The sequence below is a fragment of the Dreissena polymorpha genome, chromosome 1, assembly GCF_020536995.1.
Source record: "Dreissena polymorpha isolate Duluth1 chromosome 1, UMN_Dpol_1.0, whole genome shotgun sequence".
NCBI lineage: Eukaryota > Metazoa > Mollusca > Bivalvia > Myida > Dreissenidae > Dreissena > Dreissena polymorpha.
Window position 1 is genome coordinate 194,400,469 of NC_068355.1, and position 118,521 is coordinate 194,518,989.

General features: G+C 35.4%; 1 protein-coding gene across 1 annotated transcript; it reads right to left on the minus strand.

Moving 5' to 3' along the window:
• Window positions 1-42,898: 42,898 nt before the first annotated feature.
• On the minus strand, window positions 42,899-88,788 carry LOC127865461 (sodium- and chloride-dependent neutral and basic amino acid transporter B(0+)-like). The gene is made up of 13 exons (XM_052405335.1): window positions 88,345-88,788; window positions 62,783-62,972; window positions 62,107-62,238; window positions 61,194-61,321; window positions 60,083-60,264; window positions 59,362-59,563; window positions 57,867-58,001; window positions 57,592-57,695; window positions 56,808-57,045; window positions 55,977-56,105; window positions 48,592-48,691; window positions 44,743-44,849; window positions 42,899-44,525 (listed from the first exon to the last, which is right to left on the minus strand). The coding sequence occupies exons 1-13, from the start codon at window positions 88,384-88,386 to the stop codon at window positions 44,202-44,204; spliced, it is 2,013 nt and encodes a 670-aa protein (XP_052261295.1). The 5' UTR covers window positions 88,387-88,788; the 3' UTR covers window positions 42,899-44,201.
• Between the last annotated feature and the right edge of the window lie 29,733 nt (window positions 88,789-118,521).

Consider the following 118,521-nt stretch of genomic DNA (forward strand, 5'->3'; position numbering starts at 1 on the left):
TTTTAATACTTTACAGGGACCTTTTCACGTTTTGGTCATTTGAGAAAATTAAAATAAAAAAGTTTCAGATTCGCAAATGTTCGTTGTTGTTTTGATATTAGTGAGAACACAGTTATACTTAACATTAACCATGCTCTAAAATATCCATTCTATGCATCTTTTTTGACGATTTAAAAACCTGACAATTATAAAGTGTTGCAATTTAATAATTTGGAGAGTTATTTCGTTGTCTAAATAGTTTGTGCCACTACGAGGAATGCTTACATAAAGTATAACATACATCACTAATTGAATGAGCACGGATGGCCGAGTGGTCTAAGCGTTAGAGATTTACTCCAGGGATCAGTTGTTTGATCCCATTTGAAGGTTACTTTTTTTTCTTTTTTCTAAATTTTATTAGTGTTTTTTACTGGAGCTTTTTAGATCCAACGTTTAAATTTATCAATATAAAGCATTTAATGAAAAAGTTCAATACACACAAAATCTGTGAAAAGGTCCCTGTAAAGATGTTAATTCATTAGCTGGCGTCATGGTATAGTCCATGGAAATGTGTTGTTCAATTCCATGCAATGTCATATATTTTGCTTTGCGCATGCGCTTCATGTGTTGTTTTTTTCTATGACAGTCATAACAAGTTTGACATAGTGCTATTCCTTTGAAAGTGGATTTCCGCAGCATTTTCATCGATGATCCCGTCAGGACGGAGCTGTTGTCTTTCTAGCTTGTTTACTCTTGACTGTCGACCCTGACTACGACCCCTTCCGTCGATTGAACTTTCATTGATACAGTGGCTCAAAAACTGAATAATTATGAGTTTGCTTAAGTAGCGACATCTGTTGTATGCGGTGTTTGTTTTGTGAGTAAGATTGTTTTGTCACGCGGAAGGTTGACCATGTCGCTCTTACGTTTCCGGCGTAATTAATAATTATTTACTTCATACACTGTTCATTATTTTATTAAATTATCATATGTATTGCCTTAATACTAGCATTATACTAGTATTAGTTTGGAAAACTTAAGTCATTAATGAACTGATATTATTAATTGTTGTGAACTAGTTAAGTTAAGTGAACTAGTTAAGTTTAAAAGTATTCACTTCAAGACTTTAAAACAATAGGGAAGGCATCAAGATTTTCAGAAGAGGAATTGTTACATACGTATGACAATCCGTAATAATCCAACAGTTACTTTACATGTGAAGCTAAACACGTTCAGACAATGTTCAAATAGTTATTTTATTCGGTTTAATGTTTTTGCACTAAAATTGTAAATGTAAACCGGAAACTATCGTATGGCAATAATTTCCACATTATACTTTACTTTTGATCAGATTATTTAAATAATTGCATTCGTTCTTTCGCAAAAAGGAAGGTCATTATATTTTATTATTTGTATAATTGCGTTATTGTTATAAACAAAACTGTTCGAGTTGCAGAAGCATTATCTTCCACGTTTAAATAAGTTCAAGTTCAATTGTACTGATCAAAATGATAATTTTAATAAATTTCTGATGGAATTGTGATTGGTTATTATACAGACTTCGTTGTATATAGTGCGATTGCATTACGTGAATACCAGACACAAATGATTCAAATTGCTTAAATGCCTTTTTAATGAATATTAAGTACGTTTAAGCGCTTTTTTAGGAATCACGTTCATGAATCATAACGTAATAATTAGATTTTTCAAATATTGCTTAAAACAAACGTTACTTAGTATATTTAAAGTGGTTTTCAAACAGCAACAATTATTTTGTTTTGAAAACATTATTTTCAAAAGATACAACCTGGTTTATTGGAATAAATAAACATGAAATGTGCATAATTTCGTAAAGTTGCATACGCATTTTAAATATTTATTACGATAATGCAGGATGAAAACGCCATTGTTCAAAGCTGTATAAACATTAATTAAAACGCTAAAATTTCGCCTGATTTCATGAGAAAAATGTTCTGCGTCGATCATGTGTACTTGTCACTACAATACAGAAGGACAGTAAAGATAACCTACAGGAACAAATGCCGGTCAGCACTCACTGATGGACCGTAAAGATACACCAACAAAGGCAATGGCCGGGCAGAAATTGAGGTCATGAAAAAATAAACCCAACAATTTTGCATTATGATATAGATAGCCATCCTATCCTTTTGTACGGGCAAAGTGCGTATGTGTGTCACTTAGTAACATTACATAGCAAATAACTTCCTTTGAATTATCATCTTGGCGTCTATATTGGTGAATGATTTGCGATTTGCTCTTAACAATGGACAAGCTGTTGTTCCAAGTGATAAAGGTTTATTTTATGCTCATTCAGCGTGTTAAATGGTATGGTGCCAGTACCGCTGAGACAAAATTAAAGCTTGCATATGTGAATAAAATACTTGATTAATTGACCCTTAGTCCTCATAAAGTCTTTAATGAGTTCCATGGCTGCCACAATTAACAAAGATTTCATGTATAGCACGTTCATACTATTAGTCAACTTTACTTCTCTGACAATTACAAATGGAGAACAGTAATATAAAGGCGATTAAGGCGATACCATGAAATATTGAATGCTTAAATCGAATCTAGATACTATATTCTGATTGTTGAAAGAGTAATTATTATTGAAAAAAAAACAATTACTTTTTAAATAAATGTCATCTTTGTTTTGAAAATGTATGCTATACGACAACGTGGAATATTGTTAAAACAATATTTAGTCGCAATAAGCTTTACCGCTCATCTCTGTCCCAGAGATACAACAAATGTAAAAAAGTCAAATACTAATAGTTTTTACCTAGTTTTTAACTAGTACGTTAATATAAAAGCAAATTAGTAACGACACGCCGAACATATGTTTGTACTTAGACATACAAATAAATTATAGATGCATTCATGCTAGAACATTGTATGTAACAAGTGGCCTAATTACAATATTAGCACACACCTGTTATCTGCCATCCGAAAACCAAAGAAATTATACCAACTTGTAATCATAAGTCATTGTTTTTAACTCCATAAGGAAAATGCAAACTTTGAGCAATTCAATGTTCAACAATGAATCCGTGATACAAAAAAAATAATATTTTAGTTTCAACGGACAAATAAAGTTCAAACTTCATACGGTGCCGACTTTTGCATAAATGAACATATCATTGCCATGATTAAGTTTAGAATTAAGTCCCGCATGTATGAGTCAAACATATTATGTTGATAAAAAATCATCATTAACTTCTTACAATCTTTTATAAATTAGTGTAAAGTAAAGCACGTTTACACTAAATAGATCAAATTGGTAAAATCATATTGCTCAACTTGGCACTGATAATGAGGATCACAACGTTTTCATATAGAATAGTTCTACTTAAAACATTTTTTAATATGTGAACTGATGGACTGTTTATCAACTCATATCGTAACAAAAACTATGTGAATATGGTAAATGTACCTTCACAGAGCAGAAAATACTCACCCGAATCGTCGAATTTAACATATGTTTGGTATGACGTATATGTCAGGGGAAATGTTTTATTGAGAAAAACAGATTGTGTTGACAATATTTGTTTGTTTTTAAATACCAAATAATGCCGTATAGTTTATGTGTTGACACCAGTATAATAGTGAACGGTCTAAAATCAGTAATATAGCAGAAACCCGTTAATAATATACGTCTCTGCCTCAAAAAATTGACCCTGGTACCACTCGATGATTGACCTTAACCTAAAAGAGGTTTTAACATATTTGCTTCGAATCACAACAAGTATCGTTCCTTGATTTGTAAAAAGTAGTTTGACGCACATTCCTATTTGCTTGACGAAATAATACGAAATAAGGCGATATTTAACGAAGTTCATTACAGTTTTTAAACAAATTAAATGTTCTAAATGTAAAAGGACAATGCATACAAATGCTTTGTTTAAATCCTAAATGAGAATACCGTAATAATTTGTAATCCGAAACACACTTCTTATTGTTTTATGTTAACGAGACGTTTACAAATTCTAGCATCAAAAAAGTCCCCATGTATTTCCTTTGTCCCGACTAAAGCGCGCGAAAATTATGCACCCATTGTACAATGTCACGTGAAAAGCGTGCGTGTATTGAATTTTGGATAAAAACTTTGTTGCGCAGAGAACATGTAGATCAGTTGATTTCGGCTAAATGTTTCATTGTTCTTTTTTAATTTTTAATTGGCCGATAATTGTCATAATGTGTGCTTGAAATAGTATGATTCAACAACTACTAATAATAAATTATAAATTAAGAATCTTTTTTCCAGTAATAATAGGTGATATTCGCACATGCGGAAACAAAAAAATCAAACGGTCGCATATTGCTTTTAACCCGATAACCCGATAATCCGCCGCTAATTAATTGCAGTTTGCAAACTGGCTGTCAAAATGTTTATCACACATCTCGCTTCAGTACTACAGTGCCTAAACCGCAGACTGAAAGTAAGTATCGATTGTATCGACGTTGCGTCGGTGTAATTTTGGCAATGTACATGACTGACTTACTCGCGCGAGACCACTCATATGGGGGGGGGGGGGGGAATTCAACATGTGTGATGCAAAATTGCTGGCCGCTGGCCGGAGAAACGGGGTAAACGCTTAATAGGGGTGTATTATATAGTGTTTATCGACGGTCGCGGCACAGACCGGCCGCCTACACGGGGCGACCGACGATGAGGGGTGACCGGAAGTAGGGGTTGGACTGTGATTAAAGCTATAGCGACTTTTATTTCCTCGCCAGCAATTAAGATTATTTTTAACAAGAATTGTTCTAATCATAGGGATGTTTCATATCAAAAGCATTTTGGAACGACATACAACGGCATGATAAGCTTTGCAGGGCAGGATTTATTAATAAATTGTCGATCATTTTGTTATTGTCTATCATATTCGATACATTAACTTAACATTAAAGACATGCTGAATGGAGCTTTGCAATTTTCTGTCATTGAATGTCGTAATTGAAGTGGAAAGTAGCTTTTGTATCTTATAACTACGGAAACTTATTCTGTACACCCCAATAATGTGGTTATGCCGGAATAATTTATATCGACCTACTGTGAAATAACATAGTATGTCGACATAGTTTTGTAGCTTTTCCCACCTTAATTTTACTTGTCATAACGACTTGAGTTGAAGTTTCGACGTAAATGTTTCCGGTTTTCCCAAAAATATATTTGGTCAACATGATCCAAGTCGACAAATCTACATAATTTTTGGCGTTATGCTCTTGTGAAAATGACTTGCCATCATAGTTTTAGTCGACACGTTGAGTTATTTTTTTACGCCATGACACCTTTTTCATATCATGTCGTCATAGAATTTTGACATCATAACATTATTGCAATATTGGTTCATGACTTCCGGCGTCGAACAGATTTTTAGTTTCTGGTATATTCTTTTGAAACACGCAAGGCCTCAGACAGTCCATTTTTACAGCAGGAATGCTTGGTATAAAGGTAAAAATAACATACTCTGTTTGCAAACAATAAATATTATTGTATTCGTTGGGTTTTATGAACATTTAAAGAGCTTTAATCTCGATTGATTCAATTAGATACTTCTCTTTAACTAATACATCCACACCTTGTGTTTAACGACTCACAACTTATTTATATTGCAGATTTGTGTCTTAGTGGTACTGATATTTGTTGATTCATTGTTAGCTGTACTTTCAAATCAAAAAAGGTTTGGATTTCGCGTTATCACAAACAGGGCTATACGCGTCTGGATATATGTGGATTCTTGCTTTTTCTACACAACACTGCTCTCAGTTTGAGTCAACTAAAACGGATACTGCGAAGGTTAGGGCTCCAAAGACGCAACGCGTCGTCTCCTCTTCCAGTCGTTATACGAGCATTTCGTTCAGTATATAAAAGATGGATGGCAGAATGTGGATATAAAACTATATGGAAACTGGTCAACACAACCACACATGTCAAAGTAACCCAAGAAACAACACGGTGTGCATGGTAGGTAATTGATCCTGGGGGTGTTGCTCTCAGGTCTGCACATCGCCTAAGACGCATAGTCTATACCTATAAAAGTCTAAAATTTACTATACACATTGATGGGTATTATAGGCTTAAGCCCTTTGGAATTGCTATACACGAGGCAGTTGATGGATTTTCTAGATTCATATAATGGCTGGATGCATGTTATTTGAATAATGACCGTCGAATTATCGCGGGCTTCTTTGTTAACTTTGTGCAACGGATTGGTTGCGTTCCACGTCTGGTTCATGGCGATGCAGGTACAGCAAACGTTTAGGTACGGTCTATGCAGATAGCGTTTAGGTTTAATGACAGAGATAACATGTCTGATATGAACAGTAACATGACTGGGAGATCCACTGGCAATCAAAGAATAGAACGTTTTTGGGTACATTTAAGAGTCAGTTTTACTGTGTTTTGGAGAAACTATTTTAAGGATATGGTAGACTGCGGCTTGCTTCGGACTTATGATCCTGTGCATTTAGAATGCTTGATATTCTGTTTTATACCATTAATACAACGTGATCTGAACTCTTTCATCCATCTATGGCATTCTCATCGCATTCGGCAGCAACGACATGTGGAAGCACCAAATGGTTAACCGATGGTAAAGTACTACCAGCCGAAGGCGTATGGAACCCGAGATTTTTCATTCCGGCTTCCTTGCGAATTGGAAACCATTGATCGCATTCAAGAGAGATTCTATGTAAAAAAAACGCAGTTTGGATGCAAAGATGACTTCATATCCGTCCTAGAACATGTGTGTCAACTGCAGCGGGAGCAACTGCCAATCCCTGAATCGATTGAAAAAGCGACTTCTTTGTCCTTGGCCTTGACTGAAATATTGGATGGTTACTAATAACATATGCAAAGACTATGCTGAAAGGGGAGTTATATTTTGCAAAGTTAATCGTTAAATTAGTTTAGTTCAAGTAAGTTTCGTTTCGAGTTTTATTCGATAAGCAACACAAATTGGATATTCTTGTTATTGGAATTGATCTTGAAGTAGTTAAACGTTGTTTTTTTTATCTTTGCTAAAATAAATTCACTCATATTGTTGTAGACATTAACATACATTGCAAACTTGGCAAAAAAGAATTAATAATGTTCATTTCATTGTTAGATTGCAAAAGAATGAATGAAACGTTACTAATTGTTTGAAAGCATGGCGGTCATTTTGTTATGAAATCCTCGTAAATTGTGGAATGTTTCTTTCAAATATGGTTCTTTCAAAAGATTTATTAACATTTCATTTCAAACTTCACTATATTAAACGAAACGACTGTTGTTAATCTTATATTTAATATTAACACGGGCGTAAATATATGATATGTTTATTTTGTATTTTCTTACTTGATTTTCTGTTCCTAAAACTCCAGTGTATATAGTACATGTTTGAAATAAATGTTCATACTGCAAATCGATCTTTATTTTTTTCATTTATCAAATAATTTGTTTTTTAGGAAATGGACAATTATTTAAATGTGACACAAAATGGGGTTATTTGTAGATCAATTTTAGGGCTAGTTAATGTGATCGGTCTTCCTTCATCAATAATACCAAAACATGAACAGTCTTTTAAGCTAGTAAGGTTGTAGTTTGCTTTTATTTCTATATTATGTCCACATCGCACATTATTTATCAAAATATTTGAAATATTTGTTTACGAGCCGGTATAGTTTTTTATGAGTTATGATACACGTACCCTTTTACTAGATCGGTTTATGGTCTGACTCTCTCTCTCTCTCTCTCTCTCTCTCTCTCTCTCTCTCTCTCTCTCTCTCTCTCTCTCTCTCTCTCTCTCTCTCTCTCTCTCTCTCTCTCTCTCTCTCTCTCTCTCTCTCTCTCTCTCTCTCTCTCTCTCTCTCTCTCTCTCTCTCTCTTAAAATATTGCATGTAAACGTTGTCATGTTGAATACTTTTCTTAGTTAATTTGATCTCTGCAAAAAAGTATAATTCTCCAAGATAATTAACTTTTTTAACTTTGTTGTTTAGGAACTAATTAGATGAATAAATTATATTAAACACCATAGGCATATCTTACCAGCTTATTGTGAGCACATGTTGTTGGGTCCACAATTTTACCCAATCTGTATTTTATGATAAATCCATGATATCTTTATGATATGGTATTGTATGATATCTTCTGGTAGGGTTCACCATAGAAACAACATGGTGCTGCCCCAAGAAAAAAAATTCAGCAAATTATACATGTATGATTTCATGATAATAGACATGCAAGTATCACAATATAAATGATACAATGAACTCTTACAAACAGTAACATTTACCACCATTGTATATATTCAGAAGTAGAAGTTGAGTGTTAAGCGTACACTTGTTACTTGTACCGCTATCACACAAAGTAGTTAGTCTCGTCGCACATGTAATCATCCCACCCGAAACCAAGCCAGATCCACATGCATGTTTCATCTGAATTATTGCTTAGTTCCGAAGGAGCCAAATTGAACCAAACGAAATATATCAGATCCCCTTCCTTGGTATCCAAGTACCTAGAGTTGTTCTTCTTTGAACCCCCGATCCAGTATGAGGAAAAACGGCTGAAGTAGCTTCTTCTAGTAAGCCGTTTTCTTGCTCATCAAGTACACTGGCGAGACCATCAAAGTTCTGGTTGCAATGATCACGTGCTTTTTGCCAGGTGGCCTTTAACTCGCTGGCGATGAATTCTTTGTCACTGTATTCCTGCACAATGTTCGGTTAACGTTGCAACAGGCGAGACAGTATAATCGGCTTGATGCGACGATGCAGTACTTATTTACACTAATTTACACAAAAAATCACCACTATGCAAGCTATTCTTAAAACAAAAATATAAGCATTCATCCGTTAAATAACTTCTCCTCCCATAAGCGAAACAAATGCATTAAATACTAATCGCCGCCCTCCAGGGCGACGCCAACAACTAGCGGGTTATGATACAGGTGTGACCGGATTTCTTTATCTTCAGTAAAAAGGAAATTGCTAGCGTTATAAGGTGTAACGTGTATTCATGCACGCAATTGAACATTATGGCATACCATAGAATAAAAAACACGTCTAATAGCAGGATGTTTCCAACAGTACAAACGCATCTTTCAAACGAAATCTACACAATGAATGCATCACTAATTAGACAAGTAAATGCTTTTTTCCCATTCGTTTAATTATTTGCTTTTTGTCTCGACTTGACTTGCTGCAATTTTTTTTTGCGGGAAAATTAATTTTGTTAACAACTAAACAATTTCGCAGCGAGTAAAGTCGATATTATGCGAATATCACTACGACGTAAACGCTAATCACTTTCTTACCTAATGAGAGCGGCATTTTAACAATTAAAGCAAGTAATAAAGGGCATAAAACGGCGCAAAAATACCTACCTCGGCATGGACGTCGCCATCGCGTTTGTCACGTGGTAAACCCGTGTAGCTACGCTTGATTAAATCAGCCTATATTTTGAATGTATATTTCTTTTTACCAATTTTAATTTTAGCTATAAACGAATTGACCCTTTAGGTTTTCTTAATAAAGATATTATAAAACGTATTACAACACGTTTACATGAATTACAATTTTAAACGATTGCTTCACCCATTTAGAACACGAAAACGTGAAACGTTAATTGCAACGTCAGAGTAGCTATTCTTTAAAACACAAATACAATTGTTGATTGTTCTCATCGGGTTGATTCGAGTCATATATCAATCCACATATCCATTTTTCTACAAGTTATCCGTAAATTGTAAGAAAACGCATGCCACACAGATCCTTTTTAAAACGTATACCAAACTAATCATATTCCTATTAGCAATAATGTTTTCTTGAATTATTGTTTTCATAAATATTAACAGAAACATGTAAATGCATACACAGTGACATTTTATAAACCCCACGCTGAACTTTAACTGCTTAATTACATAAGGGATTGTTTGTGTCAAAATGATATAAAGTCAAACATTGATCCTTCATTTTTTAACACGTGTAGACGCACAGTTGCATTGACTTAAAATATACATATTTGTTAATAAAATCGTGATACTTATATAAAATTCTTATTTATAAGTGGGGCTCTCCAATGTGTCCAATTGATAATTGTGAACACTGTTTATAGTTATCCTTGAAAAATTTACATAGGTATTGCTTTTGTATTCATTTTACTCACCAAACAGATCTAAAAAGTCACGAGGTATGCGAACCGGAGAGAGGGTATTTAAAATGTCTCAGAAAGGAAAAATGTTCTCATGCTTATACATCTTGAAAACGAAGTTTTTCCTCGATTGTCTTTTTTATGATTTGAAGTTTACTTGTATCCTAATGCTAAAGACATTAAACTGTCAACTTATTTACTAAATCAGCGTTTGGTTTGCTAAACAAAATGTTTTAGTTGATTATCTAATTAAACGGTACAGAAAAATCATTGCTAAAGCAAAACAAATGCTTACTCGTTTTAAATTGTAGACAAAAACCTTATTGCAGAATGGTTTCCGGCCGGTAAACATTTCAAAAGTGCGCATTCCATGTACAACCTCTCGCAGCAAAACTATATGCCTGAGTATGATATGAATACCTATGTTTTATTCACCATCTAACTTTGGACTGACAATTTGTGTGAGCTGACACAAATCAAGCAATTAACAGCTTTGTCGTTTTGTCGTCGAGGTCTGTAAACTCGTCATTATGAAAGGACACAACTGTCATAATCGTCGTTCGGGATGGTGTAATTGTCGTCTTGGTGAGTCAAGTTGATGCAGTTTAACTCGCGAATGTCAAGATCAGACAAATTCGTCGTTAAACATACACTCTCAAATATAGTGTGCAGACAGAAACAAAAAAGTAAAGCAAACTTTATTCGTACATTTACTTTATAATATGTTAAAGAAAGGGCTGTTCTTACACGGGACAGCTAGAGAGACAAAATGTACGGAAAACAAAAACAAAATACATTTCTAGTATAAGCTGTACCTAGTTTAAAACCGTACTTTATATTGAACATATAAAGCAAACAAAAATATAATTATAATGTATTCCGTAAGATGTTACATATTGTATAGGGTCAATGCTGTAATCGGAACTCACTCAAAATCATATGTTATGGAAATCACGATGTTTTACTTCTTACTCCTATAAACGCCAACTGAAGTATAGTATGCGGGGTCGCTTTAAAAGACAACACACAACCTATTAGTTGGGTACTGAGTTTACGTTACTTTTCGATGGATACAATACACAAATACAAAAAGATTGCCAAGAACTGGGGAGTTTATCTATAAGAAACCCCTTTTTAGGGGCGAGGTTTTTATATCCAATCATATATAGCAGATATCGAAATGTGTATGTAGCAAAACAGGATTATCTCCATAGTATTTACAAAACATTTCATGTTCTCCAAAAACATTTGTAAGGTCGATATAGTATGACTTGTCGGAAAGAAACTATGGGGCGTATGAACTTTAGAGGTAATATAGTTTAGTGGTGAGTAGCTTTCGCGGTTAAAGTATGATTACCTTTTTAAATTGCCATTTGAACGACCGCTGGTTGCGCTTTAAGCTACACGATGAGAAAGCGTGTACATTCACATCGGCAAATGTACAGTCATATTGGCAAGAATCCGAACTCGAAACAAAAGATTAGCACCATGGATAGTAAGTTAGTTCCCTTTTCATAGTTACTTATTCCTTATTAGAATATGAAATAAGGAACAGTGCTTTATTCCAGATAAAAGGTTCACACATTTGATATAAGTATTTTTACAAAAACTATACATACAATTTTTAAGTAAATCAAAATAGATGTCTACAAACTGTTAAATGTATGTATGCCTACACATGTTATTGCTTCTTCTTCGTGCTTGAATGAATTTTGTTGTTAAAACCGGACTGGAATTTTCTACTTGGAATACTAACACAAATCAACCAAACGAAAAGTCCATACATTTATTGTACATTTATGTGATACTAATTTGCAATCAAGAAATTTTCAGCATGTTTATTAAAATTGACTTGAAATAGCTTTTTTCAAATGAAACCCAGCCTTAGACGACGTGTTATGTGTAACACTCGTTATCTCAACAGTCAAGGTTACACTTACAAGATATTGAGGCACAATTTATCCATGAAAGGTTTTTAAATTCCTTTCGCAGGATTTTTAAAATAATTAATAGTTATTCAAAAAACGGCCCGTGTATTTGAATCCGGAACTATGATTCAAATACTTTGTTTTTATACAACATAACCATGTTCTGACAAAATACAATGTTTGTTAAACTGCGGAGTTATATTTTAACTATTTGTTGCGGAGGACTGTCTTATTTAGTCCATGTTTAGATAATAGCAGCCATTATGAACGAGATGATGTTTAAAAAAATCATTAATTCAAGCATATCGAATAAAAATGGTATCAAATTGTGGGTCAACTTACATCCCGCCGAGATGGATGTTTATTAAATGCAATAATTAATTACGCAGGTATAATCCTTTCATTTACAACACTCGCTCCGCGCATGGGTAACTATGATAGTAGAGAAGTTTATTAAAAAACGCATGCCTTTAATGGATTAGAGTTTCACATTGTCAGTTATATTGCGCGTGATTTAAAATAAAGCACCACTATCCGTCGTGTCTTAATCCATTAACGATAACAGGAGGTGCCCCACAAAGTCACGTGATCCTGCATCCTGTTATAGACCGCCTTCTTTTAAATCTTGGCTTCCTAAATGTCTGTTACTAGCGTCCTGATACTTGGAAATAGTAAGCATAGTCTTCCGTTGAGTTAGCATCGTATTTCGTTTGAGGCATTTTTAACTATCAATATGTTCATATGTGTTAAATTAATGAGTTAAAATTCAATTGTGTTAATACATCCGTCGAAAGCCTTATATTACGCACACCAATTGTTACCGTTAGGTATGTGAGACAACGTGTAACAATAAAACAAAGATAACTCTTGAACCTTAAATATACAATGTTCGCCAAATATTCGAACAGATGCGCAATTGATTCACGACATATATTTTTTGTTAAAAATTGTAACATACGAATTAGCTGTTTGTCATTTGGAAGTCAGGTGCCATAATATGCCTAAAATACAGTAAGTTCCAAAAGGGGGTTTTAACAAAATATTTGGCAATTAATTAGTTATCATGTATGAAACGGCATCGGGAAAATAAAATACTCGTGATTTTAGATCTAAAATACTGTACACGTGCGCCAATACTGTGTTTTATAACAAAACATTATAGTTCTGCATCCAATGCCTTAAATGACGTATACAGACAACACATTTCCTTCAATAACTGTTTTATCCCGATTTTACGATCTTGAAACAAAAACACGATGGAAGCGCAAACAGCCAAGAGTGGAAAAGGCGTACTAAGTTAAACAGAACAATAAATTTAACGAGGTTACAAAACGAAAATATCCGCTATAACTTTCCCGAAAAATACGAAAACGACCCCATCTTGGAAGTAAGTTCAAACTAGTTCAAAGTTCAAACTAAGGATTTGTTAAAATATAACTGGCGTTTTAGGAGGTTATTGTTGGTAGCAAATTGTTGACGTCACACGTAATGCAATATACACACATGTGGGACAGACACTGGAGAGCTTCCGACCACAAAAGCTCGTCACGACCGCATTATTCTTATACATATGCCGCAATGACTTTAAGCGATCTGTGTCCATTAACATTAACATTCTACTACATATACGAAGTGGAACCTTGATTTTAGCTGTACAGTTATATCTGTTAAAGCAACTTTTCTTTTTCGATCTTATTTTGAATAAAAATATCATTATTAAAATCTGCAGATGTGTTATACGTCAGGTATTATTTTAGCTAGCGAGCATACACATTTAAGATATATACATTGTATTGTCGCATTCTTAAACCCACACAAGCATATAAATAAAGACTCTTACATAAAATAAATAAGCGATCTGTATATTGAACACTCAATCAAATATGGTTAAATTCAATAAATTTAACAAAGAACAATATACATTTACTAACTGTTGTAGCAGAAGCAATTTTGTGTATACGTGTCGAGTGAACTATTAACCACTTACTTATTTGCAATGTCAAACATAGCATTTACATGTACCTTGTGAACATAAAAGAGTGTTATGCTGTACAAAAAGCATTATGTGCAAGTCAATATAAACTATAAATTATTGTTTGTTCTTGTACGACATTTTGTAACCCAGCTAGAAAAATCCCCGACCACCATCGGGATCGAACCAGGGACCTCGCGGTTTCAAATCAGGCAGACACTCTTCCACGTCGCTATAAAACCTAGCTCATATAGCAAGGCAGTATAAGTTCTCCTTATACCGAACCCTGCTACATAATTATGAAATTATGTTCTGTTTTTTATTCGCAAACGAAAATGTTATGAACAAGAATTAAACCGATTGTATACACTCGCCTTTCAGTTTGTATACAGTTATTTAGAAGGGCCCTGTAACAGTTGCTTCCAATTGCAAGTTATATGATGAAGGATGATTCAATTCATTATGTTAGGACATCAATGAAGCGTATTTAAAAAAAATCTATTAATCCGACCGACTTTATGTTTAACTAATTAACAATTGGTCTTTGTATTGCATCATAGAGACCTACTTTTTAAGTGGATATTATTTTACGTTATCGATAACTATACAATCAATGAAACACCGGATATCATATCAGAAATATTGTTTATTTCTACTGGGTTATGTTGCAATATATTGCGATCAATAAGGGCATCAATATTGTGCGTGAAATAAAGCTAAGCTTAATAACAAGAACTGTTTCCATAGGATGACATATGTCCACGAAAAACGCTTTGAGAGAAGTTATGAGCAATTTTCGAGACCTAAATGCAGATTTTAAAACCTAAACGCGGACCCTAAGTTCAAGGTCAAGGTCAAAGGGGGCAAAATTTGGTTTAAACAATATTTATTTGGCTATTCATATACAGCATGTAAGCAATATAATACAATACAAACATACTAACAACTTTCTACGAAATATGCTTAACAAAATTAATGCGAAGTGTAAATTGACAGAATTGAGAAAAAAGCTCGAAGTCTCTCTTCTGTCCTTTGATGGTGCTGCTGATAAAGTGTAAACTATTGGGCATATAGTTACAATGTACAGAATGTCGAAACTATGAATAGCGAATAATGTAAGTATACATAAATATACAGTACCGAACTGAAAAAGTGATAGGTGAATTAATACAAAAACGTAAGATGATGTAGATAGCGGGAGAATGATATTACGTTTGTATACATCAGCATTATTAATGGGTAATAAAGGATGATTTAAAAGTGACAGAGTTATCGCGACTTGAGCAAGTTACGATAATAAAAGAGACAGTTGCGGGGCGGGGCATCGTTAGCAGGAACAGGTCTGTTCTTGAAATGGGGCTATGTAAAAATCTATGACTATCTCGAATGAGAGACTGTATATGTTTGAAGATACGTGAATTGTCTTCGTATGATCCGTTTTTGACACCAAAGAGAAGTAGTTGTAAGGTTATGGGTTGAAAACTGGAAATATTGTCAAATAGGATTGCTATTTTTTCATTATAAATTGAGCAAGTGTAGAAAAAGTGATAAGTGTCTTCGATCTCCCCACATTGACAATATGGATTTTCCGAGATGTTTTACGAGTACAAATGTTCATTTAAGTGGCTGCAATGCATTCGCAGACGTGCGTGAAGGACATTCAGCATCCGCTCGCCATCGTAGTAATACATGGGAATTTTTTGTTTGTCTTTGTTAAGATTTGCTTTGAAGATAGAAAGAGAAGGAGAAGATCTGACAGATTAAGGAAGGGCGTTCCATAGGTTTATTGTTGATGGTAATAACGATCGTGAAAAAAACTGTGATTTACATTGAATGCTTTGTCGGAATTACGAAGTCGATATGCCGTTGTTTCACCCACACTAGAGGGGATAAGTGTAGACAAATATGGAGGTTATAGAGAATTATACGTCTTGTAGAAAAAATCAGCTTATGTTTAGTTCTCCTATGTTTTAAAGGTTCAAGAGCCGTTTCATTGTACACATTCTGCAGTGATGTTAGACGTGTTCCCCCACTAATTATTCTTGCTGATTCCCGTTGAATCTTTTCAAGCTCAATTTCATCCTGTGCAGTAATATTATCCCAGACTACATCAGCGTATTCAAGAATTGGGCTTATGAATGTCGTATATAAAGTAAGAAGGGACTTTCTTTCGACGGTAAACTTAAAAGATCTCATTAGATTTATTCTCTGCCGAGCTTTATTCTTAATGTCTTCAATGTGGTCATGCCAGGAGCATGAGTTAGAAAAGTTCAAGCCTAGATGTTTATGAGACGAAACATCATTAATTGCTCAGTCGTTAAGGAAAAGAGGGGTCGGATCGGGCGGTCTTTCAAGACATTTATTTACAACGCTTAGGAGTGATATTGGTCTGTAGTTACCTACATCCTGAGGATCTGACCTTTTATAAATTGCACATACATTTGCTTTTTTTTTCATCTCCGTGGAATCATACCAGTATTTAGTGAAAAAATGAAGGATTTTGAAGTGGACCTGAAATTTCAGCTGCGATTTCTTTTAAAACTATGCTATTTAATTGGTCCGGTCCTGAGGCATTCCCAGTTTTCATAGCTTTGATAGAATCGATGACATCTTGGCAAGAAAGTATGAAATCTTCTAAGACGGGGCAGTCTGGATTTTGGATGTTTGCGATGTAGGTTTATGTATTTTGTATCGTTAGGTTAGATTGTGATTGGAAGAATGAATTAAGTATATTTGCTTTATCAAGAGGTGACTCATAAATGGTATCTTATGAATTAAGGGAGGCAACTCGTTATGTGAGGTGTCTTTATTTGTACACTTTTTGATGATTTTCCAGAAGTCCGATGATAAATGCTGTTGTTCGCGTATCATTTTAGCAAGGTTTCCGAAGTATAGTATTTTCGCTTATCTGACGAGATTATTAACAAGGTTGCGTTGTTGGCGATAAATCTGACAATGTCTTTCTAAATTTGAGGTCTTGGCTTTTTTCTATGCACGTTTGCGGCGTCGGATTTCCTTTCGTATGTTATTATGTAACCATGGAGGATCAGCTGTCCGTATTGTAACAATTTTAGATGGGATTGTGGTATCACAGAATGAGATTAGTTGACGTGTAAAATTTGACGTATATATGTCTATATCATTGTCGCAGCAGTCATTCCAATCGAAGTTTTGCACAAGTTGACGTAATTTAGTATAGTCTCCATCTTTGTATCTGCATATTTTACGTTTAAGATTAGACCCAGCATTTCTTTTGAGGTTGATGACGCAGTAGACTGGACAATGATAACGAACTTGTTGGTGAAGAAAAGGTTCGCCAACGCCACGGTGTAACACTGTTAATGAAGATGAGATCATACAGAGGTTAAGAATAGATTCGGAGGTTTCAGTGAAATGGGTAGGTTCGTAGATAATCTGGGAGAGATTATACTGTAAGAGAAGAGAGTCCAATTTGATTTTACCCTGGGGTTTAATTATGTCGAGATTAAAATCACCTGTAATTATAATGTTTTCGATACCTGTGTCCACGGCTAGTAATATTGAATTGTGTATGCATTCTGGTAAATAACGACTAGAGTTAGGTGGTCTATAAAAACAGCCGAATAAAAGTCGCCTTCCCTTGATGCGTAATTCAACCCAAAAGAATTCAATATCGTCAATGTGTAAGTCCGGTCGCTCAGTGGCAAAAAGATCAGATTTTACATATAAGAGAATTCCTCCATGGGGATCGTTTGGTCTATCCCTTCTACACGGCGTATGGTATGACGGGAAGAGTAAATCGGCTGTGTCGACTGTTGGACTAAGCCAAGCTTCAGAAAAGGCCAGAATATCGAAACCATTAAGGTCTGCAAATAGAATATCGTTCTTGGTGATGAAGCTCTGTACATTGTAGTGGACAATTTTTAGATTATTCGTGAATGCATCGGATATAGATGATGAGAAAGAAGTACCAAAAGATGAGGAAGATATACCAAAGGAGCTGTCAGGTCCAGGATTTGGATGGACATCGCCTCCTCTAAGAAGTAAGACTGCAAGCCAGCACACTAGTTCGAAAATGTTCATTTGTTTAAGACCTTTAGTTTTCATAGTGAAGGAATGTAACAAACCTATCCTCATCTTATATAAACCTACATTTGTGTACATTATGTAATACCCTGATAGGAAACATACTTGGATGAGGGAAAGCTAACGTGCGCACGACCCGCAAGAACAGAATATGAGAAAGAAGGAGTATTCGAAGGAGAAGAATAATTAAAATAAGCAAGAAAATTGCTAATGATCAATGTGTTTAATTGATTTTACAAACCTCATTACATATAGGTGTGTGTTTAGTTGTCTAACGGATGAGACAAAAAAAAATGTGCAAGTATTTAATGATCGAAAAAGAAACATATTTTTATATTATTTAAAATAATGTAAGTAATCTGAAAGTGGCAGTCAGACAATAAACTATAACGATCTCTTTATAGAGCGTGTTGTATGTATGTTTGCCAAAGCGGCGTGTTAACAGGGTCGTCATTTAAAGTGACAATGCATGCCATTAATAGTCAAGTAAGCATACTGCAATAGAAGAGATAATCGATTGGAAGAAGGTCTATTATCAATTTAGGTTAGGGAATTGAAACCTATGTGTCTTTGGAATTTAATGCAACAGTTTTGCGAATAGTGCAAGTATTTAAGACAGGTTCGAAACGGTTTAATTTTAGGAATGCATTTTTTTTTCATGTGGCAATTGCATACAATAACATAATTTAACAACAAAATAATAAACCAGTAAAATAACTTTTTATTTGGTTATTATATATTATCTCACTTGTCAGAATCTTATTTGTAATCTAGAATTGGAACCAGATAATAATGTTAACACTTGTTTTCCAATCCAATTGCATGTATCATTCCAATTAAAATGTAAAAACTATGTTTCACAGTATGTCCTTAGTCATACTTTTTACGTTGAATAACGTTACTTCATTTAAAAAAACTATTATACTTGAATACTACGCGTCTCATAATACGGACAAATTTCTTCAGCACTACAAGCAGGTTGTATAATTTAACGCAGGCTAACAGATAAAAGGCGCTTTTTATAACTAACATTATACATCATCGAAAGAAAAACACATTTATAAACTTTGCATGCAAGTATATTTATTACGTTATTGAAGAACATACGCAAACAAGTACGTTTCAAGGCCATATTTCGACCAAACCGAATAAGTACCATATATTTTCTTTTTATAATGTATTGCTAAACTCAACAAGAGAGATGGGTTTATATAAACAGGTTTAATAGTTCTTGATGTATATGTTTGTTGTGTGTTTACTTTAATATAATATTGCAATATTTGTCCACACCTAAAGCTGAGTCTGTTTAAACAACATATAGTATAATCATAATATAAACTTGTTTATATTTATTTAGTTTTGGTATCGAATATTTTAGCGCAACTATTCACAATATGTGTTTTGATTTCATTTTAGATAAAGTCACGCCGAAACTGGCAGAAGGCATAGGTAACAAATGTGGTAAATGTATTTCAAAATTAAAACTATAATATACATGTTAAGGATTTCAAATTATATGTAATCAAAGTACACTTTCAGCTCCTCGAACGACATATGGTAAATATGTATTTATATATATAATAAGATACAATGTACATTTGAATCGAAAATTAAATTTTAACCTTATACGTATTGATTTGAAAACCGTTATTGTGTTTGTGTGCATATTAAGCTATAAAAACAGACAGCATTTGTCTTTTGTGCAGGTATGAGCAGGATTGTCATGATCTTTACTGCAGTTGTTCTTTCATCGTTCATATATAGAGGATGAGGATGGTGGGTTTGTATCAGAAGTTCAAGGGTACACGGAAGGCTATTTTGTAACAATTCAAACTGGAATTGGGTGCATACTTTCTAAGACAAATTATACATTGTCAAACATAACGCTAATCGATGAAGTTTACGTCTGTGTAAGTACGTATTGTATTTGTCAGCTATATGTAGATGATCTTTGTTATTTTCCATGCCTAACGTTTAATATTCTATAAATGATCATCTCTTTAGCGCATGTAAAAACCCACAGTTTTACGCTCTTATAGTTCTACATTTTTACAACATGTCATTTACATAATTATCTGCAGGTTTCAGTTGAAAATCTCTTTAAGTACTACATGCGCAGTTTTCGATTCTAAGGTACACAGCATGCTTGATAACGAATGTTTTATTTCTCTTCTGCTTATCATTACCATTTGATATATTGATCGTGTCACGTAACCACTTGCGAAATTTACAACCTATTTAGTACCAGATAAACACAATGAGGATGTTTGAGTTGAAGGTACATTGTATTTCACATTTTAGCCCTCGACTTCATTGAATTTTACATTTACAATACAGCTTTACCTACATTATAAATTATGTTACAATACACAAGTGAACAAGTTATTCGAGTTTTCTTTAGGATAGCATACACCACATACATCGTATATGTCAGAATACATGTGTAATATAATACATTTACCAACACAAAATGATATAATCGCTTACTGTGGCGCACATCCAGTACATGCGAACAATTAGTCGGAAAATAAAACAAAACTGTTTTCATTGCTATTGCTTGATTTGTGTCTGATTATTTTCGAATGTACTGAGTTTCCATCCAACTTCTTTACTGCTCATAAATGTTAAGAATATCAGTGAAGTGATAACCCAATGTATGCGTGGCATATGTCTCGGTTATGCATGTATTAACTACGGTGATATTTTTAAAGGTTCGGGACTGTTTTAACGAACTCCGTTAGTGTTTGTTATGCTCATAGGTAGCCAGTGTTGAGCTAAAGCAGCGTTTAGACGTTTATTAATAATATTACGTCTTTTCTTAGTTAAACGAAATCATGTGTGCCAAATTTCAATACTTGGATCATTTTAAACTGTCTTGATTATTTGATGTACGCATTTGGAATATAATCCCATCGAACCTTACATTAAACGACTAGCTTTTTTAAATCTTAAAACAATGCAGTATTACTGAGGACATTTCAGAAACAATACACGCTTTTATTTCGTATGAAAATAACACTTCAGTGGAGCAGCGACCGTCGAAAATTTACGCCTACGTCGAGTCGCTTGACAGATGATATATGTTTTTATATTTTAGATAATAATAAGTTATTCCTTCTATCAGTCATTATTCACTTAATATAACTTGCTTAACCATATCAAAATGTAGTAGTACGTTGTATAATACGCATTGAACTCTTTTTTTCAGACATCTAACAGAACGAAGTATTTTAGAACAAAGTTAAACGGAACAGATGGTTGCTCAATCAATGTTTAATCAAGTTTAACATCCTATTGTGTGCAAGTTCATCAGTTCATAACAATAAATTTGCTTCTATTAATATATGTAGTCAGTAATGCATTTATTCCATTTACTAGCAAAACCAGCTAATATATGTTTCAGTCATCGAAAATTAAGACAAGTAAATTGTGGTCAAACAAGTGTGCGCGTAATCAGCGTTGTTATACATTATATTCAGTTATGCACGCAAAGCTTTGTGATGAATTATTTTAATTCTGTACATAATAACATTTTCTTTGATATGATGTTCTACAATAGCGCATTGCTTTCGATATTTAGCGGCTCACTTCACGCATGTTTTACTTTCTATTAACTCGTATATATGATCGTGTTGAGTTAAGTTATTTTTCTTTGCAATTTCATGTCAAATTGTGGGCAATGTTTTGACCATAGACTATGTATATGCATTTGGTGTCTATAGTATTCAAACATTGCAAAATATTCATTTGTTAATTTAAACAGATTTTTTATACAACATATTAAACAGCAAAGCGTGTTGTCATTAAAAAAAAGTTATGTCGCCAAGTCCAGTACATACAACAAGATTACTCTTTTATCTATAGTATTGATATTTGGATGGAACTAATCCAAGGTTCATCTGGCACCTTTCTAAGAAGACAGTCAGGCCATTATGTTTTATTGTTTTGTTGTTTGTTTATGTTTTCGTTGAAAGTATTCATGGATCTTGCTTCGAGTCTAATCCTATGATAATACTTGTTGATGAGAGCTAAAATGTTTCTGTGAACGATTTTCAAGAAAAATGTGTTATTTGTATCGGTAACGGACACATTTGCTGTTTTTCGCTTTTCATATGGGAATGACATATTCAGAGTTGTTATTTGTTGTAAATTTGCCATGCTACAGGGTTGTTTTTTTCAATAAAAGAACATGTCAATTTGAAGCTCCACTAAGTTTATCTTTCAATGATTAAAGACCTTGTTATTGATCTTAAGTAAATATTAAGTACGTTGATGTATTTGCAATATGCATACATCCCTTATATTTCAATCGTGGTCCTCACATATGCGAAAGAAAAATAACTTGATAATGAATAAAATCAATACCCAGAAACAGTTACACCTCTTGCAACATCTAAGTTTACTCTTACTGCCGTAACATGGTTTAATTGTATGAAAAAGTATAACAGTCATTTAGTTTTTTGATGTTCAGTAGCTCTTCCTGGGTAGATTTATTATATTATACATGTATAATGTACCAACAATATTAAGCATTCTAAAAATGTGCCCAATTTCTATAACAAAATACAATACAAAATATCTTTACTAAAAAACGCTCTGCGTCGTTCATTTTAAAACGATTGTATGCGTTGTTTAATATTCAATATAACGTTTAGGGAACTTCACGTCTCAGAAATGAATAAGCAATCGAGTGATAATGTCTCTGTTCTTATAACTATCATAAGTTGCCTTGTGATAGGTATGCCCGTACACATTTTTAGACAATAACACACGGCAGAGCTTGGCCGGACGTCTATAATCGGCCCGCTGTCCCATTGGATAGTTCGCTCAAAAATGTTGACTTCTCGTGTAGTATATGTATTAAAAAATAAAAGGAACGTGTCTTGCAATATATCGCGCATTATAAACGATACAGCGAAAAAAAGGAAGATCTAAGTTTAGTTTAAATCTATTTATTCTAGCTCGATAACATCGAAAGCATAACGCTTATTGAAATGATGTCGAATCTGTTTCCTGGGACTAAGAACCAGTACTTGGTGTCTTTGGGGGAGATCGAAAGAACGCTCCCACAGTGGGTCTCGAACCCGTGACCCCCCGCTCGCTAGGCGGACTGCGTTTTTGGTAACCTACACATTGGGTTCTGTATGTAAATTTGGCGCTTAAGTGAGAGACTGTTTGCATATGCCGATTCAAAATCGTCGATTCCATTGTACATTTAAGAGCATTTAGAAAAAATGTCGGATTGTTCAATTTCGTTAAGATGCGTATTGCAGAAAAGCCGAATATCAAGCTTTACATTGCTAGTTATCATGGAGATACTGTTTATTATCACAGTGCTTATTTAGTTATAATAAGATCATATGATCAGTAAGTGTTAATTAGATGCAATATCTTCACATGAACGTAGTTATATTATAATCATAATAATATTAATACTAATACCTATATATATGAATTAAAGTAATAATAGTAAAAATAAGAATAATAATAATAATTAATATAATAATAATATGAAGATGAATATGAATAATATAAATATGAATAATATGAATATGAATAAAATGAATAAAATGAATATAATAAATAAAATGAATAATATGAATATGAATGATATGAATATGAATAATATGAATATGAATAATATGAATATGAATAATAAGAATAAAAATAATATGAATAATATGTAAAATATAAATACTTTGAATAATGGTGCTCAATAAGATACTTTATTACGTTTGTGAAACTGATATATTTATAAATCTGAGACACTTGGAATTTCACGAAATTTCCTAACAATTGAGGATTTTCGTGAAATTACTGTTTTACTTAGGGACCTCACGTAATGCCTATTTTCCCATGAATTTCAAAAAATGACTGAAAAAAGCCTTCAGTCATTTCATGACATTCCTAACACGACTTCAGCTTTATTCTTAATTGTTAACTGCTAAATAAAATAAAAGTGACTCAAATTCAAAAATTAAATTATTCAGAAAATTGTACACCTTTGAAAACCTGCATTAATTACAAAATAGTTCATACTGTTTTGATACATAACATATTTTGACAAAAGATGAATTTTCTCATCTATATCAATCTCATATCTCTTCTCAGTGAATACAATTGTACATCAATTTGTTTTGTTATCAAGTCACGTATACAGACTGATAAATATGAACCGTGTCATGCGAAAATGGGTCTTATGCCTTATGGGGCAAGACAAGCTCCAGACAAGCTTGCGCAGCCGCGCAGTGTGGTTAGGAGTTTCCGTGTCCGTCAACGGGACCACGCAATCATTATTACCTTAGTTTTCATAATTATTATCATCCATGTCGTTACACTTTTGTATTGCGCATTTGACTAAAAGCAATTTTATGCTTAAGATATAATACATGTTGATGCTGTTTTCTCGCATACGATATGTTAATAGAAGAAAAACTCAGACGCAAAGAAGTCACACAGCGTCGTGAAATAAGCACGGAAATATTAACTCATATTAACTTCAGCAACTTTTTTGTGTTAGTTTAAAATGAATTATTTGTTAAACAACAAACATTATTATTTATTTTACATATTTAACAATTGACAAACGTGTCATTGTATATAAACACTAAAAAAAAACATGTCATTTCCACACAAAAACGAATCATTACACCCTTAAACTATTACAACCGGACTTGTAAACATTTACTCTTTTTGAAACTGATCAATGCTTAATTAATGGTTTAAATGCATCTAATGAAACGTAAAGAAATCACACCGCGCTGTGAAATTAGCAAGGAAATAATAATTCACATTAATTACAGCAATTTTTTTATCGTGTATTACTGATAGCTTAAAATACGATATAATTATGTGTTTGCAGATGAATCGACTTATGTTACATTTTTGCATTTTCACTTATTCAATAAAGCAATGATGCCGTAAACGCAAAATAATGAATATTTTGTAAAAGAAGATTTAATTTAAGATTGAAAAAGTTAAGTAATAATTGACGTTTATGTTTAACTCATATTTCGTTTGTGTTGTTGATACACATATGGTGCTTGTTTTCTGCTAGGTTATCTGCGCATATGTAGATTTTGTATATTGCATTATGCCTCGGTCACACTGTCACGAATCAGAGCTACGAACGAGCTACGAATACTTTTCGGCACAGTTCGTAGCTATCCTTACTGGGCCGTGGCTCTCCGTACTTGATCCGTGATCAGTCGTAGTAGTTTTTGGATGTCCGTAGCGACTCTTGACAAATTTTGAACATGTTCAAAAAATTGCTACGAATTTATCGACCGTAGCGTATCCGTAGCAGTCCGTACTAAACCGTACTGATCCGTACTAGTTCGTTACGACACCGTAGTCGTCCGTACCTTGTTGTAGGCCCAAAGATTTTCAAGGACTTCTACGAAGAACTACGGAGCGATACGGTTACACTACGTATTAGCTACGATTATTCCACGGATATACTACGGAAAGCCACGGTTCTAGTACGTTGTACTACGGAAAGGCAGGAATTTGCACGATCTTGTACGATGTAATACATTTCAGCACGAAACAGTACGGACATGTACGGTCCACTACAATAGATTGCTACTGAAATACATCATTGAAATTATAAAGCAACCGTACTTGCATTTGTTGAGTTCACAATAATAAACCGCCAGCAAATTGCGTTTGCGATAAATTTGTAACACTTGGATATTGATATGGCAGAGGCCGTAGTCGAGCTGCTTGACGATATGCACAGAGGTAATAATGATTCAATATCGTGTAACTAGTATAGCTTTGTGCTAAAGAATACGTTTTTTTGAAAATATTAGAATTTGAACTTTCTATAGTAATACATTTTTTTTTTATCTGCCTCATATGCCGTTTGAATCTTTCTCTTACTTTTACGTGATTTAATAATTGTTAAATTAATAGCCGACATAATGAAATACAATATTAATCATACTTTCCTAAGCAAAATCTATATTTGTACATCAATAATTTCATACGTCATCAGGTCAGAGAAAGAAAAAGGAGGTGGTGGATAAGAGACTGGCTTTTAAGACGACCCGGCTCTTGGTTTTGGATGGAGGAGGTAGACTCTTCCCCAGACACGGCTGATTCCATTATTTCTGTTACGTGCTGTTGCTTTCGCTTGTATGTTATCTTTTTGGGAGGCATTCTGTGTATGAAAATACAAGAGGCCTTGGGCGCAATGTTCAATCGTAGTTCGTTCCTACCAGTCTGTCGCAATTCCCACTGCTTCGTAGCAAACCGTTCTAGTTCGTATTCACCCGTACTAGACCATAGCGGATCCGTAGTTAGATCGTACTGATTCGCGTAGCATCGTACTTAATCGTACCAGACCGTAGCGGATTCGTAGTTAGATCGTACCGATTCGTGGCGCTCCGTACTAAATCGCGTCGATCAGTAGCAGTCCGTACCTTTCCTTGTTCGTTTTCCAACATTTTGATGTTAGATTCGTTGTGCTCCGTACTGAAATCGTAGCGGCTTACGAATTTTGACAATCTCGTAGTCATTCGTAGCCGATTGAATCGTAGCTCATTCGTAGCTCTGATTCGTGACAGTGTGACCGAGGCAAATATTTGCGCCTTGCCGCGAGATAGAAAAAATCTTTGTGAATTAATTTAATGCAAATCTTCTGTATAAAACTAGTAATTTCATAAAGTGAATCAATAAACTAACAATTATCATCATCATATTCATCATTAGAATTATGATTAAAAAGTAGCGTCAGCTGCCCCGCTTTGATGTTTGAGTTTCATTTTCACTTCTTCTTGGATTTAAAAAAAATGCATTTGTCACATTTTAAAATGTTCATGAAAATTGGCATGTGTGCGTGAAATATGTTTGTTATGATGTTGGCATTGAATATCACACGTTTGTATTGAATCAACCATCAATAACCAGCAATAAAATGAAAGGCAACGTATTATTATTCTGAGTAATCACTAAGAGGCTTAATTGTTAATAAACATAAACCTTTTATTAGATCTTACACATTTTATAGAAAAGTCTGGCCTTTTGATATTACTATTCGCATCTATCTTTTTAAAGGACAGAAACTTATTAAAAATGTGGTACGAATGAAAATTATATTTATATATCTAGTTAATTACTTGGTTTTTTCTCATCGTTACTTTTTTTAAAGTTCACTTGGGATGAACCATATATGGGTTCATTGCGTCTGATCCCCGGCAAGTAGAAAACCGGCTTCCGACAAAACAGTTTTATAATTATATGCATTAACATGGGAGTCCATATGCACCTCTTCATAAACATGGGTGCAGTTCAGCGCAGAGAATCCGCTTCACTAAACAGACGTCGTTGGAGACAAATTGAGGAAAATAATGAATAAACTTCATAAACATGTTAAATTTACCTGAATGGCAACGTACGGACTTCATCCAGTGCATGCACCCTAAAAAACACGCACTCTAAAACACGACGATGTTTCAACACACTATTCTCGTTGACATTTTTATGTTATGAAATTTGAAACAGTTCATTTTGTGCCAAATAATTAACAACGTCGTCGACTTAGGCTACATCGCATAACCCGATGTTCAAAATGATGATGTACTGCGACCTAAACGACAACAACACTTTTTTAAGTCATCAACAAAATAACAGTTTCCAATATGGTGGATAGAACGTATGAAAGAAGAACGAAGTCAATAAAAAGCAACTATTTCTTGCTTTAATGGTACATTTGGATGAGTTTGTGATTAAAACAGGTAAACTTTGATAAGTTCTTGCAGTTTCAGTGTTTCTTAACCCTTGCATTGTTGATTAAATTTTCACCCATGTTTATGAAAGGGTGCATATGGACTCCCAGAGCCGTCAAAGCAAAAATTATCATAGGCTCTCGGGGAGTCCGTTTTTATGAACTAAAACTACCCCAACCCAGTGGAATAACACAGTCCCCCCCTTTTGATTTGGCATAAAAGAAAAACCTCAATCTTTAAATAAAATAACTTTTGCCTGACATTTACTTTAGCATTTGTATTTAGCATTTGTAATTTGTATAACTTACATTGAATTTATATGAACCAAACCAAATATTTATATTTACATGTATCATATATTGCATATGAACAATTTTTCAGCAATGATTGACAGTTTGGATGATCCAGTCCGTGTCAATAATTTCCTGGCGTCTCTTAACCTGAAGCCCATCTGTAATTGAAATTTGAAGGATATGGAAAGACGTGCTGGTAATGTCATTGAAAAGCTGTCGATCCAATCTTCAAATCAGGCTGCTGAAGAGGCCTATCAGAACAAATGGCTTAAGTTTATAAAAAAATATTACCATAACTAAATTCTATTAAAACAAAAGAAAAGAGTCCATGAAATTTAATTTGTTATTTTAGTCAGCAATAAAAATGATATGATAACTTGATACGTATATACGTGTCGTGTTCTGAGAAAACTGGCACAATGCATGTGCGTAAAGTGTCGTCCCAGATTAGCATGTGCAGTCCGCACAGGCTAATCAGGAACGACACTTTTCGCTTAAACTAGATTTTCGGTAAAGCCGGACTTCCATTAAACGAAAATACCATTTAAGCGGAAAGTGTCGTCCCTGATTAGCCTGTTCGGACTTCACAGGCTTATCTGGGACGACACTTTGCTCACATGCATTTTGACTGATTTCACATAACCAGACACATATTTGGAGAATAAGTTATCGTGTATAACTCGGACAGGAATTTCTTGTGCAATAGACACAGCATGGCAGAAAAAAGGCTTCGACAGTCTCACATGTAATTATTATGACAGTCTTGATAAGCAAATTGAAAATGTCTATATCTTATATTTTTTACTTTGTTTCAATAAGTAAACTAACACATAAAAATGAGTATTAAGTGCCCGCTCTCTTTTTCAAGTTGTTTTCATCTGATCTTCATTACACTTGGTCAGATGTTGTATCTAGATGATGTCTAGGTCAAGTTCAAACATTGGCCATGCCGGGACAAAAACTAGGTTAAGGGGTCCCTTAGTGTGTTTTAAACATTGAGCATGGTGTCCTCTGTTTTTTTTTGTTAAGACAACATGCAAAATATTATGTGTCAATGAAGCATGCGGGGGTATTCGTCACGTCTGTGTCAAAGCTCTTGTTTGAAATGTTGAGATATCAGTTTTGTTATGTTTTCTTTTCAGTTCGTGGTTCTGTGATGCCCCACATTATGCAAGTAGCTGCCCATGTTGTCAGGTCTGAGTCAGGTTTTTCAACTTCCGTCCAGCCAAAATTTCCGATATCTGCAGAGGCTCAGAAGGTCACAGGAATAGCAGTTGACATTCAGAACAATGTGTGTATCAACGGTAAACCAGTCACTGCAGTACCAATTAAACAATTTATAAGTGATCTTGGTAAATGGCTTGAACAGTTTAGTAATGTCTTTCTTGTGGCACATAACGGACGAAGATTTGACTTTCCAGTTCTAATGACAGCTGTTGAAAAAAACTAAGAAAAAATAAGTATTCTTATTCAGTGTGTAACTGGCTTGATCGACAGTCTTCCCATTTTCAAGAAATTGTATCCCAATCGTTCACACAAGCAAGAAGATATTGTGAAGCTTTTGCTTGGAAAAACATATGATGCACACAATGCAGAAGCTGACTCCAAGCTCTTGGAGACTGGGTAGACCTAGTAGAACATTCAACACTGTTGAGTCCCAGTTTATCCCCAATTGCAATCATTCAGAACATGCACTTTAACGCAACCAACTGTTCAAATATGAGGTCTTTGGACCCACTTTTGAGTAAGGGAATCATCAAGAGACCTACGGCAGACAATATTGCGGGGTCGGGGTTAAACATCCGTTATCTAGAAGTGATATACAAGCGTTCAGGGAAAGGTGGTCTAAGAGATACATTTTTTCAAAAAGTAGCGAAAATCAACCACGTGTGACCTCCTCTAGTAAAGTTTTTGAATAAGTTATATCAAAATTAGTCAAGTTTTTTGCAGACTCATAAAAATACCATTATGACCAGTCACATTTTCATGACATACAAAATAATGTTGTGAGATTATGAAGTACTTTTTGTTTCTTCTCTAGTTATTTTATTGAAAATATATTAATAATATACAAAGTTGTTTACTGAAGAAGATATGCATAAACTTAAAAAGTTGCAAATCTTAAGCAATTTTTCCTCAATCGCGCGTCAGCAGCAGCACTATTTCTCTGTGAAAATTGGCGCTTTGAGAGTCACAAATCAATAATTTAGAATTATTTTGAGTTTATAAAAACTGAAATCCATCAAAACCATAAAGGTCATATGCAAAATGTTGTATTTTTTCACTTTATTGTTGGTCAGATGTGTATTTGTTTAACATATTAATTTTTTTCACATTATTTTATGAAAAAAGGGGGGGGGTCACCATTGTATATCTCAGTTATTTTTAGTTAGCTGTGGTCAACATTGCCATACACAATATATTTTTGACAACTTATGTTTACTGAACCTTTTTAAGTGAAGTATATTAGTGTGCAATGATAATTTGTTGTCTTTTTTTCAGATTTAAAAGTTGGTCTTTTCCATGTATTAGGTAAAAAAATTTGAACTGATTCTTCACATTATAGAATTCTTTGATGTATATAAAAAATAACAACACTTATGTTGATTGATTTTTAATTTTTTGTCATTATGGTATAAAGAGAAGGTTTTCCTGGTAAAATAAATTGACTTTTAATGATTTTGCTTTTATTTTTGTATTTATACCCCATAACTTCATTTTGTAGATATCCGAAAATGGGGGTAGGTTTACTAAAAAATAAAGTATTTCTTAATCTGTGGTTAGAATTTTTTATATTGCACAAAAGATACTCTTATTGGCAACACAATCAGAAAATACCAAGATGAAATAGATTCTAATACATGTGCATTACAATCCCTCTACCTTAATAATAATACTTCTCGTACATATTTTGTAGTGTTAAATTCATATTATCTATATGATAAAAGCATTAACACAAAATATTGTCTAATAGAACATATTATCGGATAGTAATATCTGCCACATTGACTGCTTGAGTGCTTACTAAAGTATAACCTCTGACTGGAATGACTTTAAATATTTATTAATGATATCGCAAAACGCCTCACAGAAATATCGCTTTTTTGCTTTACGATAGTTCTTCCACAAATCTTTGGTCCAACACGGACGCAAAGACTTTTCTTCATTAAATGCTCCCACTGTCGTACGATCGGCAACGTAACATGTGAACTTGATCGAATTCCTAAATTATATTTTTGAAAAATGACGTTCACTATAAAATAAAACGTCAAGTCTGCGAAACAGCGCGAGCGCTCGCGTCATAAAATACTGCACATTTGTTATTAACATTATCTCTTTTTTTATTTCGAAAATTCAACTCTTATAAACTGATTGATATGTTTCTAAGATGTTAAAATACTTTATCCCGTTTCGGCAGATTTTTTGTCTTCAACAATACTTTTTTTCTTCAACAATACTTTCGGAGAGCAATAGGAAATGAACGTTTAATGTGGGAGCGTCAAGTACCAAGTATGAAAATCAATTGTACGTACTCGCGTCTAATATGGACCGTTTCTAAACAGTCACGCGGTAATACAAATGATGACAGCCAAGGTAAAGATATAAACATGTATAAAGATATATAAAAAAACATTGTTTTATCATCAAGTCAGATAAAACCGCGTGACATTTTCCACTATTATCATATTCAACGTGCTTGCATTTAGTTTGTTCCGTCATAAACGGTTTTGCCATTCTATTTTGATTTGTGTTAACCCTTAATCGCATTTGGTAATGCCTAGCTTATATTCACACAAGCAGAAACACGTGTTTCGAAAATTCCAAACATTTTTCTGACTGCACAATAGTGTAACAGTAATATTAATACAATATTAATATACAAACTCATAAAATCCGCGTAATGCGAAAATGAGTCTTATGCTATAATGAGACCACAAAACATGGCGTAACTTTATAGCAGACAGCGTAGCTCCTGACTTGACTGCGCGGATGCGCAATCTAGGCGGAAGCTACGCTACCTTATATGACATAAGACCCGTTTTCGCATATTGTCTTATTTATGTGTATTTGACTTCGAATGATATATGATGCTGGGGACGAGATTTTGACCCATCTGGTCACAAATAAGCACATATAATGAAAGTGCTGCATCTTACAAATCATAATCTGAAATTTGACAATCAAATTCCTTAAATTGCCGAAGTTATGTCATTTTTGTGTTGCATGTCATAAACACCGATGTGTACGGTTTTGATACGTAATGACGTTTCAATTCAACGAACTGACGTTTTAAATCAAGAGTATGAGTTTATATTACGCTTATCAGTTTGTGTTGATAATAACTCAATTGTTCGTGTATGTCGATGACCATAATTAACTACCACTTACAGAATTAATTGTATTATTATATATCATAAAACTCTCACGGTTGCCATGGAAACAACAAATTTTATTTTTTCTTATGTATGATCATTTTAAATAATTGAAGACACAAAATAACAACACAATCAACAAACTATGTTCTGGACAGAAATTAACGTCACAAAAATGTTTATAGTAAAATAAATGTATGAAAATTTTCTGAAAATAGGTGTGTATTCAGAAATTAAACATATTGAATAGCAACAAACTTGAAACTAAAATGAACAACTGCTCATGATACAATTTATGTTGAGCATCTATACTGCCAGACTTTTTTAGTAAGCAATTCTATTTTATTCAAAGATTGATAAAATATATTTGAAAAAAAAGTTTACAGTTGCTATAGAAACAGTAAATTGTCAATTTCATATATATATGTTATCAACCATATTTGTAAAGTTAATATACTATTTATCAGACCACAAGTATAGATAGAAAATACTATTAACTCATTTTATACGTAGAGGTTCAAAAACAGGATTTTCAAATAAAACAAAATTTAAGCGCTACATATTCAATGACTAGCGTCACCATATATTAAACTTTACACAAAAAATATGTTTGTTTACTGGTAAACAATAATATAAACATAATATGAACACATATGTTTACATCACATGTCTTGATGTCAATAAGAACTACAATAGTTTAAGTTATATTTTTGTTAGAGCACATACCAGACAAACAATATCATGTTATTATCATACTGTACAGAATATTTTATAGTGAGATCACGATGAGTGAGTTGTTAATCATTAATCATAAATCTAAGTTTAGCTAATATTGCCCCAAATATATTTTTGATTATTGATTGCAATGTCACTTTCAACAGTCATGAGTGAGCACATGTTCAGAAAAACAGCTTATCATAAGTATCACGGAAGAACAACAGTTTGAGCCAATTGATAATTGTTAATAGGATATAAAGCTCTCACATTTCTTAGTTTGGAATAGATGGTTTCGGGCATACAATGTCCCTGGCAACTTCATGCATAAAGAGCGGTGCAATTTTCTCCTACAGATACCACTGCCTTACAGCATAAAGAGAGGGGATAACCTTAACTGTTGGAAGGCAGTCTGTCTCAGGTCTTGCCTTTAAAAGGTTAAATCTGACTTCCTCTGAGACGCAGAACTCTCGATGAATGGAAAACCCTTGCTCATCAGCAGTGCAGAGAAAGTGGTATTTTTTTGTAATGTTTTTTTAAGTACCCTGGTACTTTTCAAAGAATGTCTTCCAGTAAAAAACACCAGCAATTCGGATTGATCATTAACACATTGCGGAATGTTATGCCCGGACTGAGAAGATGCTGTAATTGTGTCAGCAATTTCCGCCATACATTCAACGTCTGATGTGGGCCAATCTGGAGTGAATTTGGAATGTCCCGGTAACATCATCGTTAATGAAACAGACTGATGCAGACCTGAAATGATATTCCAAAAAAATAAAATCCAATTTTATAATCACTTTCTACATGTAACAACATCAAAAGATACAATCCCATATGATTTATACATTTTGTAATTGATACAAACAAGCAACTGAAGTACACACTACACATTATTATACTTTGAATATGGTTATAATTTAAAGAAAGATAATGACTGTTTTATTACCTGTCAACATTCTCCACATGCAACAGCCCAGAATGGTGTTACATTTTGTTCTGCCAAACAGCATTGTCGAAGTTAATCTGCATAAAAACATTCCTTTTTTAAATAAATAATATAAATTTAAATAGGGAGTGTTGCTATAAAAACATTTATGAATGAATGGAAACATAATTATGTTATGTTCAGCAACAAAATGAACTAATAGTTTTTTGTTTTGTTTTTAATAATAATTATAATTAAGTAACAATTATTACAAAAGCAACGATGTATACATTTATCTTATCCTTCCAATCAAAAGAAGGACATTTTTTTTAATCTCAGACTATGCATATAGCAATTAATTACCTCTGCATGTTTCTCTCCAGCGACAAAGTGAGAAAAATAGTGGTGCACCAAACTTGTGAAACAATCGCCACCTTTCCCAGGCATTTCCGACTCGTTAATCACAAAGAATGTCTGTCTTCCTCTTATATTATTGTATGTACATAAAATACCTTGTATTGTATAATTACAATATAAAGAAACAAGAGGGCCTAATGCGCTCACCTGAGAGCCAAAGGAACTTGACTATTTTGATAACATGCAAGCTGGTTCATGAAGATTGGACCAAAAAAGTGACTTTCAACATGTTTTTTTTTATATTTGACCTAGTGACATAGTTTTTGAGCTCATATGCCCCAGTTTAAATCCCCCAGGCGGACATGTTTTTCAACCAACCATGACCATTTTCAAATGTTCAAAATAGCCGAACTATTGTTAGAACACATGTTCTGATCAAGTTTCATAAAGATTGGAAAATAAATGTGACTTCCAGAGTGTTAACAAGTTTGTACTAAAGCCTTATAAGGAAAAATGCCTTGCACCCTGGCGGCCATGTTTTTTTATCCAATCGGACATATTTCGAACTCGTCCAAAATAATATTGAGACACATGTTCTGACCAAGTTTCATGAATATTGGACAAAATATGTGGCCTCTAGAGTGTTACTAAGATTTAACAAAAGCCATATAAGGAAAACTGCCACATTTTTTTAACTCATCCAAGATATTACTGGAACACATGTTCTGACCAAGTTTCATGAAGATTGGACAACATATGTGGCCTCTAGAGTGTTCACAAGGTAAATGTTTACATTTAAGATATAACATGTACATGGCAAAATTCATAAAGTGCTGTGGTTCATCTTTCAGGACAAAGCACAAATTAACCTCATATGAGGTACCTTATTTGTATTACATATTTAAGAATACTAATTAATTAGGGTTTATTATGGAGATGAAACTTTTCTATTAAAAAAAACTTTTTTTCCAAGACCTTCAAAGACATCTGTAGTACTGCACACAGCTTTACTAAAAAGAACCTGGTCCTTGAAAAGTTGGCTTTTCCGGTTGGCCTTTTCAACAAGACATGTATAGTCACTTAGTATAATTAGTATATTGTGCATATTTTCATCTGACAGATTAGCACTGGTTTTAATTTTGCCAATGAATTTTTGACATTGTATACACAAATCCGTCCCTTGTGAAGCTACTGCAATGTGGGGCTTATGAAATTCCATTTTTTTCTAAATATTTTCAGAGACACAACTCTATAGTTTGTTTCCTTTGCACTCTTCATATTTAAGTCATAAATGTCAGTTACATTTTTGTCACATGGAAGAACCAAACCTGTATGATTAAGAAAATAAGACAGTCTTCCAGGCAAAGGTAATGCATTTTTATTGGCATATTTTTCAATTACTTTTTTATTCTTGTAGTATCGTCCATGGAAAGTGCATGGGCAGGTGTTGTTTTGCAATTACAATGTTCATTGACACTCAGGATTTATTTGTCATACGACTTACTGGTAAGCGGGTATTTGTCGGACAACAATCTTTTGCGGACCTTCTATTTATTTTGTGTATCGTAACGCTGTAACACAATTTGCTTCTTTAGATACGTACAGATGCTTGTTTTCTTCGTTAAATGCTAGTATAATAGTTAAACCAGTGCGGTGTTTACACATTTCGACGCAATGTAGTGCCACCTCCTCGCGGGGGCTATTAAAAGCATGCGCAGACTCAAAAGAAATCCCTTACTGAAACCCGAACTGTGTGCTTGAGATTTTTGTTTGTCTACTGCAATAGAACAGGTCTCAATAATTTGTATAACAATCTCTTATTTAAGCAGAATCTAATGTGTCTAACATGCACATATGATTTAAATGATAGATTTTTACATTAAAAATGAAAGTAAATCGATACAATTTGCTGTATACATATATCAATAAAATATAACAGAAACAAATCTCATTTAAAATTATAAATTCACTGTTTTGGATTTTCTCCCTTGAAAAACAATATTCTTCTTTCCACAAAGGTATTTAAATAAACATGCTTATTTGTAGATATTTGTTATGATCTGATATTGGAAACATATTATAATATAAATATACATATAAGATTGCTGTGGCGTAGTGGATATGGTGTCCGCCTAACGATCGGGAGGTCATGGGTTCAAACCCCACTGGGAGCGTTCCTTTGATCTCCCCGAAAGACACCAATACTGGTTCTAGTCCAGGAAACGGACTCGAGATTATTCATATAAGCAGATTGTTTATATAAGCCTACGGCTTTCGATGCAATCAGGCTAAAATAAATAGGTTTAAAACTAAATATATTTACACACGCTGAAAGCGACATATTTCACCATCATATTAATGTATTTAAGTCATTTTAACGTTAATGTGAAGAATTTTTTTGTTTTAACTCTAATTTAATTCCAAATAATCAATTTATATAAATGTCTGGTAAATACTTCTGTACAGTGGAAAATTTCCTCCCTAAAATGACCCCATATATGACCCTCGCACTTACGCATGCGCATTAAAAAAATTATTTTGTTTACATTGGCTTGTAAATGACGAACCCAGGATGTACCAAGATTTTTTTTTCATGTGTAAAAGTACTCTTTTTTCTTTTGGGAACAATTTAAGATTTAACAACCAGTTCTTTTTTTCTTGTAGACAATTCCTGGCAGTGGTTCCTATTTTCGAGCAGATTACCAACTTTTGTTGCACATGGTGTACTACCATAAACGACACTACACTGGCATGTTTCACGTGTGAAATTTGAAATCATTTCTGCTTCTTTTTTATCTTCTTTTATAATGTCACTCTGTTTGTGATCAATACGTATTTGTCTTTTTGGTCAGATTTACACAATGAATGTGGTCATCATACAGTAAGCGTTCAATCGTATCATCATAAAAATGATAACCATCATCTTCAAATGAAATACTCGCATGATTTTCCAAATCTACAACACTACTGTCAACATGTACAGAATTGGAATGGAGTACTGTCAAGTTATCATTTGATTATGCCAACGATTCATCATTAAAGTTATGTTGTATAACTGATAGGCATTGTTGGCAGTGGCTAGCCGTACGGCCCCGTACGACTAGCCTATATTGGCTAGTCAAACGCCCCGTACGGCTAGCCTCTATTGGCTAGTCGTACGGCTCTGTACGTATAGCCTTTCCTATGCGGATTGTCTAGCTTTACGGCTAAATAAAGTATAGAATGGTCATCCAGTGCTGATCATCGGTAATTAGTTTGTTTAAGCTCACAAAAGCAAACAAACCCACGGATACGCCTTTTTATTCACACTGTCTAATCAGCGTCTTTGTTTCCGCTGCAGGAAATTACAAATTAACAAGAGATGCAATAAAGCATAGATAATTTTATGTTAATGCTTATATCACAAAAGTCGTTTACATTATCAAGGATATGTATTATTATCTTTCAGCTGCAAATTGGTGGTCTACAATAATGAGAGTAAAGCTGATCATCGTTTAATACAACTAAACAATATTAACATCTTAAACTATAATGCAGACTGCAGTGCACTGAACACTTTAAATCAGCAGTAAAAGAGGCGCAATACTTATGTTGTAACTTTCACTTTATGTAATAGTCTCCATTTTCGTCTGTGGCGATACAGTGAACTTCGGTTATTGAAAGTGTTTCCACAAACATGACATTGATAGACTTTGTCATCTTCTGTGTGTTTTAGGCTTTGATACGTCTGATCTTTCCGACTTCCTCTGCTTTATGCGTCGTCTTTCTGGCAAATCAAACGTATAGTCCCTACACATGCATAATGTATCATATTTATATTTAAAATGTTAAGCCAAATATATATTGACACGTATTAGCTTGAACGGTGTGTTACTGATAAGACACTGCAAATTTTGATTTTGATTTGTTTCACCTAAAACTTTTAATAGCATGTTACAATGACTTGCTAAATTATGTAAATGCTCGAGTTATTGTTAGTATTAAAAGCAAAGTTGAATAATCCCATGCGATTATTTTCTCCCATTTCAAAAATGGGATTTTTGTTCTTTCAAATAAAATTGAACGAAAATCAGCACAAATACTTTTACAATGCTTAAAATCGATAACTTAGCATAAACAAACGTATTATTATTTTTCTAAAATCCCATGGGATTTTTTCCCCATAACAAAGTGGGAGAAAAATCCAATGGGATTTTCGAAAAACCTCATTGGAAAAAGACAAATCCAATGGGATTTTCGAAAATTAATATGGGAGGACCAACTTTGCTCATATATTTCATAGTGAAAAAAACGAATTTTTAAGCCAAAAATAACCAATTATTAATAAAAAATAAGCCTTCTATCGCATACTTTATCTCGAGGAAGCAAATCTTCAAGAACAAGGGTACTTGAGTTTGCGAAATTTCGGTTTCGCAAAGTTTTTCCGGTGGCCGTTTATAACAAAGTATTTAAACGTATCGATACTAGATTAAATCCGGTCAGCATTCATATACTAGTTTAGCAGTTATAAAGAAGTAAAACAAACGTCTTACTGTAGGTCGATGTCTTCGTGTATTGAAAGACAAAAACATTTTTAAAAAGTCTTACTCAGCTAAAATCTACTATTTATGGCACAAAACACGTAACGCATACAAATAAAAGGCAATGCAACCGTGGTATTGGCGGTTATATTGATCTATAAACAGCAAGAGCAAACTGTAGCTATTCACAAAACTACTGTGTTTAAAATTATTGCCAATATTGTTGTGAAGAATGTTTAGACAAAACCAGTTTTTTTCTGAGCAAAGTATATACTAAAACAGATAAATATCATTTAACATTTTAAGTTCACTTGAAAGTATTGTGCTGTTTGCTTTGTTTCAATTTATAGCGCTGTTGGTGCTGTACGTAATTGACGAGTTGGTGTTGTTTTAAAGCAACACACTGTCGTATATGAACGTGCATTATTTGACTGGCACATTGTTGGATGAATAATTGTAAATCCGTATGAAACAGTATTTGTGTTCAATGAGTGTCTTAGTGTTTAATTCATAAAAAGTTTAAATTTAAAATAAATAGTCCGGTACAATAATATGTAAATAGTTTCTGTAGGTCGTTTTTTTTAGCCCGAGGGCCGTTTGCGACCTGGGGCCGATTATCACTGCCCGGCCGGCTCAGCCGTGTATTAACGTCTATAATATATATCTTACTTAAATACTAAATTATAGATGGGCACAGGTGTTGAGATTCTACTGTATTGACTCCTGTGTAACCCTAAAATTGTGGTTCGCACAGACATAATAATCTTACGACGACACAGAAAGTTACGTGTTTTGCGAAAGGAGCTAAAAAAGATGATATTTGTGCAATCATTTGATGGCTTCCGAGCTTAAAAGTTAACATAGGTAACCCTTTGTCCTGTAGAAATCAGGCAAAGTTTTACTTTAGTTAGTGCACCTTATTTGCTCAATATCTACATGTAATATGGATACTGTGCGATCAGTGACAGTGTTATACTTTTTGTCAATTATGAATGAAATTCATGAATATTATCAAAACAATAGCCAAATACATGCTGCTTGGGTAAGTAAATTCATTCTTTATTATTGCATAAACTCTATCTATAATGCCCTCTGGCTGGGTGCAGAAACTTGGCAAAAGGAGGGCTTGAACAGGAGAAATCGTGTATTAACATGGCGATTCACGTGCCGTTCACGCCCTGTTATGTGTTTTTCATATCCATAAACTGGTCCACGCGCTGTTATTCCCTTAGTAATGAGATTTACCAGATCCAAGATGATTTTTTTCTGGTAGAGCATCTGTATCTCATCCCTAGTGAAAGGATCAGCCCTCTTCGCCCGATTACCGAGGCCCTTCTCTTTCAGGTCGACACCTTTAGCTCTAAGCATCTCCCTTGAATGCTTGAACAGTTTATCTGTCATGATATCATGGGGGTAGTTCTTATCACCGAGATATCTTTTAAAACTGCCCTGCATTCCTTTCAGAGTCCCTGGTTCAAGATCCTTATTGGTCTTGTTATGCTTAACACTCATGAAGAATCGAGCTATATTCATATCAAGGCTCTTTGGTGGCATGTCTTCAAAGTCTTGCGTTTGGTCTTCACGGCCTAGCCAATCCTTAAAACGTTTCACGTCACTGTCCGTCTTCTTTTTGGTATTTGTATTCTTTTTACAATTATGGAGTATGTGTCTTCAGCGGCTACTGATACATGCTTTTCACGATTCTTCTCTATGATACAATCTAAATCCATTATTCTATTGGCGAGCGCTTCTAAAGTCTTCTCCACCGCGGCCATAGTAGTCAAGCGATGACGTGGCTGTTGACGTTGACGTCGCGCGATCCGATTCTCGCGAGGGCCGATAATTTATAATGCCCCCGCAATAGTGATAATGGCATGAAAAACTGTACAAATGTGTTACTATATATAGTAGGGTATGTATTATTCTGACCTTTTTGCCCGCTTCTAAGCATATCGAAAGACATGCATTTTACTGGAGATAACTTGCTGTAATATTTTTTTATTAGAGGGGGGACTTAAGATTAAAAACTGAATAATTTCAAATGGCCCAAAGATGATTAATTTGGCATATGAAAGTACAAACGACAGCTCATGATAAGAGCTGCTTTGTACCAAAAATACAAGGGATACATATCGTAGCAATATATTCTTTATTCCAGGCATTTAAGGGAATTTTAAATAGTCAGGTTTTTAGTATACGATTGATAAAGTTGCCTTCTTGTGAGCATTTAACTATTGTTCAGTCCGATACAGCAATAGGAGAGCTACTCGCTAAGGTCAGAGTATACCAATAAGCTAAATAGGTCCAGCTCTAACCACTGAATTGAACGACAGAAGCATAAGACTGTATTATAGTCTTCTAAGTCTTGTCTTATATAGCCGCTGTTGAAAAAGCAGTGTTTATAAATATCATCTTAGTTCTCTACGCATGGTCATCAATTGCGAGAGTACTTGACTGTTTAAACAAAACATTTATTTTCAATGGGTGACAATCTTATTACAATTCAATCAATACGTTTGCCCTCAATGCATAGTAACGATGCGTTAAACTGCCCTCAATGCATAGTAACGATGGTTTTAATAAGATTTCAATTGCTAGCCGTAAATCACGATAATTTGTCCACGCCGGGGCGCCAGATCAACAGTGGCGGACGTGGCACATATTTTATATTTGCGTTTTTATGTACTTTAAAATGACACATTCCCATGACTAGGTATCTACTTCCCACCACTAAGTGATTCGTGGAATCGAAAAAGTAAATCGTGAGAACGAGGAGGAAGGGGGAACGACACAGTTACCGGTACTGAACGACTTAGAAGCTCGGTGGAACGAGAGAACTTACTCAATGTAACGACATAAAGAACCAATACAAATTCATGTTGTGTGACGTATGTTAGAAAATGATTGACACGATGGACGCAAGATTTATTTCGGTCTAAACATATCGCATATGTTCGTGTTTGGAAACGGCCAGAAAATGAGACATTCCATTCAAAAGAGTGAACGATCATGGTTCTTTTGAGTGCCCGTTTTAAAGAACTTAGAATATTACCTATCGGATTCAATTTATTATTTTATTATTAAACTTGGGATCATCAGTCAAAAATAACTAACGTACACAATCACAAATAAAAAATTCAAATAAATTACTACGCCATATTTAAATATATACAACTATATAAATTTAAAAAAAAACTTGCTTATCGACTAAAATATTTCATTAAGTGCTAATATTCCAACGTTAATTTCGGAAGCCATTTCAATTAAGCACATTGAATTTTAGAGGAATGATTAAACAGTTTTAGAGATTGGCATTAAGCAAACATCGATGAGCTGATACAATAGACGATAAATGGTCAACATGATTCTTATACAAAAACACTTAAAAAAGGAAACAATTCTTAACAAGAATCAATAATATTAAAAGGATAACATATACACATTAACAATAACTTAATTGAAAGAACAATATTTCATCATATAAATTATAAGACCCATTTGAAACATGTTATACCTCTGAAAAACAACGATGCATGTTTCCAATTGTACTAATTGTTGTGAATAAAATCGATTGTAATATGAAGATATATGTTTACATCTAAAATGTGTATATATATTGCATTCAATCCCAAAATGATATTCGTCTTCTAGACGATTACAAACAGTACATGTCCTTTGCTCATTAGGTGTAGGGCTGGGCTTAGACCATCTGCCACTGTCAATTCTCAATCCATGAGAGGATACTCGTTACCAATGTCCCGTAGTCACTGTTATAACACTACTCTATTAAAGAAGACAAGTCTCTTAATAATTTCTAAGTGCTATTTATTCTTTTTCTTAAGTAGAATACAATACCAAGTGATTCGTAACTAAATTACTAACAAAGTGTTCTATAGATCTGAGGTGCAGAATAAATCTTACAACAAACACACAGCATTTTATTCTCATCAAAATAATCATAAAATTAAGATATCTCTTATTCCATTTTTGGTTGGTTGACTCTTCTCTTCGGACGATTTTCTAAACCCACCCCTTCAAATAACCCTTGTTGATAAGATGGACGGCTCATGCCTGTACCACATGTTACAGTAGAAAAGTGCAATATACAATTATCACGTTTGACCAATACATTCGTGATGAACATGTGTGGATAATAACCATTGTGAATAGGAGACCTTATTTCATTAACATACTTGATCATATAACCAGGTGTTCTCTTATGGACAAACCACATTAGTAGTGTGAAACCTAACGCTCCTATAATCAATTACGTAAACCCCGATACCCTTAAGATATACATTCAATCCGAACTTGCATTTGTTATGTACATTGGGAAATTGGATATTTCCATTATTTAAATTTCATTATATACCATATCTGAATTGGGGTTTGTTATGTACTAGCCGAATTGTTAATAAAGGGCTATAGACAAATCAACCTATGTTCCCGATAATTGAATTACATTGGAGAAATGAAACCATATCTCCATAATCAATTTTTCAAATTTCATTACATCCTACCCGAAGATTCTATTTCCTAAATTAGTTTGTTTATACAACAATAACACGACAATAACAACACATTAATGTACAATGAGATAAATTCTGTTATTATATATATTATTACGTTCATTTATATGTTCCTTTATATATTATAATGTACAATTATAATGTACATTACGTTACACATTCAAATTTCATTACATCCTACCCGAAGATTCTATTTCCTAAATTAGTTTGTTTATACAACAATAACACGACAATAACAACACATTAATGTACAATGAGATAAATTCTGTTATTATATATATTATTACGTTCATTTATATGTTCCTTTATATATTATAATGTACAATTATAATGTACATTACGTTACACAAAGTATGGCTTAATATGTACTTTTTAATATAAAATAGTACTAAATATGGTTGAAGTTGAAAGGATGTTATCTTCATCTAAAAAAGAGCTCTACTCGAGTTAACCAATCGGCCGTTTCAAATTAGGATACAATAATCTGTAAGTCGTTTTTAGCCAGCTCCAAGGAAAGACTAGCATGTGATATCAGACGAGTCGGATATTGTATATGAAAGGAATACAGTATCGTGACCGACATCCTGGAAATACTAGCATGTGATATCAGACGAGTCGGATATTGTATATGAAAGGCAAGGCTTTTCAACCAATCCAATTACAAATGCGTATAAACGTCTCCTTTAGCAACGACTTCAGGGTTGTCAATGCCATGTTTCGCGACCATCTCAACAGTGTTGACCAGACGGTGTTTCATACTACCGTCGTTTGGTCCCCAGGTGTCATCAGGGGTGGTAATCGTCCGTAGGCGTTCGAACACGGTACCTTTGGCGGTAAAGAATGTGTAGAGGAACGTGAGGGGTATCGGAATGAGTACCAAAGCGGTGAGGGCGAATCCAATTCCCCGGGCAAACAGTGGGTAAGGAACACCTTTGGTTATTTCCGGGGACTTAAATTTAATCATTCGGTAGAGGAACAGTGCCTGAAAAATACGCAAATATTTATAACACTCTGATGATTTAAAAGTTGTGTTTTGTTTGTGGCCATAAAATAAACACACATCGTTGAAACATTAAAGGCATTGGCTTGTGAAAGATGAGCATGTTACGTTTTCGTGTTTCTATACCAAGGTTCTGACGCTGAAAGGTCAATAAGCACTGATTTACCAACAAATATCTCGTACAATAAAGTGCCGTTACCCCAGTAAGAAAAGGAGCACAAACGGACCAACAAAAAGCCCAGAAGTACATCGGACGTGGCGCATGTCCAAGCATGTATTCGCAATCCTTCATAAACCGCTTGACTCCTGAAATAAAACAACGACTATATAGGATAATAATTGAAACATACTTTACAAACATATATTACGTTACAGCAAAATTTATCACTTAAACATACTTTGTTTTATTGAGCTAATATACAATGCGTTTGTGTCGTTTACCGGTTAGGAATTCTTACTTCTTATCGTTTCATTGTCTTTCTGAGTATTAAATAACTTTTACGGGCGCTTAAGATCATACCTAACGAGCGAAGAAAGGGAGACCACAAACTTAGTCGATATCATAAACACAGCAATATACAAGAATATATAAGCATATCTCGACCGTTCACCCACTTTATAACAATGATCTCACACACAGCTACGAAGTGTATTCATACAACTCACTGGGTAGAGTGTAGTAAACGCACGGCTCGATATACGTACCGTACACCCACATGATAGCAATACTCTAACACACAGCTATGAAGAGTATTCAAAATACTGATTGGGTAAAGAACGCACGGCTCCATATACGTACCGTAAACCCACATGATAGCAATGCTCTAGCTCACAGCTATAAAGTATATTCAAACAACTGACTGGGTAGAGTGTAGTGAATGCACGGCTCGATAAACGTTCCGTACAACCACATGATAGCAATACTCTCACACACAGCTATGAAGTGTATTCAAACAACTGACTGGGTAGAGTGAAGTGTATGCACAGCTCGATATACGAACCGTTCACCCACAGGATAGAAATGCTCTTACAATCAGCTATGAAGAGTATTCAAACAACTGACTGGGTAGTATACGCAGGCTCGATATATGTACCGTACACCCACATGATAGCAATTCACTTACACACAACTATGAAGTGTATTCACACAATTGACTGGGTAGAGTGTTGTGAACGCACGGCTAAATATACGTACCGTACACCCACATGATAGCAATGCTCTCACACACAGCTATGAGGAGTATTCAAACAACTGACTGAGTAGTGTATGCACAGATCGATATTCGTACCGTACATCCACATGATAGCAAAGTTCTTACACACAGCTATGCAGAGTTTTCAAACAACTCTCTGGATGGTGTACGCACAGATTGATGTACGTTCCGTACATCCAAATGATAGCAATGCTTTTACACACAGCTATGAAGAGTATTCAAACAACTGACAGGGTAGTGTATGCACATCTCGATATACGTACCGTGTACGACCACATGATAGCAATGCTCTCTCACACAAAGCTATGAAGTATATTCAAACTGGGTAGTGTACGCACAGCTAGCTATACGTACCGTACACCCACATGATAGCAATGCTCTCACACACAGCTATGAAGAGTATTCAAACAACCTAATGGGTAGTGTACGCAAAACTCAATATACGTACCGTACACCCACATAATAGCAATGCTCTCACACACAGCTTTGAAGTATATTCAAACTGACTGGATAGTCTATGCACATCACGATATACGTACTGTACACCCACATAATAGCAATGCTCTCACACACACCTATGAAGTATATTCAGACTGGGTAGTGTACGCACAGCTCGATATACGTACCGTACGACCAAATGATAGCAATGCGCGCACATACAGCTATGAAGTATATTCAAACTGGGTAGTGTACGCATAGCTAGCTATACGTACCGTACACCCACATGATAGCAATGCTCTCACACACAGCTATGAAGAGTATTCAAACTGACTGGGTAGTGTATGCACAACCCGATATACGTACCGTACACTCACATGATAACAATGCTGTTACACACAGCTATGAAGAGTATTCAAACAACTGACTGGTTACTTTACACAGAGCTCGATATATGTACCGTACACCCATATAATAGCAATTCTCTCCCACACAGCTATGAAGTATGTTCAAACTGACTGGGTAGTGTACGCACAACTCGATATACGTACCGTACACCCACACTATAGCAATGCTCTCACACACAGCTATGCAGAGTATTAATACAACTGAATGGGAAGTGTACGCACAACTCGATATACGTACCGTACACCCACATGCTAGCAATGCTCTCACACACAACTATGCATAGTATTCAAACAACTGACTAGGGTAGTGTATGCATAAATCGATATACGTACCGTTCACCCACATGATAGCAATGCCCTCACACACAGCTATGCACAGTATTCATACAACTGACTGGGTAGTGTACGCACAACTAGATATACGTACCGTACACCCATATAATAGCCATACTCTCACACTCAGCCATGGAGAGTAGTCAAACAACTGACTGGGTAGTATATGCATAGCTCTATATATGTACCGTACACCCACAAAATAGCAATGCTCTTACACACAGCTATGAAGAGTATTCACACGACTGACTGGGTAGAATATGCACAGCTAGCTATACGTTCCGTAAACCCACATGAAAGCAATGCTCTTACACAAAGCTATGCAGAATATTAAAACAAATGACTGGGTAGTATACACACAGCTCGATATTTGTACCGTACATCCATATGATAGCAATACTCTCACGCACTTCTGTTTTTAAGAGTATTCAAACAACTGACTGGGTAGTGTATGCAGAGCTCGATATACGTACCATACACCCACATGATAGCGATATTATCTAAGCTCGTTGTATTTACCGTACATCCTCATAATAGCAAAGCTCTCACACACAACTATAAAGAATATGCAAACAACAGACTGTGTAGTGTATGCACAGTTCGATATACGTACCGTACACCCACATGATAGCAATTCTCTCACACACAGCTATGAAGAGTATTCAAACAACTGACTGGGTAGTGTATACACAGCTCGGTATACGTACCATACACCCAACTGATAGAAATGCTCTGACACACAACTATAAAGCGTTTTCTAACAACTGACTGGGAAGTGTATTCACAGCTCGATATACGAACTGTTCACGCACATGATAGCAATTCTCTCACAAACAGCTATGAATAGTATTCAAACAACTGACTGGGTAGTGTATTCACAGCTCAATATATGTACCGTACACCCACATGATAGCACTGCTCTCACACACAGCTATGAAGAGTATTCAAACAACTGACTGGGTAGTGTATGCACAGCTCGATATACGTGCCGTACACCTACGTGATAGCAATGCTCTGACACACAGCTATGAACAGTATTCAAACAACTGACTGGTTAGTGTATGCACAGCTCGATATATGTACCGTACACCCACATGATAGCGATATTCTCACAGCTCGTTGTATTTACCTACATGCACATGATAGCAATGCGCGCACACACAACTATAAAGAATATTCAAACAACAGACTGGGCAATGTATTTACAGCTCGATATACGTACCGTACACGCACATGATATTAATACTCTGACACACAGCTATGAAGAGTATTTAAACAACTGACTGGGCAGTGCATTTACAGCTCGATATACGTTCCGTTCACGCACATGATAGCAATGCTCTCACACATAGCTATGAAGAGTATTCAAACAACAGACTGGGTAGTGTATTCACAGCTCAATATACGTATAGTACAACCACATGATAAAAATGCTCTCACAGACAGCTATGATGAGTACTTACCGTACAGCCACATGATACCAATGGTCTCACACTCAGCTATGAAGAGTACTAAACGTACAACCACATGATAGGAATGCTCTCACTCATAGCTATGAAGAGTATCCAAACAACTGACTTAGTAGTGTATGCACAGCTCGATATACGTATCGTACACGCACACGATAACACTGCTCTCACAGCTCGATAGACTTACCGTACACCCACATGATAGCAATGCTCTCACACACAGCTATGAAGAGTACGGAGAAATCTGCACCAAAGAAATCTAGCAACGTCACCACATAGTCCCCGCCCTGTTAAAACAAAATAATGATAGTAAAATTGACTGGGTGTTGTTCGCTTAAACAGTCTTTCAGACATATAACGGCGGTCAGTTGATCGACTAAAACACATTTTAAAAGTAAAATTCATTTTAATTATTAAATACTTACCTGTTATCTCTAGCTAATCCCTTTCCAGGGAGTTAATTATCCGGAAAACTTTAAGCGCTGGGAATCATCCACCTCTAATAAAGAAAACCAAGTCAGGTTAAACATAGTACAATGTAACCTAACCGGAAAACAAGAACAACAACTCATCTTTCCTTTACAAAAACATAAAATGTCGATGAGCGGGGTGGGAGGTGGGACTTACCGATAACAGGTAAGTATTTAATAATTAAAATGAATGTTACTTTAAAAAATCATAAATAATTACTTGTTATATCTAGCTGATTTTGCAGCTGCGGCGGGAAGGTTCGCATATTTTTTCCCATCACAGCAGAACCCATATTTAGGTCTTTCAGCCAGAGATCGTAAATCATGTCCTCAGATTATCTTCGTTAGTACCATATTGCACGTACTTAATTCTCGGGTGGCCTATAGTACTTACGCCATAGAAGAAATTACAGTTTGAGCCACAAGAGGACCCAACATATACTAATTGTCTTGTTGGCACTCAAGAGAACGAAGATAAAAAGAGGAGAAGGTGGTGGTAGGATTCCTCCAGAAAGCAGCTTGAAGCACTTCAGACAGTGGGGTATAATTAATATAAGCCCACGAAGCCGCAAGAGCTTTTAATTCATGCGGTCTTATCTTAAACAGGGATAAATCACTGAATGAAAGAGAAGAATAAGCTTTCTTAAGTGTCGAGGCTATCCACCGGGAAATAGAAGCCGCAGACACATCGCCCCCACCGCTTTTAATGGAATGAAAAGTCTTTTACGAGAACCTCGAATAAACTTTACTCTCTTAAGGTAGAACTTCAAAGCCCTTACCGGGCAAAGGAGTCTATCATCATCTTCATGTCCACAAGTTCTAGAAAGACTTGGAACTTTGAAGTGTTTGGAAGCCATAGAGGGAAGTTGATTTTAAGCAAGAAATCCTTGCTGACATAATAATGTAACAGATCCATCGACAGCATCAAAATAAAGATGGTTATCTTCTATAGAAAGAGCATGAATTTCACTTCTCCGTTTGGATGAAGCCATAGTAAGAAGAAAAACGGTCCTCCAGGTAAGGAACTGTTAAGAAGCCTGATCAAGAGATTTATAGGGAGCCTTAGTAAGCGAACCAAGTACACAAGCTAAATCCCATTTAGGAGCCAGGGTTCGAGATACAGGACGTTTAAGTTCCATAGCTCTAATCAGTTCCGAAATCCCTGGATCAGCACAGATTTGTGATGACTTAGTAAAAGCCAATGAATGCGAAATCATAGATCTGTATGCTTTGATAGAGCTTAGAGAAAGTTTCTTATCATCAAACAGATAGATGAGAAATCCGCTATGCGTCTAGCAGAGGGATTGAGGGGATCAATTGTCCCTCGAATACACCAATTAGAGAAGAGTTTCCAGCGAGCATCATAGACTGCTCTGATGGATTTTCTCCTTGCAGAAGCAACGAGGGTTGAAGCCCTGACAGAAAAACGTTTCTTCTGCAGAGATTGCCTGATAACGGCCAGACGTGTAAGTGGAACATTACTGGATCCGCATGTAGTCTGCCGCTTTGAGATAGAAGATCTGACCTGTGAGGATGTTTCCTGGGATAATCGTTCAGGAGACTGAGAAGATCGTTGAACCAAGTTCTCCTGGGCCACCAAGGGGCAATCAGGAATATCCGGCATGAGCTCACCCTGATTTTCGCCAATATTTGGGGAATTAGAATGGGTTGGGGATAGGCGTAAGCTTTCAGTTGGTCCCAAGCGAACGAAAGCGCGTCTATTGCCCACGCTGCTGGATCGTAAACTGGACTCACATACAGAGGTAGTCTGTAGTTGTGTCTGGTCGCAAATAGGTCGACCAGGGGATAACCGAACTTGAAAAAGATCTGGTTGGTCACTTCTTGATGAAGTGTCCATTCCGATGGAAGTATCTGGTGTTTGCGAGACAACCAATCCGCCAGGGCGTAGAGGCGACCTGGTATGTATTTGGCCAGAATAAAATTTTGAGTGTTTTGCAAAAAACAAGTAATATCTTTGTTTCCAGATACAGGGATTGAGAATGTGTTCCCCCCTGTGCCTGGATGTAAGCCACCACCGATGTGTTGTCTGTTTACACCATCACACGAGTCTCGAAGATGTGACTGGATATGAGATACAGCTAGAAATACTGCTCGCATTTCTAGATTGTTGATATGAAGGTGAGATTCCTGATGAGACCACAACCCTGAAACTATTAGACTGAGAGGTTCCAGGTGAGCACCCCATCCTTCCTTGCTCGCATCCGTGATTAGATGTAATGACGGTTGCTGAGGAAGAAGTGGTACTCCTGCTAAGAGAGTCTCCTCGTTTAGCCACCACTGAAAATGAGACACAAGGGAGAATGAATTGAAATTTGTTGTAACAGATTGCCCGGAGACCATTTCCAACAAGCTGAGAGATAATGCTGAAGAGGACGTAGGAATAGACGTCCCAACTGCACAAAGTTTACTACTGAGCTCAGGATACCGTTGAGAGAGACGAATTCTTGAGGTGTTATATGAGATTGGGACAAAACCCAGTTGACCTTTACCAGAAGGTCTGATATACGTTGACATGATACTCTGACCACTCTGAGTTCCTTCCAAGAGAATTCTAGGTTGGTCAGAAGTAAATTACGATCGAGCTGGTGTAAGAGCCAGTCGTCGAAATACTGAAGAAGAACAATCCAATGAACTCGGAGGTGAGCTCCGATTGCAGCTATTAGTTTGGTAAAAACTCGTGGGGCGGTCGCCAACCCAAATGACATGGCCCAGAACTGGTAGACTTGGCTATGAAAGGCGAATCGAAGGTACTTCCGGAAGTAGGGATGAATAGGAACATGGAAGTACGAATCTTCCAGACCCAAAGACACCCCCAGTGCCGTTGTTTGATGGAGTTCCGTATGAAGGAAGGAGTCTCAATTTTGAAAGTTGGTTTGAGAAGGTACATGTTTAACACTTTTAAATCTATTACTGGTCTCCAGGAACCATTTTTCTTTTCAACAAGAAAAAGACGACTGTAGAATCCTGGAAAATAAGGATCTTGAACCCTTTCTACCGCCTGTTTTTCCAAGAGCACGAGAATGGACTGTGGAATATGTGGATGCTGAGATACCAGTTCTATCGGAACGCAAGAAAGTGAAGGCATTTTTTCGAATTGAAAAGTCAGGCCTTTTGTCACCAGAGAATGAACCCATGCGTCCGAAGTAATTTGAAGCCATCGGTTTGAAAAATGGAAAAGTCTGGCCCCGACTGGTATTTCCGGCATCGGAGGTTGTGGAGATAGAAAGGGTATGGGCCTAGGGCTGATAAGAAGGCGGTACGCCCTTGTCAGAGGAAGGTTTGAAATTCCTCTGATGCGGCTTGGATTTGTTCTTTTTTCCAGAATCTCTACCAGACAACTTCTTAGAAAAAGAAGGTCTGTTATAGGAAGAAGGCCTGTTAGGGCCCGACCGTGGATTAACAGCAGGTCTTGTAGAGAAAAGATTGTTTATCTTAGCCTTCTTGGGTGCTAAAACTGCTGGTGGCCTAAAAGAAGGCTGCTTAACGGCTCCTTGGCGTTGTCCAGAATTGTTTCTAGCTAAAGAAGCATGAAGTTGGCCATCCTTGTCAGCTGTGATTGCTTCTTTTATCCTTCCACCAAAAAGGAAACCTGATGTGAGAGGAGCCGTTTTGAGCGAGTTCATACCTGGTTCTAAGAGAAAATCTTTAAGTAAAGATGAAGGGATAAGAACTCTACGAATCCTTAACATCTCAGACATTGAAGCAGCAGCATTATGTGAAAGGGATAATGCTGTTCGTGATAAGTGGATCAATAAATCCAGAAGTTCTTCCGGAACTGAATCAGAGCAATCACAAACCAAATGTAACAAGGTTGCTAGCATTAAGTCTACCTGGTTGGATAGACATTACGATCTTCGCTCTCTACTTTTCCAATGTTCTATCATGTAAAAAGGGACAGACACTGAAGTAGATGAACTAGGCATCGAAAGCAACAGGTTATTGATGTCTGGATCATGCGATGGTAATTTATAACAATCTAAACCGGAAGTCGGATCGGGTACTGGTGGTTTGTAGTTAAGTTCCTGAAGTTTAGACTCAAAATTCCTCGGTACTTTCCACATATCTCCTCGTTTAGGAATCGTTTTATTCACTGATTCAAACGATTGAAAAACAGATAAGAGAGTAGTACCAATCGGAAGGCGTGTATCCAAGCGGGAACGCGCCGTAGTAACCATGGTGGGATCAAACGTACGAACGAGATGTTCAGTGAACGAGATCGTCGAATTAGAAGAAGTCTCCACAGGTCGTGGACACAACTCTTTATCCAGAGTCTGGAATATCAGCTCGTAAATTTGATTACTGGAAGCCAAAAAATTATCCGTATCAGTGTCCGCATCCGATTCAGCTTCAATCTCTACAGGAACAGAGGTGTGTAGAGAAACAGCAGGAACAGGAATGAAACTATCATGTGCCAGATTGTCTGGTAAAGATGAATGATCATCCACGACGTCAGTAATTTGATAATGCTTATCAGCATTGACCGGTACAAAATGACCAGACGCATTCTGTACCCATAGAACATCAGGATTCGAATGGGTAGCATTAGGGGGTATACGACTAGATACGGTCGAAGACACCCGTGGTGCTGATAATGTATGAGTGGTTGTTAGCTGCGCTCCTGAAGCTCCAACATGTGTGGCTGTTAACATGGGAGCCGACACATGTGGTGAGGAAACATGTGATTCCATAAAGGAATAAGACGGTGATCGACTATCCGAATGGTAGGTACGATGTCTACGTGAGGTTTGTCGACGTGCTCGGCTATGTGGCGATCTGGATCGGCTGCGATGTCGAGATATAGATCGGCTGCGATGAGACCGGGATCTTCTGGAATAGCGTCTCCGTGAACGACGACGTGATCGCTTACGCGCGTAGCGGCGATGAGAATCACTCGACGAAGTTGAGCGTGTCCGATGTCTACTCCTTGATGACGAAGATTCATTCGTCGATGACGAGTTGGAAGAAGAGTAATCCGATGATGAAGATCGATGCCTTCTTCTGACTGTTGACCGGTGACCGGTGACCGGACCGGACCGGACTGGACCGGACCGGACCGGTGAAGGTGACCGGACCGGACCGGACCGGTCACAGATGACCGGACCGGACCAGTGACCGGACCGGACCGGTGACCGAACCAAATGGCAGCCGCCATTCTACGGTCTTTGGCCGGTGACGTAACCGGTCATATCATGACCGGACCGGACCGGTGACCGGCCGGTCATATCATGACCGGACCGGATCGGACCGGTGATCGGCCGGTCATATCATGACCGGACCGGACCGATGACCGGCCGGTCATATCATGACCGGTTACGTCACCGGCCAAAGACCGTAGAACGGCGGCTGCCATTTGGTCAGACATTGATCGATCCGTAGGTCCACGATCAATGTCGCCGGTATGTATGGTGTGAGTCATATGGTCAGATGATGACCGACAGACAACACCACCATCGTGCCCGGTATCCGGTGATTGAAATGTCAGCTGGTCATCCGTGACCAATGAAGTCACCGGATCATCAACGTCCGTTAGAGGTTTGTAGCGTGTGCGGCTGATCGACGTCCGACGGCGACCAGCTTGTGTCCATATGTCGTAATATCATAATTCGCACACCGCACATTTTTAAGTAGAGTACAACCGGTACATGCCAGGCAAGTGTCGTGAGAATCCCACCTTGTCTTGATGTGACCACACGAACCTCGCTTTTGTAAGTTCATTTCTGAATACAAAAGAAACAGAAAGAGCCTACAACAATCAAAAACCAATTGTTAAATTTAAACCACAATGTAAATAAACAAACGCTGTGCAATTGCCCTCAATTATTTATTGAGGATAAAGGCACGAAGTCCTCGTGGATTACCTATAGAAGGGAATGGAACGAAAACCTCGTGGTGCACGTGCTCATGTACATGAGCACTATAAACAAAGATATCCAGCAAAAGCAGAATTATAACAAAAACTGCAATAAAAAGTATAAAAAAGTAAACCGAATAATATACAGAAAAGATAAATACAATTTATCCTTCAAACTCCGACAATAAACACGAGTCAAAGAACGGAAACGTCCTAAGCCAAAATAGGCGTGCACTCGTGGTTAGCCGGAAAGGAAAGATGAGTTGTTGTTCTTGTTTTCCGGTTAGGTTTCATTGTACTAGGTTTAACCTGACTTGGTTTTCTTTATTAGAGGTGGATGGTTCCCAGCGCTTAAAGTTTTCCTGATAATTGACTCCCTGGAAAGGGATTATCTAGAGATAACAGGTAATTATTTATGATATTAACATGTTTCCTAGTGAAGATCAGTTTATCTTGGCGATCGAGTGTGCAGTTAATACATTTGAGCCTCGCACTGTGTTAAGAGGGTACAATGCATGTGCGTTAAGTATCGTCAAAGATAGCATGTGCATTCCGCAAATGCTAATCAAGGATGACACTTTCCGCTTTAATTTGATTTTGAGTTTAAAGGAAGACCCGTCTTGACGAAAAACAGTTTAGGTGAAAAGTGTCGTCCTTGATTAGTCTTTACGGACTGCACAGGATACTCTGGGACGCCACTTTACGCACATGCATTAAACCCCCTTTTTCACAGAGCGCGACTCAAATGGCAAATTGGTGAATGACATAATTCGATATTGACAATATAAATACACATTTGTTTAAATGATGCGAGTAAACTAAGTGCATTTTGCGATTTTTTTTAATTGCACGTAACAGAAGATGCATTCATCTTACAAAGACAGGAGCTTCCAATTGTTATATCATGACAGTTGTCTTAAGCTAAAGAAGAGGTAACAAGAACCCGCATGAACCTCCAGCTTAAGTATGTTTAAGTGAGTTTAACAATATAATGCTTTTGTCTATAGCTCGTTTAAAAAAAAACAAGTATACTGGTGAAATATAATGAAATATAATTGTTTGAATAAAAAAAGCAGTGTGAATACGAATTGCATCGTTGCTCAATCATATCTTTGGAACATTTTAAATTCCAGTAATGACTTATTTATCTTCATATAAGTATTGGTATGATAGCCTTTTGGAAGATGTTTAATGATAAGACCATGCTATGTTTGTAGCATATATTCTTACGTTCGTGATGCATGGTAGGGCAATTAAATACAACGCGACACCGAAACCAATGCACATGTGGGTCTTGTACTTCCGGAGTTGCGGAAATTCGTCTTGGATACAGACAAGAGTGGTTTCCAAGAAGCCAAACTGAAATAGGAAATATTGTACAGATAGGTTTGTAACATTAGAGTGCAATGTGTATCGTTTGACTGAACGATATAGTGCAATATTGTGAACTGTTGTCCGATGCCATAATAATATGTTCGATGCTGGGGGGAAACTATTTGGTCGACTGCTCTCAAATGTTCATGCAGTATCTATTTTATTGCCTACGTCTTGCAGCAACAATCACTATTTATACGACTACAACTACTACTTATACTAATACTACTGCCATAACCACTACTACACCCACAAACTAATATTACAACAACAACAACAACAACTACTACTACTACTACTACTACTACTACTACTACTACTACTACTACTACTACTACTACTACTACTACTACTACTACTATATCTACTACTACTACAACTACAACTACACTACGTGTTGTACAAGCCACTGACTTTTTAGTTATACACTTTGAGTGTTTGTCAATACAAATAAACATATGGGGACGTATTAGGAAATACACAGGTTTCTTACGTTAAAGAACATATGTTTATGGAGTTATTTAAACATAGTTACTTTTCAGCCAGACCTTTTTTGGGGGAAGTTATTTTTTGATAAAGATTTTTAACGGTTCAAACATTTACAAAAAGGCTGTTTATATGTTATGTAAATTTAAACATTATTAATAGATGATACAATGTAGATAGTGTGAACTCAGTTTCACAAACCTGACTATCAAGACCGAGTGTAAACAACATGAAAAAAAATAGGATGGACCATAGCTGATTGGGTGGCAACTTGGAGAGAGCCTCGGGGTAGGCAACGAAGGCGAGACCATAACCTCCCTTTGCCACGTCCTGCACACTCACTCCGATCGCTTTGGCCATGCCACCGAGATTGGTGAAGACGACAAAACCAGCAATGATACTAGTGATGAGGTCCATTGAGCTTATTATCAACGCATCACTGAAAGAAAAGGCTCAACACGTAAGTTATTTTTATCCTACTACCAGATGACAATTGATATTTTGTAATTATTAATGGAAAAGGGAGGAAAAAAGGGATGAATAAAATTGTATGTGAGTTTGTTTTATAAAGATCAAGTTTATCTTGCTCGGCACGAGCCATGGTAGCGCTCGGCAAGCATCGCACTTCCATGTTTTTAAGTCTCGCATAAACTTGATATTCATCAAAAATTCACATACTATTCTCTATTGGTCCTGAAAGAATGAAGAATAAATGTGCTTATCATCGTTAGTCTTTTTAACAGAACATATCGAGGTAATTTATGTTATTAATTGGTGTAATTTGTTACGCGCTTGTTTTTGTATTTTATCTAGTGCTTTTGTGTTGCCCTATTAAGCAATGAATTACTTTGCAATAAATAAAGGAGTACGAGCTATGATATAGGTTTTCTCATGTTGATTCAGCTTTAGGTGGAGTTAACATTTGGTTAAATATATTAGTCAGTGACAGCAGGTTATCAGAATAATAATACGTATAGAAATTAACCCATAGACGTTGTTCTTGAATTTGTTGTAGCTTCCGAACATGAGGATACCTCCGAATGCCACAGATAGCGAGAAGAACATCTGACCGGCTGCAGCCGCCCACACCTGTACATATAACATAATACGTTTAAACATTTGGAAAAGAACTGCAAATAGTCACATCGTTGAGATAATCTACACTTGACGCGATTTGGGAAGCTTTAAGTAACGTTCTTTTTGAAACTTTAATTCCCGATGACATACGCAAGAGACAAATTGGTATGCATACAAACTAACGTCTAATGTGGCCAGTTTGCTCCACTCGGGTACGATGAAGTATTTAACGCCGTCGATGGCACCGTCCAGCAGACAACCTCGGACCAGAAGGATGATCAGGATCACGTACGGGAACGTTGCAGTGAAGTACACAACCTAGAGAATGCAGCAAAGATAGATAAGGCCATACTAGCAGGATAGCGTACGGAAACTTGGAAGTGATGTAGCAATCATGGATATTTGTCTTACTGTGTTTGTTAGAACATTTAAATGCCATGCACTGCGCAATAAAAGTAACACAAGTGAATTAAGCCGTTCTTGTTTAATTAAAGCTTTTAAAAGGTTTTCTTGACTGACTGTAGCATAAAATATATACCTCAAACGGACCGAGCTTCAGTATGTTTGTTCAATCATGTAATAACCACGCGTACCAGAACGGGGCCATAACGTATACAATCAAAGAGAAATGTTGCTATCCAGTGGGAAATAATGTCGAACGGGTTTTATTCGCGTTTGTTTAATTTCCGGTGATATGTATTTGTGGTATTGCCTCCTCGCTAACAATGACCAATACATGGGTTTACCCGAATCCTAATATTCGTTACTCTAATATATATATATATATATGGGGTTCCCATTTCTCAGACTTATCTAAAACAAATAGGTGTCACGCAGTACAGTTTATTGTATAAAACTTTTTTTTTTAATCAAGACACATTTATCCACGTATGCCCTGGTCAATGAAATTTTGTTTCTAGTTTCAATGACGACGTCAATTTCGCGTATAATTATAAAAGGCATTTTCAGGGGAAAACGCGCAAATTCAATTGCAATTTTTTACAGAACTAACTAACTTGTTTCAACTAACAACACAGAAGTGTATGCAAAACTTGCAAATTACATTAAACTTTGTACATGTAGGTAACCACCGTTTGTGAAATAAATGACATTTGTGAAGAAAGACAGTTGTGTTGCGGTGTAGACGGTTGTACTAATTGTAGTGGCCTTAACGTCGTATATAAGAATATACTCATTTAATATACACCTAGCCTTATTATGTTTCTGGTAAAACATTGAGGGCATTCGTATAAGTATTGTGAAGATACACATCCAAAATGGCAAAAATAATTGATGCGATAATTGGTAAAAATTCTTTTAAATACAAATATTGAAATATAAACATATTCTACAATTCAGCATTTGTTCATTGAACAGTTTTAGTACTGGATATCCTCAACGTAATTCACTGGAAAACTCCAAATTCGTCCAAGATTGTTTATACAACACCGTATTAAACCATGCACTTATTATTGCACATTGTAGAAATAACTGGCAGCTTAAAACATTTGGACCGTTAAATGACGCGGTGTATCTTCAAAAATCTAGATAAAAGATTTTTGAGTCTAATATATGTTGTGGCATGCAATTTCGTTGTCAATTATACTTGTTTTTCAGACGACCTTCGTCGAGAGAACCTGAACACTTTACCAATAAACATAAAGGTTTTAATTATTACCTTTCCAGAGGACTTGATCCCTTTAATAAGGCACACAACTACAATAATCCATCCCAGGAGGAGACAAAGGGCCAGTTGCCAGATGGGGGCTGCCATATCCGAGGGATACATATTAGGGGCCTTCTGTATTACCGTTTTGCTGGAAGAAGTCAATACATGGTATAGCCGTTTGTAAATGGTAAAATGTAAAGCAAACATTTTATTATAAGGTAAACATTAAAACATATAAATTTAATAATTACAAATGAAGACTACTATCAGAAAAATACGCTCTTTTAAAGTGTTCGCAGCTGCGATATGGTCGCACACTCGGGGTGGTTTATTTCCAAACAGTATTGTAATTTTATCTAACAAAAATTTAATTTTACTCTCGATTCACATTCTTATCTTTCATGTAGTAGCAAATTGATTTTAGACAATAGCATTATTCCTATACACATATAGCACATTTGCTGAAATAATGTTTTATTCATAACAATAAATAGTCTTCTATAAATATATCGCTACTTCGTTTTGATTGTGCGTTTCAACATTGGGATGTGTTCGACCATGATATATAGTACATGCAATATTTATGATATTTTAAGTTTGTTTTACAAACGCGTACGAAAACGTGTATACGAATCTATATCACTTTTTGACAATATTTTAAAATTGCAGATATGTATTTCATAATCAATACAGCCATCCATACAGTAACATAATACCCAGGAATACTTGCTAGAAATATAATTCAGCAACTGCCGTGTTGGTGGTGTTGGTGCAATTGACCGTAAGACCCTCATTGAAAGTGTAGTTTGTTGTATGGCACAGGCATTTATCAACCATATCAAGGGTTGCATTGCCGGTACAGGTTTCAAGTTTGCGGGTGGTCTTTTCAACGCAACCATAGTCAAGCCATTCCTGCAAGAGATAGATTGGCGTTGTACACGAATGATCAATATAGTAACATTTATGACCAGTTTATCCCCTCGGAAAATGATAATTGATCCCTATCGGGATATTATGTTAAAACAACTGTACACATTAATACCTTAATATGTTAATTGGAGTGTATTCCAATGCGTTTTCACTCTATTTGTTGTTCATTGTTGAATAGCAACAACAACACAGAATAATAAAAACAAAAAAAAACATGGTTTAAGTCATCTTATGTTCCCAAAATAAAAAGTTTAGTTCTTTAACATTTTTCATAAAATGCAAGCTGCAATAAATATAGATCCTTAAACGCACATTCGTAACTGTTTGATTCATTGCAAAATCGAACATGACGATATGGTATTGAAATTTCTCTGGTCTTGTGAATCTTTAGTAAAATTTCGAAGATTTCTAAAATCGTGAAAAAGCAAATGAAGTTATAGGTACTTTCTTTGACAAACACGAGTATTAAACTATTAAAAGTAAGATAATAAAAAATTCAACTTAAATATTAGTATGAATACTACTTTCATATACTACATACTTCATAAGCTCTGTTTTATCAGTCTGAACAAAATGCAGCATGTAACTGAAGTTTATTGCTTATGCAAATGCAATAAATAATAAATCATATAATTAATCAACAAATCGCTAGGTGTATCACATGTCATCAGTTGAAGCCTCTTTATTGAATTGATAAGGTGTCGGCAGCCGACATGCCATATTTGATTTCAGCAAATCCTGGTTACGACACATATAACAGACAAAAGCATGTAACTTAAATGGAACAAGCACACCATAAAAACTTTAACACGTGCTATATTTATACAACATCTGTGTGACGCAAGAGACATGTTTAAAAACATACATACATAATAATATTTATACTTTGTACATACGTCTTAAACACTTACATCTCTGCACGTTGTCCATGGCAAAACCTTCTGCATTGAGGCAAAGAGGTAATACAGTGTATATGATACGATCACGTTGTAGTAGGTTGAGGCGACCAGAGATATAACTCCCATGGAGATACCAATACCTGCGAGAACATAATTACGGTTTATATTATAAATGAAAAAATGCGCAACGAGTCTGAACTATGAAATGCGCCATTATTAAGAAAAAAATAACATGTTATTACACAAACCTGGATTTCCAGATGCAATCGTCATCTCAATACATGATTAGTTTTAATTTACTCTTTGTAATTTATGTTCCGCCGCATGTAGTATTGGAAAAAATCTACTCTTGATTAAAAATGTTGATATAATATATATATGTCTATAAGTTAAACTTTTTTGAATAACGTCAAGATAATAGTATATCGTTTACATGAATTGAATGTTAATAATGATCATTATTTAAATATATCAACGAAAATATACCCATATAAAGGAAGTGTATGTCAATTGTAGTCCAAACAATCCGCCTACGTGTTTTGCTTGGAGTAATACAATGTGAAGATCATGACGAATGAGAATATATAATGATATATCGGTAAACGAAAATACTACATAGTACATAGAGGATATTTGTTGGAGCTGGTGGACAATCGATTTTAACTAACGAGTGATAAAAAAATATATATTTGCTTCTATGATCACGTGTGAATTAAAATAGACTTTCCCCCGAATAAAACACATTTTTCTTTGTAGTGTATGCCAAATATTTATTTTTGTATTTTTTGCCAGTAAAACATTTTTAACTGTTTGAAACGGTAAAATGTCAGTTTTATTTCACTGTTATTTCTCTATAAATCTCCGAAAAGCATAACATAAACTTCATTATAAGCGAAAAAAGGTATATGGTTAGTGCAACAATTACCTTTCGCACAGGGGTTCATGGCCCATATACCGGTTGGGCCTCGTCCACAATATTGGCTCACTATGAGCTCCATCATATACATAGGCTTGCCGATCAGGATCTGCAGAATTATGTAGGCGATGACAAAGGCAGCTAAAATAACAGATAATAAAATGCATAGATATATGTATACAAGGTACAAGAAAAGCTATATTCGTGATGTTCTAGATCGTTGGTCAAACATAAAATAATATAACTTTACAAAAATATAAAGCTATTTATAATTTCGCATGTCCAAATAAATTTTTTGTCCTTATGTTATTCATAACAGAGTGGTGCTCAGTTGCATTTAAGGGATATGAGAGAGTCTGTTGGTCCCTCCAATTATCCATTGATAGATGTTTAAATATTAAGTGAAGAATTATTTGTACACCAAGTAAGCTTTTACAAATGTTTTCCCATTCGTATTAACTGAACAGTCGTAGGATGTGGGATGTCTATAAATGATGTGTGCCAAAACTTATACTGAATGCAGTAACAGTCAGCATACACTGTCGAAGATGAAGTTCTTTTCAAAGCAGACCAACACGTACTGATATTTGATGACTTTTGCAAAAAAGGCCGAATATAGTCTGATTCTGCTCAATTATTAAAGTGATCGATATGCAATACACAAACAATGCGACATCGTGTATACCTCCGCCATTTTCATACGCCAGGTATGAGAATCGCCAAACGTTTCCCAGGCCAACGGAGAGGCCTATGCAAGAAAGAAGAAACTCTGCCTTGTTGGTCCATTCCCCTCGCTCGATTTCCTCCTCGACCTTGAACTCTTTTTCTACGTCAGTGTGCAATGATGGATTGCTTTGGCTGGCGGCGTAAGGGGGCTAAAAATTGTATCTTTTTGTACATGTTCTTCATTTGATACGTAGGAACTACCTAATAAAAGATTTAGTGGACTCATTATTGGTGTTCTGTGTAGTGGGGAAAAATAGCACATTTTTGCACTATTGAATTTATTTCTTTAGTTTGAACATATTTATTCAAACAAAGAAACATCATTCATACATACAATATCATACAACATTTAACATATATTCAAGTTTGAAAGGATTGGAACGGAAGACACAGTCCTATTTTGTTCTTCTCCCTTGCTATATAAAGAGTTGCATGTTATCGGACATAATTGGTTATATAAGGCAAAAATAATAGTACGGTTAGACATAGAAGCTCCAATTATGGAGTTTCATTTGCACAATACACATAATGTATATAATAATAAGTTGTCATTTTTTTAATTGAAGATGATAAAGATGAAAGTTAGGAAAGAAAAGAAAGAAAACTTTTGTGGAGGTTAGTTTGGTCTCAAGTGAAAAAAGAAAGTGAGTCGTTCTGTAGCATATTTATGTATCAAATTGGTTGCTTTTTATAATAAAATTTTGAACTGCATCAGCTATTTTAGCATTTGGGATGAAGTCACTAGTTTCGTCTCCATAAAGAAAAGTTTCAACGCATGGGACAGAAAAAATGGATATTGTGTTAAGAAGTTCACCACGAATATGTATATGCTGAATGCAATCAAGAAAGTAGTATGACGTAGTTTCATGGAGTCCACAGAGACAATGAGGAGATGTAATAATGTTGCGGCTAAAGAGATGATCATTTAAGGCGCTACATTTGGTTCTTAAGCGCGAAAATAACAATTGAGAACGTCTATCGAAATATGAAAATAAAGGATTAGAAGTCGGTCGATCAATGTTAATAAGTCTTTTAAAGGAATTGAGCGTTTGGGCATGTTTGATGTCGTTGGGAAGATGATTCCATTCAGAAACAGTAGATGGTAGGAGCGAACTTGAATACAGTGATATTCGGGCTTGAATTGTTTGTAGATGTGATGCATTTCTTAGAGAGTAATTGTTACGTGAACCAACTGTTGGAGGCAAGAGGGATTGAATGTAGTTTGGGACATTGGGGGAATTCATTTTATACATTAATATGTATTTGTGTTTGCGTCTACGTTGGCTGATGGTTTCCCACCCTAGCTCATTTAAAAAAGCCTTTTTAAGACACTAAACGTGTGCATCCAGATGTTATTTGCGCGGCTTCATTATGGATTTTTTCGAGTTCATCTTTTTCATATTGTGTACAATTATCAAAAACAGTGTCTGAATATTCAAGAATTGGTCTTATAAAAGCAAAGTATATTTTTTTCTCGAGCTTTTTTCTATCAAGAATTGTTTTAAGTCGACACATTATATGGACTCATTTCCATGCTTATTCCTTTACATACGATGTATGTGCATGCCACGTACAGTCATTAGACATAAATACTCCTAAGTGTTTATGGACATCAACAATCGGTATATTAACAGTCTGCATAGTCAATGACGGGTGGGGCTGTTGGTTTATTTTTCTAGATATTAACATCGATTCGGATTTTAAGGGGTTAAAACTAACTTACAATTTATCCGCCCACCTAGAGAATTTATCAATATCTGATTGTAAAACGGCTGCAGTTTTAATTTGATGAGTTTACAACCATAAAAAGACTGGTTTCATCTGCAAACAAATGGATGTGTGCTTGTATATCGGTAATAATATCATTTATATACACTAGGAACATGAGCGGCCCTACAAAAGAACCTTGAGGGACATCGGCAAGAACATTAATAAGATCGGAATGCGATCAGAAAGATAGTTAGACAAAAAAAAATCCTCCGATTCCAGCTTGTTGCAGTTTGAATAATACACTTTTATGACTCTGTCGAAAGCTTTGCTTATAAAAAAAATACAACTCTGACCTATAAGCCATTGTCAAGAGCTCAGCAAAATCTATTATAAATGTATGTTAGTTGATTAACAGTCTAATCACCAGGCAAGAAACCAGATTGAATGGGCGCACAGAATGAGTTGGCGTTGCATTTAGAAAATTAATAATGTGTTTGTGTAATATTCTCTCAAAGACCTCCTCAGTAGTATTAAGAAGAGATAAAGGTCGGTAATTAGACATTAGGGCTGGATCACCCTTTTGGAAAACCGGGCACACATTTACAATCTTCCAACAAGAAGGCATTGTGCAGGAATGTAGACAAAAGTTAAACACATCGCACAATGGGTAATTTAACTGATACATAGCTTCTTTTAGAATACGATTGTCTATTCCATCAGGGCTGGAAGCTTTTCCAACCTTAAGACATTTTATTGAGTCGTTGACTTCTCATGTGTGATATGAATAGAATGAAGTCTGTTATCGTTTGCGTTGTGCATATATGGGAGATCGTGATTTCTGTCATAAATAGAGCACTGGCTTGCAAAATACTTGTTTAACATATCAGCTTCACATGTGTCTTCCGCTAAAAAGGTACTTGTTTGATCATCGTTAAGAGGAGGGATTGAGTTGTATGGCTAGCTGGGATAAATTTTCGGAGCGTCTTCCACCAGTCTTTTGCGCAAAGTTCAGAAGACTTAATTTTATTAGAACTATTGCTGAAATATTCGTTTTTTGAATAACGTAAAAGTAAAACAGTCTCATTTCTGGCACGAAATTTGACCAGTTAATTACAGTATAAGATTGTTTGGCCTTTTGGTATAGACGTTTTCGTTACCGAATTTGTTTCTTTATTATATTGTTTATCCATGAAGAACAAGAGCATATACATACATTATTGTTAGGAATACAATTGCTGGCAATTTTTAATATTGTTTTGGTAATATGTTCAGCATATACATCAATATTTTCGGATTTAAGTAGATCCCAACAAGTGTCTGTCATAAATTGTCGTAATTTTAAATAATCCCCAATGTCGTAACGCCAGATATGTCGAAAAAAGGTTTTGCATTTCGGTTTTGTAAATTTCAATGTCACGAAAACTGGGCAGTGATACCGAATAGAATGATCTAAAAAGGGTTCACATATTCCAGAGAGTAATACAGTATTCTCATTTCTTACAAAGATTAAGTCAATAATGGAAAAAGATTTCTCAGTGTAATGTGTTAGTTCATAGATAAGTTGCGTTAGATCATATTTGAGACATCATTCGTTGGTGTTTCGTGCCGATGGTTTAACGAGAGCATTTATATTCAAATCACCTGAAATACTAATATCGTTTATTCGTGTTTCTCTTGCAATATAAAGAAGTGAAACTCCAGCTGCTGGAGCAGTATTGAATTTTCATTAAAAACAATTAGTTGGTCCTTTATTTAAGGCAAGTGACCGATTGCCCAAACAGTACAAAACAGCACAATACAGCACAATACAAACCAACATAAACACAAAATATGAATAAAGCTGGGGTCACCGCCTAGGAACGGTCAACGCAAAGCATTGGGGGTTTAAACCTGGTTATAGAGCGCCCAACCTCACACTTGGGCCAGCAATATTTATAATACATTTAAGTGTAAATAAAATTTAACGTCATAGCATTGTAACTCAAATTAAACAATAATAAAAGGGAATTAAAACGCATTCAATTTAATTACTATTTAATTACTCAATTGCATTGAAGATACAAGAGTAACAGAATTACAACTTTTTCACGAACGATCAAATAAAACTATTAACAATTGTCAACTACATTCCTTCTTTATAGAAAAGATTTGAGAATGTAGAATCATAGAGTTAATATCTCAGATAATCATCGCGCAAATACAGGAAGAAGCAGCAATAATGGGTGTAAAAATTCCATATTACATAGCTTGGTTGTTTATGTGACTGCTAAACATATTAAAAATAGTTAAATCAAACAAGAAACGCCTATCAGAGAGAAAATATAAATAAAATGGAACATTATAAACCCAATGACCTATGCATGTAGATTACAACTGGGAAAGTCGGTCGTATGACGTCACAAAAATCCATAATGACATAATGACGTGAACAAATTCCAAGGGCAGTACTAAATAAAAATATTAATGGGGCTGTGCTACTAATAAAACAAGTTTACGTGATTTAATATTAAGAAGCAAATGAATACAAATGGTAATTCCATTAAAGCGACATTATTGGAATCAAACAGTATATAGGTGTTTTGACAACTGAAGACAGAAATGATTTGATGTACGATTTGAGTCCAAATGTAGTTTACATGCAAATTTGTTCATACGACACAATGACACAATTTTATTCAACAGTGAAAAATGCCTATAATGTAGTATTCATGCAGATTTGTTCATACGACACAATGACAAAATTTTATTCAACAGTGAAAAATGCCTATAATATCACTAATGATTCCAAATTTTAAGGGAAGAAAGATATAGTGAATCGAAAACCATCAAACACGTGTTTTTAAGTACATAAGCATCGTATCCTTTTGATAAAAACAAGTTAATTAAATTGAAAAGTTTAATATGAACATTTGGTTTAACATATTTTAATTTGCGGACACGCTTCAAAACATCTCCATAAAATGATGGATGGGAGATTCCATTATTTAAATGCCATTTTAATGAAACATTATATTTTGAAATTAAATCACCATACTTAGAGTAAAATCTAGCAAATTTATTTCTTAGGTAATGATACAAAAAGCCTTGTTTTAGCAATTTTTTAGTTAATATTAGATTACGATCATTAAAATCTTTAATACACGAACATGCTCTAGCATAACGTACCAACTGCGAAATGTAAATACCATAGGAAGGTCCTTTAGGGATGTTGCCATCTAGAAATGGAAAATTCACAATTTCAAAGTTAAAATCGTCCCGTTTGTCGTATAAACTAGTTTTGATCAAATTATTATTAATAGTTAAATGTAAGTCTAAATACGCAGCGTCTGTATTGGATATACACGATCTATTTAAGACTAGTTCTTTTGGGTAGATTTTGTGAATATATTGTTCAAATAATGGATTATCTAAATTAAGTATGTCATCAATGTACCTACTAGTAAGGTTAAAACAATTAATCAAATCTACTTGCTTAGTTTTAGATAATTCTAACATAAATTCGCTTTCATAAGACCTATTGAATCTTCGATGGATTTCATGTACAAACTATCCGCACTAGGTGGTCTATACAAAACGCCAAACAAAATATACTATTTTTTGGGAGAAAGACTTCAATCCATAGGCATTCCACGTTATTTAATTCAAGTTCATGTCTAAGTTTAAAAGAAATATTTTCATTGACGTATATTGCAACGCCACCATGTGCGTCTGTGAGATCCTTTCGAATAGGCTGGTGGAAGCCGTCGAAGAGGAGATCAGACGATGGAATAGATTCATTTAACCATGTTTCAGTAAAGCCAATTATGTCAAAGTCACGTAGACCTGTGTACATAATATCTATTTTGTGCAGCAGACTTTGAATATTGTAGTGCACAAAACTTAAATGGTTTGTTGATTGAGTTTTGTGAAAGGATGATGAAGAGTTTGAATCTGTGTTAAAAGATTGATAAGACAAAGTAGGCCCGGGATTTGGATGTACATCACCTGGTTGTAATAAAACTATAGAGGACCAAAATCATGTAACAGCAAAGAGGAAGCACTTGATTTTTTTTTTGAGAAATCAAATACCAGTGTGTTTCTTTTTTCCTAACAAAATGCGTTTACATGTGTGTTCGACACTAAGTGATATATTTATTGATTTGTAAATGTAAAATTGCAGAGAAAGGAGGCTGATAACATTTAGCCATAAGTGACATTCAAATAATAAGTGTAGCAGTATTGGACAAATAGCTGATGATCTATATACATTTATGACAGCGTTTTCTGGTCTATGTTTAGTGTACAACACGATAATGATATGCTCCAAGGAAAACGAGATAGGACATACACGCTGACATGACACGTGTGTTACATTTGACCATACGTATACATTTCGTCACGGCTGATGTTAAGATTTTATTACACCGGTTGCTACAGAACTGCATCAGATGAGAACTTAAGCGATGAGAGAGACGCGAAAATAGAAGGACACAAGGGCAAAGAAAGGATGATACCATGGTTGGTAACATTGTCGTGATAAGTAATGTTGTGCTGGATGTATTAATGTGAACATAATACAAAAGAACTAGAAATAGCATTGCATAACAATCATGTTTTACAAAACCGTACACGCTTACATATTAAGGTGTATAGGATATTAAGCATAGAGTAGCAATAATGTTTTACAAAGAAACAGTTCTACTTGATAGAATAAACAGTACAGTAGCAAGTTAACTGATATCAACTCCAACGCTAATACAACAACACGTAAATAAAAGCGCAGGCACATACATGCAAAACAATGTTAAATAAATAAAGATGCATCATTGCCCAAGTCTATTCATAGACTTATGCGGTGCAGTACAATTTAATAATTATGAGACATTTAGCCTTCATTGTATGAATAATTGATTTATTTGATACCTTTCAAAAAATCAATGTAAACGTGGAGTGATAGATTCCGTCTCGTGTTTGTGTTATTGAGAATTTGTGATTCACTTTCAAATAATACACGTATACGCTATATACATCTGGAAGTGAAAAAGGATAGTGTTTGCGCATGCAAGGCTTAGTGACATAATTCACTGTCTGCTCAAACTAAAAAAGAAATATGCACTGGAAAAGGATAGTGTTTGCTTATGCAAGGCTTAGTGACATATGTCACTTTCTGCTCAAACTAAAAAAACAAATTATTCATTAGAAAGTAAACGTGTTAATATGGCGTTTGTGTTATACTTGTCACATTTTGTTTATACACTGATGGGCTACAACCGTGTCCTTTTGTAGACTGAACAAAACGTAGTGTGCATTATGTTTTATACTTCAATTACGAGCAAATGAAGTAAACATAATGTTGGCTTAGATGTTAGGTGTTGCATGCCTGTAAACTGATGTATACCCCCGTGTGCATTGCCCTGAATGTTGCTGTACAATGATGCAAGCTTAAATAAGGATACGTGCTGTGTTGTATGTACTATATCACCTTGTGAATGGAAATCTATCACTTACTTTAAATGAAATACTTCATGATATTTACAAGAATTTCTCCTGCTAACACTATTGTTGGAATTCCATTATTAATATCTACAAAAGCATGAGACGTATTGACTAGGCTTTAATTCTTGAAGTTTAGTTTTCATTGACGGACTGCATACCTCTGTCTGTGTATGCATACTGTAGTTTTTATTGACGCACTGCATACCTCTGTCTGTGTATGCATACTGTAGTTTTCATTGACGGACTGCATACCTCTGTCTGTGTAAGCATACTGTAGTTTTCATTGACGGACTGCATACCTCTGTCTGTTAATGCATACTGTAGTTTTCATTGACGGACTGCATACCTCTGTCTGTGTATGCATACTGTAGTTTTCATTGACGGACTGCATACCTCTGTCTGTGTATGCATACTGTAGTTTTCATTGACGCACTGCATACCTCTGTCTGTGTATGCATACTGTAGTTTTCATTGACGCACTGCATACCTTTGTCTGTGTATGCATACTGTAGTTTTCATTGACGCACTGCATACCTATGTCTGTGTATGCATACTGTAGTTTTCATTGACGGACTGCATACCTCTGTCAGTGTATGCATACTGTAGTTTTCATTGACGCACTGCATACCTCTGTCTGTGTATGCATACTGTAGTTTTCATTGACGCACTGCATACCTCTGTCTGTGTATGCATACTGTAGTTTTCATTGACGGACTCCATACCTCTGTCTGTGTATGCATACTTTAGTTTTCATTGACGGACTGCTTACCTCTGTCTGTGTATGCATACTGTAGTTTTCATTGACGCACTGCATACCTCTGTCTGTGTATGCATACTGTAGTTTTCATTGACGCACTGCATACCTCTGTCTGTGTATGCATACTGTAGTTTTCATTGACGGACTGCATACTCCTGTCTGTGTATGCATACTGTTGTTTTCATTGACGCACTGCATACCTCTGTCTGTGTATGCATACTGTAGTTTTCATTGACGGACTGCATACCTCTGTCAGTGTATGCATACTGTAGTTTTCATTGCCGCACTGAATACCTCTGTCTGTGTATGCATACTGTAGTTTTCATTGACGCACTGCATACCTCTGTCTGTGTATGCATACTGTAGTTTTCATTGACGGACTCCATACCTCTGTCTGTGTATGCATACTTAAGTTTTCATTGACGGACTGCATACCTCTGTCTGTGTATGCATACTGTAGTTTTCATTGACGCACTGCATACCTCTGTCTGTGTATGCATACTGTAGTTTTCATTGACGCACTGCATACCTCTGTCTGTGTATGCATACTGTAGTTTTCATTGACGGACTGCATACTCCTGTCTGTGTATGCATACTGTTGTTTTCATTGACGCACTGCATACCTCTGTCTGTGTATGCATACTGTAGTTTTCATTGACGCACTGCATACCTCTGTCTGTGTATGCATACTGTAGTTTTCATTGACGGCTGCATACCTCTGTCTGTGTATGCATACTGTAGTTTTCATTGACGCACTGCATACCTCTGTCTGTGTATGCATACTGTAGTTTTCATTGACGCACTGCATACCTCTGTCTGTGTATGCATACTGTAGTTTTCATTGACGGACTGCATACCTCTGTCTGTGTATGCATACTGTAGTTTTCATTGACGCACTGCATACCTCTGTCTGTGTATGCATACTGTAGTTTTCATTGACGCACTGCATACCTCTGTCTGTGTATGCATACTGTAGTTTTCATTGACGCACTGCATACCTCTGTCTGTGTATGCATACTGTAGTTTTCATTGACGGACTGCATACCTCTGTCTGTGTATGCATACTGTTGTTTTCATTGACGCACTGCATACCTCTGTCTGTGTATGCATACTGTAGTTTTCATTGACGCACTGCATACCTCTGTCTGTGTATGCATACTGTAGTTTTCATTGACGGACTGCATACCTCTGTCTGTGTATGCATACTGTAGGTTTCATTGACGGACTGCATACCTCTGTCTGTGTATGCATACTGTAGTTTTCATTGACGCACTGCATACCTCTGTCTGTGTATGCATACTGTAGTTTTCATTGACGGACTGCATACCTATGTCTGTGTATGCATACTGTAGTTTTCCTTGACGCACTGCATACCTCTGTCTGTGTATGCATACTGTAGTTTTCATTGACGCACTGCATACCTCTGTCTGTGTATGCATACTGTAGTTTTCATTGACGGACTGCATACCTCTGTCTGTGTATGCATACTGTAGTTTTCATTGACGGACTGCATACCTCTGTCTGTGTATGCATACTGTAGTTTTCATTGACGGACTGCATACCTCTGTCTGTGTATGCATACTGTAGTTTTCATTGACGCACTGCATACCTCTGTCTGTGTATGCATACTGTAGTTTTCATTGACGGACTGCATACCTCTGTCTGTGTATGCATACTGTAGTTTTCATTGACGCACTGCATACCTCTGTCTGTGTATGCATGCTGTAGTTTTCATTGACGCACTGCATACCTCTGTCTGTGTATGCATACTGTAGTTTTCATTGACGGACTGCATACCTCTGTCTGTGTATGCATACTGTTGTTTTCATTGACGCACTGCATACCTCTGTCTGTGTATGCATACTGTAGTTTTCATTGACGGACTGCATACCTCTGTCTGTGTATGCATACTGTAGTTTTCATTGACGGACTGCATACCTCTGTCTGTGTTTTCATTCTGTAGTTTTCATTGACGGACTGCATACCTTTGTCTGTGTATGCATACTGTAGTTTTCATTGACGCACTGCATACCTCTGTCTGTGTATGCATACTGTAGTTTTCATTGACGGACTGCATACCTCTGTCTGTGTATGCATACTGTGAAGTGCATTCATTGAACTGGTTTCCCTTTAAGAAATTTTACATTTGTTTCACTCGCATATTATACCGTTTGGGTCATATATTAATGAGTTGGACATTTAACCTGGAAACAAAGCAACATACTTTGATCCTTATTTTGCTGGTTAGCATGCTGTTGTTTGTTTGTAAATAAAAATGTCTGTTGGAACTGATTGACTGCTAACTGTTTGTTCATATAATAAGCCATACAATTTAAATGAACGAAGACTAAATCAAAATGGTGTTGTCGATTTAGTCAGTGATATAAAGTAGATGTCATCTGAAAACATGCACACACGATTATTGTATTGTAAATTCCAAAAATCTGGTGATATTCAACAAATAATACTGTCAGATTTATGTACAGTATGTTGACCTTGTTTTGTTTATGTCAACAAACAGTCGGAGGCAAAATCATATATGGTGCACGATACGAACATTTTAGTGAAACGCGACTTAAATTACGCGATATGGGTAGATGTCAAAAGGCGCTTTAAACATCAATGTATCACAATCTTGCCAAATGAGACACTCACATACAAGAATGGCACTTGCTTTTATATGACTATGTTTTGGTCAATTTCATACGGTAGTTATCATATGCTGACTGAAACTAACACTGATAAATTGTCGTTGAACTAATTAAAACCAATCATTCCACATTCTTAATCGAAAATAAATCGGTATTGTTACAGGCTTTAACTGTATGAACAAGCTGTGTTAGTGTCGGTGTTTGTTTTTACGGTTACAGTATAATATATCAACAGGGTTACTTTCTTATGATTAACGTTTAAACGAATGCGCGCCGATTGTGCACAGGCGTGCAGTCGAATACTGTATTATGTTAATTTATATTTGACGTATATCTTATTATCCTTCTTCAACTTTTAGAGTTTATTAAGACTTATGCAAATGTACATCGTCTTAATACATAAAATATCATACAAAATATTGCCACGTGTCTATATATTACAACGTATGGGTTATAACAAAATACAAAATGTAATATAACAATTGGAGCCAAGGTATATTTAACAAAAAAGAACGACTTAATATTACCGTAGTAAAATATATATCTATTCACTAGCAGTAAGTTCATACTTAAGTATTAGTAAACAATATTATTTGTGATAGAATATAGCTTACGGATAGATTTTCCTTCATATATATTTACACACATTTATAATTTCAATTTAACAAGTTGAGTTAGTTTAACAAAATATTTAGGCAAACTTTTTGGCAGTAAATCCATGCACGTGTCGTATTTAAGTGCTGTTTTGAATAACCTATATATATCTAAAACAGAACTTTCATTAATAATCGTAAACCATTCTTGTTTTAAAAGCATTACAATTCTACATTTAAATTCACATAAAAACGACTTTGTATTAATCATATTTTCATATTCGAATATATATGAAAATACATAATCATTTAACAACTTTTTCAAATTCGATACCCAATGTTTAAACCCTTTACCACAATCATTTATCTCCTGGTTAAACACATTTTTTATGATAATGTTTTCACTCAAAACAACTTTAAGCCAATATTTTACAATATGAACATTTCTATTTACATACTGTGGGTCTGTCTACCTAATTCACCATACACCGCTGCATTATATGTATTGCTTTTAACATTTAACAAAATTTTACAAAATTTCAAGTGAATGCGTTCAATATATTTGAATTTACTAAATCCTCATATCTCTGTTATATGGAACATGTATGACTTATTCACTTTTTTCAATACGTCAATGTATCATAGTAGATGCGATACTGGTACACGCTATTACCTTGTGATAAAGCCTAGCCAAATAAAAGGTTGTGAATTTGAGTCCGCAATAGATGCAAACGTTTGTCTTCTAGACACATTTTAATACTCAGGGTGCTGAATTAGTTCCCTTTGTTATATAATCTCCATTAAACTAAATACGTTCATTATTGCCATGAAGACCAGTAGGCCTACACAATGAATTGACTGCCGTGAATGTTTTTGATATTTGTAAGATGCAATTGGCACTCAAGAAATTATACAAGTATTTTATTCAGGACATAACGGGGCTGATGTGTTGGAATTGTGGCCCTTCCCTAGTCCAAATAATTACAGTAGACGTAATCTACCGATGTGCATTGCATATCGACCTCATATTTATAAAGTAGCCCAAGACCCCCATTGCCACAGACCTGTGCGTGAAACTTTCAGATTTCTCTAGTCTGTTTACAATGCTATAATTACAATTTCTATAAACACATATTTATCATTTTATGAATATATAATGTTTGTGGTATAAAGAGAAACCTGAAAGTTACAAGTACTCGTGTCTAGTACTGTACAACTATTGTACTCCTCGTTGAGAAAACAACTACTTCTACTACATGTATTAAAATATCATAAAACATAATTTTCAATCAAGTTGGAAACAATCAATAAATAAATGTCATATTAACAGGTTCGTCATGAACGTTGACGTCACTCTTGGTTACCAGAAAAATTCCCACGCACGGATTTCAACCGTCATTGTTTACAATCAATTAAGTGCATTAGTACTTGAATTTGTATAGTGTTTTTTAAAGGTGTATGTCCAGCCACAGGTGGTTAGCGTGTGGCTATAATAATTATTAGTGAAAACATCTTTTTGAATGATAAGTAATCATAGTATAACCAAAAATCAACTTTTCTTAAAAAAAATAAGTTAAATATATATATAACAAGGTATCCAACTCGAAATCATCCGAAAACGGGATGCATCGTTTGAAACAGCCATTACTTCATCAATTTTGCAGCGATTTTCACGATCTTGGTCCTATTCAACGCAGAAATAAATTTCCTTTCTGGAAATGTATATGTCTTGCAATTGTTTTACAAATACTGGGTCAGCTTTTAAGAAATAACACGATACACAACTCGCGTGACCCAGCTGTGATTGATCAGACAGTATTCATGACTGAAATCTTCACGGAGTAAAGAGCATTTTCCCTGCAAAGTTCACGAACCTCGATACCATAATTCAATAAAACGTATGAAAAAACATTCTTACCGTGCGTGCCGTTGCATTATGCATCAAAACTAACTGTCCAGCGCATTTTGCAACCTTTGTTTACATACATTTCAACTAACTGACAATTTAAACACACGAGTGATTTTAATGCGGAGGTGTGTCTTTACAACTGGAGATTTCATTCATAAATACGGTCTGATCGATCACAACTGGGTCAAGCGAATTATGTATAGCGTTATTTCTTAAAATTTGACCCAGTATGTGTAGAAATATTATAAGATATATACATTTCCTAAAAGGAAATTCATTTCTGCGTTGAATAAGACTGGGTCATGAAAATCGCTGCAAAATTAATTTAGTAATGGCTGCTCAAAACGATGCACCCCGTTTTCAGATTATTTCGAGTTGGATACCTTGTTATATATAAAACGATAGTGAATTTTTTTGAACGAAAATTAGCACAAATGCTTTAACAAATCTTAAAATCGATAACTTAGCCTAAACGAACGTGTTTTATTTTTTTGGAAATCCCATGGGATTTTTTTCCCATAAAAAAGCTGGAGAAAAATCCCATGGGATAAACCATAATTCCCATGGGAATATTCAAAAATCCCATGGGTATCCCAACTTTGCAAATAAAGTACATAGTGAAGAAAACGCGTTATTTAAGCAAAAATAACCAATTATTAATCACAAGTAAGACTTTTCTCTTATACTTTATCACAAATAAGCAAATCTTCAAGAAAAAGGTTACTTAAGTTTGCGAAATTTCGGTTTCGCAAAGTTTTTCCGGTGGCCGTTTATTGTACATAAGGTACATTGACAGGATTTTTGGAAATACACGCGACCGCACTTCCATGTTTTAAGTGTGTAATTTAACACTAACAACATGGTTAAAAACAGATGTTAAAGTAGCGAAACAAGGAAAATAACATCGTATGTGTAGCATGTATAATTAAATTGTAAACGAAGACAACGAAAATTAACATACATCGGTTTCCCTGTGGAATGTACACAGACACATGATGGCTCGCCATGTTTTCAAACATAATCGACCATGGTTAAATTCAAAGATGGTGTACCTTAGGATAATCATGTTTTATTTATAGGCAATCATTGTTCATGCCATTGTTTATAGCCGCTATGGTGACCATGTTCGACCTTGACAATTTTACAGACAATGTTTACTCTGGCTTCATGGTCATACAAATAACAAGGATGTATAATGACAGTTATTATAATGTTTTATGGTCTTGAAAATGGCAATGTTCAAAATTGTTTCATAGGCTGTCATTATAGCATGGTCAACACTTGTTTGATCATAATCTTTAGACTGGAATCAATCAAGAAAACGTTCATTATTTGTCTTGTCTAATACAATGACAATAAATGAAAAAGGATACATTGAAAGATTAAGATACTGCTGAACCATATAGTAGTTATGCTGATGACGATTATAACAATCATGTTGCTGGCAACTATGTTGAGGTTGATGATGATGATGATGGTGATTCCGACAATGATGAGGACGACAACGATGAGGATGATGATGATAATGGTGATTCAAACCGATTTAGCAGATCTTATTATATACCGTAACAGTTGTTTTGATATTTTGGTTATCGATGTTTTTTATATTGTTAACCAAAACATAGCTATACATAAAGTGATAACGTAGACCTCTGTGGTTGTTGTTCATGATGATGGTGATTCAATCCCATTCAACAGAGATAATTATCTGCTGAACGAGTTTTTTTAATGTTTTGGTCAACCATGTAATTTATAATGTCAACCATGACATAGCTATGCGTAAAGTAATAACGGAGACCTACATACAGGGAGGAGTCACTGGTGCGAGTCGCGAGCGACGTCGACGTAAATCATAAGTGTCAGAGCTCGTCTAACGTTATTAGAACGCTGGTTCTGCTGACACGCCTGGTTGAATTTACTATCAAAAGTCTGGTTGAATTTACAACATCACGTTCATTAGGACAATCATTTATAATATATATGGAAGATTTAGATGCGTTCAGAAATATAAGACAATTATTTGATGATATTAAATGATAAATCTACTTTACACATTATTGTATTGGTATAAATAATCTAACCGGTATTGAGTCTCTATTTCCCTTTAACATGTTTTTGTCATGTTATGTGTCCAGTCGTTATAAGATGTACTTCATACGAAATGGAAAAAGGCTTTGCATCAAGACAACTGCAAACAGTCCAAAGATATTCAAAATGAATTTAATCAAAGCATTCATGATAAACACTCAAACGCGAAACTTAACAGATTTCAATGAAAATTAAGTATATTGAAGTTTAAAGCAAAGTTTAATATATCCAGGCTTTCTGATTGAACCGCCTTTCGTGGGCGCCATTAAATGACCGCATGCGATAACTACGGTGAATGGCGAAGATTTAATATTTACCTGAACATTTTCTATTCGGTGAGTCATAGCATTAACATTAAACATAAAACAGTTCTCAACAAATTTTTGCTCAACAAGAGCTCGTCAAACATAAGGGTCGCTTATCAATAACGAATATAAGCAGAGTTTAAAAGTTAAAAACCTATTATAAGATGATATGCGCTTCGGTGTTTTTATTTTAGAAGGGTCGGGGTTGATATTGAACGTATAAAACATGTACCCTTTTTAAATTGCAATTTCCGCACGTTAATTTTCCTGCATATTTACATAATATTTATTAAATTATTGTTTTCATAGGAGTATACACCACTGAACACCAATGACTAGAATCACGTAGTTCTTCAGACGAAACCTAAGTATATTACTTTAAACTAGAGATGGGACCGAATATTCGAATATTCGAAAATCGGCCGAATATTCTAATTCAACATTCATATTCGAATATTATATTTTAAAGCAAAGATACTTCCAAAAAAGTTATAAGTACATGTATTAAGTTGCAGTTTTTGTTTCCATTATAAGTCATTGCTTTCATAACAGCTTCTATCGATGAACGAGATGATAATTGGCAGAAGGGAAGGTATAAGGAAAGGAACCAATCGTCATTTTGCTATCAATACATATTTATGCAATATGTACAAACTATTTTCTGAAAATCAGTCGAAAATGAAAGTAAATTCATGTAAAACATTTACGTATATTTATAAACATTTAACAATCTGTGTTTTGACAGGCTTTTTAACCTCAGCGGTCAATTGTATAAACAGTGGTTAATATTCATTTTAGTAACTTGATTACCGCAGCTATTTGCATAGTTATGTTACCGCAATATAAGTGTATTTGTATAAACGATGGTAACTTAGTTGTAACATAACCTTTGAAATTCGTTGAATTACCACAGTGAAATTACCAACAATGCAACCCTGAAAATGACGTCGTTTTCGCGCAATTTGTCATACGAACATTGTCCAATATTGCCGCATTCTGGCACAATAGAAATAAGCGAAAAACGGGCTAAAACTTTTAGTGACCGAGAGGTGGACGTTTTTAAGAACTTAATGAAAGAATATCTTCATAAACTCAATGCAAACCCTCAGCGGCCACTGGTTAAGTAATAAGCCAGAAACTTAGTTAAAGACTTTATTCAAAACCCCATTAAATCTCAAAATAAACGATTATTTTGTAAAATTTTCGTAAAACAAAGTTAACCCATACAAAATCAGTATTCATTAAAGCAATAGCCAACATGTTAACGCTATATGTGGCATGGTTACATAGGTTTAACAAGATACATAGTTACCAGATCACATCTAGCGTTGAAATTGTGGCCATTATATACGGAACACTGATTAAGTATGGGTAAACTTTATTTTACGAAATAATTAACGAAATATTCGTTGATTTTGAGTGTTAATGGGGCTTTAAAAGGATCTGTCTGGTTATGATGTTTACGCATTGAAGCACAAAACTCATTAATTCATCGTGATGATAAATAAATATTGTGGTTAGTCTACATTAGCGACACGGTAATTCACATGGAACGAAGTAGGGTGCAATGAAGCAATAACACGAAACGAACACATACTTTTAAAATATGTTGTCACAAGATTTGTAATCGAATCCCGGGTAAATACAGTTTGTGCTTTTGTACATAACTTCACAAAATTTATGATCGAATCCCGGCTGTATAAAGTTTGAAGCAATTAAAGTGTGCGTTTTGCAACACTGCGTTTTGCAAGAGAGAATCGATATTTGAAATATGAAATGAGTAAAATAGACATAAAATAATTCTTTGGAACGAAAGCACATGCATAAAATATCACATCTACCGAAGTTTGTATTTAAATAGCTTATATATATTTAATGGTTATGCCATTAAGCATTAAATATTGGGGACTTAAAATGATAACTTCATTCGTTTCAAATTACCGAATTAATATACGTAACATCACTAACATTATGCTTCAATTAAGATTAATTCTTACATAGTTGATAAGTTTAGTTATTGTTTTGTTCACTTAGCTTACTGTACCTTTAATATATTGAAGAGAACAGAAAACAGAACAAGTTTGAACATGCTGATTTTTCCTCACGAATGGTTCACCGTTAAATCTTAAATGAAGTCTAACGAGCTGTCTACGCGCCTGTAAAGTTAAACTCGAGCAGTAGAACTGGGTTGTCAATAGGGGGCAATAAAGGGATTTGCGATAAGCCACACAGAGCTTGAATAGCGAATTTGATTGTGAAATTATAGAACGTTTTTACGAATATCTTAACAAATTGTCTCATATCGGGACGACGGAACAATCACTCAACTCGCGGGACTGTATGTTTTCATTCCGTTATCCATATATCAGATCAATGATTATCTTATCATAATTTAATTTATCAAATCTAAATCGATTGAATCGTTCTTGAATCGTTTTTTATTCCGGAAAAAAAAGCGAAACAAAAAGATCAATTATAAGTATTGAAATAAATTAGAATTACGGTAATGTGTTTTCCTGAAATATCTTACATCTTATGAAACTAAACATTTATTTTAAATAAGAGCATAGTTATCAATGGTCTTAACAAAAATATACTATATCCTGTTTTTTAAGCTGCACATAAGATACAATTTATAATGGTATTTGTGGCAGTCAGGAATCGTTGCTTGCTCCGGACGGTCCTAAGTTCGGACATTTTAAAAGAAGGTTTAAAAATCGAATATTCGAATATATTCGAATAATGACAAACGAATATTCGAATATCATTTCCAGTATTCGTTCACATCCCTACTTTAAACAATTACTCAACATTAATGTCGCTTATGTGTTGTTAGCACAGGCCCAGAATTATGTTTCACATCCGAATGAAGCTGTCGTTGGATGACAACACGGGCTGCATCGACAGCAAATAATAGCTTTGTTTTATGCTTATAAAACTGTTGATAGTTATGTGAGGGACAAAATACCTGGACCTATATGGAATTGTCACCATGTAGTTGAACGTGTTGTTTTTGTTTGCCAATGGACACTTGTTTTATACACTTATCAAGCACATTTTTAAATTGTATCTGACTACCTGTTCATATTCTAATTTTATTAATCAGATTCCATATGGATAAGGTTGAGTGATAGAGTGTGCCGGTCAAACTGCGTTTTGATGAAAAATTGATAAATTCTAAAAGAACGCAAAAAAAACCAATAATATAATTTGTGTATACAATATAGTGGGATTAAAGTAATGACACAAAAAGATGCAGTCCTTAAATTATAATTTGGAATGTTCTGAAGCATGATGTATTTTTTTAAAGGTATGTCTTCCACGGTTCCTGCTGCTTATAATAATCTCGCGAAATCAAGGTCAACGCCAATCGAAGACAGCTACGCTGAAAAACAGAATCGAAAACGATCAAACCCTCTGGGTGAAAAGTTGATTATAAACTGGTATATATGGTCAATAAAAGTGAACCACTTAAGAAATATTTAACAAAAATCTTGGCCAGTGATCGAGCAGTTACCAATAAAGCGGACTTCGTCGTGTTCACTTTTTCATATCTTGGAGGGTTTGCTTAGGATGTCACTTAAAGGAAAAAAAGGTCCGTGGTGTTGTTTGCTATTTCTTATATATTATACCGCTTAAATTAAAAAACTAAAATGAATTGGAACAGGTTGATCGCTTAATAGGTTGAACGCTAAATAAAACAACCAACACTACAGTTTGCATTTAACGTGTGAACACAACTAATATAGGACACAAATAACAGCTCATAAATTGTGGACCGTACATTTATCTGAAAACTTAGCGAATCGAAACCTACCGCTGTTTGTCAAACTGCTTAATAATTTCATGAAATGTCACTAAAAAGAAAAAAAGAAAGCAATCGTAATATTTTACAATGTTTTCTCATGAATATCTCAAGAACTATTTCAATTATTAACACAACAATAATTTTATACTATAAATTTGAGTATAACCTTTAAATAATTATACTTAAAAAAAAACATGACAAAATACATGATGAAGTTTATGGCAACGGAAGCTATGTATGTTCAATAAAAACATGTACCTTAACCCATGCAAAGATTCGCTTATGAATATCTCTGGAACGCTTTTAGTTAAAATCACAAAGATTACTTCTGATTATAGATATGGATTTCACCATAACTGTTATGCTTTAATCTTTATATTTGAAAATGAAATAGTCAATTTGTTCGCAAAGGCATTACAGAAAGGTAAACTTTAAAAAGAGACAACGCGGACTTTAATAGTACGTATTATCGCTTAATATTGCGACAGAAACACGTACAGTGTACTATATGTGTCTTTTATGTAGTTGTTATATCACTTTAATTTATTAAAGCTGTCATGTTTCTCTTGTTTAAAATTAGTGTGTGCGAAGTCATAAAATCATGTTAAATGGTATCAAGCGGACGTAGACGTCAAAGTCTCGTTGTTCACAAGAGATAACACAGGGCCGCGAGATAAGACTGGATCTCCATTGATTTTTATAATCTTGTTGTTTTTATCCAATTATTCATCATTGCTCATCTCCGCACTTTATTCGTATTTTATAAACCTGACCTTGCAAATTTTCCTCAAATGCATAGACTAAAGAATGCATGGCACCTATATGTATCCCTTCTTTTTTTTTCCAAAGCAGCACAAATCCTAGGCTGCCATTTTTTTCATATGCCAAAAAATATCATCTATAGGCCACATGAAATTAATCAGTTTTTCAACTGAGGTCAACCCACTCACCCTAATAACAAAATATTAAAGCTTGTAATCGCAAGTAAAAACGAACCATTTTCACATTTTTGTAAAACGCATTTAAATTTAAACATAATAGCAACATTTTGATGTTAGTATTATTTTTAATTTTGCCACGTGTGTGCACTCCATTTAGCTTAATGTCCTCCATTTCCTCTTCTTGCCTTTAAATACATTTAACAAATGTTTGCCGACATTGCGTTATGATTTTATTTTAAAATATAATTGGTAACATTGGCTATTTCAGAAAAAACTCAGGGGAACATTCATGTTCAGGAAAGGACAAGAGACCTTAATTTTGCCAATAATAATATATTTCCAAGCATTTAAGGGATTAACCCAAATTAATAAAAAATAAAACTATTCATTAAAACAATCCGGCGCGGGGGGAAATGGGCCCGGCTGGCGATGAAAAGTTAGTTATTACGTGACGAACATCTGATAAATTAGTAGTGGTCCTATTTAGAATTTTTTTTTCTAAGCGGACTAAAAGTTTAACGGAGTGTTCCTTCTGAATATTTGTATTCGTCAGATAGGAAAAGGGTTTCTCTACTACCCCGCACGTGTGATATCACGTTGATATCACATTAAGACAAAAGAAGCTTTAACTAGACATTTCATGTACGTGCACTGTTTAAATATAAGCAGTGTATTCCTCTATGCTGATATGGGCCCAGTGCACTGTGACCTCGGCAGGTTATCAGTACAACATCACAGTGTGCATTCAGTTTCAAATTCACATCCAATGCGTAATCAGTCAAACGAATTCCGGATATAAAATTAATGCAAAGATAACGCAAATTAAAACATCGAGAAATTACTTAGACACGATTTTGGTGAAATTAGATACCATCCCAAACTGAGATACGGCTATTATGAAGAAGTTTGTTTCATTTAGCCGATTGCATGTCAGTGTTTAATTAGGATGTCAAATATTTATCTGCAAATGTCATCCTCGAGTATACGTAGCCAGTTCTGTGAAAAGAGGGTTTAAGGCATGTGTGTGAAGTGTCGTCCCAGATTAGCATGTGCAGTCCGCACAGGCTAATCAGGGAATACAATTTCCACCTAAACTATATTTTCGTCAAGAAAGGTCTTCATTTTAACTAGCAATACAATGATAACAGAAAGTGTCGTCCCTGACAGGCAAATCTGGGACGACACTTCACGCACATCCAACCAGACGCACATGCATTTAACCCCCTTTCCATATAGATAGACTCGTATCTTGCAAACAAGCAATACGTGTTTTATTGTCATTATGTTTGTTCTCCTATCAAATAATCGTTCTTGCAATAAAAAAAACATCGTTAAACGAGTAAATTGAAAACAAATGAATTTGATTGCGTACATAAGCATATAGTGTTGGCGCCGTTAGATATAGGCGGTTGTTCATTGCGTAAATGCGTTTCGTATTTAATGTGTATTCCCTTTTTTCCATACAATTCGACACGATAGCGATACCAGATCATTGCCGTATATTTAATCATATGAGTGAGGACTACAATCTTTTTAAGCCTCATTCTGAGAAAAGGGGGTTTAATGCATGTGCGTAAAGTGTCATCCCAGATAAGCCTCGGCAGTTCGCACAGGCTAATTAGGGACGACACTTTCCGCTTTTATGATCTTTTTTATTTAAAGAAAGTATATATTGTGCATAAATTCAGTTAAGGCGGAAAGTGTCGTCCCTGGTTATTTATATTATATTTACGAACATCATATAGAAACATGAACAGTGGGGACTGAAATCTATGAATATCACAAGCATTCAAGTTACCTTTAATTGTTCAGATTTATGGGAGCTTTAACATTAATTATCTGATCAGCGAACCGTTACATGTCGGTAAAAGCAATTTATGTCTGAATAGCAAAATGTTCAAAAACGTCATTTTAGTATCCATTAAGTCAACACTGGTAGCTGCACACTGAAGTAGTAAAAACCGTACGTATAGAGTGTGATATTTATAGTATAGAGTTGCAACCAATTTAACGTTAAGTTAGCGTTCGGTTGTTAATTATATTTAGAATCATGATTGGCGACAAACTATCATTTAAAATGAACTTTTTACACTTATTGTACAAAAATGGTTTATCAAAATCGGTTAAGTCGATTGAACATATTTAGCTTATAGCTAATGACGAATGCCCCTATAATAAGGCAGACCCTGAACTGGAGTCCAAAATGTAGATACATTATAGCTAATAACGAATGCCCAATAAGACAGACCCTGAACTGGAGTCCAAAATGTAGGTAAGACAGACCCTGAACTGGAGTCCAAAATATAGGTAAGACAGACCCTGAACTGGAGTCCTAAATGTAGGTAAGACAGACCCTGAACTGGAGTCCAAAATGTAGGCACATTATAGCTAATAACGAATGCCCCTATAATAAGACAGAGCCTGAACTGGAGTCCAAAATGTAGGCACATTATAGCTAATAACGAATGCCCCTATAATAAGACAGAGCCTGAACTGGAGTCCAAAATGTAGGCACATTATAGCTAATAACGAATGCCCCTATAATAAGACAGAGCCTGAACTGGAGTCCAAAATGTCGGCACATTATAGCTCATAACGAATGCCCAATAAGACAGACCCTGAACTGGAGTCCAAAATGTAGGCACATTCATATACTTTTAAAATACTTCATTATGCAGCAAACCTGAGGTATCCTATGACTTATTTCTATTGAAGTTTTTTTGTAACATTAAATCAACCAAGCGCCGATCATAAAATCTATAATGCACTAAAAAATAACAAATTAAGGTGTAGTGTAACACCCTAGTCGTGAAAAAGCCATGGCATAGACGCATTTTGACACAGGCGGTCGTTTAATCTGTGGGTGAATTTCTTATTGTGAATGTAATTTTAATGCAGTACTGGTTAACGGGTTTGGGCAATTATTCTATTGAAGCTAACGTCATTTAATATTCACGCCTTGTTGTCTGCATTTAAGATATTTAAAAGAAAATGTGAGAAATAAACGTGCCCTATTTAGACGTCCTTTTCCTTAAGTGTGAACTTAAAAATAACAAACCATTGTTCAAGACAAAAGTAGATTTTAAAAATATTTTTAAAAGTGTATAATATTACATGTATAATCTCATTTGATACAATGAGGCCGATGTGATTTACCATTCATTGTTTGTTGCCTCTATCGATCACACTAAATCCCACTCTCCACGCAACGTTGTCGTTTAATGCCCTCACATACAATCTCTGCCATCACAAGAAAATTCTACCAGATGTAGTAGGATTTCTTGTTTTTTCAAGTATTACATTATGAAAATTAGCATCAAATGATTTATATTTTGAAAAAAGTGTATAAGTTTAGGTTCATACTATTTTTTTTACCTTAATAAAAAAGTACAAAATAACAACGGGAACTTAATTGTACCAAGTGGCTAGGCTATCATCACGTGGTTGGTTATGAAGGCAGGAATTTGATCCAGCTATGCCGGTTCCAGTCGAATCACTGCGCGGTGGTTGAATTTATCCATGAAAGAGCTAGAGCACGAGAATCCGACCGTCTAGTCCCAAAACTATGCCAAGAGGATATAACGAGTATATAGTTTGGTGATTTGTATAAGTGCAAGGAAAGCAACGAAATTTGCTGCTGCAAAAAAAAAGATTGAATATTGATGTCCGCCCACATTAAACCGTCTACCCAAACACTAATCCAACAGGATATCACGACTATAAAGTTCTGTGGTCGTGGGATATTTGAATACTTGCAAAGAAAGCGTCGCAATTTGCTGTAAACAAACTATGTGGGGTATTTGAATGATTGTAAAGTAACCGACGCAATTGACTGCACAAAACTATAATATTTGATTTAATATAAATGTCTGCCCACGGTATAGAATCAAGCGATGTGTGAGAATAATGTATTGACATTCTTCGATACGCCATTAAAGCTGCAGGAATGCTTCTGTTGATCATTATCGAATAATTGACATTGGTTTTTGTATATATGTATATATATATATATATATATATATATACATCGCAATCCGCACAGGCATATCAGCGACAACACTTTCACCTTTTAATTGTATTGTCCGTTTAAAGAAATACTCTTCTTGACGAAAATCAAGTTTAAGCGGAAAGTAACGTCCATGATTAGCCTGTGCGGACTCCCCAGGCTAATATGGGACGGCGCTTTATGCACATGCATAACACCTGCTTTTCTCACAGCGCGGCAATATTTGACAATCGGATGAGCACAAAGGCATGTTAACGCAGTTTTTATACTTATTATGAGCACGCAGAGTTTACGCGTTTTGATATGTTCCTTTGTGATTTACATGTTTGACATATACTCCAAATGCAATTCTTGAAAGATAACTTGTTGTCAATTAGATGTCGGTTTTAAAAGAATGTGCACATGCTTTGTTTTAAATTAAATCCAAAAATACGAATCATGACTGATCCTTACGCTTTAAAGATGATTTGAACTTGAAATTGATAACACCAATAAAAATACATTCTACCTTCGTAACCACAATCCATAAACGTTCATAATCATTTTTATAACCAACGAGCCATGAAGAAACGTTGTTTAGCTATGCTTATTGCATTTATGTCACTTACAATTGGTTTATTGCACTTACACAAACGTATAACAAATACAATCGAAAAGTATAATATTTTCATAAATTATTAGATAAAAGCTGCGCAGATGTAAACCCCAAATCATTCGTATGATTGTCCAAATAGATATTTTTAAACTCGTCACATATAGCTATGGTCAACAAATGAGTTATCCGATAAACAAAGAGGACACACATACACAGAAACTTGCCGTTTTAAGCGTTTGGAATTCGTCGAAAGAATATCTTTCTTACAACTACGCCTACTTTTACTTAGTTATCTTAACCATATTGTTTTATGATTCTTGTAATATTTAACTCTTTGTTTTCAAGAAAACGGAAGGACACGATGGGGGAACAGTTTCATATAAAGTGCAACATTTTGTAAGGAACGCAGCATACTTCTGGGCGTAAAGCCAAAAATTTGTTTTACATTTTCTTGCTATAGCTTAAACAAATTTATATTTTGACGATATTATTAGGTTTTTGAATTGTTATTGATATTTAATGTGGAGAAACACTTTGACGTAAATCTGAGTTAAGCAGTTGAACTATTTAAACATTATTCACCAAACTTGCCCTTTTTCCGATTAAATTGTATGAGAATTTTTTAAACGGTCGATCACTTTATATTATGTATCAACACCATTAAATTTTTCTAAATTTCTTACCGGTTTTGTGTCTCCGTTTTCCTTTTTATTCTTATTTCCCATTTTCCGAGTCCTGTCGTTTGTATATGGAATACGTACGCAATGGCCAAAGCCTTTACAGGTAAACAATTACACTTCGTCCTAAGATTCGCAGAATAATTAAAATCAAAACACTCACATGCACAAACAATATTTGTATTGAAGTTTAAGACTACGGTTTATATATACAGGCCTCAATTCAAGATTACGCCGATTTTCTCGATTCGGTATGTGCTTCGAACATTTACGTCGAATGACGGAATTTAATATTCAGTGAGGCATAACGTTAACACAAACAAGTCCACGTAAAGCAATCCTACCATAACGTTTTACCGTGAGTCTTTTACTGTTGTAAGAATTGACCTGCAGAGTGAATAAAGCGTTAAATAAAATTGAAAAGATAAACTACATCATGTTTGCGGTGTACTGGATTTACTACGGAGGGTCGATTCATGCGTTGAATAAAATTGAACAGATGAATTAGATCATGTTTGCAGTGTGCTAGATTTACTACGGAGGGTCGATTCAATTCGTTGATTACAAAGGACGGTCGCATTATGGATAATATAAATGAGTCGCGCTCTGTGAAAAGGTGGTTTAAAGCATGTGCGTAAAGTGCCGTGCGCACAACTAATCAGGAACGAGACGTTCTGCTTTTATTTTATTCTTCGTTTATCCAAATCGAAAATCCATTTTAGGCGAAAAATTGTCGTCACAGATTAGCCTGTGCTGATTGCACAGGCTTATCTGGGACGACACTTTACCCACATAAAGTAAACCCCCTTTTCATAGAGCCCCTCTAAGATAATTATGGATGGTGCAAGCTAAAATTTTTTGTGTGAATTGATATAAAAAATGGAACTTTTTCTATGTATGTGAGAATGATATCTTAGTTGGTGGTTGAACACGAACAACGCAGATACAACCAAATAGTAACAAAGATCGGTTATCGGTTTGTATAGTCTATCAGCACCTACATAAATACAAGAAATCTTAAAAAACTGTATACTTAACGGTTTAATAGAGCCTGTATACCTGTGTCAGACCCTGTATACCAGGGCAAGTATACTAGAGCCTGAATACTAGAGCCTGTTTACTCGAGCCTGTATACTAGAGCCTGTATACTAGAGCCTGTATACAAGAGCCTGTATACAAGAGCCTTTATACTAGAGCCTGTATACTAGAGCCTGTATACTTATATCCTGTATACTAGAGCCTGTATACTAGAGCCTGTATACTAGAGCCTGTATACTAGAGCCTGTATTATACTAGAGCCTGTATACTAGTGCCTGTATACTAGAGCCTGTATACTAGAGCCTGTATACTAGAGCCTGTATACCAGAGACTGTCTACTAGAGGCTGTATACTAGAGCCTGTATACTAGAGGCTGTATACTAGAGCCTGTATTATACTAGAGCCTGTATTATACTAGAACCTGTATACTAGAGCCTGTATTATACTAGAGCCTGTATACTAGAGCCTGTATACTAGAGCCTGTATTATACTAAAGCCTGTATAATAGAGCCTGTATACTAAAGCTTGTATACCAGAGCCTGTATACTAGAGCCTGTATACTAGAGCCTGTATACTAGAGCCTGTATACTAGAGCATGTATACTAGAGGCTGTATACTAGAGCCTGTATACTAGAGCCTGTATTATACTAGAGCTTGTATACTAGAGCCTGTATACTAGAGCCTGTATTATAATAGAGCCTGTATACCAGAGCCTGTATACTAGAGCCTGTATACTAGAGCCTGTATACTAGAGCCTGTATACTAGAGCCTGTATACTGGAGCCTGTATATTAGAGCCTGTATACTAAATCCTGTTTACTAGAGCTTGTAAACTAGGGCTTGTATACTAGAGCCTGTATACAAGAGCCTGTATTATACTAGAGCCTGTATACTAGAGCCTGTATACTAGAGCCTGTATACTAGAGCCTGTATACTAGAGCCTGTATACTAGAGCTTGTATACTAGAGCCTGTATACTAGAGCCTGTATAATACTAGAGCCTGTATACTAGAGGCTGTATTATACTAGAGCTTGTATACTAGAGCCTGTATACTAGAGCCTGTATACCAGAGCCTGTATACTAGAGCCTGTATACTGGAGCCTGTATTATACTAGAGCCTGTTTACTAGAGCCTGTATACTAGAGCTGTATACTAGAGACTGTATACTAGAGCCTGTATACTAGAGCCTGTATACTAGAGCCTGTATACTAGAGCCTGTATTATACTAGAGCCTGCATTATACAAGAGCCTGTATACTAGAGCCTGTATACTAGAGCTGTATACTAGAGACTGTATACTAGAGCCTGTATACTAGAGCCTGTATACTAGAGCCTGTATTATACTAGAGCCTGCATTATACTAGAGCATGTATACTAGAGCCTGTATACTAGAGCCTGTATACCAGAGCCTGTATACTAGAGCCTGTATACTAGAGCCTGCATTATACTAGAGCCAGTTTACCAGAGCCTGTATAATAGAGCCTGTATAATAGAGCCTGTATTATACTAGAACCTGTATACTAGAGCTCTTATACTAGAGCCTGTATACTAGAGCCTGTATACTAGAGTCTGTATACTAGAGCCTGTATACTAGAGCTTGTATACTAGAGCCTGTATACTAGAGCCTGTATTATACTAGAGTCTGCATTATACAAGAGCACGTATACTAGAGCCTGTATACTAGAGCCTGTATTATAATAGAGCCTGTATACTAGAGCCTGTATACTAGAACCTGTATACTAGAGCCTGCATACTAGAGCCCTGAACTAGAGCCTGTATACTAGAGCCGGTATACTCGAGCCTGTATACTAGATTCTGTATACTAGAGCCTGTATACTAGAGCTTGTTTACCAAAGCATGTATGCTTGAGCCTGTATACTAGAGCCGGTATTCACCAAACAATTCTAAGTCTAAGAATATTTTTTTTCTTTCAAGTCAAATATTCTTTAATTACTTTTAGTTTAACTCAAACATGGTACTTACCACCTCTATATACAGCATTCGTCATTAATAACATGCTTTACCTTGTTTTCAATGTAATACAGACATTAGTAAAAAAACTTATATAACACATTTGTAATACAACATTTTAAGCGTTTTCATTGGCCACAGAATCAATGACTAACCAATCGCATGGCTTTATTTTGGTAAAATGACGTCGTCAACATGAAATGACGTCACGATAGTAAACAAATTTTAGATCTATCAGCATTTGTTTGGTCAATTTATAATATGTATTTTATTTAGTTAAAAAGCATGTGATTAAAAAGATCTGACACTCGTTGTCATATCATATCATATTTTATTAAACTCGTCCTGGAAATTCGTTAGTAAGCTCGCCAAAGGCTGGCTTACTCACAAAATCCTAAGCTCGTTTAATAAAATATGGTATGATATGACAACTCATGTCCGATCATATATGTAGAACATTTTGTTAAATAAAATTATAAAATTATCGCCAGTGGAAGCATGTATATATTCAAACACTTGACGTATTTGTCTTGGTTCTACGTCTATTCTTTATTCTTAAGTCTAAGCATGGGTTGGTGAATACGGGCCCTGATCGGAACGAGTGGTATTTATGCTAAGCGTCTCGAAAAAGGCCTTGGCAAATAGCATAGACCCAGATGAGATCAGGGTCTGCTCTGTTTGCTTATAGGAATTTCTGTAAGAAATATTCTTAATATAGAAATAAATATATCAGACATCCCTAATTTTGGAAATAAATTGACCCAATTTAGAAGGATGGGAGAGTACACTAGGCATAAATGTGTTAATTGCTGTTCACATGACACCTAAGCAGTTATGGAACATGAGACTTGAAGTTTTCGTTTATAATAAATTTAATTGCTTGTGTGCAATTTTGCACGAAATAACGTTTGTTTTGGAGGACACAAATTGCTAACAAATAGTTGATCAGGTTAAAAAGTGTGTTTCCTACATATCCGTATTCCTCTTTATGTATGTTAAGGGAAACAATTACATAGCTTAACGTCAATTTTAATGAGTTGATTGATTACTAAGTAAGCGGATATAATTGTTTGTCCACTAGGCATAAATGGGTTAACCAGTTACATACAATTTTAGTTTCCCGTGTTATAACCGTAAACACACTTTTCGATCGCGAATTAACCAAATGTTGTCATTTTTGTCGTTAACGAAATATGTATGTTTTGATTGATGATTATTTGTGTCGTGTTCTGAGAAAACTGGGCGTCATGCTTGTGCGTAAATTGTCATCACAGATTAGCCTGTGCAGTCTGCACAGGCTAGTCAAGGACGACAATGTCCAGTTTTATGGAATTTTACGTTTAAATGATGTCTCTTCTTAGCAAAAATCAAATTTTAGCAGAAAGTGTTGTCCCTGATTAGCCTGTGCGGACTGCACATGCTAATCTGGGACGACACTTCACGCACATGCATTATGCCCAGTTTTCTCAGAACAAGACTCAAATATTGACCAATAAACAACGATCTGAAGGTTGGATGCATGAAGTGCATCCTAGATACGTATTACAAAATGATTGTTGAGCTCATGTCGGTAGTATTTGCGATTTGTGATGCAGAAAAAGAAACGAGAGCGCAATCGTATTATAAAGTCGCAAAACAACGAAAAACCCATAAGTCGTCAGATGACCTTTGAACTTAGTCCATAAAGAACATGATATTTTCCAATATATAAATAGGCTTTGTTAAAATGGGGTTAAATGTGCGTAAAGTGTCGTCTCAGATAAGCCTGTGCAGTCTGCACAGGCAAATCAGGGACGACACTTTCCGTTTGTATTGCATTTATAGTTTAAAGGAAGTCTCTTCAGACGACAATCCAGTTTAGACGGATAGACTGCACAGGTTTATATGGGACGACACATAACGCACATGCATTAAACCCTTTATTGACCGAGAGAGGCTCGTATACTTTGCCTTTGATCTCAATTTAAAAAAGCGTCTCAATCGATATGTATAAGAAGGTCTTAAAATTGTTTTGGTTTACATGTTAATGGTTTTCGAACCTGAGCGTTTATGTGAATAGCTTAGGACGAAATACATGTAGATATTAAACCCACGCAAAAATGGCCTGATTTCGGAGACGTGAAGCAAGGTTGTGAGTTTACCAAGCGTTACGTCTTAAAAGCACTTGTTCACAGATTGTCGTATTTTTGAAAATATATATTTGCATTAAATTTTTAACAAACCTGTAATATTTTTAAAAGTTTTAAATGACTGCGATTAAAGTTAAAAGATAACATTACTACATCTGCTTGCCCTGAGGACCATTATAAGCAAAGACTAAGTCCCTTCTTCTGCTCGATTGGTCATTGTCGTCTCGGGTTCTACTTAAATGTACCCCCGATGCGCTTAATATACTAAAACGTACCCGGTCAGTTTAGACTGTACCCAAGTTTTGTTCCCGCCCAAAATCCGATGTCGTAAAACACGCTACGGAATACGGAACAAAATTCTCTTTGAACAAAACCTTCCTCAACATGCTTGTTTAAGTATGTGTTTCGATAATATAGAGGTGACTTATAGGTCCAATGGGCCGGGTGCTTATTTTATATGTATATGTTATTGATTGTATTATATGGAATGCACATGTCACTATAATAAACTATTTACTTACTTACTTACTTATTGAGGCCATTTAACAACATATTGAACATAAATATAAACATAATTAATTTTTTTTAAGCCGATAACGACCAATTTAGCGTTAGAATTCCCGGGTACGTTTGAGTATATTTTCCGTACCCGGGGTACATTTAAGTATACTTAATAATACTCGGGGTACATTGAAGACGTACCGGAGCCGACAATGAGCAATCGAGCCCTACTACAAGATCACACAGGATTTAAAATCAGACATGTGATTAAAACGTTGTGTCGGTAATACACGGTTTGTTTTCTTCGTTTGATCGATGAAAAGCGTTACGAATGCTTAATAATGTTTTATAACTGTTAATTTTCAATAAACAAAAACTGTTTTAACATTTAAGTTGTCTGGAATGTTATTTTGATTTTTTGGATATACCGGTAATATATACATTCAATCATTTTTTATCATAAGATAATTTGTATTTTTTTGTCTGTGAACAAGTCAATTTTAAATACTAAAACAAAATATTTAATTGGGGATTTTTGAAAAACTCTGGGTTTGAATGGGAAAGTATCATATTTAAAAGTTGAGTCACACTGTCTGTTTGCGGGAACTCCACGCGGTTATCGTGTACCAAATACTGCTACTTGCGTGATTGTAATGGCCCGTAAAGTTTCACCTTTGTGAAACTTTTCCAATCGTCGACACAGGTCAATAACTTAAGCAACGCACCTGATATACCGTAATGACAAATGTCCGTGCAATGTTTAAATTACTATATTATGACAGTTTGCTATAAATGACCCGTGGTCAGTGGAGCTAAAAGTTGAATAAATTTATTTTTTCTGACAAAATCAAACGTAAGGTAGTTTGAGCAGAGCACTTGTCTTGTACTTTAAAATGAAGAGTGCAGTTCAGTGTTTGAGTAATTAGAAATACTAATCTAAGGATTCAGCTGGTAGGCAAATAAAACTTTATTCGTTTTGCAACTGTATGCAAAATTAAGAAATAAAGATTAACTCAATAAGGTTCCATCCACTGTTGTTTCAAAATTTTAAAATGTTGACATGAACATTTGCGTATCAGACACTACAATGTTAATTAATTCAATAAGTACCAAGTATATTACGTCATGTTACCATTAATGAGTTTAATTGATTACACTGGCAAGATTTATATAGTTCAATTAAATTACTGACGTGCGAAAAGTTGTCAATGAAATATTTTTTAAAGTTTACTGTGCCAGTAATATATTTCACATTCCTTAGCCAAGCCTGTATTCCGCACATAACACTATTTAAAATACTATTCAAATAAATGAGCCTCGCTCTGTGAAAATGGAGTATAATGCATGTGCGTAAAGTGTCGTCACAGATTAGCCTATGCAGTCCGCACAGGTTAATCAGGGACGACACTTACCGCCTAAACTAGATTTTTTGTTAAGAAGAAACTTTCTTACTATAAAAGCTGAAAATATCGTCCCAGAAAAGCGTGTGCAGACTGCACAGGCTAATCTGAGACGACACTTTACGCATATGCATTAAACCCCCCTTTCACAGAGCGAAGTGCAAATAAATAAGAACAATCATATTGAGCGGCTATTATAAGTTCGTTTTCAATATTAACCAATTATAAGATTTTAAATCATACCTATGGTATGCCTGCTGATATATCAATTGGAAAATATTTGGATGTAAGAACATATAACTATGCCTTCCAATCACAGATAGTGAAAAAGAGACATCACTCGTGATAACGCAAGTGAAGTTACTTAGTTTTTGAAAAAGCCGTTGTTGGTAAAAACAGTTTCGTTTGATTTTTGTAAACATATGATTGAGCACAAACAGAGGCATTTATTTATTTATTTGACACGTTTTCTTAATGTGCCTGTTACATGTATGATCTCTTTGATTCGCTACATGTTATTTTGCCGTTTGCAAGTAGGCGTCTACATGTATTCTTAAACACGAAATTAAGAAAACAAGCTTTTCATTTGATTCAGCCTCGTTCTGAGATAAATGGTCTTAATGCATGATCGATCGGTGCCGTTCACTGATTAGGGACGACACTGTCCGCCTCGTTTCAAAGAGACCTTCTTTAAACGAAAACATCCATTAAAAGTGGAAAGTATCGTTCTTGATTTCCTAGTGCAGTCTGCACAGGCTAATCTGGGACGACACTTTAGGCACATGGCTTAAGCCCAATTTTCTTATAGAACGAGGCTTTATTAAAACGGTCAAAGGCTCGCCTAGCGACCGGGAGGTCATGGGTTCGATCCCCACTGTTGAGCGTTCTCAGATTTCCCCCGTAGACACCAAGTACTGGTTCTAGTCCCAGAAAACGGACTCGGGAGCGTTTCAAATAAGCATTTGGCTTCCTATGCAATCGAGCTAAAATAAAAAGTTAAAAAAAAATGACTCGCTAATATCCGCCATTTGTATTTGCTACTTGTCCACTATCTGGGTGTAAAGATATTCCCCAGTCAATTTCGTACAACACGTGCTTGCTGGATCGCGACCAGGAACACATGAATATAAACAAAGCCGGACGTTAGTAAAAAGAAGAGACTTTCTTACTATAAAAGTTGAAAGTATCGTTCCAGATTAGCGTGTGCAGACTGCACAGGCTAATCTGAGACGACACTTTACGCATATGCATTAAACCCCCCTTTCACAGAGCGAGGTGCAAATAAATAAGAACAATCATATTGAGCGGCTATTATAAGTTCGTTTTCAATATTAACCAATTATAAGATTTTACATCATACCTATGGTATGCCTGCTGATATATCAATTGGAAAATATTTGGATGAAAGAACATAAAACTATGCCTTCCAATCACATTTAGTGAAAAAGGGACATCACTCGTGATATCGCAAGAGAAGTGACTTAGTTTTTGGAAAAGCCGTTGTTGGTAGAAACAGTTTCGTTCGATTTCTGTAAACGTATGATTGAGCACAAACGGAGGCATTTATTTATTTATTTGACACGTTTTCTTATTGTGCCTGTTAAATGCATGATCTCTTTGATTCGCTGCATGTTATTTTTCCGTTTGCAAGAAGGCGTCTACATGTATTCTTAAACACGAAGTTTATTAAACAAGCTTTTCAAATGATTCACCCTCGTTCTGAGATAAACGGTATTTATGCATGATCGTAAAGTGCCATCCCTGATAACCGGTAGCCTGTGCAGTTCGCAAACAGGAACGACACTGTCTGCCTCGTCTCAAAGAGACCTTCTTTAAACGAAAACATCCATAAAAAGTGGAAAGTATCGTTCTTGATTTCCTTGTGCAGTCTGCACAGGCTAATCTGGGACGACACTTTAGGCACATGGCTTAAGCCCAATTTTCTTATAGAACGAGGCTTTATTAAAACGGTCAAAGGCTCGCCTAGCGACCGGGAGGTCATGGGTTCGATCCCCACTGTTGAGCGTTCTCAGATTTCCCCCGTAGACACCAAGTACTGGTTCTAGTCCCAGAAAACGGACTCGGGGGCGTTTCAAATAAGCATTTGGCTTCCTATGCAATCGAGCTAAAATAAAAAGTTTAAAAAAAATGACTCGCTAATATCCGCCATTTTTATTTGCTACTTGTCCACTATCTGGGTGTAAAGATATTCCCCAGTCAATTTCGTACAACACGTGCTTGCTGGATCGCGACCAGGCACACATGAATATAAACAAAGCCGGACGTTAGTAAAAAGAAGAGACTTTCTTACTATAAAAGTTGAAAGTATCGTTCCAGATTAGCGTGTGCAGACTGCACTTCCTTTAAACAATACAAAAAATGAATCGCCTTCACGTGTATAAAGATTTGTTTGGGATATTCTCAATTTTTTTTCTTACGGGCAAATATATGAATCAACATCCGCATTCACCGTTATACGTTGCAAACTACCAGATCAACATGTATTAAGGAATCTTTAAACGGGGTAATCTGTTAGATGAAAAGCGTTTGTACATTTGAGCCTCGCTCTGTGAATAGGGAGTTTAATGCATGTGCGTTAAGTGTGGTCCCATATTAGCCTGTGCAGTGCACACGGGCTTATCAGGGACGACACTTTCAGGCTGTATTGTATTTTTTGTTGAAAGGAAGTCTCTTCTCATCGAAAATCTAGTTTAGGCGGAAAGTGTCGTACCTGATTAGCCTGTGCGGACTGCACAGGCTAATTTTGGACGACACTTTACGCACATGCATTTTACCCCCTTTTCACAGACAGACAGACAGACAAACAGACAGACAGACAGACATACTGACAGACAGAGAGATAGACAGACAAAGAGACAGACAGACAGACAGAATGCTCATTTGTTTAATATGTCGTCGTTTTGAACAGTCAGGCAGGCAGGCAGGCAGGCAGGCAGGCAGGCAGGCAGGCAGGCAGGCAGGCAGGCAGGTAGACAGACAGACAGACAGACAGACAGACAGACAGACAGACAAAATGTTTAATATGTCGTCGTTTTGAACAGTATTTAAGTTAGATTAAGGTTTCAAAGTTCACCAACCCATACACATTTCCATTGCTTACTAACCTGATATAAGCGGTTTTATTGAATAAAAAAATTGGTTCTGTCGATATTTTAAGCATAACGGGACATACGCCCTCCCGGACGAATGCCCATCCGGACACTGACCCTCCCAATATTGTCATCAACAATAGACAGTGTTTAAGTTAGTAGCAAATAGTTACAGGGCAACTATGTGATTGTATATCGTTTGGGTATTATTGGGTCGGTGGCCTTCATTTACTTAAATGAAATTGTTTGAGTTTGAAGTCATGACAGGTTAGGCTCCCACCATTCTAGGCTCTATCGCAATTGAAAGTGTACAGATTAATGGTATTGTAACTGTCAACATTCCTTATGAATACAATGATGGGTGAATGAAGATTTACCGGTATTAAGATAAATAATAGGGCCTCGCTCTGTGAAAAGGGGGTTTAATGCAAGTACGTAAAGTGACGTCCCAGATAAGACTGTGCAGTCCGCACAGACTAATCAGGGACGACACTTTTCGCTTTTATTGTATATTTCGTTTAAAGGAAGACTCTTCCTGACGCAATTCCCATAACGGCGGAAAGTGTCGTCCCTGATTAGCCTGTGCGGACTACACAGGCTAATCTGGGACGACACTTTACGCACATGCGTTAAACACCCTTTTTACAGAGCGCGACTCAACTTCTTGACTTATCCTGTCATACGTATTCTTGCCGCGATGAATTTTAAATTATGGAAAATCGTTTGGTCTTTCTCTTTATTTCCGTTAATTCTGTTATTTTTAGAATAACTATATATTATCTTGTCAATTAATATTCAAAAACATTTGTTAATTGTTACTTTTTTAATTGAGTATGTAACTGAAGAACCTATTTTTGTACACATACACATCCACCGGAAAATACCATTTGCGAGAAGCTTAACCCATTTATGCCTAGCGTCTAGAAAAAAGCATGATGCGGCGTCTCATCAGGGTCTGCGCTGTTTGTGTACGCCTTTTTTTCTAGACGCTAGGCACAAATGGGTTAATACGCTCGACGTACTAGTATACTATTCTGCTGCGCATCCAGTAATTCTGTGTATTGGATGGTATCTGTTCTCACATAGACTAGCAACGTTTTATGTGCAACGTTAATACTGTCCATGTTGCAAAGTTAACATTTTACAACGATTTAGTACTGCACTGCTTACTAAATTAACTATATTTGCACCTTCAGTTCAACAGTTTGTTTATAATCGCGCAAATAAGTAACTAACTTCGTTGTTTTTTTCACGTGTTTTTTTATTGCCAGACATTATCTCCTCCAGTGGCGTCCCCTATTTGCATAACATGAGTTTATTGCTTAGTTGACACGGCGATTTTACGCGGAGCGCCACCGTTTCACGCGTGACAGAGTCCTATATTACTTAACGCAATAAATGAAATGCAAAATACGCGTATGAAAGTGCCGACGAAATTTAAAAAAAAGCAAAATAACCAAATTTCATGCAGGGGAATATTTATGTTTTATGTGTAAGAATGTCAGAGTTAATTTAAGGCATCGCCAAGTCTTTACGACTACCCTATATGCTGAACTGCCCCTGTGACCTTTCAGGGGAAAATATTTAATTTTGAGCCAAAATAGGTTTAATTTACCCCGGCAACCCTGGTATAAACCAAAAAAAAATTTGATCCAAATAAATCCCAGTGCACGATGGCCAATGAGACCTTAATGTTCACTGGAGAATATTCATGGTTTTACAAAATATTTTATATAAGCGACCGGTTATCAACATAAAGGTGCATGTTTCCATACTCCCCGTTGCGTTATCATTTTGTGACACTTTATTCAAGTTTGACAGCCATACACAGCATCCATCTCCTTGTATGAACAGAGCCCCTTCATCGCCGCCAGAACCTATAATGGCCCACTTCATCGCATTGGTTCTAATGTGTTCTAATGTTGTTAACCAGATGACGTAAAAGGCCGCTCGATGGTTTTGATCAAGTGGTGTCACAATAAATCCAGGCAAGCACCATTTGGTTTGAACCAGAACACCAAATACCACGATTCGTGTAACAATCTGGCAACGTATCTACAGTTGCAGTAAAATGTTTTTATATGTGCGCTATACGTGAAGTCAATTGTACTTTGCGCTTGACCTAACCGACACATGGACATATAATAACGCAAACCCGATTAACGCGGTGATTGAAACATTTAACCCATTTATGCTAGTGGACTCTCACACCCTTCTAAATTGGATCAATTTATTTCCAAAATTAGGAATGTCTAGTATATTTATTTCTATTTTTAGAATATTTCGTACAGAAATTCCTTTAGGCAAACAGCACAGACCCTGATGAGACGCCGCATTATGCGGCGTCTCATCTGGGTCTACGCTGTTTGCCAAGGCCTTTTTTTCTAGAGGCTAGGCATAAATAGGTTAAACATATGTATTTAAAGATCTTTGTTTCTCAGGTGCTTCTCACATAGGTTAGCTCTGGTCAATCCCCGCTCCCTGCGAACGTGAGCTTAGTCGATGGCCACTATACCGGACATGTGGGATCTCCTCTGGGTTAAAAGGTTTCCACACCACATCAGAAGACCACTCACAAATGTATCAGCTTTCAGTAAAAAATAAATCGCTGTAAATTGCAGATATAGTTCAAAATTCGTCCAATCTTTCATTAGTTAGGTAAATTGGTGTACGGACATACTCCCCGTGCCCACCAGCCCCGAGGTATTCACCCCGCCGCCCTCCCCCCCCCCCGATGATGTAATTTAAACTTATAATATATTTAAAAAGTTTTTTTTTATATTTCTATTCATCATCGACATATGACAGCATACTAGTAGTACTGTGTCATCGTTTAATTTATATCATCAGTACATTCTATTTCAAGTCGTCTTCATTGTACAGGTAGCAAACTGCAAATTATTGAATGTGTATTTTATGTTGAACTTTATATGACACTGCTTTAATTGGCATGATTATATAACAACTTATCACATAAAAATCACATCATCGACTGTAAAGGGGTCTGTAAATGGAGTTTGGTATGTATTGGAGTTCGTCATTAAATGCTTGCAATTGATAAATGTAAATATTGGAATTAAATAGCTCAAATAAACACCAAGAACACAATTTAAGAAAGACAACAAGTAATACTCAACTGGGCTCGAACAATTGACCTTTGGAGTAAAAGTACATCCCTTAAACCAATCGGTCATCCGTTATCATACAGGGCATGCAGAGAGCGGAGTATTTTATACTTTATATTAGCAATCCTTGTAATGTCACAAAATATAACTATAACAACAGAACACTCCAAATTATTCAATCGTTTAGCGTGTGTAACGCTTTATAATTTTCAAGTTCTTAAATCATTAAAAAGATGCGTATAATGGATACTTTAGAGCATGGAAAATGTTCAGTATTACTGTTTCATCGCGGCAAATATCATAAAAACAACGAACATTTGCAAATCTGAAACACTTTTTTTAAATATTGTCAAAACATGACAAGGTCCCTTTAAAGAATGTGTTTATAGTGTACGGTACAATAGATAAATTATTGCTGATTTTACAAAATTAGCCGAGGTTAAAAGCGTGCCTACCAATAAATTTTAATCCGGGTATGGCGACAGTTTTAAAATCGGGCGTATCTAATCAAATAGGGCATTCCCTGTGCATCTTCCTTTAATGACAACTTCAACTGACATCATCGGGTTTAATCAGTTCAATCGTGTCAATTCGATGATTCTTTATACGACTTTTAAGTATGTGTTTATGGTGTATGTTATAATATAAAACATTGCTCGTTAAACAAATTGAGATTACTCAATCTATATTCGTTGTGCTTAATGTCAATATTCGCTTAAACAACAAGGCTAGCGAGACATATGCAAATCGTTGTTATAGACCAGTTCATTGTTATTGTTTTGTTTCCTGATTTTCTCTGTTTTTCAAGCTTTAAGTGAACTTGAGCAGTGTTGAAGAATTATTTTCAAGCGTTAATTGATATCGAGCATTGTCGACGAATAATCTTCAAGCCTTTAGTGTTATAGAGCATTGGTGAATAATTATTTTATGGCCATTACAGTCTTAAAGTTTGATAAGATGTTGACACAATTTTATAATCATATTTGTCATTAGAAAAACGTATTAATAACAAGAAATATCTTTAAAAAAGATATACGGCGTTGATTGTGGTCGATGTTTATGAACGATCAAAAGTTATCTCTATGAGATAAAAAGTAGCGGATGCCTTTTTTCTGCGCAGTTCTTAGCTACATCATAAGCAAATCAATTACGGGGTGTTGCGCCAGATTTCGTGGCTTATTTTGCTTTATGTGATATTATTACTCAGATATCTATATTTACAGAATAGAAAAACACAAGAAACATGAAAATAAACGAGTGCATATAGGTCAGCCGGCAATACTCGAATCTTATTTAATTGCATACTTATAGTATAGTGAATTATTGTGCTCATGCTTAATAAACTGGTCTAAATGGATAAATATTTCTAATAAATTTTATCAAAATTGGTTCTTATCATGCAAATGTTGAAACCATATTAAAAATCGATGATTGACATACCACAATAATATCGCCGAATATCTTTATTTAGTATCTTTCTGATCAAAACAGACTTCAAGTGCACAAAGTTTACGAGACGGCGTTTACATAAAGATTTCTGCAACTGACCGCAAACTGACCTTGATACCTTGCGGATTGGAATGCAATGCATTACAGTCGCTACGTTATTGTCAGTAAGACCGGTGTAACACAATGATCGCAACCCCTTCTGCGAACTCCGGTGATGAACTGTATATAACTCTGACTTTCACAAATGGCCGCCGAAACCTCGCGGGTTGAAATGCAATGCAAGTAAGTACTAAATATGACAACATAGCCTTTATATAAACGCTTTTGCGCTGGTAATTCTCTGAAAATAAAAGGTGAACGCACAAACTGTATTTATGTCGAAAATTGATTGTAAAACTGTTCTATCTATTGAGCCTTTTCATTAGAGATAAAATTGTTTCATGCAGTAAAACAGTGTTACAAAGACGCGGATATGTTTCCAATGTTCTGGTGTTATACTCAAATCAGCCAATGGAATAAATGAAGTGTACTCATTCGTACCTAGCCGCGGGAAATTTTATTTGAGTATTATTGGACACTTACAAAGGTCAAGTCAGGGTGAAAAGCTGGCTTAATACAGCTTACGGCGAAAAAACAAACAATATTTAAGCGTCTGTCTGTGACACTTGTGCTAAATGCATGTGCGTAAAGTGTCGTCCCAAATTAGCCTGTGCAGTCCATAGAGGCTAATCAGGGATGCCACTTTCCGCTTTTATGGAATACTTCGTTTATAGGAAATCTCATCTTGACACAAATCTGGTTAAGGCGGAATGTGTCGTGCATTATTAGTTAGGGCGGACTGCAAAGGCCAATTTGACACGACTCTCTTCGCACATGCATTAAACCCAGTTTTCCCAGAACGAGGCTCATTTTGTTCCGCTTTTGAGAATTCCGATATTGGCGACGCGGCAGTATTATGTCAGCAATAAATACCGACCGCGACCTTGACACAGAGCTAAAAAGATCGCGGGATGCGTGTTTATAGAATTGGTTTGAATCAAATTACCAACAAGTTCAAATGTGTTATGTGCAACTTGTCCACTATGTGGGTTAAATTATCTATCACATTTCTATACTACGAGGGCTCGACCTGCTTGTTGAACCATCAAATGGCAAGCATGCAGTTAAACCCATTTATGCCTAGTGGACTCTCCCATCCTTCCCAATTGGATCAATTTATTTCCAAAATTAGGGATGTATAGTATATTTATTTCTATATTTATAATATTTCTTACAAACATTCCTTTAAGCAAACAGCGAAGACCCTGATGAGACGCCGCATAATGCGGCGTCTCATCTTGGTCTACGCTGTTTGCCAAGGCCTTTTTCTAGACGCTAGGCATAATTCACAAAAAGTATTCTAGCCAATTATGGTGTACTTTAAACAAAATCCGTTTACATACAGTTTCAATTAAACGTTTGTCAAAACGAAAGCAAAGCTAGCCAGCCGTGATAGGTCAACAGTTCAATACAGGTTATTCGTGGCGTACATACACACATAGAAAGTTCACCAACACAATGTACGGTGGCACTAAGGTGATATCACCGCTCCAAACAAAAGTCGGGAAAACGCAAATTATGTTTCCCGTCGCAAAAAAAAATTAAATTAACTCGGGGAAACACAAAATAAGTCTGTTTTCAGGAGTTATTTTTTTTTGCGACGGGAAAACAAAAGTTTTGTGTTTTCCGCTCCAAAAAAAAAGACGTGAAAACAGAACTTTTGTTTTCCCGTCGCCCCCCCCCCCCCCAAAAAAAAAAAACAACTCCTGAAAACAGACTTATTTTGTGTTTTCCCGAGTTAATTTTTTTTTGGCGAAGTTATGTTTTCCCGACTTTTTTGTTTTTGAGAGCGGTGATGTCACCTTAGTGCTACCGTATTACCGCGCTAAAGAAGTCCGATTAAATAATGTAAAACAAACTGTGAATGTTTATAATAGACGTGCGTTAAAACCAAAAAGTGATTGACTCGATCGTTTTATTAAGCTTATGATAAACAATTTAATTACAAAATTAATGCATGCCGTTGCGACGATCACTTTCTTTTGATCTTCTCGGGTAGTTTAAAAGATCTTATAGCCATGTTTTCAATGCTTAAATGGTTGTTTGTTTGTTTGTCAGATAAAGCTGTGAGAAATATGACCGTTAAATATCCAACCATCTTTCTTCAAATTCATTCATTGCCTTTTCTTTATTTCAAACGAATTTTCAGCATTAATAGTCTCAAATCTACAAGTCTTCTCAAATCGTTATGCGTCAAAAATTGTCTTTCAGGTTTATTTAATTCAGAGTTATTTATAGCGAACTCGAACACGACTCACTCGCCTATATGACAAATGTCACGTATGTAAATGTATAAAGCACCGCACTCACTTTGGGATTAATCAAAACAAGTCGGTATGGAATGTTTTTTGCTATTAATCGAAAAAATTTTACATTTTTTGAAGAATGCTTTAAACATAAACCTTACATGAGTACAGTTATCACATGGTACATGTAAATGTATATGGTTTGTTTTATTCTTATATGATTTTGTACACAATGCATACAATGTATATTTCGCCATCATGCATACTCTTGGTAAACCGGAACTCTTTGTAAATCGGACGATCAAGCCGGTCCCCAGCCCGTCCGGTTTACAGAGAGTCTACTGTATACACAAAATTCAAAATGTACAGCGTCGAGCAGTCTGCTGGGTCAAGCATAATTATTCTCCATATGACAGTGTCACATCCATGAAACAGGAACTTGGTTGGCAGACCCTACAAGACAGACGAAATGACACTTAATAATCTTTTTTCAAAATTGTTCAAGGTTTAGTGGCCGTGTCCCTACCATCCTATATCGAGCGAACCACCAGATTCACTCGTCACATGAATCCCCTCTCTTTCAGACAGATCAATACCACTGCAAATTATTATAAGTTTACATTTTTCCTAAGTGCTATTGTGATGTGGAACAACCTCCCTGCCACTACAGTGTTACATCCTGATCTTGAAGGGTTTAAGCGGTCCCTGCTTTCTCCTTCTGCCCCTTGAACTCCAAGAGACATGTTTTTATCAGTTTTTATCTTTAAATCACTTCACCATGCATGATAAATCTAACATACTTTTATTTTTCTCACTTTTTCACTTTTAACACTTTTATCTTGCACTGACTGCGCACCTGTCAATATACTCCTATATTTGGACTACTGTCAATAATACCCGCAAGGGTAGTTAAACAGTATAGATAGATAGAATATAACATGAAACATATTAACAGATCGTTAATCAAGTACTATTCTTTGTAAGCGGCATAAAATAAAAAAGTATAATGCATATTAAATTCTGAAATAATGTGAACTATGCGTCCATATAGACCCGCGAGCCATTATACATGCCGCAAAAACTGCTACACTGATCTTTTTTAAACACCCACTACAGCTGTTGTTTTTTTAAATTATGTTAAAAGTTGTTTTCAAATATTTTTTGACAAAAATTGAACTGAATGTTTGAACATGTTATTAAATACATGTATATAAAACAATATCAGATGCCGGGCCATATGAAAACAGCATGATGGGCTACTGCTTTATGTAATTTAACGTGGATCAGATTCAAAAGCATACATATAAAGTGTAAGTTAGCGCAAACTTGTAACGTTTGTATGTGACGTACAAAAATCCGTATCAGGAACCGCTAAGACATCGTTAGTGTCACCGGAATGTGGACAATGTATCACTAATCTCTCGCTATACAGAAAAGTAGAGTTACCGAGTGAGCCTAGCTGGCCTCGTTCACAGCTAAAAGTTGGTACAGGGACGAAAGCATAGTTTCATTAAAACACTCACATATTTTTCCATAAAATAATGGGAATTTCAAAATTAAAATCAATTTAGTAAAACAAGTATCAGATGCCATTAAACACCTCCCTCATGTTTGTAATGAGGATTTCTTATTACACTATATCGATGTTTCTTATTTGTAAATCTACTAAAACTTACATTTCCTCCTTGATAAGGCATTTGACTTTAAAATTCCTCTATGGGAGTGCATTGGTCCATTTTCTCAGGAGTGGGAATATGCCGTGTTATAAGTTTAGCCGCTTTGTGGGATAACTAGGCTTTATACATGTGCGTAAATGTCTAAGTCTAATCAGGGAATGAGAATATGCCGTGTTATAAGTTTAGCCGCGCTGTGGGATAACTAGGCTTTATACATGTGCGTAAGTGTCTAAGTCTAATCAGGAACGACACTTTCCGTCTAAACTGGATTTTAAATTTGGAAGACACCTCCTTAAACGATAAAAAATCATTAAAAGATGAAAGTGTCGTCCCTGATAATCAGGTGCGGACTTCACAGGCGTATCTAGGATTGTACGCATTAAGCCCAGTTTTCCCAGAACGCTTCTCATTTGTATACGTGTATGTTATTCAAATCATTTAACTTTTTTATGTACCGGCATCTAAGATTATTTTATTTAATATAAAATATTTTTTTGAATAATGTTTTTCAAGTTTCTATTTTTATCAGGAACACTAATTACATAAATGTGTATTTTTAAATATTCATAATTAAGGTATTGCTTTGGAAGATCGTTTACCTTATTGCTTAATTTGGTCACACAACTCATGTTTCTGAACTAATATGACTTACGCAATAATAAGACGTCGTTTAAAGACTGCTCATAAAACGTATATTGAAGTGGCGTAACATTTTCCCTTATTGTCTGTGTTCTTTGGAAACTGTTTTATCAATGTTTGGTGTTTTTTTTTTCGGAGACCGAAACAAGTGTTATTAAGGGACATTGAGGACGATTTACCGTTGATTATTATAGATGCGATTTTATTAATTGATTATATGCGTGTATGCCATAAATAATTGCCCACGTGCATGTTATTGATACTTTGATCTGTTCCGTGCACAGTGCAGAATAGAGCCTCGTTCTGGAAAACCTGGACTTCATGCATGTGGGTAAATTATCGTCCCAGATTACACAGTGCAGTCCGCATATTCTAGTCAGGGACGACACTTGGGCTGCATGCATGTGGGTAAATTATCGTCCCAGATTACACTGTGCAGTCCGCATATTCTAGTCAGGGACGACACTTCGGCTGCATGCATGTGGGTAAATTATCGTCCCAGATTACACTATGCAGTCTGCATATTCTAGTCAGGGACGACACTTGGGCTGCATGCATGTGGGTAAATTATCGTCCCAGATTACACTGTGCAGTCCGCATATTCTAGTCAGGGACGACACTTGGGCTGCATGCATGTGGGTAAATTATCGTCCCAGATAAGACTGTGCAGTCCGCATATTTTAGTCAGGGACGACACTTGGGCTGCATGCATGTGGGTAAATTATCGTCCCAGATTAGACATTGCAGTCCGCATATTCTAGTCAGGGACGACACTTGGGCTGCATGCATGTAGGTTAATTATCGTCCCAGATTAGACAGTGCAGTCCGCATATTCTAGTCAGGGACGACACTTGGGCTGCATGAATGTGGGTAAATTATCGTCCCAGATTACACTGTGCAGTCCGCATATTCTAGTCAGGGACGACACTTTCCGCCTACCCAAGATTGTCTTTTAGAATCCACTTTGTGTAAACGCAAAATTTCATTAAAGCGGCGTCACTCAATAGTCTTGCTTTTTGTAATAGCGTTCAACCTGTGAACATTCAATAAAATTAACGATTACTAGTACATCCATAATCGCAAAAATCATGTTTAATTTATTAATAAACAAGAAATATCTTTAAAAAAGATATACGGCGTTGATTGTGGTCGATGTTTATGAACGATCAAAAGTTATCTCTATGAGATAAAAAGTAACGGATGCCTTTTTTCTGCGCAGTTCTTAGCTACATCACAAGCAAATCAATTACAGGGTGTTGCGCCAGATTTCGTGGCTTATTTTGCTTTATGTGATATTATTACTCAGATATCTATATTTACAGAATAGAAAAACACAAGAAACATGAAAATAAACGAGTGCATATAGGTCAGCCGGCAATACTCGAATCTTATTTAATTGCATAATTATAGTATAGTGAATTATTGTGCTCATGCTTGATAAACTGGTCTAAATGGATAAATATTTCTAAATAATTTTATCAACATTGGTCCTTATCATGCAAATATTGAAAACATATTAAAAATCGACGATTGACATACCACAATAATATCGCCGAATATCTTTATTTAGTATCTTTCTTATCAAAACAGACTTCAAGTGCACAAAGTTTACGAAACTGCGTTTATATAAAGATTTCTGCAACTGACCGCAAACTGACCTGGATACCTTGCGGATTGGAATGCGATGCATTAAAGTTAGGTAACAATTCTGCTGCTGAAACGACGGCTTGTTTACGCAAGCTGTACACGACCAAGGCAACAAGTACTAAATATGAGAATATAGCCTTTAGTATAAACGCTTTTGCGCTGGTAATTCTCTGAAAATAAAAGGTGAACGCACAAACTGTATTTATGTCGAAAATTGATTGTAAAACTGTTCTATCTATTGAGCCTTTTCATTAGAGATAAAATTGTTTCATGCAGTAAAACAGTGTTACAAAGACGCGGATATGTTTCCAATGTTCTGGTGTTATACTCAAATCAGCCAATGGAATAAATGAAGTGTATTCATTCGTACCTAGCCGCGGGAAATTTTATTTGAATATTATTGGACACTTACAAAGGTCAAGCCAGGGTGAAAAGCTGGCTTAATACAGCTTACGCCGAAAAACTAACCTGTTTAGGCAAAGGCCAAGTTTACCAATGGTCACTGCCCCAAAGAAATTAGCTGAAAGTCTGATATTAGCTCAATCTGACTTTGGAAGACCCCATGCCAGGTGGATTAAAGATGTAGTATCCTCTTTTTCTGTATACAATGTATTCAATATCTTAAAAGTAGTGGACTGACTTTGCATACTGAATGAACACAATTTTAACACCAGTGCGACATTTGAATATTTTGTATGTCTTTACAACAAAATACAGGCACAATAATTTTATAATCGGATATTTCTTCAGTAGCAGCCCAATTATGGACTCTAGCAGCCGGGCTTTGCTATTTTTTATGTTCAGTCATCATTTTTATAGGAAAACACTACACTTAAGGATGTTCGATCGTTTCGTGATTTTTAAAAAAATATCCAGAATGCTATAATTTTTTGTAGGGTGATTAATGGATATGTATCTGAAGTAAATATCAAATAAAAAAGGGGGGTCACCGTGAATAATTTTGAGATATTGACGGTTTTTAAATGCCATGTGCGTTTGAGAAAAGGTCATTTTTGCGGGGCATAAAATTGGGGGTACGGTAAAACGTTTGTGTGTAAAACATTTAAAATGGACTAGTAGTATTGAGATTGTATTAGATCAGCAACTGTAACATTTGTATTATCATACTGAACACATTTAAAACCAAAAATATTGGAAATGGTAAAAAGTAATGAGACATAAGTATGACTAGTTTTTTGTTTGTTTTGAACTTTTTATTGCACAGTTCAAAAATCGATGACATACAATACAGATACAAATTTCTGTTGATGTAATTTTCATATTCATTTGAAGTTCTCAATAATTAAAGTAAACTAGCTTAGCATAAAAATGAAGTAAAGAAATTGATAGGTCACCGTGGATTTTTTTTGGCTACAGACCTTTTAATATGGACTTAATTTCAAAAATATAATTACTCACATTGTAATAGTAATTAAAACAAATCTATATAATAACTGCTCCATAACAAATAAAGTTATCAACTGAAATTTGATACACGTAGAAATATTTATTATATACATACTTATGGAAATATTTCAGATGTAACACATGAAAAAAACATGTTGATGTTCAAATAAACATCTTTAATTACCCCACTCACCTGTTACCCATGTTAAGTACAGTCCGTGGGCACCTCCCGTGTGCAAAAAAGAGTGAAAGCTAATTTATATATCAATTTTTAGGTAAATGTGTGAAGTGTAAGAAAATTTTGGGTGGACGTGCCGCGTGATGGTACGGTTTTTGTATTATGTAATTGTGTTTGGTTGCCATGGTAACAGTTTCGAAATACTTCTATTTCCAGTTTAAGTGCTAAAAAGGTCCCATAATCGTTTTTTTATTCTGGGTTTATGATATTAAATTACTTTATCACAAAAATATTTTAAATGAGATCACACACACGCTATTAATGATGGTAAACTGTACTAGTATTCGGATAAATTGAAATTGGGATAGCATTCAAATTACTGTTGACTATTGCATACGTTTTTGATATAGGAGACACACTTTTATCATAAGTAAGGTTTCAAATATTAGATTGACAAAGAATCAATGGGGTTAATTAATTAGTTATTGCATAATTTATAACAAATGTGTGTAAACCTGTAACAGATAAAAGTAAATGGTTGTATAATAATCACCTTGTAACAGGGTTGGCATATTGACTGGTCAATTGAGTATTGACCAGGCCGGCGGTCAATACCCGGTTAAAACCGGACAATACTGGTCATTAGTGGTCATTACTGGTCAATAATGGTCGATTGAAAAATGTAGCATTTAAACATCAAAAGGAGCTCTTTCATATTAAATCAATAATTATTCTGTAATTGATTAACTTTTTTAAAAGTTATTTATTTAAAAAAAATCTTTAAAGCTGTAAAAAATACTTCTTTATTATTTATGGAAACGGCCTCAAATACATAAGGACTGAGGCAATATCTTTATCTCAGTGTATCACATCTGTTACTAAAGCATTATTACTATTGTAGTTACCACAGTATTCCACTTATCTATTGATATATCTATTTGATAAGCAGATGGACAAACAGAACTCTTTTGTTTTCTAGGGTCATAAATTTGGCCCCTAAGCCTTAATTGGTAATAAAATGCATGCAGTGTTATGTCTCTCATATTGACAATGAAACAAATCTGCCCTTAACCTATTCCGTGCGAGAACCGAATTTTAAAGGCCTTTGCAAACAGTTTGGATCCAGATGAGACGCCACAGAACGTGGCGTCTCATCAGGATCCAAACTGTTTGCTATTATGATAGTATTCTTTCTAAAAAATAGAAGAAAATGCTAATTTTAGAAATTCTGCAGACGACATTTTAGCAGACGACATATTTCCCAGCATGCAAAGGGTTAAGCTATTTCATATCACTCACACAAAAGGAGATTACTTGCTATTAATTAAATAGTTACTTCTAACTTGTCTCCTTTCTGTATTAAGAGGGTTTCTTTCCTTTCATATTTTAAATTTCAATTGGTATTCAAATGAATAAGCAATCAAAGTTCTTGATTTTGACAATAAAACATGTTTTCCAATTGTGGGTCTACTCTAGACTCTTCTTTTCAATTATTTTTTCTCTTAATAATTATTTCTTATTATGTTTTTTATTTTTATATCAATGGAAAATAAAAGTTTTTTTGACTATTTTGACTATTTTGTTTAAAAAGTATTTAAAGAAATCTATGCAAGAATACATGACAAGTAAGGACTGTGTCAAAAAGGTGCCATTTAAGGCCCTATTATCAGTTTTGGATGCCCCAACCTGTAGAGGTGAGAAGACTGTAAGAAGATTGTGGGGACAGTGGGGCATGAGGAATAACTCATAACCAGTAAGTGACAGGTTCTTGTTGAATCAAGCACAGAATTATCTGAGCATTCATTATTCATTAGAATTGAAAAAAGTTCAATCGACCAGAAAAATCCGATTGACCAACTTTGACTAATTTGAAATTTTTTGAGAGATTGGCCTACAAATTGCATTAACAGGTATAAAATAGTGGGTATTAATAGCTTAAGATATTATTGGCAACATGTCTTTTTAATTGATATTATCAATATTGTTTAATAAGCCATGGAATATTAATCAAAATTGGGGGCAAAGTTCAATCGACCAGTATTGACCAATAATGACCCCTTCGGGAGTATTGACCAGGGCGGTTTTAACCGGTAAAAACCGCCGGTTAAAACCAAGGGCGGTCGATTGGTGCCAACCCTGCCTTGTAATAACAACATAAAACTATGGAAGAATACAATACTTCATTTATCAACGGTATGATTAATGCAAACCATAGCTTGTGTACATAACTGAGCTGTTATCAAATTCGACTAAGAGCCATGTACACACATTACATTTTACACCATAAGCTTAATACAATACAAATACATTGCTTTCAAGCTATAATCAATGTAAAATTTACATATCAACATTGTGCATGAACTAGACATTTGCACTGAATATATGACAAACATGAGTACATATGTAACAGAGTCAGTCAAATATATGATATATAGCATTATATTTTTTGCATTCTAAATAATCAAAATACAAAAAAAGAAATATAACTTGAGTCACCAACAGTCGGTCGTCATTATTTAAGACTATATATATAACTTAATATTTATAACATAGAAGAAGATGTTTAAAGGAAAAGTTAACGCACGCACGACGGACACAGGATCATGACATAAGCCCTGCTGGCCTTAGGCCAGTGGAGCTAAAAACAACATTGAATACAATAAGCGGGGCAATAATGTTTCACACACCATCTGTGGTTTAATGCACTGCCAAAAATATCTTACAACTTAGGTGAAACATGAGAAATACAACTGACATAAGAATCACAACATCGAGAAGGAGAAACAATTTCATAGCTAATCTATATACAAGATGCAAATTACAATTGGTTAGATGTCAGGCAACAAATAACTCGCTATTGCACATATTATTTTCTCTGATTTTGTTACTCTGATTTGTCCGTTTGTAACCTCTGACAGGGGGCTCCTCAAACCACTCAGTCCGTTTCTTTTTGATTCAATACTCAAATGTTTAAGTCGCAATCCACTTCCTGCAACTTTCCTTGTAACACCTTGACTTATAACTTATATGATTTTATATTTGGTAATATTTCCTTTAACATTTTTAAGTATCTAAAAAGCCACAAATATTTTGCTGAAACTCAAACATTTTTTCCACAAGTATGGACAGCATGGAGCAACACTTTACAATCAAATACACTCTATGTTATGCCCAACTAAAATTTCTGTAAGAATGTTATAAAACTTGTCAATGCAGATTTGATGGGGACAGCTGTTACTTTATGTCCCTTAACAAGCATAGAGTCGCCAACAACTGTCACTCCAGTTATTTCTGACGCTTTCAAGGACATCTTCTTCTCAGGCATCACATATGTTGAAAACTGACCAGTTGAATGCACTGCAGCTATCTGAATTATGTGAGAAGTACGCTCTGAAAAAACAAAACAAAAATTTTACATAGAAATTGCACAAATTCCATTTTAGCTCCATTAATCAGAGAGCCTTGGGTCGCTCGCCCAAGTACAATGTAAACTTCTTAAAATACTTTTGCAGTGTTTAAAATAAACATAAAAGGGAAAAACATTGCCCCCCCCTCCCCAGGACAGGACTTTTTTTGAAGCTTAATTTGAACTATCGTAGAAGAGGTTCCTTTACATCCATTCTCTATGCATTGTGGTTTAAGAGAGTTTTTCAGTGGAAGGGTTATTGATCGGAAACAATTTTCACACTTATTGTGATCTTGACCTTTGACCAAGTGACCATAATTTAAATAGGTGTTATATACTGTCCAATCCCTATGCACATGGAAAGTAAAAAGCCAATCCGTGAGAAAGTTGACAAATTATTGATCGGAAACTAAATGATCTACCGACAGACCATTATCCAGCAAAACAATATTAACTCTCTCTTCAGAGGGGGGGGGCATAATAACTGTTATTATAAAAATTGAAAGCTCTTTTCTTCGATTCATGGATATATCAAAGTAAGTTTTTGGCATCTTATTTATTATAAATCTGAAGAAGCGAAGAGAAGAGTGTTTAAATTCTTAAATGATGCACAATAATATACTATAGCCAGTTGTGGGTAATGTAACATTGCATCATCTAAGTGGTATTTACTATCATTTTATCAATACAGATTAAGAATGATTTATTATATGAAAGCAAAATGAGAAATTAGTCTGAACATAACTCTTGTTGCAATTCAATCATATGCTAGGTTGACCAACAATTGACACGATATCTCACATCGAGTTACACAGCAGTAGCAGGTTGAATTATGTTACACATGTAAGTAAATATGTATATTTTTTAATAGAAGTTGAATTTTGGAGATTAGAGTACCTAAATACCTGAGTTGGACCAAGATAAACATCTGTATGTGCAACACTGTGAATAAGGAATATGTTAAAAATAAACTTTACCTAACCCTCTTGTTTCCAAATCAAAGAAAACAAATTCCTTCCCAGTAGTGTCTAGCCCTGCTGGACCAGGCTTGGGTACAGGTGGGGGTAAAGTTGTCACTTCAAAATCTTGGTCCTCTATGTTTGAACTGTATGTTGGTCCTGCTCGTACTTCTTGCACTGTCCTTTGAATGCCTGAACAAGAAAACAGAATTTCAAATTGGAAAATGTGCTTGCACCTTCATGGGTTATCTCCGATTTTTATTTAAAGAAATGATTACACAGCACATTAATGCTTTTACAATAATCAATTTACAAACATTAGCATATGCTTTAAAATGTGCCTACTACTTTGCATATATATAATTGATGGATCTATTGAAACAATCTCAAACAAGAAATATGTCCACACGACACGGATGCCTCATATTTCAACTTTGTAACAATATAAAAAATAATCCATACAATTGTAAGAAACCCAGGATTTCACATGGCCATGTTCGAACTTGGTCTAGACACAGCTTCTGACCAAGTTTGGTGAAGATCGGATGAAAACTATTTGAATTAGAGAACAGGCACGAAAAGTATGGCGGGCTGACCGACCGACCCACAGACAGTTCGAAAACTAAGTCGCCAATTTGGGGCATACACATGAAGAATACTGTGTTTTAAAAATAAAATGCCCATAATTAAAAATACCGTTCCAGTTTTTAGTCTTATGCGTCGCTGTTTTGCTGCACGAGCAACATCTATAGCCTTTCTTTTTTTGTGCTGAAGGTCACGGGGAAGGGCCAGTTTCGATGTGAAAGTCCCAGGTGAAACACCCAGTTTACCTGAAACAGATTGCAGTAAATGACAGAACAGTTTACAATCCACAATGCTAGAATATGCTTATGCCGAATAAAATAATATGATTTAATGTCAATAATTTACAAAAGTTTGATAATTTTATAAGACCTAGAGATCTACATACACACAAATAATTATTAATTTAAGCCCTTTATTTTCAAAACCAATACGTATTTGACGAATTGAGAATATTTATGTTTTGTAAACTTGCAAAATTTCATTTTTATTACCGGTATTAATAAATAGGGCTCCAGGAAGAAAATAAACTTATGTCTTTTTAACCCTTTCAGTGCGGGAACCGAATTTTGAAGGTCTGTGCAAACAGTCTGGATCCAGTAAGACGCCACAGAACGTGGCGTCTCATCAGGATCCAAACTGTTTGCTATTCTGATAGTATTATTTGAAAAAAATCGAAGAAAATGCTCATTTTAGAAATTTAGCAGACGTCATTTTAGCAGATGACAAATTTCCCAGCATGCAAAGGGTTAAAATATACATGTTTAACTAAGGACAACCAATGAACCATTCACATTCTACTGTTATTGTGTTTACTGGCAGTAAATGATTAATCAGACAAAATATGAAGGAAAAATATAGCAAGTACAATATAAAAAAATGTATGCATGTAGACTACACAGGAATAACATGTACTTTGAGATAACTATCTGAATGTATTCAAAAGTAATTTAAACAATAAATCATGATATAATGCACCAATGTACCAAAAAGACATAAAAAGTCTTACCTAATGCAAGCTTTGTGTTCATGTCATAAACTCTGTCATGTTTTCGTCCAAAAGCCACATTATTAATGGCACCATAATTGCTACACTGACACTGTATTTCCAAAACATATGCCTGTCCGAAATCCCTGCTTCCTACTGTGTTAAGTAAATTCATGGGCACTTGGCAAGAACTGCATGCTGAAAGCGATTCGGCCAATGTGTCGAGTTCAATGACACGTCTACTAATTTTCCAACTGGCATCGCTGTTGTCACATGTGGTCACGCTTACCGACGATCCGATAGAAAAATCGTCAAAATAACAGTGGTCATACCGGAAATCTTGATTGTCGGTGGAAATAGTATTTCTATTGAAATCCATATTGTTCTTTGAAACGTTTTAAAAAAAAACTTTTAAGTTTCGTTTTGTATTCCGATTTATATCAAAATTAGACATTTTAAATGAAAATTATTAAGCCAAGTATCTGATTCTCATTGTTGACACATTATCGTTTCGTTATCAATAGACGCTTGTATTTGCACAGAAAATAACATCTACAGCGTAAGCAAGCGTTTCATCGATGTCGATCACGAAGTGACGTCAAGCAATCGAACGCTTGGTTTCATTGCAGTAAATCTCGAAAATATGTAAATGCCGAAAATTTATAGGCGCATAATCAAAACAGTAAAACTAGAATTTTCACTCGTTTATTCCAACCTAATCTTTTGAAACCGTGAAAATATTTAATTTTCACGATATAGAGAATCAATTACCGTAAAGTGGAAACGATCGAACATCCTTAAAAGTAATTTGAATAATTTTGATTAAGTCATTAATTACATTGTTTAGATTAATAAAATCCAACATAGCACTTAAAACTGAATTTTTTAACAAATAATTTGCATTTACACAAAATGAGTGGCAAATTTTGATAACTTTTACACAAATTATATTTTTGCAAACCAAAATATAAAATTAATGCAATTGCCAATCAAAAAACATAATTGTGATATCATTTTCTAAATAAAGATTAATTAATAACTTTTGCTTATTGGAAATATGTCACCAAAACTATAGGAATGGATAAACTCTAGGAAAGATAAGGCACTTTAAAAATAGTTTTTCTATTGATTCTTAAATAATTGGCTTATACCTGTAAGCAGTAATGTTACTTTTAACATTTACTGCAACTTATCTTTTCTTCTTTAAAAAAAAAAATTACGTTCATAAATGGTGACAAGACATAACTAAATGCATAATATTACACAAATGTTATCAAATTTTTTAAGAAAGGAGTTGTTTTATCAGGTCAGGCTGATATTGGAAAATATTGGATATTATTTCCAAAACTTTTTACATTTTATCACTTTATAAAACAGTTAAGAAACTAACTCGATTTTTTGGATATATATAATCACCTTTATTTCATGTTTTTGTAATTGAAGGTAAACGATCGTTTACATGTGTGATGAATTAGGCCAGAGCTGTTAAATAGCCAGGTTACATACCAACAGCCAGATTCTCTGTCAGATACTTATCAATTATGTGAAAATTAGTTTGAATATATTTATGAAAATGTGAAAGATATGTACGGAGTTCTGTATCACCTTTTACACAAATGGAGTGTATTGTCGTCT

Bases quoted from the DNA above. Each gene is read 5' to 3' on its own strand.
- LOC127865461 (XM_052405335.1), bottom strand. From the start codon at position 88,386: ATGGGAAATAAGAATAAAAAGGAAAACGGAGACACAAAACCG. The intron at 62,973-88,344 runs GTAAGAAATTTA...TACAATTTTTAG, and splicing joins AAAACGGAGACACAAAACCG to CCCCCTTACGCCGCCAGCCA. The intron at 59,564-60,082 runs GCAAGTATTCCT...TTTACCTTATAA, and splicing joins GTTGCTGAATTATATTTCTA to TAAAATGTTTGCTTTACATT.